Source organism: Artibeus jamaicensis, unplaced genomic scaffold, assembly GCF_021234435.1.
Source record: "Artibeus jamaicensis isolate MK-2021 breed Jamaican fruit bat unplaced genomic scaffold, CSHL_Jam_final scaffold_1019, whole genome shotgun sequence".
Taxonomy (NCBI): domain Eukaryota; kingdom Metazoa; phylum Chordata; class Mammalia; order Chiroptera; family Phyllostomidae; genus Artibeus; species Artibeus jamaicensis.
In genome coordinates this window covers 29692656-29836834 of record NW_026522025.1, presented here as the reverse complement: position 1 = coordinate 29836834, position 144179 = coordinate 29692656, and the positions used below count along the sequence as shown (strand labels likewise).

The 144179-nt window shown below is 37.6% G+C and overlaps 1 protein-coding gene across 3 annotated transcripts; it reads right to left on the bottom strand.

Annotated features, from left to right (window-relative positions):
• Positions 1–36209: 36209 nt before the first annotated feature.
• Positions 36210–143887, bottom strand: PRKACB (protein kinase cAMP-activated catalytic subunit beta). 3 transcript variants are annotated; one of them, XM_037163952.2, is made up of 10 exons: positions 143584–143887; positions 74021–74082; positions 71586–71714; positions 65388–65486; positions 64282–64364; positions 60775–60901; positions 59615–59710; positions 56897–57019; positions 44245–44409; positions 36210–38397 (listed from the first exon to the last, which is right to left on the bottom strand). In XM_037163952.2, the coding sequence occupies exons 1-10, from the start codon at positions 143627–143629 to the stop codon at positions 38272–38274; spliced, it is 1056 nt and encodes a 351-aa protein (XP_037019847.1). In that variant the 5' UTR covers positions 143630–143887; the 3' UTR covers positions 36210–38271. The 3 variants fall into 3 exon arrangements, with proteins under 3 accessions (XP_037019847.1, XP_037019845.1, XP_037019846.1); XM_037163950.2 differs by lacking the exon at positions 143584–143887 and adding an exon at positions 99750–100026; XM_037163951.2 differs by lacking the exons at positions 56897–57019; positions 143584–143887 and adding an exon at positions 99750–100026.
• Positions 143888–144179: the final 292 nt, after the last annotated feature.

Genomic DNA, 144179 nt, shown 5'->3' with positions numbered 1-144179 from the left:
TTGACTGAGATTTAAGCTTTCTTTTATTAATTTCTGGAAGTTGGTGTCATGTGAATCAGAAGAAATATACGTCTTTTTCTGTTGCCTCTAACGATGTACAAGGTCATGGCGCCTCCTTTACCATGAGCTCTTTGAACAAGGTAATAGAGTCTGTAAAGGCCACGCCCCTGGAGTCTATCCCGCCTCCGTTGGGGGGGCGGGGCAAGGGGGAAGTTGAGGTTCCACTTCTGGATTAGCCTTCTTCACTTGCTGCGGCTTTCTGATCTCTCTGAACTTCCTCTCCAAGGGCTCCCCTCCACCCTCTCCTTTAATGTCTGCCCTTTCGGTGACTGTTCCACAAGGTCTCTGCTGCGTCCATGTAATCGGAAGTGGTAATGTCGCAGGTTCTGAGTGCCTGCGAAGGCCCCCTCTGTGTTCTAGCCTGTGGCTTCCCAGTCTCCACCCCTCACCTCTGCAAAGACACCCCAAGTATGATTCTACTTCCCCTGTCCCCCACCTTCTTCACCCCCAAACTGTAAGACAAATAGCAATGATCACTTTTCAGCTCTTTTTGTATTTTAATCAACTGTTTAAGCTCTGAACATTTACTTCCCTATGATGCAAACTTATCTTAGGCTTAGTTTTGTGTAACTAAGTCTATTTCTCTCTATCTCAATCAACCTAGTGCTGATTGCCTTAACAACAGAACTATTTCCATTTTGTGCCTCTAACTCTGACAGGAAACTCAGAGAAATGGGACACATTCGGTGGCTTTCTTATCTTTCCTTTTTTACATTAAGTATTTTTATTATGAAAGCAATACAGGTTCATCATCAGAAAACAGTGCAGAACTGTACAAATTTCCCAATCTCATTTCCCACTAATAGGGTGGTAAATGTTCTTCCAGTGATCTCTGGTCATTTACCAAAAATAAAATAAAATAAAGTAAATAAGAATAAAGTAAAATCACATACACATAATGCACTTTATATACACAAATAGAATGCTACCAAAGATACTATTCTGCAATTTGATTTTTTATTTAATAATTACTGTGATTATTTTCTATGCCAGTGTATTTTTTTGTCTACCATTATTTGCAGTACTTACAGAATAGTGTTTATTACTAAGAACATACCAGTTTCAAGTTACAGAAATCCAATTCAAACCATCCCAGGTCCACAAAGAAAATGTACTGGTTTACAGGAGTGGGGGAAAGAAAGGCAGGGCCGGCCTCGGGAAGGAACACGTTCAGGGGCTCAGTGGCGTCCTCAGGATACCTCTTCCTTCCATTTCTCAGCACTGATGCTCTGTTTTGGCCTCATTCTCTTCCAGAGCAAAGCCAGCTTGTTTATTCTATTGCTCAGCCTCCCTAAACTGCAGCTCTGTCACGTGAGCAGATGTTCTCCAGCTCATACCCTTTCCAGAGGGCCTCAGGTGGGTAGGTGTGGGCTCCCTTGCAGTGGCACAAGTCTTAGGTGTGCTTAACAGACAGGCCAAGGCTCTCCCGAGTTTTACCCAAGTCAGGTGTTTTTACTCCTGAGAGAGGTCTAAAATGGGGTGTTCTTCCTATGCAGGTTTTGTTGGTCCTCCGACTTAGAGAGGCCCTCTTTAAGGAAAAGAAAATCAAAGCACAGATTCAAAATTAAGCAGAGAACCTTGGAAGGGGCCATGCAAGTGAAGGCTCTAAAGTTTAAATTTCATCCCCTTCATGGCAGAGCTGCCTCTGGACAGCTTTCCGGTCCTGGAGCAGATCGAAAGAGCTCTGTTGCTCAGGTTGTCTTCACCTTCCACATGTATCAGGTGAACTGAACTTGTGCACACGAAAGAGAAAAATCGTGAAAAGAAATGGTTTTGGCCTAGGGGAGCCTGAAGCTGAATTTTTAGCCATAACATGAAGACATAGACATTGTTTGTTGGTGAGTTTTCTTGTTATTCCTCATATTCCCTGAAATTGTGGGGAACAACACATTTCCCTTACAATCCACCTCCCGTTACTTTTCTAACTACGTCTCCTACTATCTTCCTCCTTGCTGCTCCTCTTCATTCTCACTGGTCTTCTCTGAGCCCACCTGGCATGCTCCCACCTCAGGGTCTCTGATTGGGGTTCCTTTTTCCTGAATGCTGTTTGTGTGTGTGTGTGTGTGTGTGTGTGTGTGTGTGTGTGTATTTGTGTTATAGAGAAAGTACTTTGGCCAAGTGATTTAAACTGAGGAAAACGTAATGTTTTTCCCTCGGTCTCTTTCTTGCCTCCTCTCTTTCTCCGATACCCCATCCAATCTGTCAGGCTTCATTTTTGAAGATGATTGGCTTCATCTTCAAAATATGTTCTGAGTTCAGTCAGCTCTTCCAGCTCCACCATTACCCTTGGGGGCTGGGGGGAGCTACCACCACCTTAGATTACCGCCATAGCCTCCCATCTGGTCTGCCTGCTTCTCCCCGAAGCCCACCATAGGCTGTGCCAACACAGCAACCAATGCAGTCCTTCAAAATAGAAGTCAGATCATGTCACTCCTCTGCTCAGAAACCTCTCCTGGCTCCCTCCTTGTCCAGGGTGAAGGGCAGTGTCTTCACAAAGGCCTATACAGCTCTACAGCTCTGCTGTCCAAGGAGGTAGCTGCTGGTTGCCGGGGGCGACAAAGCACTGAAGGGGTGGTCAGTCTAAACTGAGATGTAAAATACCCACTGAATTTTGAAGAATTAGTTTGGAAAAAAAGAATGTAAAGATGGTGGTTGCGAGAGGTGGGGGCTGGGCGGTGGAGGAAACGAGTGAAGGTGGCCAAAGGTACAAACATCTAATTATAAGATAAATAAGTTCTGGGCTGTAGTATACAGCAGGGCAACTATAGTTAACAATACTGTAGTGTGTATTTAAAAGTCGCTAAGAGAGTAGATCTTAAAACTTTTCATCACAAGAAAAAAATGTTCCTAAGTGAGGTGATGGATGTTAACTGAACTTACTGTGTTAATTATTTTGTACATATATCAAATCATTATGTGGTATATCTTAAATGAACACAATGCCGTTTGTCAATTTTATGTCAATAAAACAAAACATTCTTAACAATTTTTCTATTGGTTCTATATTGAAATTATAATGTTTTACCTATATCAGACAAATAAAATATTAAAAATTAATTTCATGAGTTTCTATGTCCTTTTAATATGGCTAATAGAAACACTGAAATTGTATATGTGCTCGTGTTTCTGCTGCCATTATATTTCCGTTCTACAGCATGGTCTGCAGTACCCAGTCCCTCCCTAAACCCTTTCCCGATCTTGTCTTCTGCTCACTTCTGTTCTTATTTACTCCAGTCCAGCCGCACTGGCTTTTCTCGCTGTATTTTTTAACATAGGAGTGTACCTGGCATCCCCCTGCCTCGGGACTTTTGCACTTGCTGTTTACACTCCTAGAAAACTTTCCCTCCAGTTACCTACATTATTTGTACTTTTTAAGAAAGATTTTATTTATTTATTTTTAGAGGGAGGAGAAGGGAAGGAGAATGCGAGGGAGAGAAACAATGTGTGGTCGCCCCTACTGGGGACCTGGCCTGCCACCCAGGCATGTGCCCCGACTGGGTATTGAATCGCGACCCTTTGGTTCTCAGGCCTGTGCTCAATCCGCTGAGGCACACCAGCCATGGCAGATTATTTGTTCTTTAATCTTCTCAGGACTTTATTCCAACTTCACCTTCTCCACAAAGCTTGTTCTGACAGCCCTCCTGAAATCTGAATTCTGCATCCACTTCCACTCCTGTTTCACTGAACCCTTTTTCTAATTCATTTTTCCCCATAATGTTTGTCACCATGAAACATAATCTATATATTTATTTTGTTTTGTTTGTTAGTTAACTTCCCCTCTAGAATGCAGGAGGGCAGGGAATTTTTGTTTAAAGCTGTGCTTCCAGCATCTGGAACTGTGTTTGGAACATAGAAAGTGCTCAAGAAATATTTATTGAATAATACTGAGTGAATTTTAATCGATGACTTAATTAACAGGTAAATCGAAGATAAGTGGCTTTTTCAGGGTCCTGCTGTGCAAGTAGTAGGTGAGTGGAATAAACCGTACAGGTAGACCCGTTAAGCATTTCTTCGGGGAGACTGCGCTCTGGTCTCAGGACAGCTCTCCTCCTTCTGCATTGGTTTAAACCCCAGCCTGAGTTGAAAAATGTTTTCTGGATGCCATCCCCATATTATCATCATACTTGTAGTTACCGTTTTTGGGGTGCTTGCTGTATACCACACTGTGCTCTGCACCTTGCATGCATTTATTTTATTTCCTCTTTGAGATATGTGATGTTGTTATTTCCTTTTTATAGATGAGGAAACCGAAGTAGGTAGCACTATTATTCCATTACACAGATGAGGAAATATACTGAGCTAGGGGCAGTCATGCTACCCAAGGGTATACAGCGAGCACACGGTGGGCACCAGTCTCAGATCCAGGTCTTTGGACAGCAGGCCCTGTGCTGTAATGGAAAAGCCACTTAGGCTGTGCTTTCTACAATCAGAGACACCTGCCAGCAGAGTTGGGGCGAGGTGGAGGAATGATTTGCAGCCTGGCTGATGTTGCAGATGGCAAACAAACAAAGCAGGGACGAGGTTGGGAAGCCACAGATGCAGTGGTGTGGAGAAAGAGTCAAAAGTCCTCTTTCTGTCAGACCCGTAGAGATTTCGGCATGTTGGCAATGTTTGCTAACTTCTTCCTGAGACTCCTTCAATTTTTTGCTATTTCTGAAGGGAAAAAAATGTGAGGAATTGCTTTCATTCATTTAAAAGAAAAAACCAATTGCTCATTTTCTTGTCACAGGAAAACATAGCGTCCTGGATCAGCCAGATGGCCTTTCAAGCTCCAGACTGATGCAGAGGGAGTTTTTCCACTGTGCAGTTTTCATTAGAAAGGAGAAAGGGAAGTGGGTGGATGAAAGATGTCACGCAGATCATGTCTTTTGCTTAAAGAGGGTTCCCATAATGGCAAATAAATTGGTCTGGAAATAGCAATCAGCCATTTCTTTATGTAAAACGCACTTCCTAAAAATGTTCCTCGGTTGAAGGTTACGCGGTGGAATGTAAGAGGAGGTTAGGGGACAGCGGATGTAACCGCGGTTTGTCGGTGGCGCCCGGGCTATTCCCTGCTCAAAGGGACCAAAGCTTTGCCACCCTGAAGCTGCCTTTTAGGATATTGACTTTAAGCTGTTTATTAAAAAACAAAAGACTCAGAAAGAACCTTTGAGGCTCCCCCCCCCTTTCCGCCCAAAAGGTTTTTTAAAAAACCAAGCCGTTTCAGGAAGGAAATCTTAGGATGTTCATTTTAGCCTCATTTGAATTGTATCCAGTCGGAGGGCTTCAGACAGGGACCTGGTAGCTAGACCCCTCGTGCCCATCGTTTCCGAGTCTCCTGGCAGGAGTTTGCCTGCACTTATGTGCCCCTCTTTCTTAACTATCTGTAAAGCGCCCATTCTCACTCCTGAAATCTAATAACCCATTTCCCTGCTTTTTTTGGTCCAAAACGTCATATGTACCTAATGCCATCTCACTGTCTTTGACATTTTCATGCTTATTTGAATTCCCTGTGCACATATATTAAAATTTTGATTTTCTTCTATTAATCTCTCTCTGTTAATTTCATTGTAAGTCCAGCTAGAAGAGCTAAGACAGTGGGAGAAAAGGTACTGTTTTTTTTACCTCCCACCTGTCCTAGAAAAGAGATCTCTAGACCTCAAGCCTCCTGCAATCAGAGTGTGAGAGCGCAGGTCTCCCTGACAGGTAAATGAAACTTCGCAGCTTCTCAGCAAAAGGCAGGCTAAAATACAGGCTTTCCCCTTGAAATGCCACACAGGCAACACAAGCAGAGCATAGCAGTTTATGATAGGTTGGTTGGCAACACTCCCATTTGACACTTTATGTGAGTTTCCAAGCAACAGAGATTATTGAAAGTAGGGAGGTAGGGAGGCGAGAGAGGAGTGCGGAGGGTTTGGCCATGCAGGTGTACCAGACATTTTGGGCATCGGAGGACTGCTTGTCCTGTCCCCCCGACCTGAACTCCTCCCCACTCCCCTGCCCCTCCACTGTGCTACCCCCAGAACCTGGTGAACACAGAGTGGCTGTCCAATCAGTACTCATCTCCTTGCCTTCGAGAACACACAAACATGTGTCATACCTTTGTATCTTGATCTATTTAGGAACCACCCAATGTAAGTAGCAAATCGGTTTCACCATTATTTTTTAGGTAAAATAAGCAGTGCAGTATGTGAGGGAGTCTTAGGTTTGGATTACATTATTGTTCAGTTTTTGGGGCATAACTATCCCTGTTGTGTATAACCCTTCGGCCTTAACAGGATTTCTGGTTCTGGTTTGGGGTTTCAGACATTAGCACTTAATTAAAATTAATTTAATTAAAACACATCCACTGAGTTTTCTTTCTCAACTAATTTTAAAGCAGAATTATGTTTACTTCTAACTTTCATTTTTTTCACTGAATGAAATGTAGATTTAATGAAAGAAAGAAAATTATGAAACGTCTGCAGTCTGGGTTAACAATTTGCACTTGGGTGCCTGTCAATATATTTGTTTGTACTAAAACATCAAATGGGCCAACTACACACAAATGGGCTAAGGAAAGCAAAAACGATGTAAAAACTGCCTAATGGGGAATGAATCCACATCCCGGGAGGCCCACGATAATTGTGAAGATTTATATGACATGTTAGCACAGTATTACCGCGTATTCTATTACTACCAAGTCAGCCACAGGAAATCAGTTCAGGGCCAGAAGTAAGTTAGTTTCTGTTGGTGAATCCAGCCTTTAGTTTGGAACTCTTTTGCCACAATCACAGAGACTTCTCAGGCTCTGGATGGTCAGCACCTACTGGACATTAGGATGCTAGAAACGTAGGCTAAGTAAGACCTCAGTCACAATTTTCTGTGTGCATGACTTGTCCACGTTTTCAGTAATTGTTTTTCTAATTCTAGTATTATAAACTTTGCCTGCTGAAAAAATCATTTTATGACATTACTGCAATAGGCATTGCTTGAGAAGTTTTCAGGGAAATAAAGTCCCATACATGTATTTCGGGGTGGAATCGGATGTGTTTGCGTTCTTCCCCCCTTTCAGGGGCCCGTCTGGCCCTCTCTGGGGAGAGGGACTATCACCGTCCCACGTGTGGCCGGAGGACTCAGGCTGCTGGGGTCCAAATGGAACCAGCCCAGTAGCCCCAGCACCTTGCTCTGACTGTAGTTCAACTCTTATCCTCTCCCTCCCATTTACCATCTTGTCAGTTCTCCCAGTCTAATACCTCTATTCCAACAGATAGGCTTCCTCCTTCTAGCTTTGTCAATATCCTCTGTCTGTTTTGCCTCCTATCCTTTGATCTGGTGCTTGTTGCAGACACCAGTCTTGGTCACTGACCTCTCCTGGTGATAGGGGACTCAAGAGTTGGAAAATTTCAGTAAATCGTTAATAAGCCTAGGAGGTAATGCATATATTAAAGCTATTGTTTCAGGAACTGCAGGAACGGCCCACCACTCCCAGGAGAGACAGCCGACCTCCTGGGACACAGCTGCAGATGTCCCAGCCACTGTGTTCCAGGGAGAGACAGACACCGCCTGTCCAAGACCTCTAACTGCCCAGAGCGAGAACGCTGCAGTTTGTAATCTAATTTTCCCTGAATTTCAAAACCCTTCACCGCACTTTGTTCTCTGTCATAAAAAGGCTGGCTTGGAAGGAAATGTAAGACAGTCCATTAGGGTCCAAACCCGCCGTCTTCTCAGATCACCAGCCATCTGAATAAAGTGCCCACAATGATTCAACCCCTGTCTCTGCTCATTGGGTCTGGTATGTATGTGACAAGCAGCAGGAACACGGCTTTTCCGGTTTTGCTGGGAGTACTGCTGCTGCAGGCTGCTGACTCGCCTCTCTGAAGACCAGCTCAGTGCATCATGGGGGAGACCTCAGCCAGCTCCTGGAGTGCTTTGTGGACTTTTTTTGGAGTAGGTTTAGGTTCACGGCAAATTTGAAAGGAAAGTGTAAAGATTTCCCATCTATCTCCTGCTCCAGTACATACATTTGCTCCTCCATTAGCATTCCCCACCAGAGTGGTACATTTGTTACAGTAGGTGAATCTACATTGATGCACCATAATCAAAGTTCATAGTTTACATTAGGGTTCATTCTTGATGTGCATTCTATGGGTTTGGACAAATGTATGACAGGTACCATACAGAGTATTTCCACTGCCCTAAAAATCCTCTGTGGTCCACCTATTTATAGTTGGAATCATACAGTATATAGCCTTTCCAGAAAGGATTCTTTCACTTAAGCTTCCTCTATATAATTTCAAGAATTGATAGCTCATTTCCCTTTAGTGATGAATGATATTTCATTGTCTGGATGTACCATAATTTATTTACCTATTTGCCAATAGAAGGACATATTGGTTGCTTCCAAGTTTTGACAGTTACGAGTAAAGCTGCCATAAACACTCCTGTGCAGGTTTATCTGTGTACATAACTTTTTACTTCCTTTGGGTAAATATTGAGGAGCACAATTACTGGATCATGTGATAAAAGTATGCATAGTTTTGTAAGAAACTGCCAAACTGCTTTCCAAACTGGATGTACATTTTGCATTCCTGTAACCGGACACAGGTCCAGCTGCCTGCCGCTTTGAAAGCCAATACTTGGGAGGCGGTGCTGATGTAAAGGAAAGTGGTTTTATTCAAGCACAGCCACCTGGAAGATGGGGACCTGCGTCTCAAAGCCCATCGTTCCATCTCAGTGCAGGCAGGGATTTTTATAGGGAGGGAGAGGCACAAGCAGAACAAAGAGACTGCGGGGAGGCTGTGCACATGCTGGCAGTGTCCTTGGTGGTCCTGATATGCATCTTTAATGTCAACATCCTGGAGCTGGTCGGTACCAGCCAAATTCCTGCAGTTGGGCGATCTGTGTCACCCGAAGTCAAGGCCATTTCTTCTTCAAGCAGGAACTGGAACTGCTGGAGCTCACAATGTGCTGATGAAGAAACTGTCAGTATGTTGGTCCTTTTTATCAGTTTATTAGTCTGTCTTACTCTAATTCCATTTTGTGGTAAGTCAGAGTAGTACAAGATTTTTATTCCCTTTTGCATTCCCATCAGCAATGAATGAGAGTTCCTGTTGCTCCACATCTTCGACTTTTGATGTTGTCAGGGTGCTGAATTTTAGCCATTCTAATTGCTATGTATTGGTATCTCATTTTAATTTACATTTCTCTGATGACATATGATGTGGAGCAACTTTCCATATGCCTTTTTCCCCTCAGTACAAGGCTCTTATTACATCTTTAAAATATCGCAGTTAGGTCAGAGGAATCATCCCCCCCTTAGGTCTAACAAATGACTACAGTCAGCCCCAGTTAGGTGTTTACCTTCCCCCAGGACAGGTGAACTCCGATATTACCTCCGCACAGTGTTCTGGATAACTAGTTTCCCCTGAAGGCAGGCTTTGTTAAGAACAGAGCATCTGACTCTGGTGTATTTCAACATGGTTCCCTTTTGCCTCTCCCTGCTGAAAACCGGAGGTAATATTTTTCAGATATTTACTGTGAAAACCTGGTGAAGTTCTTGGAGATAAAAATCACAAAAGTGTGCCAGCCACTCCCCCACCCCAAGACTGGTTCCCTTGGAGTATTTAATTCACAGGTTTACTCATATTGGACCTACCTTAATTCATTAACGACAGTTCTGGCACTGGAGCCCGTGGCAGCTCCCACTCCCCAGCCTCTGCTCTGTAAATCACGACTCCCTATGCTTGCCTGTCTGTCTCACCAATATTAGGGGCAGGAGTTTGCCCTGGGTCTTCCCCTTTCTTTTGAATCTAAGTAGATTGTTTCTATTTCAGTCTGTTCAGAGTTTTGTCTGTCATTAGGACAGAGTCGCAATCTTAAAGCTCCTTATAGGCAGAACTGGGAGGAGGACCAAAGTTTTGGCAGTCCTCATATGCTTTTGGGTATATCGATTTTAACCTTCTTATTAAGAAACAAAAGACTCAGGCTCTCTTACCAGCTTGAATCAATTCATATACAGACACCTACACAAAGGGAAGGAGCACCATTTTAGCATCATAATGTAGACTAAATATAGCAGACAAGGAGAAATCTACCAGAGCCTGTTTGAACTTCCCTCCGTCCCATTGTTTCCGATGGCCCAGCAAGAATTGATCACATTTGCTCTCTCCCCTCTGCCTGTATATTGCCTGCTTTCCCTTTGAAATCTCAGGCCCCTGCCTCCTTCTGTTTTGTCCAAAACGGCACTCTCAACTGTTCAAGGCATCTTCAGGTCCCAATATCTTATGGTACCCCCACATCTATTCATGATACATTTTGGACTTTTTCTTCTGTTAATCTGCATCATGTTAATTTGATTATTAGCCCAGCCAGAAGAACTTAGAAAGGTGGGAGGGAAGTTATTATTAGTATTTTTTTTGCACTTCCACCCCATCCCCCAACAACTGGGAACCATTCTCCTGGGTTTCTTGCTCTGGCTGGAGGAATTTGTGAATCTCCAGGCTACCTGGGTACAAGGTGAGAAATAGCGTGTGCTATGAGTGGTCTTTTATCTGACCAGCCAGACCCAGGACAAACACTCATATGAAGAAGAGTGTTTCCTGCTCAGAATATATGACAGAGCCCTGTCTAAGCTGAGACCTATGTGCCCCAGGGACATGCAGGTTCGGTGTGGTCCAGGCAATGAATGCTCACCTGGCCAGTCACCGGTCCGATGAGCCGTGGTAGAGACATTTACTTCCCATAAATAACACCCGGCCCTTTAGCTTTGTCTTTTGTATCCCCCTTTACTACATAAATCCCTTTAATCTTCCTGAGACTCCACTGCTTGGGGGCCTCTTGGCTGACACAGTAATCCACGGCTTGGATGTGAGCTCACAAGGCTCTTCTCAGAGACCTGCTCTCTTGCCATGAATGTGTGTCTGAGAATGTGGGTTCCTATGTCTGCATAGTGTCAGTCTATTTTTTCAAAGAAAAATGCATATCTGACTATTTATTTATTATTGTGGTAAAATATAGACTACATAAATTTACCTCTTTTTCCTTTCTTTCCTATAATAGCTGTCTTTATGGGTGTAAAGCAGTAACTCATTGTGGTTTTGATTGTCCTTTACCTAATGATTAGTGATGCGGTACACTTTTTCATGTGCTTATTGACCATTTGTACATGGCCTTTTTTTGAGAAATATCTGTTCATATCCTTTGCCCATTTTTTAAGTAAAATTATTTTTTTGAGTTAGGTCAGTAATCTGATTTGTTTAATGGTCTTCCCCAAATGGTAAATATTGGTTACTATGTACATGTTTTTCTTTAAGTCCATGAGCACAGTAACAAAGCTGTGGTGGTCAAGCCACGTCAGGTGAGTGGCTCTGGCCAAGCGCCGCCTCTGCCTTAGACGGGTACAGGTGGGAGGGACCAAGTGAAGAGCGGTCACAGTTTAACATACAGTGTCGCCATAGTTCCGTTTACTTCCCTTTTATTCCCAAAGCCAAAATCCATATGCCCTGCCTGTTCTCGCCCCAACAATGAATGCAAATGACATATTGACTTTATTTAAAGGAGGGCCTCACCTGGTGAGGAGTCAGAGAAAACTTCTTATTAACTGAACGTGAAGCACTGAAGACCTCTGTTCCACTGTACAATGTTTCACTGAAGAATATTCCCTTGTAAAACATGCATTCACTCATTCACTGTTTATAAGAGGAGAAAATAGCCCACTGATATGAAACTAGATAATTCAAGAAGACAGCAACCAACCTCCACGCTGACCTCTTCCGGTGCTGCTGGGAAAGGTGGGCCCAGTGAGACGCCCTGGACCGGAAGGTCCCAGGATTGATTTCTGCCCCTGCTACTGGTTTGCTGTGTGACCTTCCACTCTGAGCTCTGTTTTCTTCCCCTATAAGATGAGCTTAACAGCACCTCCATCCAGGAGGTTTTGGAAGGGCTAAAAGCTTTTTCTTTTTAAAATGGGAGTGTTTTATTTAAAATAATGTTCTGTGAAGTGCTTGCTTTTAAACTCATTTTTCCATGTCATCCTGGTTTGGGCACAAGCATGGGAGCAGTTGCCAGTGCAGTAGGGTCTGGGTGGGCCTCTGGGAGTGTTATAACTCACGCCAAGCCCCCTGGACCTTGCCCTTTGAAGGCCAATGAAGTTTTTTCAGCTGTAACCATTGTTGTCCTTAACATTTTCTGCTTGGCAGCTTGTGTGCCTCCTCCTGGCTTTCTTAAAAGCCACCGCCATCCCTCTGTGACACATCCCTGGCAGAGGCACCGCTGTGGTTAGCCAGGGTGGCCCCTGTCCTTTGTAACCCACACCACAACAAGCTCAGTACTTACTCCTGAAGCTGCTGTCCACACCCACTCAGGGCTGTGAAGTATCTCCCTGTTCTCCAGGCCAAAGTCTGAAATTCAAGCAAATCATAGGCCTTTTAAAGGAGGAAACAATTGCACAGGCCCTGATGATACATTTGAGGCTCTTTGGAAAGCTTTGGCCCCTAGTGTAGGAGCAGTGTTCCAGGACACCCAACAGCAGAGAACAGGAAGGCACGTGGCAGAGAAGGCCCAGGCCCCTATCCACCCACACGCTCTTCTTAGTTGTGTCACTTTGGGCAAGTTTATCAACATCTTGAGTTTCTATATCATCTTCTTTAAATTAGGAAAACAATACCCATCTTTCCAGTGTGATGAGAGGCTAAAAGAGGTATCAGACTTGAAGTGCCTGGTATTCAGGAGGAGCGTGACCAAAATTAGTTCTTCAACAGCTTAGAGGTGGAGAAAAGTACCAGGGACAGGGCTATGAAGCGTTTGCCAGGGGCCAGCCACAGGGGCAGCCTGCACTTTCTCCATCCCCCAGGGGCCAGGGGCTGGGTATCCCCTTGCCATCCAGGAAGTGACCTGTCTTAGTGGGTGGTATCCTGAGAGGTGGGAGGATTGTGTCACCTACAGTCGGTTGTCATACAGGCCCACTCTCCTTCTGCACCACTTCTCCCAAAAGGCTTAGAAGCCCCTGTACAAATACCACTCCTAGGGGTCTGCCTGATAGCTAATTGTCCCAGAATGGGTAGGAAGACTGGGTTCCTCACTGTGCTTTACACAAATGGACATAGCTGTGATTATTCAGGGCTGAGCCTGTGGAGAAAATTGTATAACTGTGCAAATTAGGGCCAGGACAAATTTATGGTTTACAAAATCAGTTAAACTTAATGATCCTTTTGTCATGGGTCAGCTCCTTTTCTTATTTTCCCCAGCTGTTCTCCCAAACCTTAACCCTTCTCCACTGTCCCATCCTTGCTGTCCATGCACTAGCCTCCACATTCGCCAGAAAGCCAGTCTGCCAGGTATTGACTTTGGCACCAGCCCTTCCCTCCTCTGTTCCAGTCTGAAGATAAGAGAGGCATTGTCTTCTGTTCATGGGCATTCTGTCTGTGGTGGACTCCCCAGCACCCCTTCTTCTTGCCCAGAAGCCAAAGTTACCTTTTTTGAACCATTCTCTTCTGTCGTTAGTGCATGTGGTGAGTTAACATTGATCCCACTCCAACTCCTGCTCTAGCAGTGGACATGTGACCAGTTTGGAGCCAATCAAAGCACATCATCTCCCTGGACACATAACTGAAACCTGCACCAATCAGAGTCAATCCAGAGAATCTTGACAAAGCCATTGATCAAGATACAGTCTATTTATTTTACTGAGACTGTGGGCCTTATGGACTATATAATTATGAAAATAGTGGCCACCATATTTGCTACCGCATGGAGAGAGAGAGAGAGAGAGAGAGAGAGAGAATATTCTGACATTCTGTTGAGTCTTTGGAGGCAGGCATGCCTGGATTTTTTTCATAAGTTACTCTTTTTCTCTTAAGCTGTTGAGTTTCTCTCACTTGCAACTAAAGTGACAGAAAACACACTCTCTTCTAGACTGCAAATATCACTAGGAAAGGACCATATCTATGTGTGTTGCTCACCCCAGAACATAGTAAGAGCTCAATAAATGTTTATTGACTAATCTACCTGTGGCTAGTGTTGATAATCCCATCTCTTTACCTCACCTCCATCTTTGTTCCTTTATCATTTTCTTTCCTTTGTTTTAAACTTCTGGCTTCCAAAGATAGTATACATGTTTAAGTCCACTTAATTCTAAAAATAGAACCAAGCACACAACAACAAGATTAAAAACTCTTCCTTCATTATAGCATTTCTTTCTAGCATCCTGACCTATTTTCCCATCTCAGCTGAGATTTTCAAAAGTATTTTCTTGACTCATTGCAACCTGGCTTCTGTCCCAACTATTTCAACATTGTCACAGTCACTCCTGACATCACTGAAATGAAAACACAGAGTCAGCACTCTCTGTCAGTCACTCGTTACTGTTCCCACAGTTGATTGATCTTCCTTTTTCCTAGGAGGCAAGATGTCGCTCAAAACCTCCCAGATTCCGCCCTCTGGATCTCAGCTCATGGCCTCTCCTTCTGTCTGAATGTTCTCCTTGAATCCTAGCCTTCCATTAAACACAGCACAATTGGAATTGGTTTTCTTTTTCTTTTTTTTTGCATTGGAACTGCAGCAGCACAACACTGTCTCTCCCTGGCCTTGGCAACTTGTCCCAGGTGGTGAAGTAGATCTGGTCTCTGTCACACTGTCATCTAATATGTCCAGGGCCCACGTGGATATCATGTTTTGAACTTCAGAGTTACACCAAGTGGAGGAAGGCCATTGTGGCTGGCTGAAGGGTGACCAAGGCTGGCACTCGTAGCTGGGTAATTTTCAGAGGCCAGTCTTCTAGGTCAGCCCTTTTGGTATGTAAGTGGGGGTATTCTCTGCAACCTCCCGGACCAGGTTAGGGGTAGGTTTCATTTTTTCTAAGGTTTCACCGTATCTAGGCTAGTGCCTTGTCACACTGACCTGCAAGCCCCCTGGGCATTAATCCTGGCTGCTTCTGATGACCCGACAAGTAGTGGAAGATTCCAGGCATCCAAGTAGAAAATTACAACTTCACCCACATAAAGGTGAATGCACATAAATAACTCGAATTATTTAATTTATAGAGGCTTAAGAGATAAATGATCTCTGTCCATCCTGCTAGCTTTGGAAAACAACAGAGTCCTTTAGTGGCTACTTTCATTTCATTTATCCATTCAGCAAATATTTGGCAAGCACCTATTACCTCCTTCCTGCAAGGGGTTTATTATGCACATAGGGATGGAAATCATGCAGATAAATGGCTTTAGTAAAATGTGCCATTAAATTTCAAATGGATTTTCTTCTGTTGAAAGGCTGCAAGGAGTCTTAGAAGTAAGAGTTAAGTAAACAAGTGAAAGTACTTATTTAATCTAGTAAAACATCAAGCCATCACATTAAGAGATAGATAAACTTGTCTGTGTAACCCAGCCTATAACAGTAGCCCGGGGTGGACCCTGGGAACTGGGATTTCTCACCACGTCCCATAGTAATTCTGACTTCCCCCAGATAAATTTCATCCTTTGCCTTCAGAACTGGATTTCCCATCTCAGTGCATTTGATAGTGTCCCCTTCTTGAAAATGGTCGTCTCCTGATTATCTAACTGCCCTCTGCCTGGTTCTCTCCTATCGCTGTGGTTTTCCACAGTCTCTTTCCCTGCCTACTCCTTATCTACCAGCCAAGTATGAGTTTTTATGGCTGTCATAACCTTCAAAGTTAGTGGCTTGAAATAACACAAAATTATTCTTGTACAGCTCTTTAGGTTGGTAGTCTCGCTGGGCTAAAATTGAGGTGTCAGCAGGGCACTGGGGAGAATCTGTTTTCTTGCCTTTTCCAGTTTCTAGAGGCTCATGGCCTCGTCCATGTTCAAAGCCAGTAATGGCTGATCGAGTCTTTCTCATATTGCATTACTCTGACCAACCTTGAACAGTCACTTCTGTTTCTCAGACTCTACTTCCTCTCTCTCCCATTTGTAAGGACTCTTCCATCCCCCTATTTGCAAAGTCAGCAACATGGGGCTGAGTCGTCACACTGCCTGAGCTCTTCTGTCTCCTTCATCCACTATTAAAGACTTTGGTGATTATGTTGGGCCCGTTTGGGCAATCCACCATACCCTCCCTATTTTAAGGTCAGCCGATGGACAACCTTAATTGCATCTGCAACCCTAACTTCCCTTTGCCACTATTCTGCTGTTGCAGGCCCCTTCATTGTGGCAGTTCTCTAGCCCTCTGTGAACTCTGGACTTCAGGGGCAAAATGGGTGGTGTGAGTGAAAATGGACAGAGACGAAGAGATGAGCTGAGTGCACCTTTTAAAGGGGGAGCAGTTGATCAGACCTGGTCAGTTGTTACTATAAGAACATGGGCTTGGCGTTGCCAGATATTCTGACTTTTGTTTTCAGAAAACTTTGGATTTTCTTTCTTTGTTATATATCCCAACCTTTAAATGTTGGCAGTGCATTGAAATATTTAACAGCATTATGCAAGCCAAACCAAGCACATCCGCTACTATATTTATGGCCTTGAGGTGACCATAAATATAGTATGTGTCCATTTGTGACCTCTGCTCTGTATGTTCCCACTAAGGATTCAACTACCACCTGCACTACACATGACAGCTCCCAAATCTGCATGTCCATCCAGACCTCGCTGATGAGGTGAGAACATCAACCACATTCTCAATAGCCACATTGACTCATTATATGCCCACAAAGATCTGCTTCTCAAGCCTGAAACTTGGGAGTTCTTTACTTCTAATCCAATGGTCTGTTCCCTTTGACTGGAACACCCTTCCCCATTGATGTACCTAGGGACCAACTCATCCTTAAACCACAGCTCAGAGCCTACACTGGGAAATGTTCTCTGACAGCCTTTCTGCAGCTCTACATCTCAGCTAGCACTGTGCTTTGCTTATGCATTTTTTTGCACCTGTCTCACATGGCTTTAATTACTTGCTCACTATATGCCCCCATCTTTGTGTCTTATCATCTTTGTATCCTGCGTACTGAACAGAGAGCCCTCACAACTGACACGCCTAATAATATTTCTGAATGAGCAAATGAATGAATGAAGAAGCCATGCTAGACAGATGGCATCCGTCCTATTTATAATCAAAATTACCCCAAGGAGTTGTAATTCTTTGATGAGTTTCTCGTTCTTCTCTTCAAATAAGATTCTATCTTCCTCCAGCTGCAGAAGCTCGTTGACTAATTTAAAATGCAGAATTCAAAACTGACTGCCAAGAAATGCCACTTCATTTCCTTTCTAGAATAACGTGATTTTCCGCATGACCCAGACAAAAGAACAACCCTTGGCTAATGTTTCATAAAGGGGCTTTTTTCCCCCATGAGAAAAAGAGGTTAACTAGAATGGAGAGTGTCTTTGCTGCTTGCCGTGGTGTCCCCATGTGTTCCTGTCTAGGTGTGCAGGATCCTTCCTGTCGAGATGCACAGGGGAAGGCCACCTTAAGCCAGGTTTTTAACCCCCTGGTGGCGCCACCTCAGGAAGTGCCAGGACCCTGCAAACCTTGCAGGTTCCTGCAATATAGTCATAGACCTGGGCAAGGACCACAATTTACAAGGCATTTATCTCTCAGGCAGAGAGCAGATTAGTCATCTTTCTAAAAATGGAAAGAACAGGCACAAAGGGGCACTTGTCTTCACAAGGAGTCCAGCCAGCCAGGCCCACAGCTGGACTGGAGAGTTAGCCCAAAAGACTGGCCTCAAGGGCAAGCCCATGGTCATTCATAATCTGCCCAACTGTAGCAGGACAAACGCCAATGGCAGGGGGTTGGGGGGTGCAGCTCCTGCGACCACAGACAGCACTCTTTGATGTCCCAGGTTTTCTCTTTTCTTGTGTCCCTGGATATATAACCTCCCTTTGCTCCTTGAGGGAAAGGAACAAGGAAGAAATAATTAACATCCACTGTATACCTATCTGAACCAGGAAGTGTATTAGATGCTTCAGATGCTTTGCTTTTAAAACTTGTTTTAATTTTATTTGCATTCTTGAATCTTTATTTCACAAATGAAAAGACTGAGGATCAGTGAGGCTAAGTAACTTCCTCAGTTCTACCCAACCTGTAAACAATAGGACCAAGGCATTATTTCAGGTTGATGTTATTTTAAAGCCCTTACTTGGTCCACTCGTGATGCTGCTGATGGAGGAAAATGGCTGTAAGATCTAATTTTTGTGCTTGTGTCCCAGAATCAACAGTTTACGTGAGTCCATTTAATTTATGATTTTATTGGGCTAATGTGTTCAGCGTCTTTTCAGGCCAGTATTTGGGCAATCAATCAACACATGTTATGTCATAAGGCTGCCAGGTTGATTCCAAGGGGCATACAACCTAGTCCCTGCCTGCCAGGAATTACAGGCTGTCTGGTGAGATGAAAAAAGTGAGGAGAAATACTAGAGCCCTGTGATAGGCCAGGAGCTGCTACACGTAAGTGTGTCAGCAACTTGTGACATCTCCACCAAGACATCTACAATGGTGATAATCTCATGGGTGACCCCCCCCCAGGTGTTCGTGGGGCCATGGCTGTCCCTTCTCCTCTTTTTCCCATCCCAGAATGTGTATTACACCTTAAGTAGCTGAAAGAATATGAGTAAGAGGATTGCTTTAATGCAAGAGAATCTTTGGTATTTCAATTATTAATAACAAAGTACCGGTTGCAATCTCATAACAGATGATAATACATCACATGTTTATACGTATTGTTCCTGAGAATCATTGCAGAAGTCAGCCAAATGTCTAATATGGACAAAATATGCTGTGAGCTGAGGGGGGGGGGAACTCAACAAGGCTGGAGCAGACCGGGGGTTCTGATGTGAGAGAGCAGATGATGTAGACTCAATGCCAGCATCGTGCCTGGCATGTGGAGGAAAAATGGCCAGGAGGGGCAGTTGCCGTGCAGTCACACCCAAGGTCCAGCACAAGGGGCAAGAGCCCCTTTCCCTAGTGCAGTGGGCACACACCACACAGGTAAACTATCTCCCTGTCTCCCCACAGATACATTACCTGAGGTGGGGAAATCAGGTGGAGGTGAGCACTCGCAGAGACTGACTGTTTTCTAAACTCACTGCTAGGGGTGTTCAACCGTTTGGTGTCTCTGGGCCATACTAGAAGAAGTTGTCTTGGGCCATACATTAAACACACAAACACTAATGAAAGCTGGTGAGCCAAAAAAGGGTTTTAAGTAAATTTACAATTTGGTGTTGGGGCGCATCATAGCCATCTTGGGTCTCATGCAGCCCACAAGCTGTGGTTAGATACCCTTGTAAGGAACAGCTTGATTTATTAGTATGGATTATACATTAAATTCAAGAGCATAAAAATGATTTCCTTAGCCAGAGGATGGACATTGCAAATCGGGGGAACTAGACTGATAAGGGATCAAGTAAAGGGGCCACCTATTCTCTATCCCAAGTAGAATACGAATTCAAGTTCGTGACTCTATTATATTCATATTGCAATTGAGGCTTTTTTGATTTTAGATACTATTTTATAATCTCCATGTTATAAAATACTTTCTCCCTTTTCATAATAATTTTTGATATTTAATAACACTGTTTTCAGTTCTCCTATTGGTGTCTGTGTAACTTCAAATTTTACACATAGATCTGTCTTCCTTGTTCAATCAACTTTCAGTGATGTCTCAGAGTTCCCATTCTGTAAGAGAAAGACACTCTTCCATCCACTACTCCTTCCACCTTCTAGTTTCTGTCATTTGAATAATTAATATTTACCTTCTGTAAGCAGATTAGTCTTATTTTACATTATATGTGGATTGATTCTAACAGGTTGAGAATCAAGAATCAATTTATACTACTCTGTGGAATACTTTTCTCTGCAGAATCAGCTGTCAATGTCACGACTCTGCACTTTGTAGAATGCATCCGTTACAGCTGCTGCTGTAACTAATAATCACTATAAATTTAGTGCTATACTAAAAACAATGTGATTGCTTTGTGGTTTCCTCAAACAGCACAAATTTGTTGTTTTGGGAGTCAGAAGTCTTCCGTGGGTCTCCCTGAGCTAAAAACCAAGGTGACAGTAGGGCTGGTTCCTGCTGAAGGCCCCAGAGGAGAATTTATTTTCTTGCCTTTTCCAACTACTAAAGGTCAAGTGCATTTTTTGGCTCATGGTCCCTTGCTCCATTTTCCAAGCCAAAAACATTGCATTTCTTTGATCCTTCTTTCAGCTTCACATTTCTCTCTGACAACAGCCTGAAAAGGTTCTCTGTAAAGGACTCCTGTGATTAGATTGGGTTTACCTGGATAATCCAGGATAATCTCCCTGCCTCAAGTTCATAATCTCAATCACATCTGCAAAGTCCCTTTTGCCAGCCCTGTACGGTAAAGTATACAGTGGGTCTGAGGATTAGGGCATGGGCATCTTTGAGAAGTCATTCTTTTGCCTACCACAGAAAATAAAATGTCCCTTCTGTTGTGCAAAAAACGGATTGTACCTGTTGCACTCCATCAGTTGCTCAGCTTGCACACCTCATTCTAACGTACTTCATTCTGGTCTGCAATTTTTTTATTTAAGATTTTTGTTGTTTTTAGTGAAGTCTTTATTTTTCTATCTTTTTTTATTAGAAAAAGTAAATTTTCTTTTTGCTAAATCCTTAATATCTTCATGCTTTTCACCTGTACTCTATGTATAATTGAGATCCGTTTTACCCTTTCCTATAAAAGACAATTTTGGGAAAGGTCTCTGAATTCATGTTCTAGTTTGGACTAATTGTTTCCTAGGCCTGCTACTGTTTCACCTCAGATGTTTTGTCCTTTAACTTGTGGTTGAATCTCACCATTTCTTATATCCCACATCTTCACCTTTGTTGTTTTTCATGCCAAACCCCAAGCAACTTCCCATGAAGTTTTGTGAGTTCCTCTTATAGAGGAAAGATGACCTCTCTCAATCTTTTACATGGCTTTGCCATCTTGTATTCCTCTGAAATATAATATATAACTGGGCTTTCTTAAAAAATTGCCATTTATACTTTTTCTATAAACTATTCATATTTTTTCTAACTTTTAGTTGGGATGTCTTTTGTTAGAGCTATTTTTATGTGTAGTAGAGATTAATTTTTTGTGATGCATATTGCAATTTTTTTCAGAATATTATTTATTTTAAAATCTTATCGGGAGCTTTTCCTTCATATATTTCAACTTCATGGTTTAAATTTGTAGTATTTAGTCTTTTATTGCTTCTGAGTTTGGGGGTTTTGCTTACAAAAACATATTCTAAATTATACAGGTGTTATTCTGACTTTTTAGTAAATGTGTAGTTTTATTGCTTATATTTATTTTTATTCTACCTGAAATTTGTTTCTATGCTTGCTATAATGTGTTAAAATTTTCAAATGGATAATCAGCTTTTTCAATATCATTTACATATTAGTTTCTTCCCCCCATTGCTTTGAAATGCAATCTGCATCAGGTTATGAACTCCTGTAGATTCTTGGGACATTTCTGAACTCTTACTTTCTATTGATCTATTTTCCCCCTCATCAGTACCATATTGTTCTAATTGTCATAGCTTTACAGGGTTTTAAGAACATACAGGACAGCATACCTTTTTTGTTATTTTACAAAATCATTTTGTAAAATTTTACCTTTGCACTCTTTCATGAAATTTTGAGAATAAGTTTAATAAACTCCATATAAATTTTCTAGGATTTTGATGGGAAATTATTAAATTTTAGAGATGAATTTGAAGAGTCTTCTTACAATATCAGCTCTTGTTAAAGAAAAAAAATTCTGATGCTTGTTAAACTTGTAAGAAAGACCTTCTTCAGGATTATTGTATTGCAATCTATCTCAAGACTATCATAGTAGGGAAGAAAGATTAGTCTCAACACTTAATATGACAAAGGCCAGTGGAATTCATAGCTGAGAAGCAGAGTGAGGGGGGTTGGTGGATAAAAAATTACTATGAGGAGACATCAAGGATAAGGGGATTCTTGATAAACTGACTTAAGATTTTTGCTGAAGAAAGGCCATGATAATCAGATATTCAGGGTGGGGGAATTTTTCTAAACTGACTTAGGATTCTTTTAAAACTGAACTTGCCTGGTTGAAGACAGGGCCCAAGGATGAGGCCTAGTAGAAAAGAGGGCTCAGAGGAGCTTGTCTAAAATTTAGTCAAAGAGATAGTCTTTGTCACTCTTTCTGTTTAGGGACATAATGGTTCTCTACATTATTGAAGTTATAGTCTATGTTCTCCTATAAAGATTTACAGTTTTCTTCAATCAGTTCTTACTTCATTTATGTTACGTTTATTATTATTTGGTATTAATTTCAGGTGTATAGCATAGTGGTTAGACAACTCATATACTTTACAAAGTATTCCCCCTAATATTTTCACTACCCACCTGGAACCATACATAGTTATTACAATAGTATTGACTGTATCCTCTATGCTGTACTTTACATCCCTGAGACTATTTTGTAATTAACAGTTTGTACTTCTTAATCTCTTCACCTCTTTTACCCAGTCTCCCAACTCCCCTCCCTTCTGGAAATCATCCATCTATTCTCCATGTTATTTTTTTTATTTTTATTTAGTTATTTTTCAAGTACAGTTTTGTTTATTTCTCCCATTCCAGCCCAACCCTTCCCCATGCACCCCACCTCCCTCCCATTTCCACCCCCCTTAGTTATTGTCCCTGTGTCCTTTATACTTGTTCCTCTAAATCCCTCCCCCTTTTTCCCCTTAAATTCCCTTCCCTCTCCCCTCTGGTCACTGTCCCCCTGTTCTCTATTTCAGTGTATTTGTTTTTATTTTGCTTGCTTGTTTCTTTTGTTGTTTAGCTTCCTGTTAAAGGTGAGATAATATGGTATTTGTCTTTCAACCCCTGGCTTATTTCACTCAGCATAATGCTTTCCAGTTCTACCCTTTGTTGTTGCAAAGGGTAGTAGTTCCTTCTTTCTCTCTGCTGCATAGAATTCCATTGTATTCTCCATGTTATGAATCTGTTTCAATGTTATTCATTTTATTCTTTATGTTCCACATATATGTGAAATCATACCATGTTTGTCTTTCTCTTACTTATTTCACTTACCATAATGCTCTCTTGATCCATCCACACTGTGTCTCAAATGATACAGGTTTATTATTTTTTATGGCCAAGTAATATTCCATTGTGCATATGTATCCACTTGTCTATCCATGGGCATTTGGGTTGCTTCCATGTCTTGGCTATTGTAAGTAATGCTACAGTGAACATAAGGGTGCATATATTTTCTGTAATTAGTGTTTTGGGTTTCTTTGGATATATACCTAGAAGTGGAATCACTGGGTCATAAGGCAGTTCCACTTTTAATTCTCTGAGGATCTTCCATTCTGTTTTCCTTAGTGGTTGCACCAGTCTGAATTCCCACCAAAGAATGCATGAGGGTTACATTTTCTCTACATCTTCACTAGCATGTTTTGTTACAATTATTCTTTCATATGATAAAGTTTTTGTTGATATTATGAGTGGAATTTAAAAATTACATTTCCAATTACAATAGTTTATTTGAGTCATACAAGAAAAATATTGATTTTGGTAGGTTGATTCTGTGTTTAGATATCTTACTCTACTCTCTTATTAAGTCCAGTCATTTTCTAATTTATTGTCTTAGATTTTCAATGCAGCCATGTTTTGCCCATTTAGTGCCAATAAACTTCTGTTTATTTTAAACCTCCGTTTATTTTTCTGATGTTATTGCATTGGTTAAGGTCTTGAAAAAAAGGTTAAATAATAATGGTGTCTTGTTCTCCACTTAAATACAAATGCTTCTGATATTTACTATAAAGTAAATGTTTGTGACTGGGTTCTTGAGGATAACCACTATCACATTACTATAGCTTTCTTCTATTTATAATTGACTTATTTTTTTAATTTTAAAATTAGGAATGGATGCTAATGTAGTGAATTATAATAAGAGAATAGTTGATTAATGAATGTTGAACCACCTTTGAATTATTGGAGAAAAACCCATTCCAGTGTTTTTCAAAGTGTAGTGAGAAATGGTTGTGGCCAGACTTCCACCAAGATGGAGGCGTAAGTGGAAGAACTGCACCATCTCGCACAACCAAGTTTAAAAACAACACAACCAAGTTTAAAAACAATAAAGTTTTAGCAACAAAAAAGCAGCTAAACCACAGAAAATTGAACTACACGGAAGTCTGACAACAACAAACCCTTCAGCCAAACCAATAAACTGGTGAAGGAGCGAGCAGTGAGATGGATCGTGCAGGCCCCAGTGGCAGGAAGCAGCAGAGGGAACCGCCATTCTCCCTCTCTGACCCCGCCCCCACATACAACATCACAAACCAGCGACCTGGGTGGCCCCGCCCTGGTGAACAACTAAGGCTCTGTTCCTCATACCTAACAGGCACCAACAGATGAAAACATGGCTCAAGAACAACTCAGAGCCCCAGAGCTGATAAATCTAAGCAATGAAGAAATAGCCAAACTTTCAGATGCACAGTTCAAAACACTGGTGATCAAGATACTCACAGAACCGGTTGATTTTAGTCACAAATTAGAGGAACATATGAAGGCTAAACTAATTGAAATGAATGGAAATGCACAGGAAACCAATAGTAATGGAAAGGAAACTGGGACTCAAATCAAAGGAGTGGACCAGAAGGAGGAAAAAAAAATGACCAAATAGAAAAGGATAAAGAAACAAGAATTCAAAAAAATGAGGAGAGGCTTAGGAACCTTCAGGACATCTTTAAACATTCCACCATCCAAATTATAGGGGTACCAGAAGGGGAAGAGGAACAGCCACCAAGGAAAACTTTTTTGAACAAATAATAAAGGAGAACTTCCCCAATCTGGCAAAGGCAATAGACTTCCATGAAATCCAGGAAGCTCAGAGAGTCCCAAAGAAGTTGGACCCAAGAAGGAACACACCAAGGCACATCATCATTATATTAGCCAAGATTAAAATGAAGGATAGAATCCTAGAAGCAGCAAGAGATAAGGGGACAGTCACCTACAAAGGACTTCCCATCAGACTGTCAGCTGATTTCTCAAAAGAGACCTTACAGGCAACAAGGGGCTGGAAAGAAATATTCCAAGTCATGAAATTCAAAGACCTACATCCAAGACTGATCTATCCAGTAAAGCTGTCATTTAGAATGGAAGGACAGATAAAGTGCTTCTCAGATAAGATCAAATTCAAGAAGTTCATCATCACCAAGCCCTTATTATATGAAATGCTAAAGGGACTTACCTAAGAAAAAGAAGATAAAAAAGATGAACTGTGAAAGGACAGCAAACTCAACAGTTATTAAGAACCACACCTAAAACAAAAGCAAACTAAGAGGACAGCTAAATCAGGAGCAGAGCCATAGAAATGGAGATCACATGGAGGGTTAGCAACAGGGGAGTGGGAGAAGGAGAAGGGGGGAAAAGGTACAGAAAATAAGTAGCATAGATTGTAAGTAGAAAATAAGGGGAGGGCAAGAATAGTATGGGAAATATAGAATCTAAAGAACTTGAGACACATGGTCATAAACTAAAGGGGGAGAATGGTGGGGGAAGGGGTGCGCAGGGTGGAGGAGAATGAAGGGGGGGTTAGAACAACTATAATGGCATAATTAATAAAATATATTTTAAAAATTAAAAAATAAAAAATAAAATAAAAAGAAATGGTTGTGGCTTCAAAGATACGTGAAACGATCTTATTCATAATCATTTCATAATTTTTTTAAAGATTTTATTTATTTATCTTTAGAGGGGAAGGGAAGGGGAGAGGGAAAGAAATATCAATGTATGGTTGCCTCTTGTGAATCCCCTGCTGGAAACTGGCCTGCAACCCAGGCATGTGCCCTGACTGGGAATTGAACCATGAGCCTTTGGTTCACAGGCTCATGCTGAATCCACTGAGCTACACCAGACAGGGCCATCACTTCATAAAATTTTATTTTACTTATTTATGGTAAATGCTTACTAACATATTTTCTAATTCCTTTGGTTGTTATTGCCTCTTGTATTTTACTCTTGTGGCCTACTTTCTCACTTAAGTAAATTTAAAAAATATTTCTCTAAGTAAGGGGCTGACTTTGAAAACATCTTCTCTGCCTCCCTCACCCTTAAAAAAAAGCCTAACTTTAAATGGGATTGTAAGTTAACAGATATTTATTTCTTAGCTCTTGAAGTTATTATTCTGTGGCCTTTCAGCACCTATTTTTGCTGATAAAGAAAAGTCTATTTTATTGTCATCCTTTGTAGGTAACTTATTTTCTGGTTCCCCTGAAGATTTTCTCATGTTCTTTGATGATCTTCACTTTCTCTCTGCTGTATCTAGTATACATTTGCTTTTATCCACTTACTCATGGTCTTGATGTACTTTTCAATCTGAAACTCATGTTTCTTGAATTCTGGATAATTCTCAGTCACTGTTGCTCTGAAAAATGAATACCTACTGTTCTCTCATTGATATATTTTGGATCTTTTCCTTTTATCCTACACATTTTTCATCTCTCCATGCCACATTCTGAGTTCTCCTTTCCAATTTTTAACTTTTCTCTTTCCCTGCACACAGCTGCCTATGCAATGATGGTTGACCGTTTCCCCCTCAATGAGAATATATTTCATTTCTGTAATGTTTATTTGGTTCATATCCCAACCTTACCATATTCTTAGAGTTGAATTTTGAGGATGGATTACTTGTTTTCTGGTCCTTAGACTGCTAATTTTTCATTTTGTTGTACAAGTATTTGCCAACTCTTCCTCATGACAGTTGACTTCTTCATGTGATTTGTAATTTTCTAAACATCGCTTTTAGGTTTTCTTCATAAGGAGACTGTCGGGTTGTGAAGATGTCACCATTGCATGGTTTTGCATGTATATCTGACAAAGAAATTTAGTTTTAGAGAAGTTTCCTTGTTAATTCCTCTGCTTGAGTTTCCAAACTCGCACATTGTGACTTCACAGTTGTGTGAGTTTCAGACTTGGGGACATGATTTCTTAAGCTGTCTTTTCTTTTATTTTATATTTACCCTTCCTGCCTCCACCCCATGATAAGGCTCTTGCCTCTTGTTGGCCAACGATGTAGGTTGAAGTTTTTCTAGTACTCTTTTCATTGATAGTCAGTCTTAAGACTTTAGGCTTAGTGCAGAAGTATCAGCTGTTCTTTTTGTATGTGCCTAAGGCCACATCTCTCTCCCAACATTAGTGGGCAACAAAATGTTCAATGTCTAGTGCTTAGGGTCTCTAGCCCGTCTACAATTCCCAAGAAACACCTGAGGATTTCCTTTATTTTCTACTGAAATCCTCTGAGATTTTGTACTATGGTTGTTCAGTTCTATTCAACATTTCTATTGTTTATTGACTAGAAGAGGCATTTCCACATTGGCTTAGTCCAGAAGTGTCATTTCAAAGAGTCAATATATATATTTAGTGAAGGTTTTTCCCAGCAAATCTTCATGAGTCTTTGTTCTTTTCAATAATTATGGAATATTTAAGATATACAAAAATGTGTAAAATATAATGAACACTCATGCGTGTGCCATACCGGTTAAGAAGGGAAACACAACAGAGGCCCCGTGGGTCCCCTGCCTGGGTTCCATCTCCATCCTCTGTTCCTTCCCTGTCCCAGAAGTAATCATTATCCTGAATGTGGTATCATCATTTTCATGAACTCTTTTAAGTTTATAAATAATATAAGGCAAATGAGCACTTACAATGTTCTAGGCACTCCTATAAGAGCACTAAAAGTGCTAAAATTTTCATAAAATCTTCTATAATATAGATAATATTTTAATTACTATTTTCCCCATTTTACAAATAAGAAAAATGAACCCCATAGGGGGTAGGTGACTGGGGGTAGTTACACCCAGAGGGTGTAATTTGGACCCAGTTAGTCTGGCTCATAATCTTTGCTATGAACCACTATGCTGGGATGAACTATATCATACTCACAGATTTTTCTTGCAGTTGCTGTTCCCTCCCTTTGTTTTATGTTCCTGAGTGTTACCCATGCTGATGTTTGCAGCTTGGATTCATTTTCTGTCCTACATAGAATTCACTCATGTAAATTTACCTGTTTATTTATTCATTCTCAATTTGCTGGATACTTAGATTGCTTTAAATTATTTTAGTCAACATGAGCTGTTTTTCCTTTCTGACCAGCACATCTTTCTTTGGAAAGCTACTCCTTTTGGGGATCAATAAAATGCACAAAAGACCTCTTTCTCCTTCATCTGGGACCATAAGCTCTTTTGCAGGCATAGACCTGGAGTTGGGGGCGATTTTCATTTCTGCCCCATGAGGAGAGCCTGTGGAAGATGCAGTCAATTTTGAGGAAACAGGGCAAAGAATTGGAGAGGGAGAGGCAAAGTTCAGATGATAGAGTTTGATCTTTTAGATCTTATTGGGACAGAAGTTCACACTTGGATTTCCCAGTTTGTCAGTTTACTGCTTCCATTTTTTGTTGAAGCCACTTTGTCTTGTGCAGTCGGTCTATCACTTGCTAATCAGAGTCTTGACTACTATCAATTTCAAAAGTACAAACACAAAATTCTGTCTTCCTCCTTGTATCAATGAATGGTACCGGTCACACCATATTAAGAAGTGTGCAAAACCAGCCCCACACAAAAGACAAGTATATGTGGAGGAAAAGCAAAATGAGCAATACAATTTGGTGGATACGACCTAGAACAAATGCAGGTAGGCCTGCTGATGAGTAGTCTTACGTTGGTTTTTAGTGTTGAATATACGTGAAGGAGAAGTGCTCAGCAAGTTTTTATTTTTCATCACATGGAAGTAACCTTTTGTTTGGTTAGTGATTGTTTTCTGAGTCATGATATAGACAAGAATGAGTTATCCACAGGCGAATCAGCAACAAAGAAGGACATTGCTACTTCAGTGAAAGTCTTTTTGGGGATGCCAGTAACCACGTGATTTATTCGCAGAGAACAGTCCACACTAGTTCAGCTTTGTGCTTCCTGACTTGGACTTACTATTACAGAAAGTAGTGAGAAATTTAGTAAGTTGGTTGTGATCACTGAGTAGGAGTTTCACTGAGTAAGTTGGTTGTGATCACACAGTGTGATACTGTGTGAAGAAATGAAATGGGTGGCAAAGATAAGCCAGACCAATGTCATACTTTTCCCACAGGACATTGGTCTGGCTATTAAAGGAAGACTGCTCATGAACTTGGACATGAGAATGAGATGAAAGCATTTTTTAAGTAACAGTGGTAATGCTAGTGAGGCCAGTTAAGTGGTATCTGGTGGCTTGTGCAAAAGCATCATCAGTGAAATAGTATCTCATTTTTAATCTTGAAAGGAAGGGATCAGGATTTCTTAAAAGACTTAACTGGTGAAAATGCCTTAATTGCTAAGACTTAATCACATGATATTTGATGATTTTTTTACATAGATAAAAATATCAATGCTCTGTTTAGGGGCAAATTTGTTTGATTTGGGCAATCTGACAAAATACAGAGGAGAAATGGTAAAATAACCCATACCATCAGGAACATTCTTCCAGGCTTCTCCCTTTGCATATATAGAAACAGAAGGGGTGTGTGTGTGTGTGTGTGTGTGTGTGTGTGTGTGAGAGAGAGAGAGAGAGAGACAACTACATAGCACTAATTTTCTAAACATGGTATCATACTTTTTAGTAGAAAGTCTTCCATTTAATTTACATTATTATAAAGTCTAATTTACCAAAAGAAACTGAAATAAAAATAAATGTAATCAAATTTAACATAAGAGAAAGAAATGGAAGTTGCTGATAAATGTTCCTTCCCCACAAAAGAATTGCAGATTTATTTAAACAGTCGTTTAGAAGTGAGAATCATTATTTAAGTATATGTACTAACTTCAGGTTCTACATTAGTTGATTCCCTGTCATAAAAGTCTCACTTTCCATTCTCTCCTCTCAATTTTGTTAGTTATTCCAATTTTCCAAGGTGTAAAACATTTACACTTGGTTCTAGAATTCTAAATACCATAGTTGCTTATCATTTAGGATGACATTTGGGCAGATTCGATGTTCACCATGGGATTTTTATCACTGCTTCTCTATTACAAAGCTTTTTAAAATTTTGATTCATATATCAGTTGGATGTGAAGGGTTCCAAGATTTTCTATTTTTTTCTTTTGGTTGTTCAAAGGTACCAGTCTTAGGACTTTAAATTAAATGCAGCTTGGCTGGGTATAATACTCTTGGCTCATACTTTCTTCCTGTAAAACTTTACAGCCAGTGCTTAATTATCTTTTGGCACTGAGTAGTATTGCGAAGATACTTGAGGCTAGCCTGATTCTGTCTCCACTTTGGAATGACTTGACTTTTACACTTAAAATTTTAGTCTTGAAGTTCAAAACCATCACTGGGATATGGCTTGGTGTTAAAAACTCTGTGTCATATTTTCCCAAAAAACAGTATATTCTTTCAATATATAAATTCAGGGTTTTTTTTTATTTTAGCAAAATTTCTGTATGATATATTTGAATACTTTTTCTATTTCATTTATTAGATTCTTAATTCACAGATGACAATAGAGGATCATCTTTGTTCTCAGTGTCCATTACCATCTCTGAATTTTTTTAATCTATCTTTTTCTTCTGCAAGCACTGTAATTATCTCACTGTAGCAAAAAAAAAAAAAAGCAACCCTTTTTTTCTGCGTTAGTAAGTCTGTGGCTTCAACCCCCCACTTAGCACTGTGCACTTCTGTGTGTTTGGGAAGGAGGATGGGAAAAAGGGGAGGGTTTATGTGTCCTTAAAGTTGCAGACTGATTAGAATTTTCTTCTAATTTTTAAAGCTCTTCTGGGTCTCTCATTTCTTATTCATAATGATATTTATTTTAGAGACTTTTCTCTTTTCTTTCCTTTAGGCTTCAAGAAGCTATTTCTTCTTTCTGGGACCATCTTCCTTCTCCTTAAAATACATTTTCAGAAGTTCCTTTTTGAGTATCAGATGATAGAAAATGTTCACAACTTATTTGGAATGGGCTTTATTTTAGCATTGTTGTTTCTTCTCTCACAGTGATGACAAAGATCACTTTTGTTCTTCTTCTCCCTCTCTCTCTCTCTTTTTTTTTTTTTACAATGGTATGCAGGCCTTTACTGATTGCAACAGGAAGTGGAAAAGGAGGGGCTATGACAGCTCCCACTTCTGGGGGCTTTCACAGACTGCGACCGCCCTCTGAAAGCCGTTCTCTTATTCTGTGATGGCTGGGATCCTTTGGTAGAACGAAGAATAGGAATGGTGATAATGGGAACATCAATCAGGGTCCAGTTGGGAGAATAAAAACCATTCTAGATATTTCAACAGAAAAGATTCAATAGAAGAAATTGGTCACCCAGGTGATGGAAGAATAGTTGAGCAGCTGTACTTCATTTAACAAAAATAAGTACCAGTCATGATACTACTAAAAATTTTATAAAACCAGCCCAGTGGAGAGATAAGTATTAGAATGATGGAGAATAGGGAGCTCTTTTCAGCCCTGGGACTAGGAAAAAAAAGCGAGCTGGCGTTCAGAGCTGAGGAAATAGGGATGGCTGGGGGAACAGGGTACCAGGGTAGTGACCAGAAATTGGGACAGTGGAGAACTTGGGAGATGGTACAGATCAGTCAGGGAGGGAAACACTCTAATTATACCTTTTGGGTTCCTTTCAGTCTTTTACCATCAATTCTCATTGTCCAAGACGATCTAATGCCCGAGGGTTTGATGCCTGGGTCCCAGAGTCCCTCCTTTACAATGAAACCCTAGTTTGCCTACATATAAAAGTGTAAGTAAAGCAATCATTCAGAACTTTTAAGATATTACCATTTTGGGGGGGTCTCTTTCTTTCAGAATTTTTAGACAATTATCATGTCTCCTGAAGCTAAAGTCCTATTTTTTATTGTTGATATTTTTTTAATCTTTTAAATATCAATTCAGAGATTTCCTAGATCATATCTTTGAGATTACTACTACAGTTATACCTATTCTGAAATTTATTTTTTCATAATTGCTTATTTTGTAAAAAATCATGTTTACTAAGGTGTAATGTACTCATTTTAAGCATACAGTTCAGGAGTTTTGGAAAATGTATACAACCAAAATGCTTTTCAGGTGAACTCATGTTGCAGCTTGTAGTTGTATCTTGTTCCTTTTTACTAGTGAGTCATATTCCATTCTATGGATATACCACCATTTGTTGATTCATTCACCTGTTACTGGACATTTGGGTTGTTTTCAGTTTTCAGACTATAATAAAGATGCTGTGAACACTCATGCCTTTGTGTGGACAAATGTTTTCATTATCGTGCGTAAATACCTAGAAGCAGAATGGCTAGTCATAAAAGTGAATGATAAACTTCATAACAAACTACCTAAATGTTTTTCGAAGTGGTTATACCATTTTTTATTCCCACTAGCAATGCACATTCCAGTTGCTCTAAGATCCTCACGAAGACTTGGCATTATCTGTTTTTAATTTTAGTCATTCTATTGGTATGTAGTGTTATCTAATTAGTTTTCATTCGAAATTTGCTGATATATAGTGATGATGAGTATCTTTCAAGCTACATAGAACTGATATTGCTACTGAATTAAATTCTGTGACAATGTACTTGACTACTCATTGCAAGCTAAGCACTATGCTACTGGAAAATCTCAGTTCAAGCCTTGGTTCTCTTTGAATTGTGAGAACTATCTTGACTCCCATTTTTCAGATAGCCCCACCAAAAATAACATTACGTGTGGTAGTCAATATAACTCCTCCCTGCAAGATGTCCATGCCTGAGTCCCCAGAATGTGTAGGTTATACAGCAAATGAGGAATTGAGGTCGCTCATTGGCTAATTTTAACATGGGGAGAGTATCTTGGATTACCCAGGTGGGCTCAATTTTTACAAGGATCTTTAAAAGTGGGAGAGGGGACACGGGAGGAAGTCAGAGGGATGCAACACGAGAAGGGCTCAGCCCAACGTTGCTCGCTTTACAGGTGGAGGAACAGGGTTGTGGGCCAAGGAAAGTGAGCAGGCTCTAGAAGCTAGAAAACATGGGGAAGCAGAGTCTCCCCCAGAGGCTCTAGAAAGGAAATGCGGCCCAGACCACACCTTGATGTTAACCCAGTGAGACTCATTTCAGTTGCCAAAATTTCAGAGCTGTAAGATAATTAATTTGTGTTGTTTTCAGCTCCTAGGTTTATGGCAATTTGTTATAATAACAGTAAAAAATTAACACATTAGGGGCATTATTTGCTGTAAGCATGACTGCCCACCGAACAATCATATGACAAACCACCTAAGGCTTTGTCCCAACCCTTTATACCTGTTCCCACATTGCTTTGGCCACTTCATTAACTCCACCGTTAAGATATGGGCCAAGACTCTAAACTCAGGGAGTCTGGTGTGTTGAATTTCTTGTTGTACCAGCACTGCTCCAGGAGGATGGCTTGATGCCCAGGCTAAGATTGCCCAGCATCAGCAGTAGTTTCAGTTACTCAGGCTTCCCCCAGCTTTCGGTAGTGAGTTTCCTGTTCCCTGCTTGCATTCCAGGAAAGAACAGAAACAAGATAGCAGGTGCACTGAGGTTTATGACCACACACTACTGACAGCCAAGTTTTTAAAACAAATTTTGCTTATAGTAAATTAGTTCAGTTTTGACTGAGAATAAAGCATTTGGAGGAAGATTCATGCAAGTCTTTCACCATGGGGATACAGTGCACACCATGGGAGTATACTCAGTTGTGGGCCAGTTTGTTAGGACTGCCATAGCAAAGTACCACTGGGTGGCTTAAACAATAGCAAGCTATTTTCTCACAGTTCTGGAGGTAAAGTCCATGATCAAGGTGTATTGGCTTCCTTTGAGGCCCCTCTCTTTGGCTTGTAAATGGTCATCTTGCTCTTATGTCTTCACAGGGCCTTCCCTTGGTCTATGTGTTCCCTATGCCCTGATCTCCTTATAAGGACACCAATCACACTGGCTGAGAGCCCATCCATATGACCTCATTTTACCTTATCTTTTTTAAAAATATTTTTTAAAATTTATTGATCTTTAGAGGGGAAGAGAAGGAGAGAGGGAGAGAAATATCAATGTATGGTTGCCTCTTGTGTGTCCCCTGCTGGGAACCAGCCTGCAACCCAGGCACGTGCCCTGACTGGGAATCAAACTGCGATTCTTCGGTTCGCAGGCCCGTGCTCAATCCACTGAGCTATACCAGCCAGGGCTTACCTTAATTATCTTATCTTTTTAAATGCACTATCTTCAAATACAGTCATAACCTTAAGCACTAGGGTTTAGAATTTCAACATATGAATTTTGGTGGCACAATTTCATCCTTATCAGAGAACATAAAACACTATTAAATAAGACTGTAGAAAATGTTTAGGAAAGTGAAAATGGAAGTATTTAACTCCAGATTCAATATTTGTGCATAAGAAAAAATTAAGTGGAGTTCAAATAATGATAGTTCTGCAGTGAAGATCTATCTGTTCAGATTTTTATAATTAGTTATATAAGGAAATAAGCAAACTGGAATTTACATTAAGCTCTAACAATTATAAAATGAAGTAAGCACTGGTATAAAAATAGTAAGCACCATGCTTTAAAATGCATCAATATTTATAAATGTTTGCAGTAACAATCATAGTAACATAAATGGTAAAGTATTAAAATAATTACCTAGAAATTATTTCTTGAGGTCAAGGACAATTATAAAAAGACACACTAATCAACCCAGCAAAAACTGGAAGAAGTAATGCAAAGCTCAAAACCACCTCTGGAGAGAAATGTGGAAATTCATGGTTCGCTGTAATGATAAAAGGATGAGAAATCTTGTAGTGACAATCCTTTAAAGATGAATATTTTCATAATTAGACTAGGAGCAATTTGACCTAATAGCATGAGGAAGAAGTAGTAACACTTTTTTAAAACTATGGAATATATAGTTTCTTAGTAAACCCCAGTTGGAGTTGACTGATGGACATTCCCCCCACCCTGTTGCTCTGTTCCCACCAGCAAAAGACCAACCCAAACATAAAAATTAGGAATCTCCAAGCATCTATAGTATTCACAGAAAACAAATCAGGAGAGAAGGGCAAGAGACACAATTCAATACCCAATAAATTGTTTCATCCCTTGAAGATACTTTAATTTTACAGTTACTGATTAATTAAAAAACACAGTTGTTTTCAGCATTTCCTAGCTACAGTGGTGCATAGGAAATTCCATTCTAAACAAAGAAGTAATTAGTGAAATAACAATACACCTTAACATTTTACATTGATAGGTTACAGGTTACAAGGTGCTTTCACATACATTATTTCATTTGAATCTTATAACAAGCAGAAAACACAATCAGTGGGAAAGAAAAATGATTCTTTTTCAAGCTTACAATGAGTATTTTCAGGCCAATGGGCAGTCAGTACAAGAACATATCAAAAACATGAGAGCAACACCCACAAGCCACAATATCTTTTTTTTGGTAGGTTGACAGTTTGATATTAACTGGATATTGAGCATCTGTGAAAGAGGAGGGAATCTGAACAGACATGAGCTTTTTTTCATGATATTCAACGAATTTTATGAACACTGGAAGAAAGAAGAGAGATGCTCTAAAAGATCATCTTGACAAAATTTACTTCAACCATGTTACCCCTTCAGAATCTTATAAAAAAGAATCTCATCACAACACGTGCAAGTTAGAAGGGGCCTTAGAAACTGCCCAACGGAACTCTTCCATTTTACAGCTAAGAGACCTGCAGCCGAGGTCACGCAGGTGGTGACGGGCCAGGCCTGAAACTACCTGCCTGTCCTGTCCTTGACTTTCAGTCTAGGGCTCCTTCCTCTACACTGCCATCTTCGTATTTACCAAATAAAAACACAATTTCTTCTGTTTCAAATAACGTAATTGGAGGTTAAATACTGATTCATGCCACTTATTTCTTATTTAAGTTTTTACATTGTTCTTGGCTAAATTGTGGCAGAAACTGAGAACTTTGTACAATTTTAAGATATTCTAATTCAGTGTACGTGATTGGCTGGAAATAGACTCCCTCGATATATTTAAAAGCTTGCTCATGTCCTTTAAATAGAGAGTAAAATGCAATGGCTAAATAGCCCTCAAAACCAATGTATTGCGTACGCGTCATCTACCCAGATAGATTCTACAGCAAGTCGTGCTGCACAGTAGCAATTTCATTAAAAAAAATATTTTTAGAATTCATAGAAATCTTTTTAATTACCAAAAACTAAAATGTAATAATCAAATTGTCATCCCCATGATTTATTAAAATAATTTTACAGTAATATACAACAAAGCTCCCATAGAATTTGTAGCATACATATAGAATACAATGATCAGCGTGTTCTTGGGTCTAAATGAAATACAAAAAAAACCTAATTAAAATATTTTATACAAACGATATAAGTTTATGAACATGATGATATATTTTTGTTACATCAAAACTTGCTACAGCAAAGTAGTTCATTTTTTTTTGCACATTTTAAATATAGGTGGACCAAAAGCTGAAATCAGTACCAGCTTATAAATGACATAACCATGCAGAAACACTTGACAACCAAAAGATGTACCAATCGATCCAGAGAACATCTCAGACAGGCTTTTTCAGTGTCTCCAAAGGATTTACAAGGGTGTGGTGGAGATGAAAGGAAGTAGGGTCGGTGCTCTGCCCGCACCGGTAATGAAGCAGATGAAATGCTTGCATACATTAAGATCAGTGTGATTAAAAACTACACCTCATATGCATGTAAATGGATCATAAAAAATGAGCCAGTTTATTTTCAACTATTTTGGTGGGTTCTTTTAAGATAGGTCACTGACTCACAGAGAAAAAACCAGATGGGAAGATTTAAAAGCAAAGATAAAAATATTTTAAAAAACTGAGTTAAGCTATGGATTCTCAACAAACACTAAACTAAGTGTGCAAAAGTGCCTGAAATTTCTACGTGACCGTAATGTTATTAAGTCAGTTGGCAAAAGAATACATAAAAAAACTAAGCTCCAATGATCACACATTCTGCACATTCTGTTTACTGAGAGAAAAGAGGCTGGAAATTGTTATGTATCTGAAAATACCACACCTCAAATGAAAACGCAATTGTGGCAGTTGTATCAAGTTTGTCCCTTTCCTCACCGTGCGGCACAGGATAACAGCTGGAGTCTCACCGGAGCCCCACCGGAGCCCCCACCTCAGCCAGACACACAGTGTAGTGCACTGGAATGATAACCTGGCCAGGACTTCCTTTGCTCTGAACTCTGACAAAACATAACAGAGCAAAAACAAACGAACACCCTCATTTAAATAAGGGCCTGTCTGAACTGTTCACAAGCATTAAGCCATTTGTTTGATTTAACAAAGTATTTGTCCACATTAATGTTCTTTTTTAGTTTCTTTCCCTTTAAAAAGTTTACAATGAGGACTTATTTGGGAAACTTAAAATTTTGTCACTTCATTAGTCATGTTTTATTAAAATACTGGCTAAAACCCTTATGGAAGAGTCAAGATTTAGAAATCTGAGAACTCTTCGCTAATACCTACAGAAATGCGGACACCAGGGGACAGTCTAGGTGATCACAACCCACACCATTGGTTTTTCCTGTGAATGAGACACGCTTGTCACAATGTACAGGCGGGTCACTTAATTACTTGAGGGGAGGAGGATATAAAAAGAAGTGAGGGAAATAGAACTTTTGATCTATAGGAATCTACGTTGTTGTGTCTAGCTACTTCATATTAGTCCATCCACATTTAATGCCAGAACAGTGAATTTTGAGAGTTATTTTTTAATTTGTATACATTTCCATGACAATAAAACATTCTATCTTCAAAAACTGTCAAGAGTTCTGGCAAAACTGAGTCTGAACTACTCAAAGTAAAAACTACGATCAGAAAGTATATCTTTGAGCCATGGACCAACACAAATATTGGCAAGAACTACTAGAAGGAACACTATCCTTCCCTTCAAATATCACGCAGCCACAACACTGCCCTTTTCAAACACCAACAAAATAAAATGAAGCACTGTTTGGAGAGAGACTAATGAATGAAAAAGGAAGAAAAAGGATGCAGGTGCGGAGGAGAAAGGCGAACCAAAGAGAAGCAGGAGAGTGCCTAGTTCTGTGTGATGGCACAGACGATGGCCGCTTAGCGGTGCCTTGTGACACAGGAGGACGCAGAGTGCACACAGAGGATGGCAGTCAAGGCCTCACTCAGTCGCTGTGATGAAGGAACTAGGTAACTGCTTCAACAAGGACTGTCTCAGCTCCACCCTCTCTCTCAACAGAGTGCAAAGACTGAGAGTGAGTTCTGATGTCATCTTGTTGCTCATATTTAAAACTCGCAAAATTCTTTTGCACATTTTTCTGTTATAGAGACACGGATATCTTCTTCTTCATAGTCATCAAAGTTGCTGGTATCTCCAGAACCTCTGAACTTTGGTATGAATGGAGCTTCAACCTGTAATTGAGACAGAAAAATAAGTGAGATTGTGATTTCTAATAAGAAATGTAATTGGTCTTCATCCTGGTTTTGTAGCACAGAGTTCCTAAAACCCTTGGAATTTCCTAAATACAGAGAGTGGTGAAGATGCCTTTTGTTGTGCTAATGAGGCAACTTTCGGAAAAGCCCTGGGCAACCTAAGGGTGGGGGCTGGTTGCCAGGGAAACCAGTCACGTGATTAGAGGACTGGAACCTTCAGACCCCCTGGGAAGGAGAGAGGCTGAAGATTGAGTTCAGTGACCCAAGCCAATGATTTAATCACTCACGCTTATGGAATGAAGCCTGCCTAAACCCCCCAAAGGATGGGGTTGGAGAGCTTCTGGGTTGTTGAGCAGGTGGGGATTTGGGAAGAGTGCCATGCTCTGGGAGAGCGGGAAGCTCTGAACCCTTCCCCCATTTTTTGCCTTATGTACCTTTTCCACCTGGCTGTTTCTACTTATATCCTTTTACCATAAACTAGTAATGCAGTAAGGAAAATTTCTCAGTTCTGTGACCGGCTCTAGCAAATTAATCCAACCCCAAGAGGGGTTTGTGAGAACCCGCAATCTACAAGTAGTTAGTCGGAAGCAATGGTGCAGAAATGGACTTGAGACTGGTGTCTGGAGTGACTGGGGAGCAGGGAGCCTTGCAGTGCTGAGCTCTCACCTGCGGGATCTGATGCTACCTCCAGGCTGACTAAGAATCGAGTTAAATGCTTGGTGGTATAGAAAAAACCCATACACATTAGAATAAGAGGAGAGACAAATGTCTGAGAGTTTTTAAACACTAAGGAAAATAAGTTCCCATTTGATACACAATGGTGTCTTTAAATGTCTGTAAGTCCCTAAGTGGGAATAACAGCATTAGAAAAAGCAGCAAAAAGTAGTTCTGCTCTTAATCTCACCATTTTCATTCAATGAATAGTACAGGCCAACAGAATATTTTTAGAGATTTGTAAGATCATTAACTGTTGGCATCAATGCTCACACCGAATGTTACAGAGCTCCAGTCTTTTATCAGTTCCTTATTTCTAAAGCCCTTGCTTTCCCATCCTCTTTTCCTTAATTTCTTTCTCCTGTGGTTACAGTTTAACTCTTAGATTTACTTTTAATCTCCCTCCTTTTTAATTTTCCAAGTTAATTTTTTTTTAAAACATCTGGCTATCAAACCTTTCTGAAAGTTGAAAAAACCCAAATTTCTGTTAAACTTACAGAATTGTTAAATTCTGATCATTTCTCTTCTTGGATCCTAAAACTAAGATCTTTCTATTATTTAAAATATGGTCTTTATAAAATTTATGTGGTGTATTGAATATGTTTGAGGAAAAGATTTTAAATGTTGAACATATACTACAACTTACACAGCATTTATAGTGTTTACATACATATGGCTATTTCGTACCTATGAAGAATCATACATATGGCTATTTCTTCTCCTCCTCAATACAGCACTGTGAGAGAGGCAGGGCAGGTGTCTTAATGCCACTCTACAGATTACCAAACAGAAAGCTGACTAAACTAACATGACTGACAAATGGCTAAAGTAGGTCTCCCATTCATGATTCTCTACTAGTGGCCCAGAGTCCTTTCTAATAATATCTATACACATGGTCTCCAAAGTATTTTGATTTATATAATTTTTAATAAAACAGAGTATATGCCACCAATATATGTATAGTATTTATTTATAAGTCATTTATATGCATGACTATAATATTATAAGGCAGACATAAAACAAGATATTTAAAAAGAAGAAGGTAAAAAACAAGGACTGCAGAGCCTCTTGTTTGTCAGCTGCTGACTTGCACGTGCTGCTGTGGGGAATGGACCGCTGTCTGCACCACGCATAAGAATGAGCTAAGGAGACAGTCGCCTCACATCTAGTCATGAGGCAATTTAGCACTGAGCCTACTGGTACAATCAATTGTAGAAAATGACTGCACGGTTTGAATTTTAGGCCACTTTCTTGTTTCCTGTCTTTCTGCATAGTTACAGTTGAGGCTATGTTAGAGTACTGAAAAACAAGTGGCTATGTTACAGTACTGAATCATTTCTATTTTTAAATTATCCTGGGATCCCCAAGTCCATTTCTACTGATAATCAAGATCTGCTGTCGATCAATTTGCCCAGTACTATAACCTGTTTGCTACTTTTTGGCAGATAAGCCCTTTACTAACCCGGGACAAAGTTGAGTCCTTTGAAAAACATATGAACTCTAAATGAATGGTTCTGTATCATTTTAAGAATTGTTAAAAAGACAATAATGATGGGCATTGATTAGTAAATTTTTTGCCAAGTAACAGCGGAAATTTTTACATCTAAATATAAATATGAATAGATTCAAAACATGCCATAAATCTTTAAAATAATAATAAAATGGACAAACCTTAAGCAAACCTATTAAGTACCTCTATAGGTAGTGTTAACAATAAATATAATAATAAAAATAATGTAAACAATGATAATTACAAAGGGATATAATTAATTTTATAGAAAAATATACATTTCTAAAATGGACTCAAGAAGAGGCAGAAACTCAAGGAGACCAATATCCAAAGAATTAGTAAAAACTTCTGAGGAATAAATAAAGATGATCTCTATGTTCCTTAAATTTCCTAAAGAATAAAAAAACATGCAAAATTCCCAAACTCATTTTATGAATCCACATAATCTCAACTCCAGAAAAATAAAATTTACAGATCAATAAAACTGATGATTGTGGAAGTAAAAATCCTAATTTAAATGTTAGTAAATTGATTATGGGCAGACTTTAAAATACCCCATCATTAAATGGTGTTCACTGCAGGAATGTAAAACTGTCTCACCCATAGTAATATGTCAAAGATATAATACAGTATACTGGGTAGCAATCAAGGGTATTTCTCAACCAGGAATACTTATACAGGACAAAGAGCTAACTTCATATTTGAGGGTAAGACAGGAAAAGGATTCACATTGCAAAGAAGAGTAAGACAAGAAGCTCAACAGCGCTACTGTTTTTAAAATGTTACTCTATACATCCTAGCACGTATGGTAAAACAAAATGGAAATACAGATATAAATATTGAAAAAGAAAAGGCAAATGATACCTCCACCCCCTGTGATTATCTGTCAATAATGTTTAAGGGAATCACGAAAAAGCTATGGAAATCAGTAACAGAGATTAGTAAGGGGGAGGTAATAATGAAACATGGAAATGTTTTTACCTCCTGTGTTCTGTCATAATGAGAAAGAGACCATTCAGGACGGCAGCCAATACAAAAATAACTTTAAGAAAGAAACTGGACTTGAATTGGGGAGGGGTCTCTAAAACTTTACTGAATGGGAGAAAATATTTGGATAAAGGCAGAAACATAACATGTTCAGTATAAAGAACTCTCAAGATTTTGGTTCTCTTCTAATTAATGTCCCGTGATCCCAATTAAGAGTCCCAAATACCATATACATGTTTGAAGAGACCAACGAAACAGAGGAGCTCGTGTTTCATGGGGACAGTTTCAGTTTCACGGGACGAAGGGCTCTGGAGACGTGGTGACGGCTGCACAAGGACAGGACTGTGCTTAGTGGCACCGACCTGCACACTCGCAAATGGTTAAGACCGTCAATTTTATGTTGTGTGCACTGTGCTATAATGAAAGGGCTGGAAAATATGGAATTATGGATTCTTTTCCATGGCCCACAGGCTGGGGACCCCTGGTGTATGGCACAAGAATAGACAAAAAGAAAGTTCTGAAACAGACTGAAGTATGTAATAATTTTCTATTAGTAAACATGGAAGTTCAAATATGGGGTCAAATAAGGATTATTCAACAAATGCTGAGAGGGTAACTGGCAAGTTATTAAAGAATGACAAAAAAAGATAGATCAAAAGCACTAAAGAAAAATGTAGATTAAATAAGTCACCCAGATAGCACTGTGCTATTAACAATCCGAAGTTGAGGGCAAGAGCGGGGCTGAGGAAGGGGATCCTCGGTGGTTACTGACGTCATGTAGTGACTCAGAGCACAGCGGTGCTGTCTGGATCGAGGGATTATGAGTTTCAAATTCATTTTCTTAACAAATTATTTGTTTACAACTATATGAAACATACCTTACCCAGAAAGAAAAATAGAGTCTGGACTTATCCATCCGGTCTTTCTCCCAAGACTACTCTTCCTTTTGCATTCTCTACCTCAATCCAAATTTTCAGGATGAGAGAATGGATGCTTTCAAGAGCATAAACATTTGCTCAAGACCCAACGCTAACGGCCGGTTGACTCAAGGTTCGGACCAATGTCTACCTAACTGCAGAGTTCACGGTTTTTCTTTTGCTGCCTTTGAGGCAGTCTTCCTACTCCCAATACGACGAAGGCATAGAAGTTAAGCAGATGATATGTAAAATCTATTAAAAAAATCTTCTAAAGAAGTGTATTGTTCAGTGGTTTGGGCCTTCATGTTAACAGCCGTATGATCCTGGGATCCTGAGAATCGTATTTGATGCTGAAGAACCTGGGGCCGAATACAGGGGATGTTGGCAACTATCCCATTAAGTTTAAAGTAGTTAATTTTTCTGGGCTAATTTTTTTTAATTAGTAAAATGGTGGAAATGGTAGCACCTATTCCACAGGATTACTTCAAAGATTAAGATGAGAACTTACAGAGTTGCTTTTAATAAATTATAAAGTACTTCACTGGTTCTAGGAAATAAACTAATATAATATTTTATGCCATCCACACTTTGGAGTAATAAATAAATAAATAGAATAGGTGAATCTGAAGTGTCTGTTTATAAGACCTAAAAATCTACTTTAAATTGCCGAGAACCTTGCTCTTAGAGACATAACACATCCAGCTGAGGCAGGATGCTAACAGCTGTCCCGTGACTTTCGCGGCTGTTCTCAGCCTCCTTAGGAGATACAGATGCGGTTCCACACTCTCACTGTTCTGGTTTTGCTATAGTTTTTATTTCCTGCACTTCAGAATTCTTGTACTGCTTTGATTTAGTAATCTTTTATAAAAGATACAAATAAGCCCTGGCTGGTGTAGCTCAGTGGATCGAGTGTGGGCCTGAGAAACAAAGGATCGTGGTTCGATTCCCAGTCAGGGCACATGCCTGGCTTGCAGGCCAGTTCCCAGCAGGGGACGCATGAGAGGCAACCACACATTGATGTTTCTCTCCCACTTTTTCTCCTTCCCTTTCCCACTCTCTAAAAAATAAATAAATAAAATATTTTTAAAAAAAGATACAGATAAGAAGAACTGTGCTGTTAATACTTAATTAGAGCACTTACATTTTTCCTAAGGAGATTCACTCATGTGACTGCACAGCATTATTAAATGTGGCAAGTCTAAAGCATTAGAAATTTTGGTTTTATGAAAAAAATTAAATATGTTGAAGATAAAAACACTTTATTCATACAAATTATCTTTGAGTCAGGAACAAAAGGAGAGATAAAGTTAATTCAGCAAAGCAAAACCTTTTATTAAATGTCTCAATGTATTACAAAGGTACTGATAAAAACTGAATAATAACTGATGAATCTAGCAATTAAATGTTATTAAATTTGGCTATGTGCCAATGCAGGGTTACAGACTATATTTGTTTACATATGGTCTTTCTAGGGTGGCTTCACATCAGTTTGGAAATGCAAACCCGTAGGATATTGTCTAATACAAGGAGAAAACTCATTGTTAAGTTGTGGGATATAAAGGTCCTTTAAGACTTGAATAGGATTCATGAAAAAGGTCAAAAAAATTAAACTCACTATTAAGTTGAAAATACTTCTACTTACATAATTTAAATGCCAACTTTAAAAAAGCTTTTAAAGTAAAGAAAGGAAAGGCTCACCTTCCTCTGGTAAATGGCAATCCAATCAGTCGTGGCAAACCACTTGTGAGTTTTTATATCACTCACACCATTCTTTAGATTTCCAAACCGCTTCGTCAGGTCCACCTGCAGAAGGTTCCTGAGAAGGTCCTTGAGATCTGAGCTGAAGTGCGATGGGAATCGGACCTGTGCAAACACACCATGTGATAAGCCACACATTCCAAGACTCGTGACATTTCTCTTTTGGTTTCAGAAAGTTTTTTCTCTCTAAAGATGATAAGTCATTATATAAACAAAAATATGCAGTGATAACCTTCAAATACTTTTAACTACACATGCCAGTCCCCACAGCAGGCTTAGAGAAGAGAATTTGGGTGAATGAGACTATTCTCTTAGGGTCTTGTTTTGGTCAGGAGCCCTCTTTAAGAACAGAGGCCCCTCTCCAGAAAAAGGGGTGTAACATACAAAACTTTTCCAGCAACATCAGAAGGTTCATCCATCTTTAAGAGAGACCCCTTAGGTCCCACATTACAAATTATCTCTTAGAAATATACAAATTTAAACTTGTTATCTAAATAGAAAACACAGAATGTAAAGATATCAGTAAGCACATTTTGAGAAGGGAAGTCTAAAAATGATTATAAAATCCCACACTGCTTTTCACAGCATAGGAAACCATTTTTTCATGTATTTGTTGGTGACTTTAAAGCATAATTTTGCTATTATGCGAAAGTATAAAAATGATTTAGGTTGGTTTAAAAGCATTTTACACTTCCTAAATTATGAAGACTTTACAATTAATTGACTGGCCTTGAGCCTTAAAACCAAAAAAACAAAACTCAAAATAACTAAAGATGTTATTATGTATTAAGCAATCAATAAAATAAAGTATTAGGCACAGGAGACCTAAGTCTATTTTTTGTTTTGTTTTAACATATTCTTCTCCTCTAACTCTCTACTCCAACATAATTCCCAGTTCTCACCTTTTTGCTAATATGGGTACTGAAGAGTTCAAATGGGTACTACCACCATTCCACTATCCTTTCTAACTCGTTGCCCTCTTCCCCATCACACATGAAGGTATGTACGTACACATATCTTTGTATGTACATGTGTGCTCACGTGCACCTTTATTCTAATCCCCTTTTCCTATTACGTACACCTTGGACCCATTTCATATTTCCACCCTCACTAAACACAAACACTATTCTCTGGATTATTATAGCATTGTCTTCAAACTGACCACAGGCCTCTGTAGAAAATGCTTTAAAGGGTTAACAGATTCATTCCTGAACTTCTCCCACTTTTACTTTGATTCTGTACAAGTACCACCATCATCTTGTAACTTGCAAAGTGACGCACTACGTTACCTCGGCTGATTTCCACAATGCATTCGTTCACTTGAATGTGCTGTGATGTTTGTGCATGTCTGTCTTCCCTAGACTACGAGATTCTGGGGGGGAAGAAACTGTGCCATTTTTGTGTTTTTGTTCCCAAAATTCATTAGATCATTTCAAATAATGTAGTTCATTGATTCTACAGTCACTTATTTAGTATCTACTATGTACCAGGCACTGTTCTAGCTGCCGGATAGACAACAGTGAGCAAAAACAGAGCCTCTGACTTTACAGAGGTTATGTCCTAGGTAGATATGACATAGTCAGTGGATTTGGTATTCACTCTAAAGATGGAGAAACTAAGATTCAGACATTATAAAACTTACCAAATCATTACACTATAAAGTGGCAGAGCTGGGATTAGATAGCAAGTCTTATGATTCCTCGCCTCAAAAATTTTGCTCTTTATTATACTGTCTTCAAACATATAGAACTCTGATTTTCAAAAATACCAGCATACTTGTATATTCTCATGTTTTCAAGGTAGAAGTCATGAGCTTGTAAAGGTAGATTCTATGACAATGCTAGATTCATAACCACAGTCCTCTGACTGCCAATCTCATGCTACTGTGCAGATAAATGTTTCTCAAAGTGTGGTCCTAGGACCCACTTCCATTAAAAGCAACTGGGAGGCTTGGCTGGTGTAGCTCAGTGGATTGAGCCTAGGGTTAGAACCAAAGGGTCGCCAGTTTGACTCCCAGTTAGGACACACATCTGGGCTGTGGGCCAGGTTCCCACTGCGGGCATGTGCGAGGCAAACACACACTGATGTTTCTCTCCCTCTCTTTCTCCCTCCCTTCCCTTTCTCTAAAAATAAATAAATAAAATCTTTTAAAAATAAATAAAAAATAAAATCAACTGGGAGAGTAGAGGATAAAAATGCAGATTCCTGGAACTTAGTTTAGATTATGGGGCTCTGGGCCCAAACATCGGAGTTTCTATCTCCAAGTGACTCACATGAAAGCTTGAAGAGCACTGTTTGCAACTCTATTTACTTCTTTAGGAAGAAAATTTGTTTTTCTGCTAGTGATGGATAAAAAATGTAATGCAAATAATAAACTAAAATGATCACCAGAGGGAAACTAAAAAGTGTTTGTGGCAAGTCACCAAAGACTATTTGAAGGTTAAATAACTAGTATATGACCAGGATTTGGGTGTCAACTCATATAAATTAGCACCAAAAGCTTCATTTTTGAAAAGCCTGTATTATCACAGACTATAAGAGGTTTTTGTTTCCAAAGGACACAATGTCTTATTAGAAGTTAGGCACTGTGTTGAACAGTTTATATTCACTGGCTCATAACATCAAAAACATAACACTGAGGTAAGTACTATTATTACTCCCATTTTAAAGGTGATTACAAGTAATCTGCCCAATACTACAGAGCTAACCATTGGTAAACCTGTAATTTCATACCAGGTACTTTGAGTCCAGCATGTACACTTTTAATTAGTTTATACTACTTCCATGTTTTAATAACCTGATGATGACTATTGTCAGGTACTTCATAAGAAGCTGAAATTTTCATCTTAAAAATATTTGCTATACATTTCTTCATTCATCCTAGTTGGAATAAAAACTAGAGCATATGGGGTGTTCACTGTCTACTTGAAAAGTAACACCATTTATCTATAGATAGTGGTTATATTCTTTAAGTTCCAAAGAAATAACTTATTTGAAGTAGACCTCTTTTGGTTTAGAATAGTTCTCACGAACTGCTCAATGCAATGTGTTATTCTCTCCTTCGTGGTGTTTGGAATGATGGACAGACACAAACTACATATAAACTATCTTCTGAATATCTTCTGAATACAGGTCATGTGCACTGCAATGCATGAAGAATATACACACCGAAATGAAGTTGTTCTTTTGGAATGCAGATAAAGTGATGGGGGTGAATTAGTTAACGTGTGTGTATCTGTCTAATCTTCAGAACAATGACTCTCAGATGGGGCGTGGTCGTGGGGGGAGGTGATGGTAGACAGCAGACTCGTTTAGGGACCTTTTCAAATTGTAGACACAACCTCCTCACCGCCACATCACACCCTCTCCTTCCCCAGTGACTCAGACAGGGGCCCACTCTCACAGTAACCCATGTTAAGGAGGGTGATCTGTCGTGGGGTTAAAGGAGACTGAGGGAGAAATAATGCGAACCATTGTGAAAGACCTTTTCCCATGATTGTTCTGAAATGTAATCAGAAACTCAGTTTCTCTGTTGACCGAACTTTCTGCAGAACCGTGCTGATTCGTCAAATTGAAATTAGGAAGAAAAAAACCCCAAAACAAAAAGCAAAACAGAAAATAGCTTACAATTATGTTTTAATTGCAAGACCTTTATTTTTAGAGTAGGGTGGGACAAAAGTAGGTTTACAGTTTGTATGGAAAATATAATAATAAATAATACTACAAGGATAAACTGGTTTCTGTACTCGCAACTGTAAACCTACCTTGGCCACACCCTGTATATTAATCTGGGAACACCAAAGATTTTTTATAAGGAAAAGAATGACTGACTTTTCCCTCAAAACTGTATCAAAGATGGTATTATTTCTATCACCAGTTATCAATTATAACTTCTGCAGAAAGTGATATCAGAATCTTAGAATATTGAAGCTAGAGGGAGGTTAGTTTAATTTAGTCTAAACCTTCATTTTAAAGATAAGGAACCTGAAATCCAGTGAAACTACTAACTCAGTCAGTTTCACTGTTGGGAAAACAACTTAAATCTGATGCTTTTATTTTTCTGCCCATTCATGCTAGGACAAATAATATGGAGGCAGCTGTAAAAGAGCCAGATACAGAGAAGAGACTGTCTAGACCCATTTGACCACCAAATCTAAGAGATAAGACTATTGGAAACTGGAATTATTTAACATGAAAGAGGTGCTTGTGCAATACACACTTTCTAGAGTGTTTATTTGATCCTTTTTCCTTAATATTTCTTATTTTCGGTTCCCCCCCCCCCGCCAGCCTTTAGTTACCAAGTTACTTCTGAGTCTCCTCGTGGTATATTCTTTAGAATAAATCTATTTCTCCAGTGAGATATAGATAAGCAAAACACATGGTGTGTACCAAAATTATCTGTGATCATTTAGAAAAATACAGATGTCTGTAATACACACAAGACCAAACGAATCATTATCCCTGACTGTGGGCATCGTTCGTTATGAAAGCTTCTTGAAGCAGACAGACCACACTGATTTGCTGTATTTAGCATGGGCACGGCATATTTTGTGAGCTCAAGGAACACTTAATGAATGCAGATATTCAAATCTGACAAATCCTGAATGAGCATCTTCAGTGTGCCAGGCACTGATGTGCTTTGTATATAGTGGTACACAAAATAAGACAAAGATTCCTGTCTTCACAGGGTGTATGTTCTAGTGAGGATGACAGATGATAACTTAGTGATGAGAGCGATGCTGTAACAATTGTCCTGCTTGCACTCCTCAGAAAACCTTGCATTGTAAGGTCATTGTTTTATACTCTGAAGAGAATGGAGAACCACTTCAAGGTACTCAAGGAGTAGCAGGATCTGATTTATCATTTTAAAGACCTACTCTAGTGATTCAGGAGACAGCAGTACCAGGGGAGGGGGTAAGAAGTGGCTGAATTCTGCGTATCTTCTCAAGACAGAGCCCAAGTGGTTTCCTGTGTACCAGTAAGGACTCCAGGGTGCTTGGCCTGAGTAACTGAAGCGATGGGGTTGTCATCAGCTAAAATGGGAAGAAAGCTGGTGGGAGGAGTGCCTTTGCTAGGGAAAACAAAAATCTGCCAGTCTTAGGTCGGATGTGAGATATTTATTAGGCATCAAAGTGGAAAGCTTAGGTAAGAAGCGGAATGCCGGAGTCTGTACCTCATGAGTCAGGTATGAGCTGAGTAAATGAATTTAGAAATTGTCAGCCGGCATTAAAAGTCATGAAACTTGATGAGACCACCAGAAAAGAAGTGCAGAGAAAGAAGAGAAGAGGGCCAAGCCAAGGGGATTGAAGAAGTATGATCAGTAATGCAAGAATAAAACTACGTTTGTGAAGAACCAAGTGAAGGAATAACAAGTGAACTGCTATGCTTGATGCTATTTCTTGCTTTGCAACAAAGTTCCTTTAGTCTTTGGGTAATTTTGAGTGTTGATTGACCTACATATAGGATGCGTGAGTTAAGGAAATAAAACTGAACACTTTTGTCATCTTGAAAATTCTACCAAGCTATTTCTTTAAGTTTGTGTAGAAAGAAGACCTGGCCTCCAATCACAGCTCCAGCTACACACGTGCTCTGTGCTTTAGAGAAAAAAGCCTTTGCCCTCTGAGTCTCAGTGAATGCATCTATGAGATGAAACATACCTGCCATGTTTCATCTGGCAGGTGTGAAAAGAAACTAGACAACTTTCATGAAACCTCTTTGCATCATGCCTAATATCTTGCAGGCACCAATTCAATACACTTTTCATTTTTTTCAGCCTTTCCATCAGAGCAACACGTAATGATCGGAAGCTGAATTTTTCAATCAGAGGGAATGTGGAAGACGGCAATATCTACCACTGTGTTTCCCCAGCCCAAGGGCGGTTTGTGCTGGAAGAGGCAGCTGGAGAGGGCTGGAAGATTCTCCTTCCTTCTCGTCTCACGCTTCACCTGGCACTACTGTAGAGAAAAGCACTTTCTTCTCTGTGTGTGTTCTTAAAGTTTGATTCAGTGAGGGAGAAAATGGATACTATGACCCTGCTTTGTAAGGGCGACATGGTAAATATGACTGATGGCTTAAATAGCCGTCAAATTACATTATATAACATGTTAAACCAACTACAAAACTCTGAATCGAGCCAACTTAACAAAATATTTGTTCTGTTTTCAGCACGTGTTTTAAAGTCTTGTACATTTTGGCCTTAGTAATGACTACTATTTCCTAAAAATTTAAGAGGAAGTTATCTCCAAAGGCCAATCAGTTCATGTTGTTTATTGTATCTACACTGAGTAATTTAAATTCACTAACCAGTAGTCTGAATTTATTTTTTTCTTTTAGATATAAGACCAAAGTCAAATTTTGCCTTTATTTTTTTATGCTAAAAGGATAACATTTTATTTGATTCTTCTAGAATAAAATAAGACCAAAATCAAATTTGTCTATATGCAGCTTAATTACAGAAATTACACAGCTGACCTCTGACTGAAGAAGGGAAAGTTTTTACTGCTGCTCTTCAGCAGTTGGTGGGGTGTGGTGGGGGGGGAGACTGTTTAGCTGGTACACTATCTCATGCATCAGGATAAACTTGACTGGGCAACATAACTCCAAAGAGTTTGCATACAGCTGACAAACAATCTGTTAATGTCTGTCCACAAGTATGTTGGAATAAAATTAAATAATCTCTCATAAATTTAAGTATAGTTCTTAGAAATCTATAACCCCAGTAAAAAATTTATCTAGCACATACAATAGTTATTTTTTCAAAAGACATAACAACTCTTCATACACTAGGCTTTCTATAAATACGGTGCCAAGCTCCACACTGCTTCGTAGGACCTGGGGAAATTTAGTCAACCTGGATCCTATCTACGAACAAAGATCTAGGACAATTAAAAAATACTCGTCAATACTGGTACCACAACCGTGGACTCTCCGAGGTGTTTTCTTACCTGTGCGGACAGCGTGGTAGATGTGGCAAAGCTGGATGGTTGCGGAGGGCTACTACCCACCCCACCCAAACAAGCTGCAAGCATTTGCCCAAAGGACCAGTGGAATAAAGCGCTATCTCGAAGCAGGTATTAAGAAGAATTTTAGATGATCACAGAAAGGCGTTAAAAATAATGGCCCTGGGTTTTATGCAAGTAGAACAAAGGGCTTTTACATTTTATGAAAATGACTCGTGAGTAGTCTGAGTCTGTTTAACTATAGCCATACTCAAATAGAAAATGGCATTTTAATTTCCCCAAAAGCATTAACAATGGCATCATAGAAAAAGTTCAGTGGTATATCCACATACACATATGTTGTTTAGGAAACAGAACTTGTGCAAGCCTGCGAGTGCTATGAAAGGTCTGCTTGCAAGTTTTGCCCTTGGCAGGTACCTGGGAATTGGAATGGTAACAGTTCTCACACTGATACAAAACTTTAAGTGATATGAGTGCCCCACTGTCCCTAGGCTGTTTGTACACATGGTTCACCCTGGACATCTGCTTTTGTCTGAGGGTCTGCCTTTTTGGTGTGTGCTAGCAGAGGGTGCACGTGTTATTCCAACAAAACCTTGGGCACCGCGTCTCTAGTGAGCGTCCGTGGTCGACAACACTTCACCAGTGTTGTCACAGTCTGTTCCTGGGGACATTAAACGTATCCCTCGTGACTCCGCTGGAAGAGAACTCATTTCTCTTTTTACTTCAGAGTTTTTTTTAAATAATTTTTTAATTTTCAATTATAGGTCATGTACAATATATTAGTTTCAGATGTTCAAGCTGATTAGACGTTTACAGGACTTACAAAGCCATCACCTCGAGAAACCTAGTACCCGTCTGATACCACACACAAGTTATGACAATGTTACTGACTGCCTTCCCTATGCTGTACTTTACATCCCCATGACCATTCTGTCACAACCACTGTGTATTTTTTAAAAAAGATTTTCCTTATTTTTAGAGAGAGAGGAAGGGAGAAAAAAAGAGAGGAAGAGAAACATCAGCCGGTTGCCTCCCACAAGCCCCAACGGGAGACCTGACCCTTCGGTTCACAGACCGGGACTCCACCCACGGAGCCACACCAGCCAGGGCCCAACTTCCAAGTCTTCACCCCTTTGCCATTTCACCCACTGCCCAACCCCTCTCCCTTCTGGCAACCTTCAAAATGTTCTTTGTATCTATGAGTCTGTTTCTGTTCTGCTTATTCATTTATCTTCTTTTTTAGATCCCACATGCATGTGAAATCATGTGGCATATGTCTTTCTCTGTCTGACTTATTTTATTCAGCACAATACCCTCTGGGTCCATTCATGTTGTCGCAGATGGCCAGATTTCATTCTTTTTAATGCTGAGTCATATTCCCCTGTATATACGCCCCATTTCTTTGTCCACTCATCTACTGATGGTCACTTAGGGAGCTTCCACATCTCAGCTATTGTAAATAATGTGCAATGCACCTATATTAATAGATGTATAAGCCTTTTTTGGTTTGGTGTTTTGGGTTTCTTTGGATAAATACCCAGAAGTGGATTTGCTGGGTATTTTGTCTCTTGTTATAGCCTTTGTTTTAAAGTCTATTTTGTATGAGTATTGCTGCCCCAGCTTTTTGTTAGTTTGTTCATTTCAGTTTTCATAAAATGTCTTTTTCCATCTCTTTATTTTTCAGTTGGCATGTGTCCTTCCATCTGAAGGGAATCTCTTGCTGACAGCATATCTAAGGGTCTTGTTTTGTTATCCGTTAAGCCTCTATGTGCCTTTTGATTGGAGCTGTTAATCTATTTGCATTTAAGGTAATTACTGACAGATATGTATATATATTGCCATTTTATTATTCATGTTATTCATCATTTTTTTCTTCTTCTTAAAGAAGACCTTTAACATTGGGAGAGGACTCTTGAAAGCCTGTGCCAGGTTTCATGTGAACTCAGCCCCCTGTGCCTTTTCCCTTTGCTGACTTTGCTTGGTACCTTTCCTTGTAAGGAACCTTACAATACAGGCTTATTACAATGTATTGAACAGGCTTACATTGTTCATTACAATGTAAGCTATCCATTCCTTGGTTATCACTGTATGTTGAATTCCCCCAGTGCACTTAGTGTATCTCCTGGCCTGGGAGTGGTGTCAGAGACCCTGTGCGCCCAAGGAATAGCCACGTGGCTGCTAATCAGTTACCTTCCATGTGAATGTGAATTTCCTTTCAAGAAAAAATTAACCAAAACTTTTTGATCATCCTGTATACTCATATGTTTAAAACTTTGTATTTTGTGTACTGTTTCCTTGTATATTTCTGATGCTCATTAAAAGTGGAGTAATATTTACTTTATATACAAGGAAGCTAACAATTTTTATAAATTACATAAGTCAAGGGCTCTAAAGTTGTGACTTCCACAACAGCTGTTACTTGACTGCCTTATTCGTAAGTATCATTTTTGAGCACAATATCGACTTTCATATTTCCAAGAGCAATTCAGCCAGATAGAATTGCTGTGGAAAGCAAACTGATTCTTGTCACAAAGCACATGGCACTGAGGCATGAAATTTAAAGACTGCAGAAACTCAGCACAGTCATTGTCAAGATGAGGCATGGTTAATTTGGGAATTATAAAACTTTTCTATTAACTGCATTTTTAAACCTGAACCTTAATATTGCATGAATAATTTGACATTTAAATACCTCCTCCTTTGTTTTTTAAAGGCAAAATATGTGGAGGAGAGAATCTAACAAGCTGATTGATCATTTTTCTGTGTATTTAAAAATACCATTTTGAGCTATAATATTGTAATAGAGAAAGTAATTAACAATCTAATGTTCAAATATATGTATTTTAGTGAATTAATCACTTCATTAAATACATTTTATTTGAACTTGGATAAGTCACTGATACCTATAATCTTTAACAACATGGTTTCAGAATAGAAGATATAATCAACATAAAATGTTGCTGCATAAAATATATATGCTTTAAAAATTAGAAAATATTCTAAATGAAAAGAATATTTTACATGATATATTACATCACTAAGATCATTTAAAAATTTAAATGCAAATAGGATTCATAAATAAAAAGCCATAATGGAATTTTTAATAACTCAATTTAAAAATATTAAAAAGTAGTTAGTCTCCAATTTGGATTTTAGCTACTAAGCAGAGGGAAAACATTTTTGTAATGTGGAGAGAGAGATGTTCAAGTATGGATTTGAGTGCTGAAACAATTGGTTTTATTGGGAAATGGTGAATATGATTTTACATTTATATAATATAGAACCTAGAGCTCATGTAATGGCGATATTCTGACTTCATGAGTTCTACTTTAACTGAGGAAAGGAACAAGGAATGTACGCACTTCTACAGATATAACTGTATACGTAATATGAGGAAAGGCATCTGGCACCTTTAATTAAAAGCAAAACACCCTATAATATTTCAAAATAAATTAAAAAATAAAATACTGTGATGATATATTGCTACTCTTATAAGGTGACCAATTTTAACCTGTTAAGATTTTAGAATATATGCTGATTTAAATTTTAAGATAATATAGGATCTTAAATGTTAACGTCTGATATGAAATTAAAACATATTCATGAACAGCTGAAAAATTTTATGCAATAAAGAATGATTGGCAAACTGAGGCCAATCCATAGATGAATATATATTCATTTTCACTAAAGTAATTTTTCAAAGTAATGAAATTTATTTGTGACATCATCCTTGTCAGATAATTTGATTCCTTTTATGAATTTAAGCATAAATAAAATAAAAATTCAGAAACTTTGTAACTACCAAGATTAAATTATTTAAAATTATTACTATTCCTGCATTCTTAGTCTTTGTATTGGTAAAATATACTTCTTCCAATCAGTGATTTTAAGTATATTTTAGTTCTCTCATTATTCTCTCTTGAGAATTTACAGTCACTTCTCAAATTCTTAAAAAATAAATCACTTCCTTGTCTAATATTTTTTGGTGTTTTCTTTTGTTCCTCTCAAAGGTTCTTTTACTGTTACTTCAATATTCTGCTTAGTGAAAATAATTTCAAACATAAGAAACCTGAGGCCTAGAGGGCTACAAAAGTAACAAGGATAGCGCTGATACTTTAAAGTACGTCATTCTGCCTTTCTGTAAATTTTTCAATGGCTAGCTTTAGTTTACTAATCTGTAATAGGTTTATTTTTTATAAAACTTTTCTCATAAAATACACTGAAAGGTAATGGGAACCCTCTGACCCCAGCAGACTGTGCGTGCTCTGTGAGTCACAGGGCCTGCAGCGTGAAGACCTGGGGTCTGCGGACAGACTCATTGCAGTCTTATTCTTACAGCCAAGCTATGCAGTATCAACGATTTAAATTTGGGTTCTGGTAAAAAAGATAAACTACTAGATTATTGGCTTTTAGGTTATCTTCTTAACGTTGTAACTGTAAATTTTAAGTTCATTGGTCCTGATGATCTGCTTTCATGCTAAACATAGTGTGTAAACCTGGCTGCGATACCAAGAAATAGAGACTTTTTCCATCTCCTCCAAGTTCTTTATGTTTATTAGGCTAATTTCTGCCTTCCAAGGTCACAAAATGCAAAAAAGTCAAATTCATAACATCTCAAGGTAATGCCATGTCAAAATTATCGCTCTGTTTCCTCATCATATTCTAAATGGGGCTATATAATGTAAACAAAGCCGAACAAAACAAAACAAAACAAAAGAGAAACCCGCAAAGAAACAGAATATACTGCATGTAAGAACAGCAAAAAGGGAAACAAAAAGAAAACTTTTCCATAAACTTTACCTTAAATATAGAAGGCACCCTCCTGGGATTTCTACAAAGCCTCCTCTTCCCTTGCCATGTGGCAGGAAGAAACAGTCCATCTCTATTAAAAGTGACTGTGGTGTTTTTTTAAAAGACCTGAGGTCTGAGCCAAGGCGAAGAGCGAATGATTAACTCTAAACAAATACTTTTGGAAACAAAACTAGGGATTATAAATGTAAAAGAAAGAAGGTTTATGGAGTAATTACAAAATGTACAATACTGTGGCACAGTATTTACTTGACACATGGTCAAGAAAAACTAATGTTATTTCCCTATTTGCTAAAGGTCAATGGCAATTATTACAATAAACAGGAATAATTATTTACATAATTTCTATGAATTTCTGTCTTAAAAATATTTTATATTTACTTTCAACTTTGTGGTGTCTGGCATATTTCAAACAGTAAGTCTCTCCTGAAAAAAGCAAGAGCACATTAAAAAAAAAAGCCCCTAAAACATCTCTCCAATGAGACATCTACATGAAATGACTAACAATTTTTATTTATTTGAAGCAATACTATGGGTTATAATGCTGTCTTTTACAAGTAATAAAAATACTAAAAATGGAAAATGTTTTATTTTATTATTTTGCTAATTTGTTTATAAAACTTTTTTTTCTAAAGAAACTTTGATAATTTAACATTTATGCTGTTCTCTTTAGTGATTGTCAGTTACAAGGGCAGCAACTCTGGATATTTCCATATGTTTCCGAATTTAGGATAATATAATATCAAATGGCTTCAATACACAAAGCTTAAAATTCCTTTATAGAAATAATGAATAATAGAGGAATAATAAAACGTATTACTTACCTTTCCTGAAACAATCTTTTCATAAATCTGAATTGGCTGGTCTGCAAAGAATGGGGGGTAGCCAGCTGCCATTTCATAGATTAACACTCCCAACGCCCACCAATCCACTGCCTTATTGTAGCCCTACGAGAAACCACACCCAACATCAATTAGTAATTCCCTCAGCAGAGAGTGAAGTCACGAATGACTTCAAAAGGACCTTCAAGCCTAGGGATTTTTTTAAATTTTATTTTTAAATGCTTCTTTATTAAAAAATATTTTATTTATTCATTTTTAGAGAGAAGAGAAGGAAGGGAGAAAGAGGTGGTGAGAAACACTGATGTGAAAGAGAAATATTGATCATCTCTTGCATGCGCTCTGACTAGGGATCAAACCCACAATCCAGGCATGTGCCCTGACTGGGAATTGAACTAGTGATGTTTTGCTTTAAGGACTACAGCCGACCAATCGAACCATACCAGTTAGGGCAAGCATAGCAATCTTTTTAAAAAGCAGTTAGAGCCATTCAGGACAGAATGAAACAATGACCTGATACGAAATGTACCGGGTTAGGTTTAAATTAAATAAGGGGAGACTTTCCCAATATTGAAATTGAATATTAGAAAATATTATTAAATCTCCTTCAGAAAGTCATTAAGAATATTATGAACAATAAAATATTCCTTATTTATTTTATTTACTTTATTTTTGTTGTTCATTTATAGTTGTCCTTATCCCCCTCATTACTATCCCCTGCTCTATCCATCCCCCACAATCCACATTCAATCTCCCTCCACCCCTATTGTCTTTGTCCATGGGTCCTTTATACATGTTCTTTGACTTGACCCTTAAATTGGGATAATTTAGTTGTTGCTCAACAATAGTGGGATGGACCAAATTACCTCTTAAAGCCAGCCCATCTTAGGTTTATGTTGTTATGAACCAGGTTTTCTGGAGAATGCTTAGGAATGTCAAAACTTTTAAAATAAAATAGTAGACACTGAACTTCACAATAAATAGTGCAGCTGACTTCAAAATATGCCTTACTGTTGGATTATACTATGATGAATACACTAAAGATAATCCCGTGTACTTCACAGGATCTTATGAAAGCTAAATGCTTAATTTGGAACTTTAAAAATGTAAATATTTAAGTGTATTCTACTGTAGCTATCTACTGCTCTGCTTCTCATTTCTAGAAGGTATACAGAAAAGATAATTCACGGGGTTTGGGGAGGGCGGAATCACATGAAAGGAAGTGCCGTGTGTGGAAAGTGAGTAAGAGAGCTCGCCGGAGCAGCACACTCACTAAAAGGGCCTGGGACCCAGAAGGATGATCTAAGGTTCTTTCTAATTGGGTAGTTTATTCAAATTCAGATGTAGAAAAATATTAATATGTTTACATGAAGTTTGTTATCAACTATGATCAGTGTCATTTGGCACAAGTGATTATTAAAAAACAATAAAAAATAACTCCATCACGGAGAGGAATGAGCTGAGTTCCTGCCAGATCTTTGGTCAAAGGTGTCCTACCTTTGCCACTCCCCACATTTCAATCTTTTCTTAAAGTTTTAGCTTTACAAATTATTTCGCTTTTAAATTATTAGCTAAAATATGACACTACAATATAGAGATTTTCTTTTCCTTTTTGTCCTGCTCCTGCATTTTTTTAAAGGGAAAGGCTAGTATAATAGCAATAGCACTTTGTTTTGCTAATGGAAATGGGCATCGATTTTGCTCAGCTCTTTTAATTTAACTCACTAATGCTGTCATTCATTATACAACATTTTTATTATAATGAAAGCATGTAATGTTGAACCAGATCCTTTTACTCAACTTTGGTTTCTATGTTTTAGATTGTATGCTAATGTTCACAACAAGTGTGCCAGATTCTTTTGATACACTAAGTATACAGAATGAAAACAAATCAATAAGAAAACCTAACTTACAATAAATAAATGGGTAAAGGACATGACATAACAATTCATACACATACAAAGAAATACTACATGGCTATAAATATTTAAAAAATCTAATGAAGGTATTAGACATAATATCATTTATTGCCTATTAAATTTGTAATGATTTAAAAAACAAGAATACCCAGTGCTGGAGAGAGTAGGGTAGAATAGGCACTCTTGTGTATTGCTGGTAGGAGTACAAAATGTTACTGTCTTTTTGGAAAGCACTTTGGCAACATATATGGAAACCCTTAAGAATGTCCATATTCTTTGAATAATTTCACTTCTAAGAATTTGTCCTAAAAAAAGAAAACTTGAAATGAAGAAAAAGCTTATGCACAAAGATGCATAAGCTATTTATCACAGCTATTTATAAGAGAAAAAAGTCAAAAAAGGAAACAACTAGAATATTCAACAATAGAAGAATGGTGAATAGTTATATTTGCGAATAAGCTGTTAAATGATGTTTGCATGCTTCATATCATTTCAATGAAAAAAGTGGAATAAAAAATTGTACATTCACTATATCTCAACTATGATAACATACATATAAAAGATATTAGTGTTTTTTTAAAAAGACTGTGAGATTATAGGGTTTTCATTGTTTCCTTATATTTCATGTATTTTCCAAATTCTGTGCAGTGAACATCTATTACTTTTACAAAATATATACATTTCGTAAGTCTTGGCATTTATTCTGTCACCATGTAACGTGTTGAGTCCACACTGACACATGCCTTATATTTCTACTTCTTACATAACGACAGCGTGAACATACCTTGCTGAGGATTATTTCCGGAGCCAAATATTCTGGAGTACCGCATAATGTCCAAGTCCTGCCTTTAACTCTTTTGGCAAACCCAAAGTCTGTGACCTATAAAGAAAAATTGGGAATGTTATTATTTCACAAGAAAAGCATTTACTGTATTGAAGTTGAACATTTAAAATCAAGGGTAAAATGAAAACTAGGAAGAAACAAATTAATTCAAATGGAATTGAGGCTAATCCCTGAGGGTGACTGTTGAGTGAATGTAGCTGAAACAACCCATGCTAAATAGCCTTTCCCTGACTCACACAAAGAAGCAAATGAACCACAGAAGTGGTCTTCATAAAAATGAAGCAGCACTAGAAGTATCCCTTAAATCCAATATGTGCTCTGCCATTAATTATATTATCAGAAGGGCAAAAGCACCGTTGGGAAGTCTGGTAACTGTCCAAAGGGACCCTCCACTCTATTAACAGCAGAAGTGGGACGAAAACCCTGCCTCCAACCCACTATTGGTAGGCGGGGGCCCTTTGGCAGCTGTGTTGTAATGTTAAAAAGCTTGGACTCCAGAGACAGATTGTCTGGGTTCAATTCTTTTTTCCCTTTTATTTATTTTTCTTGTTGTTCAATTACAGTTGTCCCAATTTTCCCCCGTTGCTCTCCCTTGCCCCACCCACCCCCTGCTCCCACAGTCAATCCCCACCCTGTTGTCCGTGGCCATGGGTCCTTTATACATGTTCCTTAACTATGACCTGACTCTGCCTGTGTGACCCTGCTGTGCCTTAGTTTCATCTGCCTTCAAAAGAGAATAGCAACAGTATTTACCCTTCATGACATTATCAGGATTAAAAAAGGTGATACATATAGAAGCACCTGGAATTCGTGTGGCACTAAATGAGCACTCGCAAACTCAGCTATTATAAATTCTTTATGCAAGAGCCTGTGGTCAATTCACAAGTACAGATTACAGGACACACAAACAATGTCTATCCTACATGGGATTGCTTGTTCTTTGCAATAGCAGTGGACCTGTAAGCTCTGTTTAAGCTATTAGAGATAAGTAATTTTCTCCTCCAAGAAGAAAAATTCTAATATTGTTAGCTGTCAAATACATGTGACTTTTTACCTAGTACTTTCTCAAATACATTCCATACAGTATGTTCAGTGCATACCTGGATATAACCTTGGTGGTCAATTAGGAGATTCTCGGGTTTCAGATCTCTGTAGATGAGGTCTAGTGAATGGAGGTACTCGAACGTTAGCACTATCTGAGCTGCATAGAACCGTGCGTGGGGTTCGCTACAAAGAGACAAAACATTGGATTTCAGTAAAATGGGTTAACACATAGTAATCAGTAGGTTATACAAAAAAGTTAGTATGGGGTTGAAGTATTTTGGGAGTAAAAAACATTTTCTCTTTTAAACATTATGTGACAGATCTTGCTAGTTGCCTAACATTTTAAATCTCTAAATTATCTTCAGATAATGCTTTGATAGACTCAGTGCCAGCATACATTGGAGAAAAATATAACTGTCAAAATGTCATCATATTTTAAATTATTATTGGCCATAGTGGAAGGTACTGATGTCTTTATAACTGTCTGACCTTGAGGATGACTGAAAAGCAAATGTGCAGATTAGGCCATTGCTACTGTTGATAGACTCCATTTACATTTGTCATAAATTTCAAGTGCTTAAAGAATTTTACTACATAGAAAAGATCTTTAACTGCAATAGTTAAAAAGATCTTTAACTTTAATCTGTGGATTAATGCCATTTACCTAGGCTGTTCCTATTACAAAAATGATATATGCTCATTATAGAAAAAAATTCATAAAATAGTAATGAAGAATAAGACATTCTTAATCCCATCCAGAAGCCATAGATGCAATCCCAGTGTCTGAATTCCCAAACATTCTACTGTGCATGTTTACAGACATACAAGCACAGGAATAAACTGTATTTGTATAAATGTGCAGTTCTTACAAGTACAGATTAGGTCAGTGTGACCATGATGCCACACTCTGAGAATTATTTCAAGGATGTACTGACACGTTAGTTTTGAGTTTATATTTCATCTTCCAGGGCACACACTGAATTCTGCTAATCTGCCTGACAAACTGCAATGACTTTCAGATTTGCGTCATCAATAAATAACCTTAACTATGAATAGGATTTCCCTCAAGATGGCGGGCATGAACTTGATCTAATGGGACCAGAAACAGAGATTCCAAAACAAGATTATCTATGCTGCTCCTTTCTCTTGCCACTGTATTTCCTAGGCCCTAGACTGATACACATCAGGTGCTCAGTAAATATTTGTTGAATAAATAAATGTGAAAAAGAAAAATACACTTGGGAGCAGTATTTTTTAATACCCTTCCATTTCAGCTCCGCCCCAACACTGTAACAACCTGCAGCCCATATCCGATGACAAGGCGGGAGGACACTGTGAAGGGGCCTGGAAGAATCGCCTCAGCCAGTCACTCCAAAATTTGAAATGTTTTGTCTGCAAATGTCTCTACTATTTTCTCTGTTAAGTATAAGATGTACTTACATCTTATAAGTGAATATATATTTATCATAAAAATGTAAGATATATTCAGCATTTTATATTTATTTCCACACTGGTGTTCAACTGGGGAAACACAGTCCATAGATCTATAATCAAACTGTTGAAAGGTGAAAAAATATTCTATAGGAAAACCTAATGTATAGTAGCTTGAAGTCTAGACAGATGCTGTGTCACGGAGAATCATAACAACTCCTCGGATTCTGATTAGAGCTCTATTCAACATAACTCGGCAGTCTGGTTGCCTCAGAATTTCTAAGATGGGAGTTAGCAACCTTTCAAGTGTATACAGGACTGGGCAAAAGCAGGTTTACAGTTGTTCACAAGGAAAGTAATACAAGAATTAGTAAATAGTAACAAGAATAAACTCCATGTTTTGCATGTTCACAACTGTAACCTACTTTTGCCCAACCCCATGTGTAGTGTGTGTGCAAGGTTAGAATAGTAGTGCCTCAGCATGAAGTGTGTCAATCAGTATGCTTTCCTCCTAGTACCAAGTCAACTATTACAGAAATAAAAGAGTGGGAGTTGCAAATAACTTAGTAATTATAGAAAATGGACAAAAAATATTTTTAAATCTTTTTTTATTGTTGTTCTATTACAGTGGTCCCAATTTTCCCCCATTGGTCTCTCCTGTCCTGCCTCCCCCCTCCACAGTCGATTCCCACCATGTCGTCCATGGCACATTTGTACTTGTTCTTTAACTAGGCTCTTCCCCTTCCCTCTCCCTCCCCCACCCCTCTGGTCTCTGTCATTCAGTTCCTTGTTTCCATGCCTCTGGTTCTGTTTTGCTCATTTATTTGTTTTGTTCATTAGGTTTCTGTCATAGGTGAGATCATATGGTATTTGTCTGGCTTATTTCACTTAGCATAATGCTCTCTTTTTTGAAGACAGACGTAGGTGTGGTTCTTTGGTGTAAAACTTTGAATTATTATAGGGCGATATGAGGATTCTGGGTCTGCTTGGACCAGGGATGGTAGGATAAAAGGACAACATGAAAGGAAAAAAACTCATTAAAGATAAACAGAAGTTACTTCCCCCTAACACAGTGCCTGAGACATAGTAGGTGCCTTGCATATATTATGTCAATAAACAAATATTGGCTTAGGCCTCAGGAAATTAAAACAGCTCTAATGCTGGCCACTACTGAAGAAAATGTCACGATAATCCAAGTCTATTATATTTTGTAAATCTACCATCATGAGTCCTGTTTGAACTCATACTTATGTGCTAATTATGCCAATATATAATGTGCTGAATGAAGTCATACCTGATCTTGGTTTCAGTTTCATTCTATTAGTATTAATGAACAATGGTAGCTTTCAAACTACCACGTGGGTAAAGATAACAATCTGTAATCTATTTTAATAACTATGTGACTTTATTAGTAAAAAATATAATGAGGTACAAACTGTTTTAAAATTACATATGTATTTTAACCTCAACATAGTAAAAACATTACAGAGAATTATATATGTGCAAAACTAACTTTCATAACCTCATCACTACAATACTATTATCACCTTTTCTCTAGATTGCTTTTTTATCTTTACCCTTACACAAACCTCTTCCTTAGAGTTGTGCAATTAATATTTGCTTAATAAATACAGTTATATTTACATTCAATTATTATTATTTTAATTTTTAAAGATTTTAAAATTTATTTATTCTTAGAGGGGAAGGGAAGGAGAGAGGAAGAGAAACATCATTGTATGGTTGCCTCTCGTGCGTCCCCTGCTGGGAACTGGCCTGCAACCCAGGCATGTGCCCTGACTGGGAATTGAACTGCGGTTGTTTGGTTCGTAGGCCTGCACTCAATTCACTGAGCTACACCAGCCAGGGCTACATTCAATTATTTTTTGCATTTCTGGAAATTCTTCAGATCATGAATTTCAAACAATACTAATGGCAGAATATTTACACTGTTATCATAGTGCTTTTATTTGATTTTTAAAACTCAGTATGTAGCCTCTTATTAATGTTTCTACATAATTCTTCATATACTAAAATATTACTAAATAAAATAATTTTTTGCATTAATAATAACTTAAAAATTTGGTTTAAAACAAACACACAGCAAGATTTTAGGAGAGTAAAGTATTAGTTACCTGAACCTTCCAATTCTTCTTAGATGTGAAAACATTTCACCCCCAGGGACATATTCCATAACCATATATAAGTTAGAATTATCCTAGAGACAAATATAAAGGATAAATACAACAAAATTATGAAACTAATTGTTTCTCAAAAATATTTTAAGATAATACCATGTTTGATTAGAAAAAGACAAATTAAAAAACCCACCTGATAGACTACTAACATTGGGCAACAGAGAATAAATAGAAAATGCTCTCACTTTTTCTTCTGGGGCTCTCATTCCCTCCTCAACCCTCTCCCCCACCCTCCATATTCTTGCTACAATTTACTCTGGAATATTTGTCATTCTTGCTCTTGCAGGGAACGTTTAACTCTTAAACAAACAGTGTGGCAATAACTTAATGTTATAGTATATGCAAAGGAATAACTAGGTTAAAGAACAATTTGAAAAAAGTTATTAAAATATTTATATTTATGTACATTAGCTCAGAGAAATTAATGATTGTTAACACTATCAGGCATTCACACGTCTTTATTTGATTTAAAGAATAAAGGAGAAAAAAGCAAAAAAAGACTAAAATGTTTCCTATGAATGAATATTGCAGAGAAATGCCAACTATAAGTCAAGGAACTAAAAAGCTGCCAACTTACAGAATAGATCTTTTGCAAGTTTAGGAGACACTTGAGGAGAGGGTCAAAGTCTGTTCTAACTCATATAAATGAAAAGACTAGAGTACAAACTACTAGGAGAAAAAAGATAGTGAGATTTTGGCAGAAAAGATTCAGGAGAAAAAGAAGGTATATAGGTGTACTTGTTTGTAGGAATGTAAGAACTGCTTTAATTAAAATATCACTATGGATTTTGATACACTGAAATATCTGATTTCATAATACCATCTCATAAATAATTATACATTGCCTTTCACCAGTTCCCCAGGGAGAACTAAAACCTTTTCTAAATTTGTACATACAATAGGATTTAATTACATAAAAATCTATATTTACTTGTCTTTTAACATTCTCCAGGTTTACATCTGGTTTAGAATCCTATTACAGCTTTATATTTTGAAAAACTGTGAGGGTGACAATATTTTATTTGAATATGAGTAAAATTTACCTTAAAAGAATACTCCAGTCGAACAAGAAAAGGAAAATTCACGGCCTGTAATATTCTTTTCTCATTCAAAGTATGCTCTATTTGCTTCAGTTTAACAACCTGTAATTGAGAGGTAAATATATTAAATTAATTTAAATAAAATTTAAAAGCTATTATAATTTTATAAGAAGAAAATTACATAAATGTTTTCCATATAATAATGAACTTAGATCAAACAAGATTCCTAGAGTCACACAAGGATGACAGTAATAACTACCAATGAGGCTTATCAGATTCAACTGAAAAAACCTTACAGAGAATTTAAAACTTGGTCTTAAGAAATTAAAGCATAATTTTCAGTAAGTAAGCAAGAGCTAAGAATTAGACTCATGATAAATTACTTAAAAATTAGTATGTTAAAATATTTAGCTCCTAATGACTTATGGCCCACTAAAGGAGCTGGCACAAATCACTGCAATAAGTAGATATTGATTTAAATCCTCAGATCAGCAAGGAAAGTAAGAACTGAGGAAAAGCCAACAACTTAAAAACAGTGGGTAAAAATGAACAATCTGTTCATTTCATAATACCTGAATAAACACAAGGACAAGTCCTAAAAATTCAATTTGTACAGTCACAAAAGAGGACACACCAAATATTGGTAAAAAATGACTATGTTTTTATAACAAATAGATCATTTAGGATCAATCAAGCTTCTACTGGATTGTCTACTCAATTACATACATAGCTGGAGAAGCAGCTTATCCTGATGTCATAAAGAACATGATTCTACCCCAAATGTGATTCTATTTCCTAATTTAAGGAAAGGTGATCTTAGGGAGATATATAAATCATTAGAAGCTGGCACTCTTTCTTGATAGAGGCTTATTGTCAATGTGGGGTAAAGACAGAATTCAAGAAACTGAACATGGGTAAGAGAGGCAATTAAAGATATCATCCGGTAATTAGTACATAAATTACAGTATAAAAATAATTGACTAAGAGTAAAAAGATTTGTGTTCTAATGGAGGTCTTCTATTCAAACAGTTTTCTGACTTTGGAAATGCAATTTCAGCTCTTAGGCTATCAGGATCAGGGTTTACTTTTTTGTATTTGTTTGTTTTATTTTATATGTAACATGAAGTGGTTAGATCAGCACGGTATGTACTCTAACTAGTTATAGAACAAATTAGTCTATACATATCACAATAAATTATATAACTTTACCCAGAGTATTAGTATTGCTTTGTGTTTACTATTTTTTAATAGACTATATATTTTTAGCAGTTTCAGGTTCACGGTAGAACTGAATGGAAGGTACAGAGATTTTCTATAAACCTCCTTCCCCCAGACATGCATAGCCTCCCCCACCACCAACATTCCCCACCAGAGTGCTACATCAGTTATAGCTAATCAACCTAGACCGACGCATCATGATCACCAGGAGTCCACAGTGGATGTTAGGGTTCACTCTCGGTATTCTACATTCTGTGGATTTGGACATATGTATAATGACATGTATTATCATTATAATATCATGCAGGGTAGGTTCACTGCCCTAAAATACCCTCCGTTCTCCACCTATTTATCCTTCCCTCCCATTACCTCCTTGCAAACATGGATCTTTTTATTGTCTCCATAGTTTTTCCTTTTCTAGAATGTCATATAGTTGGAATCATACAGTAGGTGGCATTTTCAGAGCAGCTTCTTTCACTGAGTAATATGCACTCAAGTCTCCTTCATGTCTTTTCATGGTTTGATAGTTCATTTGTTTTTAGCTCTGAATAATATTCCACTGTCTGAATGTACCACATGCATATGTGGGGCATAACAATTAAAATAGGAATGATTCCAAGATATATATGTGAACCCCCAAAGCAAATATGCATAATTTTTAAATTAACTTAATTAAAAATCTAACTAATAAAAATCTAATTTAATTTTAAATGTCTGTATCTACTACATATAAGACATAAGTGCAACAGAGATAAAGCCAAGAGAGTGTCTGCCCTCATGCTGCATAAAATCTATTTGGACATATGCTGCATGAATATGGGAAGAGCAGTACAAGACGACTGCCGTATAAGAGTTGGGTCATAAGTGTTCAGAGGGGAAAATACACAAAGGTGAGTCGGAGTGCTAGTTCCATTGGCTAGAGCTTAGGACAGTGCTGCTCATGTTTTGGTAATGAAGTATCCCTAAATGACAGAGGAAAATTAACAAGCACCCCTGGGGTTTTTTTGTCCACATTTTATTTCAAAATTTATTTAACATTTATATTCACTTGTCAATATTTCTGTTGGTTTAAATACATTTAAAAGCATTTATAAATGATTACTTATCAGCAGACTTATTTTTTCAGCCAAGCACTTGAGGAGTTATTAATAAGGAAGGCAGGTCATATATCATCACGTACTCTCCTACCTGACCCAGCATATACTTCTATGGGTCATTTCAGGCAAAGGAGTAGAGTACGGAGGACATGGAGGGGAATAGTGTGAGATAAGACTAGAGTTTGGAAGAAAACTGTGAAAGCTTTGAAAGCAGGCTGCAGAGTTCTGACTTCATTGAATAAACACCAGGAAGCTTTCTGAGTAAGTGAGATGATATGTTACAGTAAGAAGAATTTGTTAATGAAGAAGGTGAATCAGTAGAAGGTAAAAATTGATATTGTGGAAATTAATTAAGATGTTACTGTGAAAGCCCAGTTAATATTAATGATGGACAAAACAGGTAGTGGCAGAAAAGATTTAGGAATAACAAAAACATTTGGAAGGAAAAATTAATAAGGAGTATAGGAATAGAAATGAGACAAATCTAGGTCAAATTCTTGGTTCTTCTTGCTACATGTTTGGCTTTGAAAAAATAAATACAGAGGTTCTTGGTTTAAATGGGAGGTTAACATCACAAAGTTAGTGTGAAGATTCACTGATACAATAAAGTGCTTTGCAATGCTTGACACACAGTATGGAATACAAAATGGGATTTCCTTAATTTTTGTACTGATTTTCTTCTCCTAACCCCATATACCCTAAGATAGGAGAAGCCAAAAAAGAGTTCATTAAAAAGAGCTGTAACTTTATTAACAGGAAAGAAGATTATGGAGTATTATTTCATTACTTTGTTTTAGCAAATTAAAGTAAATAAACTTGGAAAATTCAGAATATAGTCTTTGTCTTAATTCTAAATAGACCTACAACATTGCTATAGAGCAGCAATTTTCAATGTTTTTCATCTCATGGTATACATAAACTAATTGCTAAAATTCTGCAGTACACCGAAGTAATATTGTTTGTTGATCTGACAAAAAATAAGCATAATTTTATTCATTTATACTGGATGGCCATTGTTGTGTTGACTGTTGTCATTTTTTCATTTGACAATCTAAGGGAAAAGAGGTCAGTGGCCCTGACTGAGTGGTCAGATATTGCACGCTTCAAACATCCTTGCGGCAGGCATACCAGTTGAAAATCGTTGCCATAGAGAAATGACTTCAAATGGCAGCTGTTCTTCTGGGAAGTACTCTTTCATCATGATTTATTCCAAAGGCAGCCTTCTCAGTAACTTACTTATTAACAAGCCACTATCTTACCAAAAAAGAATTTTAAAAGTCTCCCTTATATATTTTCAAGTATAAAAGTACTTTTTGTAAATATTTTAATATTTTATGACTACAACACTGTTAATTCCTTAAAAAAGATAACAAAATATTTTAGGCTATACAGATAATACATTTTAAAGACAGTTTTAATCAAAAGTATAAATTTGAAGCATTTTGTTGTTGTTGTACTGCCACCATAAATATACAAACCACTTATCCTCTCTGAGACTCAATTGCCTCTAAAAAGTTAGGGCAAGAACTAGTTGCTCTCTAAAAGCTCTGAGCCCAGCCCGTACAAATTAGAGTGCAGAGCTCCAGGGAGAGTTGAAGCTTGGGTCAGAGTACACAGGGAGACTGTACAGAACACAAAAATGAGAAGGAATAAGCCAGATATTGGGATTAGCAACCTTTAACGAGTAGACAGAAGGGAAAACATAAAAGTAAACAGAAAAAGGCACATAAAAAAGGAGAGTCCGAGCAGGCAGGAGTGTAATTAGAAGAGCACAGGGACCCAGAAGTCCAAGCATGAGACAGTTTCACGGGAAAGGTCACCACCGTCATAAACTCTAGAAAAGTCCCACAAGACTAGCAAAAAGAGTCCACTGGACTTGGTGATTGAGCCACTGGATTGATGACCTTTGGCAGACACATTTTAGTGGAGTAGCAAGATGTTGAAGATAAAAAAGGAGGCACTAAATTATTGTGCATTAAATAATTAATGTGAGTTAGTGTATAGAGTGACTAAACTATTTTTTCAAGAAGCATGGTTAGAAAAGTTACTATGTGAAAGAGGGCAGTGGAGAAATTAAATAGGGTGTATTTAATTTTAGAGACCTAAAAAGCCATTACTCCTTTCATGTTAGAGGTTAGTTTTGATTTTTGTTTTAAAGCAGAGATTGGGCCCTGGATGGTGTGGCTCAGTGGACTGAGCACTGGTCTGGGAACCAAAGGATCGCTGGTTTAATTCCCAGTCAGGGCACATGCCTGGGTTGCAGGCCAGGTCCCTGGTGGGTGGCACGTGAGAGGCAACCACACGGTGGTGTTTTTCTCTCTCTTTCTCTCTCCCTTCCCCTCTCTAAAAAAGAAAGAAAAAGAAAGAAAGAAAGAAAAGAAAGGAAGGAAGGAAGGAAGGAAGGAAGGAAGGAAGGAAGGAAGGAAGGAAGGAAGGAAGGAAGGAAGGAAAGAAGGAAGGAAGGAAGAAAGGAAGAAAGAGCAGAAAAAAATAAAGTAGAGATTGGATTAGAACTACAGACCAGTCTTAAAACTGTACTGTCCAAAATGGTAGCCACTAACCACGTATGGTTATCTAACACTGGAAATGTGGCTACCCAAATGCAGGTGTATTATAAGTATAAAATATAGATCAAGTTTTGAAGATTTGCTATGAAAAAAGAATTTAAAATATCTTAGTAATTTTATATTAATTATGTACTGCAATGATAATATTGTGGATACACTGAGATCTACAGTGTGGATACACTGTAGAATCTACTATTAACATTAATGTCAACTGTTTCTTTTTACTTTTAAAAAATTAGGCTACTAGAAAATTTTAAATTACATATGTGGCTCATATTATATTTATTAGATTGCATCAATAGTCTAGCCACTTTCTGTAACCCTCTCTCCTCTACATTTTCTCATCTCTATATCCTAGTAAGACAAGATATTATTCTTAGGAACATACTATCTGTAGAATAATATATCAAGATTTGTCATTTTTCTTTTACTTTCCCTTAATTATAAATGATTACTAAAAAACCAGAAGCTTAATATATAAAGCATGAATAACTCAGATACCCTGATTCTTTAGATATAACAATATATAAGCACTTAAAATTGTTTTTAAATTCTTATTGAGACATAATCAACATGTAACGTATTTTTTTCAAGTGTACAACACAATGATTTGATTTTTAATAGTATGTAGGTTTTCAAATTTTACCTGCCTTAGTTAACATTTTAATTAAGCAAGCATGTTAAACAGAAAGGCTTCTACTATCAATTAAAATAAGTTGTAAAATTGTCCTGGCTGGTGTGTGGTGTGGCTCAATGGACTGAGCGCTGGCCTGCAAACCGCAGGGTGGCTGGTTTGGTTGCCAGTCAGCATACCTGTGTGAGTTGCAGGCCAGGTCCCCAGTAGGGGGCACGCAAGAGGCAACCACACTTTGATGTTTCTCTCCCTCTCTTTCTCTTTCCCTTCCCTTTTCTCTAAAAATAAGTAAATAAAATCTTTAGAAAAATACTTGTGTGAGTATTAAAAATATAAATCATAAAATCACTGAATATCTGTTACCTCAACCTAATGATCAAGTAATTTATTCCTGCATTTTTCCACATGGCAGAATGTAGTAGAGAAGCCTGTTCCTTACATGTTAAATTCAATATTTTGCTAGTAAACATACGCATACCTGTAAGTATAAATACTGAAATAATGTACTCCTATATACTAAAACTATAGTTATGTATCATAGAGTCATAATAATAAGGATGGAAAAAAAGTGCAATGATAAAATTTGACTGTGTTAATGGTTAAGTCATTACATTGCATTTATTTAATAATCTAGCTGATAAAACTGAAGCTTACCCTTCAAGTAAATAACAACAAAACCACTAACCTTCTGCTTATCTAAGATCTTCATGGCATAATACTGTTCGGTGGCTTTATGTTTCACCAACATGACTCTTCCAAATGAACCTGTTCCGAGGGTTTTCTTCCTTTCAAAATCTTCCAGGCCAGCATTATTCTACATATACATAAAAAATAAAATAAACTTTAAAGTTAGAAATGTGCTGTTCTGGCTGGTGTGGCTCAGTGTATTGAGCATTGGCCTAGGGACCAAGAGGTCGCTGGTTCCATTTCTGGGCAGGGCACAGGCCTGATTGCAGGGCTGGTCCCCAGTTGGGGGCGTGCAAGGGGCAACTAGTCAATGTTTCTCTCACGCATAGATGTTTCTTTCCCCATTTTTCTTCCCCCCTCCCCTCTCTCTAAAAATAAATAAATCAAATCTTTAAAGTGAGAAATTCTCATAAGACTACGATAACAGTAATAGATTCAGTGATATCAGAATAGGTCATTTAATTTATAATCATCCATTTAAAAATAATATAAAAGACTACGGAGATTCCAAGTTACTGGTGCTATTTTTTCCTTTGAATAAGAAAGGATTTAATGTTTGAGAAGAGAATTATATTGCAAAACAAAACATAATAGTAGTTGAAGGAAATAAGAGCTTCAGCTGAAATATTAAAAGGTCATATTCCAATATATATTCCTAGTATTGGAATTCTAACAAATTAGTTTCATGTTTTAACAGTTACAAACTGATAAGGAGCATACTGACAAAGACAATTGTGAAAGCTTTACAGTCCTAGTGCACTTGCAAAAAGCTGGAACGAGTAGATGAGCTGAGGGATCAGAGTCCTTGCACTAGAGTTACCCTGGAAGAAAGGACATGTAACTTCGTTTCTAGCTTTCTAAGAGCTCACAGAACTAGAAAATAACAGCATGAGCGATTCTCATAGCTTTCTTTCTGATGTTATAATAACCCAGTATTACCTAAAACAGTAACAATAAGGAAAGAAGAGTTCCTCATTCCCACAAAGATAACTGAGTCAGAGTCCCAGAACAATAATCAGCCTCATCTTTCTCTTTGAATAGATGCTTTGTTATGAGCAAACATCTTTGTTTGCCTTTGACTGTAACACAGAAGCAAAGAACTGGAAGCATCAATCTATTGAATTTGTTGCTGCCACAACAAAATAAAAAAATACTAGAAACAAATTACATGCTAAATAGCAATAAGTAGTAATTGCTGACCCACTTGTTTAATGGGTTTTAATTACAAAGATCCCCATGAAAGTCTTAGAAAAATTATTTCCACTCAGAAAAATGTGGCAAAATATGACTCTTGCATAGGTGAGGAATCTGGACAGCTATTGTAAGTCCACTATAGTTGGACTTCATCTCTACTGAAAACCAAACTTTGTGTTTGGAGACAGCGTAGCTTCTTGGTGAATCACGGAGAGAGCAATCACCTCTTAAGTTTTTACTCACAAAACCTGTTTTCATCAGATTTTAATTTCATATTTCCAATAACTTTAAATTGCCATGAGATTCCATGTCAATGCAAAAGAAAATGTCCCTCTAATTATTATTAAATTATTTAGATTTATGAATTAATATTTAATCTCTGGTTTTATCAACACAGATGGATATGGTTAATACAGTTCCCAACTTGATAATGAAAACAGATTTCATTAGCAGACCACAGGCCAGCCCTTCTTGCTAGTCATTGCTTTTCAAACAAATATGCCATCTTCTTCACCTCCCTTAATGTTTCATGTTAGATAATGTCTATCACTTGAGTGATTATGTTTTAAATTACAGGTCATGCTATAAATCTTGATAATGAGGGAATCTTCATAAAGCATAAGATTTATTTAAATCAATATTTCTTGAGTGAAAAAATACTGAAGTCAAAAATTTCTGTGCTAAGGTTTTCAAAATTTAATTCACTATTAAATTTTGTTAATCATAACTTCAAAAAGAATTTTTACAAGCATAGATGACTTTTTATATAGTTTCTAGATCTTAGCTAAGATCTAAAGGACTTGATCTCATGAAAATGGTTTTGAAACAACCCCTGTGTTTGGTGTGCCATCAACAGCCAAGTGTTTGTGAGTGTGAATTTGAAACCGCACAACAGGATCAGTATTGTTGCAATTAATAAAAATACTAAATATGCTAGCATAGGCACAAATTGAAACTATCACAATTAGAAAATATCAAGGGTTTGTAGCAGCTTGGAATTAGTGTCAACATTTATAATCAGGTATTATACTGGAAATGAGTTCCTTCTCCAATTTATGTATACATAAAACTATTAATAGATTAAAAACAATGCTATGGGGAAAAAATCCCATGTTACCCCTATTTATTATTGCTACTTGAAAATTCAAGTTTCTGAAAGTAGTAAATTATTTAGGCAAGACTCTTGATTTTACTTAACACAGAATTTTTAAATCATAGAAAATTTTAAATATCCCTTACCTGAGCAGGATTTTCCCATTTTCTTAAGAAGTCTTCTTTGGCTTTGGCTAGAAACTCTTTCACTAAAAAAAAAATATTTAAAAAATTGTCTTGTAACAATATTCACATTACATATAAATACACATGCTTTAAAAAACACAGGCTCATGTCCACTACGGTTCCCATAAAACATGTGTGCTTACAACTGTGATGCACCAGATAACTATTCCGTTTCTCCAAACAGGATGCAAACATTTTCTCAAACTTCTAAAATTCCCTAATATCTTTCTATGTGGATCACCCTGATCATTTCAAATCTAATAATAAAAATACTGAAAACATACCCAAAAGTAACAAGAGGCTAGATCAATCCAGAACAAAATACTCACTGTGAATAAACCATTAGTGATAGTTTAAAGGCACAACACAGCCTTTAAACATAATAACTGAAAACGTTTGGAGAGTGTGAACTTATTGATTTGTGGAGTTTCAAGAATAATCGATTTTGACAAAGGGTTATTTTCAGGCATAAGAAAAAGAATTTATGTTATTAAATTTGTGTTTTCTCTACCATAAACTAACACATAAAGAATATACACGAAGACCTCAAAACAAAACAAAACAAAACTTCACAAACAAACAAACATACAAAAAACCCTCCAAAGAGCTTAAAAATCTCATTCTAAATGTGGAGCAAAAAAATGTCTTAATGACTAACTTTAAATGTACACTGAAGTAAAGCAAATCCAAACCAGATGTTTATATGGTGATTAGTAATAGCCACATTATTTTACAGAGCTGCAGTTGGAAATTTTAGATTTGTTACATGAGGAATCATTTTAAAGAGTCCTCCATTTCACTGGCTTTCCACAAAGTTATTAACAATGATCTGTTTACATACAACTTCAGGTGTTTAAAACACATAATAAATAGAAAAGAAATTCCAGAAAGATAAAATGACATAAACAATATGTACTCTTGTTCCCAGTTAGCTCTATGCAAGCAAAACCTGAATAGACAATAAATAATTAGTCTTTTGTTCAGAAAGTTACCAGTATTTCTCTGATATGTGAATCTGTACATGAAGAATAAAATAGCATAAAGTGGTATTTACATTATGGTCAAACAGTAAAAGGCATACAGAGGGGACCGAGAGCAGCGCCCGGCCTTTGTTTCAGATGTTCCAATAGTGACGACCATGACAGTGGTGGGTGACCATGACAGTGAAAAGACAGAAGGAAAATGGAAGTGAGGCGCTCACAAATTCTGCACCATGATCATCTAACAATGTAGTACCATTAAAGTGAGGCATTTGAAGACACACAAAATTATTCCCTTTTATCCTCAGTGTAGTACTTTCCCCCAAACACCACTCCTAGACAAAAAGGCTACTACTGGTATTCTAAATCTTTTGAGATTTCAAAATGGTGATGACAGGCACCAAGAGCAGACATTATTTAACTACTTTATATAAACTGTCATTTGTATTTTGCTGTTAAAATAGTCTCTGAATACCTACTTTAGAAGGTTTGAGAAAAATAATTTTTAGGAAGATTTTATTATCTTTAGAGGGGAAGAGAAGGAGAGAGAGAGAGAAATATCAATGTATGGTTGCCTCTTGTGCATCCCCTGCTGGGAACTGGCCTGCAACCCAGGCATGTGCCCTGACTGAGAATCAAACCGCAGTTGTTTGGTTTGCAGGCCTGCGCTCAATCCACTGAGCTACACCAGCCAGGGCGAGAAAAATAATTTTTTTAATTAGAATTTTTTTATTGTATGGGAATCTTATGTACCAAAACAATGAATCAAATAATTGTACCTAATTATGCAAAATGATCTAATTTCTCCTGGAGGTGGATCTGGAAGGTGGAAAATTCTTACATTTTCTTGAGTTCAGGATGATTTAAGTCATCCTACTTCTAAAAGTTAATACACTTGTTACGATTGGTTTTATAAGTAACATTTTATTTTTGGGGTCATAGAGCAGATACGTCTGTGTATGGCACTGATGTGGAAACAAAACCTATGACATAAACTAAAAACACAATTTATTGTTAAATGCAACTGTGACTTTTAAGAAACAACTTGTAATCCCCCAAATATAAATCTGATTTAAAATATTTTTAGTTATCTTCTATTTATAGAACTTGCAAATCAAGTTACAGAATAAACTCTCCAGATGCCTGTCTGAGCACAGATAATTTGAAGACAAGCTAAAAAATTGAAGCTAAAAAAAATTCCCTAATATCCTCTCCCAGCTTTTCCTGTGACTTCCTGATCAGTAGATCTGGAGTAAGAAAATGTGACTGGTCAAAGGAAGAATAGGCAATATTTGCCAATGATGGTATGTTGAAGGAAATTTTCTTTTCCCTACCTGGTGAATTAGCTAAAGAAAAAATTTCAGGTACTACTTAATTTTACTCACTAACAGGGTATTCAGGAAATCTGATAGTATTCTCTGTACGCATCAGTATTCCAAGTTTACTGGTAAGTAGTGCTGTAAAAAGTAAAGAATGGTTCTAACAGCAGTCTTGTATAAAGTTACCAGAAATGGATATAAATCAAAGATATTAAATTTTGTGAATTATTTCAATTATGAGATTTCTTTTTAAAGGATAAGCATTCATTATAATGTCATTAAAGAGTTCCATGAAGAAAACTCTGTTCCTGAAGCACGTTTTGTCACGTAAGTGTATATACAGACACATGAAATCTCGTTTATAGGTGCACCATTTACATGCAAAGATGAACAAAGTTAACTCTTTGTCAAAATATACATCTATAAATATAGATACCAAAAATAAAATATTTCACATTATGGATTGTAACTCCAAAACAACAGGCAGCCCAGAACCACATGTATTTGCTTTGAATTTTATTATTTTTAGACAGTAGTCAATAGAACTTTCTAAATGCTTTTCTCTGGTTGTGTTTTTTTTTTTTATTTAAAAAATTTTATTTATTTATCTTTTAGAGGGGAAGGGAAAGAGAAAGGGAGAGAAATATCAATGCATGGTTGCCTCTCATGCGTCCCCTGCTGGGAACTGGCCTGCAACCCAGGCATGTGCCCTGACTGGGAATCAAACCACGGTCCTCTGGTTTCTTTGGTTAGTTTTAATATTTATACCCACTGATACAAGGTGTTGGCAGCTAATTAGTAAAATAAGTGGTGGGAGAGGCAGCCAAATGCAAACACTACAGCATATTTAATCCAGAGTTCCTTATAAAGCGTATATTTAAAGTTCTCCTTTTCTTTTTGTTTCTTACTGTGTTTTAATATATAAGCTATATCTATACTTTACCATTGACACCAATGCAATCCCCTAAAAGAGCACAGGTCTTGGAGCTTGAGTTACAACTGAATTAGAATGTGACTCTAATACTTCTTAGCTACACAATCATGGGTATCTATCTACAAAGCAGGTAACAATGATTAGGAAAAAATACCTTACAAAAGGGTTTTTCTGCAAATATATTTTGTTTCGTGTTGATTAATAATGGAGCGAACTAGGTACTACAAAAATGAGGACATACCACACATCAACACGATTTCTTTTCAGAAGTGTAGATTCCAACTATCTTTATGTTCAAAATGAACTTACTTTCTCTTCATTTTGTGTTATTTAAAGAGTCTATCACACTGCGTTCTAGAGAAATCAGCCTACCAATGGAAACTCTAGGTTCACTCAGGCCTGGTTTGTACAAATGTTTACCCGCATTTGCAAGATGAATCAAGCAGAAACAAACTGCCAATTTTTATGCATTTTCACAAGTATGTTAAAACACTTAATTCTATCACTTTCAAAATATTTTTGAGTATGCTTATACATAGGACATAGTATAAGAATTAGATTACGAAGTTCATTTTAAACATTAGGAAATTTATTAAAAACTCAAGTATGGCACATTTTAATTTCACATTATTCATATCATTCTACAACAAATAAGAATGCTTTATTAATTATGTTTAGTAAATTTGTTTATTAAGTACTTTGGGTTCTGTGTTAAATAAACTACATTACTGCTCATTATAAAAAGGGCATGCTGTTAGTCATGGCATCCAGTTAAGCATCCAGTGCTTAAAAGAGGTTATCATTTGTATTTCATAAGAAAAGTTTTAAAAACATTGCTATACAGATTACAACTACTCCAGATGTTGAGTTCTCCCGTCTCCTTGTGACGAGATAAATGTCACCACCGCCTTTTACACCTCTTTATAATAAAAGTGTGACAATGAACTTTTCTAATGATGTCAGAAAAGCAGAAGAGACACGAACAGAAAAACAGAACGAAATAGAATATACACTTCCTTGCATAAATACCCAATTAAATACCAGCTGTTTTATTCAATGTTTATAGCGGTCTATTTTCTTTTGAAAGCCATTCGTTAGCCTGGGTTGCCGACTTTAAGTGCCTCACTGCACAACTCCCACTGCTGTGGCACTGTGCTCGCTGTTTCTAAAACATCACTCAAGAAACTGGAATGGAAATCACTTCTATAGCTAAAACTTAACATAAAACTAAAGAAACCATTTCCTTAATTAAAACGTTTTATTTACTCAATATACCTTATAAAGATATGACTTTTATGAGGAGCATAACAACTTATAAACAAACAAGTAAAAACCTTGGCATCATTTTTTTAAATTAAAAAGTAGTTAGTTGCCTACCAGATACTTCTGAAGAGGAGCAAGCTTGTATCCAAGAAAAAAAATAAACAGTGATTAAATGACACTTATAAAAACAACATAGTAGCATGAAATAACTTATACACATTTTCTCAGATAATTACACACAGAAGTAAAACAATAATGTGAAACTCAATTATTTGACTGAACATATTCAGATAGGACATTTAAAAATTAAATGGTAAAGAAATAAAATCAATACTTATGGTTTAGTGCCATATCGATACCATTTGAATTCTTCTTAAAACTGCTAACAAAACCTTTAACTTCTCATGGTAATAGTGCTAAAAATAGTAAGTAGCATATATTGCAATATACATCCTGTAACTATTGCAATACTATTTCTGGACTTTCGTTATTTATTGAAAATTCTACTGAGAAAAGAGACTGTGAATTGTAACATTTTAATACCCTTCAGGAAGACATTAGTGTCTTTCAGGCATTTTATTTTCTTGGTGCTGGTTTAACAGTCTTTTCAACAACATTTACTGAGTACTGTGTAGCAGTGCCAGAAACTGATGTAGGCTCTAAGAACACTGCAAAGAATAAACGCATCTCCACTATTTAAGGAGATGAGAATCTGACTGGGAGTTAGAACCATTACACTGGAATGTCACAAGGACAAGGACAAGAAAATGATAAGGTGCTACGCAAGCCTGAAAGGGGAAATTCTTGAGTGGTAAAGGTAAGGTGCCATAAAGCTCGAAGGATAGAGTTCCTCTGGTACATGACTTGACGAAGAAGACATTCCAGGCTGGGATAATCTTGTATAAAAGGCATAGAGGCAGAAGCATGGCTTATCCAGGAAGGGCACCTGGCCTGTAACAGCTGCGACACCGGGTACAGTGTTCAGCACAGTGGGAGGTGAGGTATAAAGGCAAGCAGGTGCCCTACCGTGAAGGTAACTGTTTGCCATGGTGATGCTTGTCAGTGTGTGGGAAGGAACAGGCGTAGACTGCGTGATCCATAACTGCCGGGCCCTGTTTCTTCTGGGAAACAGAAGGCAAGATTACTTGCTAAGGAACAGCGGAGCCAGCGTAAGGAGGAATAGCTGGGGGTTAGAGGCCAGAATATTTTAAACCTTCATGACCATGTAGTTAATAAAGGAAGGGGCTGTTCCTTTAAACGTTTCTGTTAGGAAAGAGCAGATGTGAGGTAATAAAGCAATTATGTTTCTTAATAATAACTTTCCTTGTGATCATAGTTTAAAGGGTTTTTTTACTGAACAGATTATAATTCATGGGCTCCCTAATCACTTTGTAATTAAATCATTTTCATCCTTTACCTTAATATAAGTATTATTTTATTTAAAAGTTATTTAGTGTATATCAGAAAGCAAAAAACGAGATGGAAGCTGAGATAAATTACATATGAAAATAATAAATTCTATCAATAAAGAACAGTAAAATCCCTTCCAAAACTTCTGCAGTGCAAATCTAGCAGAGTGTAAAATAGTTTGGTTTTTTTTTTTTGCCTCCCTTTCTTCAAACATCCACCTCTTTTGAGCTCTACATTTGTTACTAAGGATATCCCCCCAAACACATGCTCTACTACAAATATTTTCAGTAAACTAAATACAAAACATTCTAGTTGCCACAAAATTCCCTCATAAAAAAACCAACTTATAGCAATCAAAGTAACAGAATAATTTTGTAAAAGGTGGTGTCCTACCAGATGCTTCTGATGATTTGCATGCTTGAGCGAAAAGAATAAATTAAACAGATAAATAACACATATAGTAACAGGCCCAGAAGTTCTCCACCCATTCATGTTCATTAAAATATTTACATGCAGAAATAGAATAAAAAATACTTGAGCATACAAATTCACAAGTTTTTTATACAAGTATTACAACACACTCTTTGGACATCTATTTGTCTGTCTATCTGTCTATCACATTCCATCCCTTTAATTCAAAGAGCAATTGTGTTCACTTAGCTGAAGGGATACTTTGTTTGCTTCACCATATTTGAACAAGTTCGGTCATAGCCTTTAAAATGATAGTGGGTACAAAAAATCTTTAATTATTGTAAATGAATCTGTGCAGTTCAGTGGATGAAACCATAACTATTTTTGTTTTTTAAGATACTAGTCATGCATAAAATCACACGAGTTTGGAATTTATACAGGCAATAAAAGCTACATTTTCTATCGTAACATTTATGTCACTTTTCTTCCCTCTCCTTATTCTTTTTTCCTGTTAATTCTTTATCAAGTCTTAATTACAAGTGAACAATATAATTGACTTTCGCTAAACCGTAAAAAACTTTTGGTGAAACGTGTATTAAAATGACCACATCATAAAAAGAAACACATCGACTTGGCCAGTGTCTACATGGACAGATACACTATGAATCCACATGGTACTATTCACAACTAATTACACGTGCATGCTTTTTCTCCCAACTCGCTCTCTTGTAGAGATGTTGTGGATTTCCTAGGCCATCCAAGCCATGTTTGATTGGAGATGTTCCCTATAGGATTTGGTAATAAAACTTAAACTAAATTTCCAGTCATAAAACCAATGACCCAGGCAACCTTCAAATTTCTCTTCGAAATGCATTTTACTTCCTCAATTGTTCACTGAGGCTTTTTCTCAGAGGAACAGTACATCTACCACATCGTGTGCTAAAGATTTTCCATTTGGTTCTAAGTTCAAATATTCCGTCTTGTTGACAGGACAGAAACAGGAATGGATCCCACACGACAGGGTTTATACGTTTGCAACGTGACCAGACAGCAGTTAAGGAGGTCTCTATGTGGTCACGCCAGTTTGTATTGCCTCCACATCTTGATGCTCCGTGTCCTCACAGAATGTCAGACTTTCTAGTTTCTGCTAATCCGATGACTACTCAATCATATCTTCTTGTTAAAGATTAGGTAAATATCTTTTATAATTTTATTACTTTCCCTTACAGGTCTCATTTATTAGGTTTACACATAGGTTCTTAAGAGCTTGGTTGATTCTGCAAAAGGGGGATTTTCTAAAATTACTGTTTCCGTTTGTTGCTGATGCACAGCACACTGTTGATGTTTATATGTTGATCTCATATCTGGCAACCTTACCAGATTCTGTTATTAGTTCTAAAACAGAATTCATACATTCTCTTGAATTTTCTATATAGAAAATCACATATCACTTGTAAATAATGACAATTTTGTTCCTTCCCATCTTTTTCTTGTCTTAATGTGCAGGGTATGGCTATCACTACAGAACAGAAAATGAGCATTCTTTTCCTATTTTTAACTTGAGAGAAAATGTTTCTAATTTTCTTTTTTCAACACTTGTCTTGTAAAACTATACTAGACTCAAATAAATTTAAGAATATTGTCTTTTTTTTCAATTCTTTGGAAGATTTTGTATAATACTGCAATTTTTGTTATTTGAATATTTCCTAGAACTTGACTGTAAAATAGTCCTGTCCTAACTTTAGTAAGTTTTGAGTAAGGCTTTGAACTGATTAAATCTTAAATAGGGAGAGTACTAGTCAGTTATTTTGAGTGTTTTCCATGAACTGACCTTTGGCTATTATGTATCTTCTTTATTTCTTATTCCACTGATTTCTGTTCATGTCTTTATTAGGTATTCTTTTTCTTTTGACTAACCATGTTGTGCTTCTATAATTTGTTTACTTGAATACTTACATTATGAGTATCTTTCTCCTTTCTTAACATAAGCATTAAAAATCTTATCTCTAAATCCAATTGAGCTGCACCCCAAAAGTTCTGATGCATAGTTGAATTTAAATTTATATTAATTCTTGACCTGTGAGTTATTTGAACTTTTTAATTATTCACATATAACATTTGTTATAGATGAAGAAACTGGGGCTCATGGAAGGTTTAAGTGTTCCTCCCTAGTATGTTTATCTGTTTAATTAGTCTTTTGTTATTCATTAAACTTAACTGCTTTATGGTCAGACACCACAGCCCATATATCAATTCTTTAAAATATTTTGAATTTTTTTAATTTTAATTAATTTTATTTAGTTATTTTTCAAGTACAGTTTTTTTGTCTATTTCTCCCATCCCAGCCTCCCCCCCCCCTTGCTCCCCACCTCCCTCCCATTTCCACCCCCCTTAGTTCTCGTCCCTGTGTCCTTCCTATTTGTTCCTCCAAATCCCTCCCCCTTTTTCCCCTTAACTTCCCCTTCCTTCTCCCCTCTGGTCACTGTCCCCTTGTTCTCTATTTCAGTGTCTTTGTTTTTTTTTTTTTTCTTTTTCTGCTTGCTTGTTTGTTTTGTTGTTTAGCTTCCTGTTAAAGGTGAGATCATGCCCTGGCTGGTGTAGCTCAGTGGATTGAGCACGGGCCTGCGAACCAGACAATCGCGGTTCGATTCCCAGTCAGGGCACATTCCTGGGTTGCAGGCCAGTTCCCTGCAGGCCAATTCCCAGCAGGGGACGCCCGAAAAGCAACCATACATTGATGTTTCTCTCCCTCTCTCCTTCCCTTTCCCTCTAAAAGATAAATAAATTAAAAAAATTAAAAAAAAAAAAGGTGAGATCATATGGTATTTGTCTTTTAGCACCTGGCCTATTTCACTCTGAATTTTTAAATTGTATTATTGATTCTGTATTTTATGTATTTCTGTATATTCTCTAATTACTGGGTGGGACTTCTTTATATATATCTATAAATCTTATATATTTATAATTTTTCCTTCCAAATGGGTCAATTTTGTGTTATATATTTTGAGGCTCTGGAAATTATAAATTTATAATTTATATTTCTTTTTGATGTGACTGTCACTTTTAAGTGTAGCGTGTGTGACAAACCTACTCTCTGATATTCTTGGGAGGGTCTAATCCTGTCGTATCTGTCTAATATCATTTACAGATTTGTGCGTGTGTATGTGTGTTTGATTTTGGATTGTGAACTCAAAGTTCACAAAGATAGGCCCCAAAGTGGGGCCTTATCTAAGAAACCTGCAGGGCTTGACCAGAAGATGTTTTGTACTTTCCAGCCTGGCACCCTGTTACAACAGTGTATTTTATCTCAGCGGTTTTCAACCGGTGTGCCACAGAACACCAGTGTGCCACAAGAATCTTTAAACCATGCAGTAGCTGACTGTTTAGTCAGGGGCACTGACCTCTTTTCCCTTAGATCTTCAAATTTAAAAAGTGACAACAGCCAACACAACAATAGCTGTCCAGTGTGAATGAATCGAAATTTTACCTATTTTTTCTGTCAGATCAAAAAATAGAATATATTCTTTGGTGTGCTGCAGAATTTTAGTAATTAGTTTACATGTGCCATGAGATAAAAAAAGTTGAAAATCTCTGTTATATCTTATTGGCAATTCTAGACCACACAATTAATATAAATTAACACCTGAAATGTATGAGAGGAGAGGCAATTGATTACAAACTCTCAGGAGAGCACCCCACACCATGAATGCACACCCCTCCCCTGTCCCTAGCAGTTCGAGCCAGGAAATACAAGCTTCCTTATTTTCTCCCTGTGTCAGTGGAGAGGTTTTAATTTCTAATCTATTCTCTCACTGAGGATGTAATCCTTTGAGGATCCTGCCTCATATAGGGGTCTAAGAAATCCCGTGTTGCATGGATCAAAGAAATTGTATTCTGTCTCTGTGTGCCACTTAAAAACCAAAGTCATTTAGTTACCAAAGTATGAAAATCTCCTTGGAGTAGTCAAAGTATGGTCTCTCTTGCGGTTCTGGTTTTCACTTATCATTTCACCTTTTGCACACCGGGGGTTCATATTGTATTCTCGTAATTTCATTTAAAGGGATGCTTGCTATATTTTATTCTGCATTTCTAGGTGCTATTGAATCTTCATTCATTTTTGCTCAAAAGAATTTTCAAATTATCTAGTCTCCAATTTCTTTATTTCTTTTTCTTTATTTCCCCTCACTCAAGGATATGTTTATTGATTTTTTTTAAGAATGAGAGGAAGGGAGAAAGAGAAACACTGATCAGTTAGTTGCCTCTCACACATGCCCTCACCAGGGTTCACAACCACAACCCAGGTATGTGCCCTGACTAGAGACTGAACCTGCAATTTTTTTTTCTTGATGTACAGGACAATGCTCCAACCAACTGAGGCACTCAGCTAGGGCTGGATTTCTTTTTTCTTTATAAGGCAAGGTTTGCGTTAAGTGTAAGATGCAAAGATACCGGAATGTTTGTGAAATTTCCTTTATCCTTGAAGTTCAACACTTCCATCAGCATATTTAGCTGCTGGGTTTTTGTGCTAATCTTTGTCAAATACAATGAGCTCTTTCAATCTAATGATTCAAGTTTTTCTTCAACTAAGAAGTTTTCCTGAATCATACATATATTTTGTTGTTGCTTCTGTTCGATGAGTCATTTTCTGTCCTTTGGGAATGCTACTCACTCCATTTGTAGAGTCTCCTACTTTTATCTAACATGATTTTCACTCATGATTTCTATCCTGTCCATTTCCCCTCCATTTTTGTTTTTGTTAAGCTAGTTCTTCACATCATTAATTTCCTTTCCTGCAGTGATTACTTCAATGTTTACTGCCTCTAATAGTGCTTTATATTCTCCAGATGCCAGGTTCATTTTCTTATAATCTTACCTTATATCATTACTGCTTCTTTTCTATTTCTGCCTTTTAACCAGCTGCTCTCTCTTCATTCTAGGCACTTGTGTTATCTTATCTTTCATGTCTTATTTCATAAATGCCATGTTCACTTGAAATTTTTAAGAATTCAACAGAGATGCTATCTATAATTTCTTATTTTTTAAACACTCCCGCACAAATATTTTCTAAACATAACTTCCATTTCCCTGCAATGAAGGCTGTGATTTTATCCTTCAATGACACACTATCTCTTTCATGGGCTCCATGTTGTTGCTTTTCTTGTTTATTCATTCATAAACAATGAGAAGCCTTTCAAAACTTTACATCACATTGTGTCCTCTCCCAATAAAGTGGATCCTCTCATCTCCTATTAGGGTGTGTCAGAATCAACTTCTCAGATCTTTTAGTTGATACATATTTACATTATCAGTAAAATAATACAGTGACTTTCTGAAATGGGAAGGAAGCCATACCGTCCCTGACTAGTGGTGATACCCACCCACTTCAACGAAGGGCCCTCTCACATTAGAAGAAGAAAAGCCACTTCTTCCACTTGGAACAGCCTAGCAAATGTTTGGTTGTCCCATCCTAACTATTTTAAATGAAAGTCATCAGCACACTGGACCTGCCACTTCTCTTCCTAACAGTCTTTCTTAGAAGCCTCATCCCTCTAAGTTAGTGAGGGTGAAACTACTGTTTATTTCTTTTCCATGAAGCAAGCTTCTCAAAGTAAAACTGTGAGTTAAACTTCGGTGTCTAATTATCAGTCTGACATTGTACATTTCTGGGCAAGTATCCTTCTTTAATTTCAGAACTAATACACTGTTTTCCCATTTTTGTGTTTGCTCATATTCAGTCAAGACCTCGAAAGAGGAATTAATTAAGTGCTTGTGGTTAAGTCTGTAACCGATCTGTAATTTGCAAAGTTTAATGCCTTTTTTTGAGATTTGCCCTCAACTACAGGCAGACCAGTCCGAGTTCTCATCCGGAATGTTGTTATATGACACTTGTTACATCTCAGTAAGCATCATAAACCAAAAGGAAATAAAAAATTAAAGATAGCCAATATTTTTCATTGATAATATTAACAAGTGTTAAAATATGTAAAAATGAATAATATTTAGTTATTCATTTATACTACAAGAATTTGTGAGTTTACTGCTATTTTGGGGGGACTAGGGTGACTATTGTAAACCCACAGATGAGCATGGCACTCCTTGACTTAAGAAGTTCAAGGCTGGAGATTGGAAACTGACATGATGATATATAATTTCGGTATAATACAAACGACTGTTATAGTTTACAAGATCGCTCTGGGTTTCCAGAGTGACCGCCCCAACTCCATAAAGTCAATGAGAGAGACACTAGGCATAGGTGATTTTCAGAACTTTTATGATGTGATATAAATATAGAAAGGTAGCAAGGAATAATATATAGGATACTATAGCTACATCAGAATTTTATGAGAGACGCAAATAAAGCCAGAAAGGTTGGTTGCTGATCTTATATGCCCTACTAAGGGGTTGAACCTTTATCTGAGAGACAACAGGAGTAACTAAAGTTTCATGCTGGGTTAAGAAATGGGTATATCTACATTTTAAAGATGGTAGCATGGGAAATGGTCTAAAGGATATAAAGCTACAAGCCTAGAGTCAGTGAAGCAGTTACTGCAACAGGATTGAGAAGATATGCAATGCTGACCTAAAAGCATTCCCAGTGCCAGTGAGACTGGAGAAATTCTGAGACGTTCCTGACGTCCATGAAGCTCAACAGAAACTAATGAGCTAGAGTGTTTGGAGGTAAGATACAAGTTAAGAATGACCAGGAGGCTTATGTTTTCAGTTCCTGCAGGGGCAGTCAGTGGGATCATTAACAAAAATCAGAATCAATGAAAAAGGAGCAGACCTGGGATGAAAAGAGAGTATTCACTTTTGAACCAAATGTTCAGGAAACGAATGAAGATGTGAGCATGGGTGGAATCATTCAGAAGGAATATAGCATTAAAAGAGGGGCAAAGATAGATTCCTAAGAAAACTAATACTTACTAGTCAGGAAGGAGAAAAGGAATAGCTCTTTAAATAAAAGAGTATCACATGCACATAAATACTACATGTATAGCTATAGACTTAGCATCTACTTATGTTTATAAATAGAAGCAAACTTCATTTGTAATATTCCACATTTTGAAATGGCTAAATATTTAACCAATTATAACATGAGTAAAAATTGAACGATCCTGAAAAAGTCAGAATGTCTACTTGTGATTACTCTTCCTGTAGTGGAAAAGGCTATAAAGATATGCCAATATGATCAAGTATATCAAGTTCTATTTGACTAATCTACACTTTCTTGAAAGAAAATACAGCAATAAAGAAGCAGCAAAAATTTTCTTCAGCAAAAACCAACACTTCCAATTCTCAAACCTCTACAACACCTCTGGGGTTACTTAAAGACTGTGTTATATACTGAACTTTAGGAAGAGAAAATACATATTGGCTAGATTCAGAGAAATCTACTATTTTTACTGGGTATATGCAGTTTTGATATTCATAGAAATCTTAAGAAATGTTAACATATTGACTTTGTAACATTACCCCCAATTTAAAGCACTGGATCAGAAATATCAATCTACTAACAGGATAATGGCAATAACAATTCTTAATATCTTGCATGTAAAAATGTTCATTTAATATCATTCTCTGAACAAACATTTAACAGTGTGGATGAGGCTTATGTTTATACTGTAGCCAAATAAAAAGTGTTTATTGGCAATAATGAGATGATCTTCAGTTAGGAAAGAAAGGTTCCTTTATTTTGAATTCTATCTTTATACAGCAAAAATTCAACTCTGTCAGGTTCTGAATTCCAATTCCAAATCTTTTAAGTGTAAATTATAGACTGTCATAAGAAAAACCATATAACACTTCCTTTAAAAATCTGATTGAAAGGTTAACTTATCAATATTCTCTTTTCTAGTTAAGCACAAAGATACTAATGAGTTATGCTTTAAGCAAATATTTCTCACACTAACAACAGGATATCTATTTTTAGCTGCAGGTTTGGCTTAAAGTGAATAGCTTCCACCCTATGATAAACTGAAGCATATATGATAGTACATATTCTCAAAAACCATTTTTGGAATATTTTAAAAATGTAAGTCATGTTATAAAAGCAAAAATGAAACCAATTATCACAAGAGTACTTATTCTAATAAATTATTTTCCCCAAACTATTATTTCTAAACAATTTAACAAAGCCCCCCAAACCAAAATATACACATTTCATCATTAAATCTCTGTTTCTTAATGAACTGTATATAAAAGCAATGAATAAGTCAATAAAATTTTGGCAACATCTTATTCAAGATATTTTGGTATTTTATATAATCAAAAAGAAGCCACAGAAACTACTATTAGAATGACATAGCTAATAAAAAGAAAGTTTATCTTCAGGATCAGATACAAAAAAATTCCCCTTATCCTGGTGGGTCTTTCATTCACTAATCTATAATACAATAACAACAGCACCTAATAAGTATAACAAATCAAAACTAGAGAAATTAGGAGCTGATTATTAGCATTGACTATTAATAGTGTTAATTGTTCACCAGTACTTAACGGATTTTAAAAGCAAATTAGTATAATGCCTAAATGCAAAAGCATCAACAGAAAATGTAATTCACTGTAGCTCTGGCTTTACAACTGCTCCTCTGAAATATATTTTTCCTCCTATGGTTAAATATTTCTTAAAAATACACAGCCGCCCAGTCTCAGAGAGCATACTTACCACTCATGATGAAAACCAACCTTTCCAAAACATATTGCTCAAAACAACAATCCAGCAGCAAAGGGAGTTATGCTAATCTCTAGAGGTAGAAGCCTGTGGTGTAAACACACACACTGGAACATGCAGCACACAGCAAATGAAAAGAGCTTTCTTTTGTTTTAGAAAGCAAAGCCCCTAGAAGCAAAGCATAACTGCCCAGCATGAGATAGCACTAGTAAACATCCAATTAATGCCAATGATATGTATATATACAGCTAGATTTAATTTCCTTCAAGCTAGTTACCCTAGCCTCCTTCATATACCACTAGAACAACTCAAAATGGCAGAGAGAAAATATTCGAACCAGGATGTATAAGATGTTCTCAATTATATCAGCATGAGTTGTTACCACGGCAACATTAGACCAGAATTATCGGTTCACTTGTAACCATGGAGTAGCTTTCCTGAAGCTTTAATCAAACAAGACAAATAAAATGCCTTTTTATTTTAGAGCCACATGATTTTAAAATGACCACTTTTCTTACATTTAAGCACTTGTCTACCCCCCTTACATGTTTCAAAGATATAAAAAAAAAGGCCATTTTCTTCCAATACTCACACAATCCCATGTCGAACCTGGCAAGGAACAAACAGCCGAATGATTGCACCTAAACGTCTTTCAATTACACCAGCTCTTACTGCTAGCCGTGGACCTCGCTGATATTAAAATGCTGTGTGCTGTTGCTAGTGACTATTGGCGATGAATCTTATTGCCCAGATCGCTGATCGCTTTCATTTTTCATGAGCCAGAAAGCTATACTGCAGCACAAATGTTAACCATTTCAACATTCTGTATTATGGATGAGACAAAATATAATTCTTTATATTTTTATTTGTAGAGGGGATCTTAAAATAACTTATTTATAAACTTCCATAAAATCCGGCTTTATAAATAGTGTCAAATGCCACAGAGGTAGTTTTCAAAAGAGGGGGATACACAAAAAAGTTACTGGCAATCATTGTGGAAGTGTAAATTTCCTTACATCAAACAGGATTAAAACTGTGTAGCAAGGCAGATGGTATGGCAAGGTGGGCAGACTAGATAAAATGGTGAGCAGACTTCTCTGACTCCCAGAGTCCTAAAATTTGTACCAAAATGGTACAAATGATCCACAGAATGGTGCCGTGAGCGGAACTTCAGCAAGTGAGCTCACCATTGTAAAAGTTGCCAGGTGAGACAGGACTTTCACTGATGGGAGAGTAAGTACGTCAGCAAATCTTCTCCCCAAGAGGCAACTACAACATTGGACAAAATTTTCAAAAACAACTTCATAGCTCCGGAAATTCAGCAATCACAAACAACATATTGAGAGGCATTTATTATGAAAAACTGCTAGAGCCTGCATAAGAACGGTGGGGCCCTGTGGTGGTGGTCTTGCCTGGTGCAGCCCCTCTTCCCCCATAGCTCCCTCAGTACGCTGCTCCTTCCTATCAGGGTGGGGGAGGCCATGACCACCACGAGCTGTCTTGCTGCCATAGAGGGCTGACTTGATTTGGAGAGGAGGCCAAATCCCGCCCCCCGCAATAAGTGATATTGTCAATTTTTAAAAAGCAAATTGTAGGATAAGAACAGGGATCTGTCCAGCTTTGGCAGTCTGAAGTATGGTCTTGGTAGGGGTGAGCAGCAAACTGGTGGTCTAGCAAGAAATTAACAGAAAATGGAAATCAGAGAGGCAGAGAGGGCCCAGATAAACTCTCCGCATATCCTCAGATCCCTGAATGACAAGGAAGCTATCCCATAGGGGAGATCCAGGAGGGCCCAGCAGAAAGTTAAAGCTGGTACAAACTTTAAAACTGCCTGTAACCTGAATGTGTTTCCCCACGCACACTGTTCCATCAGCACAGACTGGCTCAAAGTATATGAGTACAACCCTTGGCCAATCACTGACTAACAACAAAACTATGCAGATGCAGGGTAGTCCCTAGCAGAGAATTCAGCAGCCAGACACCATGGGAAATGCAGTCCATAAATGAAAACAAAATAAAACAAAACACCCTTCTGGGAAGAAAAAAATCAGAAACCAGAGCTGCTAAAAATATTATTTTAAAATATCATTTATTTACACAAATATTATATAACCGATAAGTTGGAAAAAGGCAGTCAATAGAAAATGTCTTGGAATGGGCTCATATATAGAATTTAGCAATCAAAAGATTACAAAACAATTATTATAAATATATCAAAAAATAAAAGGAAATTGTGTTTAAGGAATTAAAGAAAAATATAGCAATGATATAACGAAGATTTAATATAGAAAAACTATTTAAAACAAAAATTATAGATGTGAGAAAAAGACAATCTTGAAAGATGCAAGAAAAAAAAAACGACTAATCATATAAAAAGTGCAATTAATCATGAATTTGACATAAATAAGATTGACCAGAGGTAGTAGAATGATATATTCAAAGTGCTTAAAGAAAATAGAGACAAACTAGTTTACAACAAATCTCCATCTGGAAATACTATCCTTCAAAAACTACGGTGAAATACAGAATTCCCAGATAAATAGCAGCTGCGGATATTTGTTGCAAGCAGAAATACTTAAGAAAGTCCTTCAGGCTAAAAGAAAATGACAGGATACCAGACAATATTCCAGTTGACAGGAATAAATGAAGAGGACTGGAATGGTGGTATATAGGGGAGTAAAAGATTATGTAAAGCCCTGGTTTAGGTGGCTCAGTTTGTTGGAGCGGCACCATGTACACTAAGAGGTTGCAAGCTTGATCCCCAGTCAGAGCCTGTACAGGAAGCAACAGATCCATGTTTCTCTCGCACACTGATGTTTCTCTCTCTCTCTTCCCTTTCTCCTCTTTCTAAAATCAATAAATACATCCTCGGGTAAAAAAATTTTTTAAAGATTATATAAATACATATTTTTATGTTTTCTTATCTTAATTTCTTAAATGACTTAACATTTTAAGATAAAGTAATTATAAAACAGCATTGCTAGATTTACAAAATATATGTAATACATAAAATAATAAGACAAAACTGCAGAAGAAACTGAACTATATTGAATCAAAGTATATTTTATTAGAATTAAGTGTAGTACTATTCTAAAGTAGATTGTGACAAGATAAAATACATATTATAACAACTAAATGAACTATTAAAAATATCTTTTAGCTATTTAGTTAAAAATTCAAAGAAGTATTAAAATGAAACCCTATAAATATTTGTTAAACAAACAAATGGAATAACAATAACAAAACCCATATGATACAGAGAAAACAAGCAGCACAATGGAAGATAACTGCATTACACGTGAGTGGAATAAATACACATTAAGAGGCAGAAATGATCAGACTGGATTAAAAATCTAAGGTTCAAGTATATGCTGTCTACAAGACTCACACTTAAGATTTAAAAATACAAGTAAGTTGGAAGTAAAACGAGATAAAAAGATATATCATGCAAACAGTAACCATAAGACAGCTGGAGCACTTATATGAGTATAAAACAGACTTTAAATACAAGAAATATTACTAGAAAAAGGACATTTCATAATGACAAAATGGCCAATACATATGGGAGCATCAACAATTAAAGAGAGACTGAATACAAGAGCCCCCAAAATACTGAAACAAAAATGACAATTAAAGAACCAGATAATTCAAAAACTGTAGTTGAAGATTTCAATATTCCTTTCTCAATAATTCATGAAAAAACTAGACAGAAAAATAAGCAAGGATAATACCATCAGAACTGGACATTTATAATACATAGCACCTTATCAACAGAATAGACATTCTTTTCAAGCACACATGGAAATTCTCCATATCAGCCATATGCTAAGCAATATAAGAAATCTCAATTAATTTGAAATGATTTTAAAAATCACTCAAAATATGTTCTCTGATCATAGCAGACATAAAATAGGAATCAACAACAGAGAGAAGTTTTGAAAATCCCCAAATATTTGGATTTAAAACACAAAGAAATCTCAAAGGGAATGAGAAAATATTTTGAACTAAATGGGAAAAAACCTACAAGGAATCATCATTTATGAGATATAGATAAAGCAGAGCTTAGAGGAAAATTCGTAGCTTTAAATACCTATATTAGAACAGGTCTCAAATCAATCATTTAAACTCCCACCATAAGAAACTCAAGAAAGAGAAGCAAATAAAACCAACGCCAAGAAGATCAGAGCAGAATTCAATAAAACAGAAAAACAACAGGAAAAAAATGAGTTCAAAAGTCTTACTGATAAACATTTAGCTAGACAGACCAAAAACTAAAACAAAACATGACAAAATACGATGGAACAGAGAAATAACTAATTACCAAGTTAGAAATGAAAAGACAACACCACCACCGACACTAAAGAATTAAAATAATAGAGGGAGAAGGGGGAGGGGTTTTCAGGAACACGTACGAAGGACACACGCACAAAACCAAAGGGGGTGTCAGGGTTGGGAAGTGGGATGTCTGGGGGGAAATGGAGACAACTGTACTTGAACAACAATACATTTTTTAAAGAATTAAAAGGATTATAAAGGGAGAACTTTATACCAATACAACAACTTTATGCCAATTAGATAACTTAGATAAAATGGAGATATTCATAGAAGGACACAAATTACCAAAAGAACCCAAGAAGAAACAGAAAGTCTGAAAAGGCCTATAAAAAATGAAAACACTGAATTAGTAATGAAATTTTGTCCCACAAAGCTTAGGTCCGTACAGCTTCCATGGGCAACTCTATAAATAGTCAGAGATATACCGTCAGTCCTACAAAAACTTCCAGGATCTAGGGGAGGATGGAATACTTCCCAGCTTATTCTATGAAGACTGATACCAAACTTGGACAAAGATCAAAAGAAAATTACATAAACTTGTGCAGCCACTATGGAAAATAATATAGAGGTTCCTCAAAAAATTAATAGAGTTACTATATGACCCAGTAACTTCTCTTCTGGGTATCTACCCCCAAAATCTGAAAACATTTACTTGTGAAGATGTATGTACCCCTATGTTCACTGCAGCATCACTCACAGTGGCCAAGAAATGGAAACCGCTGAAGCATCCTTTGATAAATGATGGAATAAAGACATGGTATTGCACATATATATGTAATGGAATATTACTCGGCAATAAGAAAAGACATTGCCTTTTGTAACAACACAGATGAATCTTGAAAATATCATGCTAAGTGAAATAAGTCAGATGGACAAAGTCAAGAGCCGTAAGGCTTCACTCATATGTGGGATATAAATCTGAAAGCAACAAACGAACAAAAAAGACAAGCAGACAAACCAAACTCTAACAGACACAGACAAGAGTACGTGGTTACCAGAGGGAAAGGAGCTGAGGGGAAGACAGCAAAGGGTAAAGGGGGTCAAAATATGGTGACAGACAGGGATTGCACTTTGGGTGGTAAACACTCAATGCAATATACAGATGATGTATTATAGAAGTGTATACTTGAAACCTATGTAATTTTATTAGCCAATGTCACCCCAATGAATTTAACTTAACAATAAGTAAATAAGAAAATTACAGACCAATACATCACAATGCAAAAATATTTATCAAACTATTAGCAAACTTAATACACCAGTATATAAAAAGGATTACACAACATGATCATGTAGGATTTATCCCAGGAAGGAAAAGTTGGTTCAACCCCGAAAATTAATTAATAGAATGTACCGTATTATGGAATAAAAAACAAAGCTACATGATCACCTCAATATATGCAGAAGCAGTATCCAGAAAACCCAATACCTGTGATAACACCTCTTAACAAATTAGGAGGAGAACAGAACTTCCTCCAGCAGATAAAGGCCATATGTGTTTGTGTGTGTGTGTGTGGGGGGGGGAATGGGTACAGCTTACATCATAAATACGTGTGGGCAAAAGCAGGTTTACAGTTGCCACACAAGTGAATAATACAGTAATTAATAGATATTAACACCAGAGTAAACCGTGTTTTGTGTACTCACAGCTGTCAACCTCCTTTGGCCTACCCCGTCTAATGGTGAGACAGGGATGCTTTCCCCAAAGACCGAGAGCGAGGCAGGATGTCTGCATTTACCACTTCAAAGCCACTTTGTACTGGAGCTTCTAACCAGTGCAGTGACTCAGAAAAAAACCATAGTAAAGGCATAAAGATTGATAAGAAAGAAATAAAACTGTATTTGTGGACAACATGAGTATATATGTAGAAAATGTTATGGCATCTACAAAGAATCTACTAGAACTAAAAAGTAAGTGTATCAACATCACAGGATATAAGATCTAATATACAAAAATCAATAACATTTTAACACACTAGGAACAAACAACCCAAAAATGAAACTAAGAAACAACTTCATTCACAACAGTATTAACAAAAATAAATTTCTTAGGAATCAATTTAACAAAACTTGTTCATTAAGGAAATACAAACTGAAAACCACAATGAAATACCAATTCACGCACACCGGAATAGCTATAGTCAAAAAGACTCCTGGTACCAAGTATTAACAAGGAAGTGAAGAAACTGTAACCCTGATAGCAGAAACGTAAAATGGTAAATACACTTAGGAAAAAAAAAGAAAACAAAACTGGAAGTTAAAAAGATAAACATAAACTTACCACATGACCCAGCAATTCTACTCCTAGATACGTACTCAAGAGAAATGAAAACGTAAGTCCATTTGGTCTTGTATATAAATGTTTATAGCAATGTTTTGCAGATAAGCTCAAACTAGAAACAACCCTTCAAGTTTATCGATTGCTGAGTTGATAAACAGAAAGTATTATATCCGAACAACATGGTGTAATTCAGCAATAACAAGGAACCAACTATGGAAACATTGTATAACACGGGTGAACATTGAAAGACAGTTCTAAGCGCAAGGAGCCAGAAACAACAGACTGCATACTACATAATTCCATGTACCCAAAATGTCCAGAAAAAAAAGTCTGTAGGGAGAGAAAACAGCTCAGAGTTTGTCTGGGGTTGAGGTAAAAGTGGGAATTGATTGCAAAAGGGTACAAAAGAAATTTTGAGGCAGTGGCAATATTCCAAAACTAAATTGCAGTGACAAGTGCACAATTCTATGCATTTACCATTAAACTTATTAGTAATTACACACTTATAATAAGTTTTATGATATGTAAATTATATTTCAATTTAAAAAAGTTGTCAAGTGCTTCTCTACCTAGTTAGACACAGTGGGCTTGACGCAGACCCTTCCTGTGGGAAGAATCACTGCCGTGGATAAGCTGATTTCGTAGATGTCAGGCTGGCGGGCACCCGTCTCCTTGGGGGATGCTCCGACAAAATCGGTCTTTTGAAGATGGGTCAAGGCTGTTCCCTCCCAGTACCCCATAGTATTGACATCAGATACTCAGACTACTTTTTTGGACAATATCTTATAAGAATCCTAAATTTTCATATTTTCACAAGTTTATGTATTCTTATAATAAAATAACCTTTTGCTCCTGAGTCTGAAAATGCAATTCATTCTTTAAGTTCTTGAAGGCCCCATCTTTTCAGTGTTAATTTCTCCCTACATTAAACTCCCATAGCAAACTATTTACACATTTTTAAGCAACCATTTCACTGTGCCTGGAATTGCTGTTTGTGTGTTTGCTCTCCCTACTCTCGTTTTTGAGGAAAAGAGCGACGTTTTATTTTTTCCCAGAGACTTGTTTACAGGATGATACAATGAATACTCAAAAAATTCACTGAATGAATAAAAATTTATTATTATTCTGAAGTTTAACGGAACAGCTGCAGGTGAAAAAGGTAGATAAAAAGGAACTGTGACAGGTCTTCTAGCTTAGAAGTTACAATGCTACAAATTCAGTGGACCAAAGGATAAGCATAGAAGCGAACTGTCTTAAAGACTATATGAGCTTTGAAGAGGAAAAACTGACTAAATAAAGTAGTCTGTTATAACCATTTTAGCTATGTGATTCTACCTGAGGTAATCCACACACAAAATTGCTCATTTTTCAATATAGTATTTAAATACGACATTCACTAGTATGGATTGGTATCTGCCAAAAAAATAGTCTGCCAATTCATGGAAAATGAAGAAAAAGGTTTTGATGCTATTCACCTAGTCAGTTCCTAAAAATCTTGTAATTAGACATTAAGGGTATAAAGTCCAAAATTTAAAATGTGCAAAACTCCATCAAATCCATTATTGTATAACTTAAACACACCATTTACAATCAAAGGAATTATTAAAAGTTCACTGCAGTAAGTCTGCTGGAAAGAGAACTCAATGACTACTCCCATGCATTTTGAATCAGAACAAAATGCAGAATTCCTCCATATTTTTCTTTTGAACTTTATGTACTTATATGTGCATGGAATCAGCTGTTGCATATTTATGTTATCAAATAGGAATTCCTGTTACTTAATTTAGTAAAAGATGAAACACAGCTAAGGCACCTGGAAACCACTGTGGCCTTCATTGTGCATTCTTTCTATGTTTAAGGTCACTGCAGAAGAAAGAAACTTGGATTAAAACTTGTTACATTCCAAACATGCCTAAATTGGTAATTAATCTTTACTCCATAGTTTATGAACTTAATTTTTTAGTTTCTATGATTAGTTTATTTCTTAGAATAGCACTTTTGAAACAATCATATGCAAGCTATTTATCAGAAGATATTACATTACTTTTTCTTGTCAAACAAGTCATGCAAGTAAGCTGCTTTGAGTAGCCTTGGAGAATGTAGTTTGTGTAAAATCATCATATAGTCAAAACTCCTTCCATAACTCCTTCTATAAATGAATAAAAATGTGTGCTTTTGCCACAAAAATAAACCTGGGAATTTTGCAATGACAGAATTCCTCTGTTTCTGTTGTAGCAGTGTTTTCCCCTCTACATCAACAGATTCCACAATCGGAAACAAGAGCTCCAAGCTCACTGTACTCATTACACATATAAAGTTACTGTACGTATTCAATATTTGGGGGATATGAAAGAGAGAAGAGAGCTAAACAATACTGGTTAATGAATACTCAGCTGCTATTTATTTCTTATATCATGCTATTAATAGCAAATTACAGGGTTCCTCTAATTTTACTTGTGTAGATGATCCAAATGATTATATTTGGTGACATCACAATTAAAAATGTTAACAGCATATTATCAGTTTGTTTTTTCCAAAAGATATCATGGCTCAAAATGTTATATTCCACTGTTAGATTTTAAGATGTGTTTCAGAAAACATCAGAGGTCCCATGCATTTTAAAAATGGTAAAAGTACTGTTCAAACATTACCTTTAATTATTAAAAGCCAATGATATCATTCAAGATACATTTATTAAATACCCACTATTTGGAGGAGCAGGTATTAGTGAACAGAAATTAGTTCAGCATTGTCTTCATTCCTCATTGAACTTTTAATTTAAAGTTTTTGAAAGGTATAAAAAAAGATTTCCAAAAGACCTTAAGAGATGGCAATTTAACAAAATAGAGCAAACATTGAATAAAAACTTTTGTTGCAAGGAAAATTTTAATAATGAACTATTATTTCAGTATTCATTAGTTCATTAACTTGAAGATATCTGAGATTCCTCACCTATTAACTTACTATATAGTAAGAATTAATTACAAATAATAAAAACCTCTAGAGTAAAAAAATATGATACAAATTCTTTACTTTTTCCCTAAAACAGCTTGAAGAGAAAACAAAATTCTGATGGAGTAAAACAAAATGATTCAATAAACTTCTATAGAACTGTGAAGGTACTATATAAACCGAGAAGTACATTTTGTAAACCAGTCTTGTTTTTTGTTAAAACTGAGCTTCCTTTCTCAACTGCTATGGAATACATTTTTAAAAAGAGGCAAAACCTATGGCTGTTTGATGATCAAACAAACAAAAAGAGTAATAGAGTGCTAAGGGCAATTCTACTGTTCCTTTAATCAGTGACAAACTACCTTAGGGAGGACCCAAAGTGTTATGTGGAATGGAAGCACTGGTATTGTTTATATGTGAAATATATCTTTTAAAGTACATGTCACCAAAAAAATTACATATCACCATTTTAGCAAAGCAATCATAAGTCCAAACATTTAACCATGACTGGAAAGAATGTGATACATGCATAAACAACTTTCTCCCCATTTAACCATAATTATAAGTAACATTAAATATAATTATGAATGTTTTTTTATTTTTAAAATGTTATAAAATTTCACATAGACTAATCATACTATGCTTTGCTATTAGAAATTCTGCTTGTAAAACTGAAGTAACTTTCACACATATATTTAAAAACAAAAGTTGGCCAACTAATCTAATTAAACATTTAAGAATCTTCTATTCTTTCAAACTTTAAGACTTATTTACATCCCAATTAAAAAAAAATAAACTGATCATTGTTTCTAAAATGTAGCCATTTCACTTTTATATATGAACAAAAAAATAAGAACAAAACCCCAGAAACATACAACAGGAATGATGTAAATACTCGGCAGACGTTTCCCACTGATATTCAACATAACTAGCTGTAGATAAAACAAAACAATGAACTGCATGGTTCGGCTCAACTTATAATCAAGTTTCTGTGGAACTTTTTCAACTTCATCTCGCAAAATGTCCTTGTGCAAATCATACAGACAAACAAAACATATTTCTTTCTACTCAATCCTAAAACTTCGATTAGCATTTTAGCTTCTAGTTATAATGCATTATTAAAAAAAAACTTACTTGATCTGTCCCATAAGGCAGTATATTCAGAGAAATGAAGGCTGTCATTGTCCAGAGCTGCTTTCTGATCATGTGCAGTGCCTTTACTGTGTCTATGAAAGAATCGGCTAGCAAAGCCTTCCAATTTCTGAAGAGCTGTTGTACCTGTGCACTGGTTACCAGAGAGTTCTCTGTAAGCTGCCATTCATGTGTATTTACGCTTTACTTAAAGTAACTAAAATTCTTTCCAGAAGGAGCTCAACAACTTCTTACACAGAAGCTAAGAGCTATGCATGTGTCAAACTTCCTGTTTGCAGGGTATTCAAACCACTACTGCTGTTCTGTTTCCTGTTAATATAAAACAGCACATTACCGAGCCTTTCTTAGCAAAACTCTTCATCTCAACTAGAGATGAGGATTTGAAAGACTTGAAATACTGACCTAAATGCTCTGTGTTCAAGAGTGTTCTACTATTAATATTCAAGTTAATCAGAGCATTAAATATAAAACTCCATATGTATGTTAATATATATACTTATATATATTTAAGTATAAGTATGTAAGTATAAATATATATACATTTACACATATATATTTATATGGCTATTTTTTAAAGCAAAACTAGCCAAATATGTATTACAACCTTATGCAAAAAACTAAAGGTCAAACCACCCTCCAAATAAAATATGTTAAAATTGTTTTTTTCTACAAAAGCAGCCAATGTACAGATTCTATGACTCCCTATAAGCAGTTAATTTTCATCAAAAACTGGTATGGAATAAATATTACAAAACTTGTCAAACAAACTTAAAATACACATACATATATGGTAACTAAGAAAAAATCTGAACTATCACTTAAAAAGAATTGAATGTTGCTAACTCATTTATTTAAGTCCAATACATACAGGAATGTCAAATACTAAGTATATCATTATTGCTTATCAAACTTATAATCTGCTTATAAATCCTATAAGTAGTATATTTTTAAATGTTTAAAAATTTTTTAAGAATAATAAGATTTAAAATTATATTAAATCAGCCATAGCAAGGAATTTTAATTGAGAGGAAAAAAATCCTTCTAGTTGACAGAAACATGTTAACTTTAAACTTAACATGAATAAACTATAGCTTATCTTGTCCCTGATTTAAGAGTCTCACTTAGAAATATCTCCTTCCATTAAAAGTAAATAAAATTCAGTACTGTCCATTTGTAGGGGAAAAAAGTAACCTGTGACATATGGCAATGATGTGGAGTACTTGCCTTTTTACACTAATTAAAAAATGAGAAGTTTGGCCCTGGCTGGTGTGGCTCAGTGGACTGACTCCGGCTTGTGAACTGAAGGGTTGCCAGTTCAATTCCTAGCCAGAGCACATGCCTGGGTTGCAGGCCAGGTCCCCTGTAGGGGATGCACAAGAGGCAACCACACATTGATGTTTCTTTCCCTCTCTTCCTCCCTTCCCCTTTCTCTAAAAATAAATATATAAAATCTTTTTTTAAAAAATGAGAAGTCTGCATGGTTTTCTCTTTAGAAGCTCTAAATAAGAGAAGGACGGAAGGTAGGAAAGAGGAAGGAATGAAGGAGAAAGGCAGGGGAGAGAAAGAATGGGGGAGAAAGAAGGAAGGAAGAGATGGAGGAAGGGAGGATTAAAGAACCTTTAAAAAATGTATCTAAAAAATACCTTAGTCCAAGCTTCCTGCCAGCTACTTGACAAATAGAATAAATTGGAATAATGACAAATAGAATACGTCAAGACAAGAATGTAACCAAACAATGCAGCACACAACACATGAAACATTGTGAAATGAATTTTGCCAATTAACAGCTCATTTATGTATACTTTGTTTTATGTAATAAAACTAGTATCAATCTAAACAAATAACAGTATCTCTCAAAGACTAAACTTAAATTTGTAGCTTTCTTTATAAACATGTATATTACAACAGATCATTTGTTTTAACATCTGACAGTGCTTTAACATGAAACAGACACCCAACAAGTGCCTACAGTCTTTAAACAGCTACAGAGCATGCACTGACTCTGTATGGGCAGAAACAGATAAAATTCCTGAGTTATCTGACCTGCCCTCTCTTGAGAGAAATTCTATTCACCCTCAAGGCTCACCACAAATGTCACCTCCTCACGGAAGTTTCCCACATACTTACTAGAAAAATAAACTGCTCTCTCTGGTTTCCACTGATCTTGTAATTTCATGTTAAAATTTGCTGTTTTAAGTGTGTATCTCAAATAGTGAATTACTTGAATTCATAAGTGCAATTACATGTATTACATACGCAATAAATATGTTGAAGTATCCATTCATTTTTAATTAAAGGTCTAAGTTAAACCATAAAACATTTGAAAATATTTTAATTTTATTTGACAGGATCATAATTGTAAATTATCCAATAAGCACCAAGTTGTTCATGTATATAAACAACAGTAAAAAAAAGTACTGTCATTTAACTCCTTTTTCCCTATATTGTTACTAAATTGTATTCATTCCTTGAGTTTCACTTTTATTAGTACAAATGTGAATTTCTAAAACAACTTGTCTTCTCTGCTTCTTGTCATTCCTTTCAATCACGCATCTCTGATATATTAACTTCCCCAAAATATTATACTCACCATATTCTCTTGACAAATGCAAAAACTAATCCTAACATTTCAGCCTCACCATATTCGTTTTTAACACAACATGTCTAGCCAGACTTATATTCAATGTTGCTTGAGTTTAGTACAGATATCTCAGATTCCTAATTAGAACACTAAGATTAATGAATTTTTAAACACATAAACCATACGACAAAATTACTATGGAAACAAAAAAGGAAGTAAGCCTCACTGGATGGGTATCTAGCAAACACTACATTTGAAGTCTGTACTTAAAAAAAAGTTTCCATTTGTTATAAAGTGCTTACAGAAAGAATCTTCGGTTCTCAGAGCAATGTCTCTATATATGGTTATGTGACCAGGAAGCTGCTGCTATGGAAGTACTTGGGCATTTGATTTTTATTAAAAAAGAACTCTACTGGCATCTGCTGCTAGAAAGAAACAACTACAGCTTTCACTAAAACAGTTCCTTCATAATTCAAATTAATCTTAAAAAGTATTTTACTTGTTATTCTTCCTGATGGTTTTTTCATAACTTTAATTTGTACTAAGATGTATAATCATGTACCCCAAATCTGCTGTAATTGATCTTATACTTTATTAATAGTTTCATTAAACATGTATGATAAACTAGAGAGTATTCAACTTTAGGCTATAATATCCTTATTATTCATTCTGCATTAATTTCGGAAATTATAAGAATATTCAGAGTGAACCTCTTATGCTTGCCATAAGATACCAAAAAATACTGGTTTCTTATACTCAGTAAAATAACTCTTCAGACTGCCTTCACATCCCTTTGGTATCTAGAATTGTTTGTGTGTGGGAATGTGTGTTTGAGCACCTAACTTTCCAGCACAGTAAAATCCCCTGCGCTCATTCTCTGTCCTTCCTGCTTCAGTCCTAGAGTCAGTCAAAGAACCCTCATTCTGTTTATTGGAGAAGAGTATTAGAAACCAGGACCTGGGAAGTACATGTGCTTAGTGGGATGTTGTTGCATCTAGGCACTTTCAGCTGACAAAGAAACATGAAGTCCGTCTGGAAAAAGTCTAGCCATTGTTAATATAATGAGAACGGTTTGAGTGACATCAGTGTAACCTGGTGGCCAAAGAGAGTGGACAGGAATGCACATATAAACAATGATGACTTCACAGTACTAGTCAGTGGGGGCAGAAGACACCATTGAATGAGCATGTGTACTGTGTGGCCATCACATTCAAAATGACTGAGCAAGAAGAGCAATGAATCTGCATCAAATTTTGCTTTACGCTTGAACATTTCGAATATTCCTCCACAAAAACTATTAGGATGATGCAGAAGGTCACAGCTATGGGCAACTGGTGATTGGCAGCTTCATCACGACAATGTGCCTACTCATGCATCATGTCTTGTTCAGAGTTTTTTGGGAAACATCTAATCACCCAGGTGACTCAGTCCCCCTTCAGCCCAGATTTGGTGTCCTGTGACCTCTGACTTTTCCAAAAACTAAAATCACCTTTGAAAAGGAAGAGACTTCAGACTGTCAATGAGATACAGGAAAAGACAACAGGGCAGCTGATGGTGATGGGAAGAACTGTGTTAGGTCCCAAGATGCCTACTCTGAAGGGGACTGAGGCATCACTGTCCTATGTACATTGTTTCTTGTATCTCCTTCAATAAACGTGTCTATCTTTCATATTACATGGTTGGATACTTTCTGAACAGGCCTCACGTATCTGTATATACCCATATTTATAAGTATTTCTGTATGTAACCATCTTTGTCTATAATAAGGTTAATATTCAGTTCTTCCTGGTGTCTCCAACTTCATTCATTACTGCGTGATTCACCTTAGTTTTGTCCTCCTGTTTATCTGAAAACTCCCATTCCAGACAGTGAGTGATCTGGCTTCCACCATATATTTACTTACTTGTTCAACTTCAGTGAATACATGTGGCAATAGCAGAACTGTTAACCTGGTCCAGTTTAACATGTTTATCGCCTTGGGGAACACCTTTGTCAACCAGAAAACACTACTATGAACAGTTTCTTTGGCCTCTAGTCTTACAAACTTCCACTCATTTCCAAATTTACTTAGGTCAACACTTTTTGCCTCATTTCCTGTGTCAGTTTCATATATTTGTAATACAGTTAGATTGTTCTGTCACATTCTGCATTTCATTCTGGGGTCCTCAACATTCTAAATAATTTTTTGAAGTTTTGATACATTAAGATTTACTCTGTATAACGCAAATGTTGAGTGTTTGGGAAATGCTTGATGTCGTGTGTCCACAAGTACATATCATACAAAATAGTTTACCACCTTAGCAATCTGTGCTTCCCTGATCTTTGGCACCTCCCAATATTTTCCAACATTTTTACCATTGCTAGAGTCCTGCCCTTTCCAATAACTGAAATACATTATGCAGACTTTTCAGGCTCTTCCCTCACTTAGCAACATGCATTTCAAATTGTTGCATGCCTTTTTGTGGCTTTATTGCTCATTTATTTTTACCACTGAATAATATTGCATTGCATGGGATACAACAGTCTGTCCTTCATTTACTGAAGAACGTCTTGAGTGCTTCCAGTTTGGGGCAATTATGAACAAAGCTGCTGTAAATGTCACATGCAAGTGTTTGTGGGCACAGCTTTTAAATCAGTGGAGTAAATTCCTAGGAGTGTGGCTGCTGGACTTCATGCTGAGACTGTGTTTAGCTTTCCAAGAAATTGCTGAAGTGTCTTTCAAAGTGGCTGTTTTCCTCCCCCCAGGCAGTGACGAGTTCCTGTTGCTCTGCATCCTTGTCATCAATGGGCAGTCAGTTGTGAGTCTTAAACTTAACCATTCTAAAGGATACATTGTTTTTCCACTGTTGCTTAATTTACAATTGCTTACTAACAAATATTGAGCATATTTTCATATGCTTGTCAACAGTATCTCTCTCTGGTGAGAAGTCTGTTCAGATCTTTTGCCCACTTTTTAATGGGATTGTTTGTTATCTTACAATTTTTTGTTTGGTAAAATTCATCAGTGAACCCACATGCTCCTGATGCTGTGGGGTTTTTTTGAAAATTGGTTAATTATAATTTTAAAATTTATTCATTAATAGATACAGACTTATTCATATTATTTGCTTCTATTTGTGTGAGTTTTGATAATTTATGCCTTTCAAGAAATTGGCACATTTCATGTAACTTATCAAACATGTGGGCAGTGTTTCATACTATTCCTCTATTACTTACTTTTTAACCCGTAAGGGCCATAGTGGTAATACAGCTTTCACTTCTGATAGTGGTAATACACATCCTCTCTTTTTCCCCCTTGATTAGACTAGCTAAATAGTTAGCAATTTTATTTATCTTATTATAGAATAAAATATTGTATTAGACTTTGTTATTCATTTTCAGCTTTGTTGATTTTTGTCTGCAATTTGCAGTTTTTTTTCTTTCATTTGAATTGGGCTTAAATTGCTCCTTTCTCTAGTTTCCTAAGGTGAAAACTTACATTACTGATTCTAGGTATTTCTTTTCTTTTTTATGGGGGGAGGGAGATTTTATTTTTTTAATTATATTTTATTGATTATGCTATTACAGTTGTGCCAATTTTTTCCCTCTTTGCCCCCTTAACACACAGTACCCCTCAGGCAATTCCCACACCATTGTTCATGTCCATGGGTCATATGTGTAAGTTCTTCCGCTACTGCATTTCCTATACTTTACTTTATATCCCCATGGCTACTCCATAACTACCTATTTGTACTTTTTAATCCCCTCACCTCTTCACCCATTCCCTCACACTCCCCTCCCACCTGGCAACCATTAAAGCACCCTCCATATCCATGAATCTGACTCTGTTCTTTGTGTTTGCTTACTTTGTTTTTTAGATTCAATTGCTGATAGATATGTATTTATTGCCAGTTTATTGTTCATAATTTTGATCTCTTTTCTTTCTTGAATAAGTCCCTTTAACACTTCATATAATAATGGTTTGGGGATGATAAACTCCTTTAATTTCTTGTCTGGGAAGCACTTATATGCCCTTCCATTCTAACTGATAGCTTAGCTGGGTAGAGCAATCTTGGCTATAGGTCCTTGCTTTTCATGACTGAATATTTCTTGCCAATCCTTCTAGCCTGTGAAGTTTCTTTTGAGAAATCAACTGATAGTCTTATGAGAACTCCTCTATAGCTAACTACCTATAGGGAACTGGTCTGCATGGTAATGGCGAATGTAGCTCAGCCCTGGTTTGGAACACCAACAGGTGAGAGACAGCACACAGGAACCAAGCCCACAGATCAGCTTTCCCATGGGAAAAGCAGGCCTGCATCATATCTATGCTTTGAGGCTTGCTTTTGCTAAAACTTCCTCATCCTGAATTAAGGCAGAATGTTTAATGCATATCTCTGAAATAACGTCCTAAAGTCTGTGCTAAACCTCCCAAGGATGGAGTGTAACCAGTTCAATCACCTTTTCCCCTGTATTTGCAACATCCTTTTCTTTGTTAGCTGTAAAAAGTAATCACCTGAAGCAAATCTGTGCCTAATGAATGAGGACCTTTTTTGAGGTAATGCTCCCAGAAAAGCAATAAAAGCCTGTCCAGGCAAAGGTCGGGGCCCTCTCTCACTCAGAGCAGCCATGCTGTCCCTTCTCGCCACAGGACTTCTGCAGTTTGTGTGAATTTGTTTGTTGCATCCACAACACTATGGACACTGCTGGTCACAGTCGGCATCAACTAACTGCCTTTCTCTTGCTTCTTTTAAGAGTATGTCATTACCTTTAACCTTTGGCATTTTAATTATGATGTGTCTTGGACGGCATCTTTGCAGGCATCTTGTTTGGGACTCCCTGTGCTTCTTGGACTTGCATGTGTATTTCCTTCACCAAATTAGGGACGTTTTCTTTCATTATTTTTTTCAAATAGATTTCCAATTTCTTGCTCTTTCTCTTTTCCTTCTGGCACCCCTATGATGTAAATATTAGAATGCCTGAAGTTGTCCCAAGGGTGCTGACATAATCCTCATTTTTTGGATTCTTTTTTCTTCTTGTTGTGATTTTTTTTAAATTTTTTGCTTCCTTGTGTTCCAAATCATTGATTTGATTCTTGGCTTCATCCTCTACTGTTTTTTGTTTTTGTTTTTTAAACACAAAGTGATTCCCACACAGTTCTATGGTTTTGAAGCCTGACATAGGCCTCCCTGAAATAAAATGTTGACAGAGCTGCATTCCACTATGAAGGCTCTAGAATAGAATTTGTTTCCTTGCCTCCTCCAGCTTCTTGGGATTGCTAACACGCCTTAGTGGTAGCCCCTTTCTCCATCATCAAAGCCAGAAACATCACAGCTCTCTGACCTTTATTCATTCACCACATCTCTCTCTGATTGAAGCTTCTCCACTTTTAAGGATTCATGATTAGATTGGGTTCACTGGATAACCCAGGATAATCTCATCTCAAAATCAACCTTAAGTAAATTCTTCATTTCGATTACTGTATCCTGTTTTTGACTGGATCTTTTTGATATCATTCAGATCTTCACTAAGTTCCCTGAATATCCTAATGACCAGTGCTTTGAATTCTGTGCTTGATAGATTGCTTATCTCCATGTTGTCTAGTTCCTTTTCTGGAGTTTTGATCTATCTTTTCAAATGGGCCATATTTCTTTGTCTCCTCATTTTAGCAGCCTGTTTGTTTTTATGTGTTACATAGAGCTGCTATGACTCCTTGTCTTGGTAGTGTGGCCTAACGTAGAGGTGTCCTTTAGGGTCCAGTGGCACAGCTTCCCCTATCACCCTACTTGTGTACTCGAGGTGCACCCTTTGTGTGGGCTGAATACACACACCCTCCGCTTGTAATCAAGCCTTATTGCTGTTGGCAGGCCAATAGGAGGGATTTACCCAGGTCAGTAAGCTGCAAGGACTGGCTGTGACCACTGACCACCAAACTCTGACTTCCGTGCAGAATCAGCTGTGCAGGGGCAGGGTGGTAGTGCTCTGACATGGTTTGTAGTTGTCCACTGCTTGCACAGGCCCTAGGGCTTCCCAGGTGATGCAGGCCAAGGTCAGTTGCCACCTGTGTTCTACCCAGGGACATCCTGCCTGAGCTTTAAAGCAATCTGGGGTGGCTGCTATTTGTGCTGAGCTTGGAGTTTCCCAGGCTTTGAATCTAGGCTAGCTGCTGCTAGTGCCAGGCCTGGGGCCACTTAGCAAGAGGTTGCAAGGCTGGGGGACCACTGAGGCTGGCCAGCGCTTGTTTGATAGGCTTTAGGAAGTTGTGAAGCATGAGCCAAGACCAGCAATTCATATGGAAAAGTCAGAGTTAACAGCTTGGGTGGGCCCATAAGTTGGGTGGGATGGAGTTACAGGGAATCTCCAGGATGGGGCCAACCCAAGGTTGGCTGGTTCAACCTTGAGCAGGTTCAGAAAAGGGACAATGGCCTCTGCCCACTTTTCTGTCTGAGAGAAAGTTGTCCCCCAGGACCCACCTTGATGCCAGACACTTCAGTTCCTCCCTATATGCCACCGGTGCCTTTCAAACTGCTCTCCTGGTGTCAGACTTCAGAGGGAGTGAGTGGATTAAGTCCATGTGTGAATTCTTTAAGTGGAACTGCTTGGGACTCCTGAAGTTTCTTCCACCAACCCAATCCCCTCTGGTTTTTGCAGCCAGAATTTATGAGGGCTTATTTTCCTGGCACTGGAACCCTGGGCTGGGGGGCTTGTTGTGGGATTGTAGCTCAGGAGCAGCTCCTTGCTCCTGAGATATCCCTCCCAAATTTTTATCACCATTCATAAATGTGGGACTAGCCCATTCTGTGTGTCTGCTGCTCTTACCAGTCTGAATGGATGTGGTTTCTTAAATTCCGTAGTTGTCAGACTTGCATTCAACTCGGTATCTGTTTTGAGTGGGTTGTTCTATATTATAGTTGTAGTTTTAATGTGGTTTTGTGAGTAGGTAAGCAGGTTTAACTGTGCCACCATCTTGACTGGAAGTCAAAGAAAGATTTTGTTGAACATGTTTATTAGGCATTAAATTGGATATTTCAAAAAGAAAGTTGGATATGAGTCTGGAACACATCACTGCAAGCTAAATTTTATTTTAGTCATATGCATATCTGTTATTAACTCTTTTATATTTCTGATTGCCCTGGAGAAGAAAGAATGCCTTAAATTTACTTTAAATATTAAATAACCCCCCCTCTCAATGCTGACTGAGAGTCTGATATGAATACCAAAAGTCAGTTTGTCTGCATTTCCTTTTCTCTCCAAATTCCAAATGTATCAGTTCCCACTCATCATATTTGTCACCTTATTAAAACACAATCATATTTCCAAAACAATCTTCTGTCATTCCAAAGAAAAACCAACTCCAGTGCCTTCCCATTGCCTATGAAGTCCAAACCCTTAGCACAGTAATCAAGGACCTTTGCCAACCTTAAACAGGACTCCATTTAGCTCCATTTCACCAATTTATATCACAAACAATAATACAAACTTAACTTTCATTTTTTTATTACACCATGCCCTTTCTTAACTCTATGTCTTTGCACATACAATCTCCAGCTTTGGTTCAAAACCATATTTGAAAATTAAACAAGGAACTTGTGGTAGGCGGAATGCCCTCTCCTCTGCCCTCGTTTGTTCCATCTCTTACCTGAAATCTGTAAACACATTATAATAGATGGCTACATGGACTTGGCAGATGTAATGAGGTTACTAATTAATGACCTTAAAATAGGTTCTAGTGGATTATCTAGGGGCACCCAATCTAATCACACTAACTTTTAGAAGTAGAGAATTTTTTTAGCCTGAATTAGAAGTGAGCCAGGATAGGAAACTGTCAGATTCCAGGCACGAAAAAGATTCAGCACCTCCTGCTGGCTCTGAGATTCTAGAGTCCGGGGGCGAGGACCAGGGAAAGGCCTCTAGGAGCCTAGGGCAGCCCCCAGGTAACTGCTAGCAAGGACACACAGACCTCAGTTCTATAACCACAAGGAACTAGATTCTGCCAAAAATATGAATGAAGGTTGAAGTAGATTCTTCCCCAGAAATTACAGGTAAGAATCTCCCAGAATTCTGACCTACAGAATTGTGAGATGATAAAGGGACATTGTTTCAAACCACCAAATTTATGGTTGCTTTTCATGGCAGTGATAGAAAACTAATAGAAGATTCAAAGTAATAAATAAGGTGACAGGGGTAATAAAAGTGGGATTCTATTTTCAGAGTGTTAAAATATATGAAATATGAAAATATGGAGCTTTTAATCACAATTGAGGCAGACACTGTCCCCCATAGACCTTACAGCCCTTTACGTGGATGGGACCTTCCTAATGAATCACTACTGACTCATTAGCCAATGTTAGGGCCAGGCAGGATATCCAAATCTCCATGGAGGTTCATTTTCTAAACCCCTGATACAGAAGTGAAGAAGATGAAACATATTCCTTCAACTTTTGTTACCACAACACAAATAGAGTCACTCCTTGCATTCACACAAGAGTCCTCATCAGTATAGACAAGGGCGAGCTCCAGGCGTCAGGTATCTGACCACGGAGTGGTAGGTGTGGCTCCACAGAACAGGGAGGTGAACTCAGGGGCCTGTAGGCTCAGATGGCAGCAGTGCAAATGCCCACCAAGAAAAATTCAGTTTACCTTTGTGAAGAATTACCATGAAGGAAGCCGGGACTTCCTCACTAGGACACCGATGCTTGAAAACCTCATTCTTCGGGTGATGGGTGACAAAGCATTCTGGACATGAAAGGCAGTGCAGCAGTAGCAATATGAAAAGTGAGAATGTGCAGATAAACCAGTAGCTAAAAGTCAACCACCAAAGTCTGATTCATGTGTGAAAACTAATATAAACGGAGTCAGCACTGCCACCCCAGATGTGCCATACGGGTCTTACTCCTCACACCTTTGGAATGTCTGAACTGGGCAAGACAACCACTGGGCCGGGCCCGAGCAACACTGCAGTTCAAACAGCTGTTTGCAAAGCGGACAAGAAAGCACTTTGACTTTCAAACCAAAAAAGACATTCTTTAGAATTAGCATCACCATGTATAGCTACAGAAGTTTCTTCCTTAACTTATTGACCCTAATAGAAATTCCTTCCTTCTTCTATTCATATAATTTATTTCCATTCCCTTTCTTACATACTCTCCTTGCTTTCACTTCTTCAGTAGAACAACACTACCTGGGTTTCTGCCTGAATTACTGCTTCCTGAATAGCTATTCTCTGGATCTCAAATACCTTCTGCCTCTCTCTCTGGCCTTTTACGTACGGACACACACACACATTTATAATATGTACATACATATTTATACACATACACATGTGTATACACATATACAGATGTATTTATACATATATGTATATGTCTTTATACATGCATATATATTTACATATATACATACATATATATAAGATGATTTTCTATTGATGAATTCCTACTTGTTACTCAAAGTCTAGTTCAATGTTACTTCCTGTTTTGGGTCCTAAAATATATTAACTGCCACATTATTGCACTGACCACACTGCATCATAATTACATATTTATACTTCTAACTCTTATTGTGTACTTCTCCCACAATTGTCTTCCTCTAGAATCCCACACAATGGTGATCACATAGTGAGCATTCGATATATGTTTTTGAATTGATTAAATGTTTAAGAGAAACCATAGCTCTTTCATGAGACAATTTTAGGTTTCTCAAGTGAACAATGAGTCCCAGACACAGACAGAGGGCCTTTGTCAGGCCCCAGTGTATCATACACGGTTCTGCTTTAGAAGGCTATGCATTTCCACCATCTTTAATTTCTTTATTTTAATTTAATATTGGATATAAAAGTGTAAAAAATATAAAACATTGTCCAGGGTATCTTGGAATATATTTACTTATATATATCTAATAAATTCTAAATGTTGTAAGATTGATGATAACACTAATTTATTACACATCAAGCATTATTCTAAGCATCTGACAGGAAGTAAATAACATATTTATTTCTCACAACAATCTACCTTTAAGATGAGTATTACTGTCTCATTTTCCAGAGACACAGAGATGTAAATTGTGTTGAAAGGGTCACAAAAGTGCAATATTATATATCTAATTTAATTCTTTCTCCCTATCTCCTCCCAAAAAGTATATCATAGTTATTTTAAACAAATTAACTTTCCAAGTTCAAGCCTTTACCAAAATCTTTTTTGAATAAAAACACACTGAAAATACACTGAAGAGTCACAAAACTAAGGCCATGCAGTACTAAGATTTCACTAACATGCATATGGTTTCTCCTTTAGAGTTCTAAGTGATTGTTGGATACATTAATTTCTTTATAAGAACTTAGCAGTGATTCAATAACTTTCATGTCTATATCACTCTCCAAATATTTTTATTATTGTGACTGTGATAGATAATAAACTTGATACAGTTTAATGTCACAGAATATCTGAAGAAACTCTAATATTGTGGAAAAGCCAAAAGTAGCTATAACTATATACACTTATGTAGTTACAACCCCACACATCATGTGGTACCCGATTCTCTAAACTGTGACACATTTTAAAACTAAAAAGCAAGTATGTGCAAAAGTCATTAGACCTATGTTACAGCTTAAACTCACCCCACCTGAAATCTCCAGGCCCCACAATACCATCTGGTGCCAACCATGGCAGAACAGTTTAGGTGACAGTCAGTTCACAGCAATGTAAGATACAAAGTCAGCCAGAAGGTGGCAGAATGGGGCCATTTAGGCTTCACATATAAACTTTTACATTTTATACAAGTACTTTTGGCTTTTCCACAGTACTAGAGTTTCTTCAGATACTTGATATTAAAACTGTATCAAGTGTTTTAGCTATGACAGTTACAGTAACACAGTTATTTGGAGGATGATACAGAAATGAAAGGCGTGACAGTGGTGGCCAAGCCAACTGTATAATTTGGCACTAGGGCAGCAGATAATTGCTGTGATATTACGGCTACACTGAGATGAGTATTGTCCAGAGGGGACTGGTGGATTTGGAGGTAGGAGCTGAACGTCTTCTTTCAGATGAAGGATAGCAGCATTAAATTAGATGTAGCATTTTGTGATTGCCGTTGTCTGGCAATGTCAGTAAAAGGGTACATACAGGTGAACAGCCGAGGAGTGGACCGTGTTGAGTGCTGCAGATTGGCTCACTTTGGCATCCTTTCTATGCTGTAATAGTAGGAGGGGCTGGATAGCATAAAATACATTTCCTGAACTCTGCAAGTTTGGGATGCAACTGAAATTCTTCCCATTAGATACACTTCTGCAATATTTAGAAGACAGAGGGTCCTTTTCTGGATATTTTTTATAGCATGCATTGTCATGGAAGTAAGGTTTCCCAGAAGCAGTATTTCAGTGACTTCCAGTTCTATCGTCGGACCATAAAAGAAATCATATCAATAACACAGGACAGAAAAAGAAACACGCAGAAGACAGAGACAGAAAAATCCAAGTACTCAGGGCCTAAAGCCAGTTTCATCACTCGAACTTCCAAGTTACTTTAGAAAATTCTGTGTTTCAGTCAGGTTGAACTGGGTTTCTGCCTCTTGCAACCCAAACGAACTCATTTAATACTTATACCAAAACAATTATAATTGTTTGGATTATCCAAAGTTTTACAAAAGGAAACTGTTTTCTGTATGTAAACTCGTTTTAAGAGCTAAGTAATGAGAAAAGTGAATCCTCCATTCCTCAAATGAAGAAGTGAATAGTATAGTTTGAAAGACATGGTCAAATTTTATAAGCAAGGTTATTGTTGAATGAGAAGTAGAAGAGGATGGCATGTATGCCTCATGTTCAAAGTATTATCGTCTGGAAAATTCGCTTTTAACGTTATGGCTCCTGCCAATAAAATTCATGATCCCTAAAGACTGTTCTGGTTGCAGGCAGAACCCTACATTTCCTGGCTGTAGCCACGGATGCTCTTTTCCAGATACAGTGACCTTGATGGTCAGCTGCTGTTCTGCTCCTGCTCTGTCCTTAGGTGTGCTGTAGCTCACACGGTGATCACTGCCATTTTGGGGGCTTTTTATTTTCAATTTTTACATTTTTTTATAGCTCTATACCAGGTAACCAAAAAGAAGGATGGCTCTTCTATGTTTCTTTCTTAGATTTTGGGTTTTCTCATCTTTATTTCTACCACACAAAATACCAATATTGTTATTTTTAAATATTTGCTTCAAGTTCATTTTTCCGCTTATACTTTAAGTTACATGGTTTTGAATGTAGACTCTATTTAGAAATTAAAACATTACATACAATACCACAGGCCCCCCTGATTTCTGCCCTCATCCTGATGGCTCTGCTCCGCTCCCTGGAAACAAGCACTACTCTAAATTTGCTTGTGGCCTTCAAATCTCTTTTTTACCTAATTCTACAGAAAAAAATATCTAGTACTTTTAAAAAATATAGCTGAGTGGTATCATGCTCTATATATCCTTTTGCAAGTTACTTTTCACAAATACACCATATTTTACTTAGCTGGTTCTCTATTGATAGACCTTTATATTGTTTTTTTCTTAAGAGCAAAATATTTATTATTTACTTTTAAGTATATTTTGTTGATTATGCTATTATACTTGTCCCATTTTTTTCTCCCCTTTATCTGCCTCCTCCCTCCAACCACCCTCCCACAAGCATCCCCCCCCCCCAACCGGTTCATGTCCATGAGTCGTACATACAGGTTCTCTGGCTTCTCCATTTTCTGTGCTACTCATAACTTCCCTTATTTTGTACCTGCCAATTCTGCTTCTTATTCCCTGTACTTTTTCTCCCATTCTCTCCCCCCTGTCCCCCCAGTGGTAACTCTCCTTTTGATCTCCATTTCTGTGGCTGTTCCTGTTCTAGTTGTTTGCTTAGTTTGTTTTTGCTTTTTAGGTTCAGCTGTTGACAGTCATGAGTTTGTGGTCATTTTACTGTTCATAGTTTTGATCTTCTTTTTCTTAGGTAAGTCCCTTTAACATTTCATAGAAGGACTTGGTGATGCTGAACTCCTTTAACTTGACCTTGCCTGAGAAGCACTTTATCTACCCTTTTATTCTAAATGATAGCTTTGTTGGATAACCTAGGTTGTCCAAAGGTTGGATAACCTTTGTTGGACAACCTAGAGTAATCTAGGTTGTGGGTCCTTACTTTTCATGACTTGGAACACTTCTTTTCAGCCCCTTCTTGCCTGTAAGGTTTCTTTTGAGAAATCAGCTGACAGCCTGATGGGGACTCCTTTGTAAGTAACTCTTTTCTCTTGCTGCTTTTAAGTTTCTCTACTTATCTTTAATCTTAGGTAATTTAATTATGATGTGTCTTGGTGTGTTTCTTCTTGGACCCAATTTCTCTGAGCATCCTGGACTTGCATATCTAGTTCCTTGGCCATATTAAAGAAGTTTTCCCTCATTATTTGTTCAAATAAGTTTTCAATTTTTTTGTTACTTCCTCTTCTCCTTCTGGCACCCCTACAATTCAGATGTTGGGACATACAAAATTGTCCCAGAAGTTTCTAAGTCTCTCTTCATTTATTTGAATTCTTATTTCTTCATTTTGTTCCTGTTGAGTTTTTATTTCTCTTTCTGTTCCAAATCCATTTGAGTCCCGGTTTCCTTCCCTTCACCATTGGTTCCCTATATATTTTTCTTTATTCCACTTTGTATAGCCTTCAATTCTTCCTCTACTTTGCATCCATACTCAATCATTCCTTTGAGCATCCTGATTACTGGTGATTTGCATTACCGGTAATGCAAGCTAATTACATTCGTTGCTACACCAGTATGAATGAATGCTACACCAGTTCTCAATTCCTCAAAACAATCTCCATTTCACTGTCTTTGAACCAAGTTCACCAAACTCCCTTGTAATATTAATTTCTTATTAACACATTGCTCCTAACAAATAAACCCTGGCCTGAAGTTGAAGTACATAGCTGTAATTATCTCCAGGGGAATAATTAATATTCTCTACTACCAAAGCAGAAGTATTTTAATGACGATCTTCCCAATCTTGCATTAGAAATAAATAAAAAATGTAAGTACCAGTTGGTATATCATTTCATAGGTTGAGTAGAGATGTTTTACAGTAACATTTAGATATGTCTTGTTACGTCTATATTTTTAAAAAGTATTTCTCTGAAAAATATTTCAGATTATCTTCCTTTGCCTATCAAGAAACTCTTTACTTACTGAGGTGCCCACTATGTGCCAAGCACAGTACTATGTGCTACATTCCATGAAGAGAAAACATGGACATAACAGTTCAGTGAGAAAGAATGTACTATGAAAAGAGTGGCATGATCCTATGAAAACATGTAAGAAAGGACCTTTACCTCGTGTGGGAAGATCAGAGAGCACCTTTCTGAAAACAGAATGATTGGAATGAAATGCAAAGGATGTGACGAAGGATTAATTACACAAAGAGAGGCGATAAAGCGACTTCCAGACAGAAAACAAGATGGGTAAAGGCCTTATGAAAGAAAAGAACGGGGGTGCATTTCAAAAATTAGAGCTTAAAAAGAAGCATACATACCAAGTAAAATAAAATAAAGAAATTGGTAATTATGCATGGATACTGTTTATATCCTTGGTTAATTCCTGTGAGATTTTCTATAATGTCAAATAATAGAAGAACAGATCAGGCACAGTAAATCTTCAATAATCCATACTAGCGGAAGGTATTAATATGGATAACACCAAGTAGGAAACCAGAGAAAAAATAATTTTTAGTTTTAAATTAACCCCATATACTTTTCCAATAGTGAATTGATTTGTTTTGCTTAAACTAATAAAAATTGACCTGTAATACCTTAATAAACATTCGCTAGTAGTAGAGAAAGAATAATTTTGTGTTTGGGCACACTTCTGAACACATCTTTCAGTGTTAAAGTCAGCAACAATGCCAGTGAAATCATAGTAACAACGATGTTTTATTGTGCTTTTGTATGTGCATGGGCCTGATTTTATTTATTTATTTTGGGGGGGGGGGAGAAGGGAGAAAGAGAGGGACAGGAACACTGGTTACCTCTCACACGGGTCTTGACCAGGGACTGAATCCTTAACCCAGGCGTATGCCCTGATCAGGAATGAACCAGCAACCTTTTGCTTTGCAAGATAACACCCAACCAAGTCACGTCTGTCAGGACAGAATAGTTTTAATATTTTTTCTTCATTTTTTAACATTTTATTCTATTAACAGTTGTCCCCACGTCTCCCCCCTTTTTTTACCTGCACCCTAGCCCCCCATTCCCCACCTCCCTCAAGCCATCACCACACTGCTGTTCATGTTCATGGGTATATATTCTTTGGCTAATCCCTTCACCTTCTTTCTTCCAGTCCCCCCCCCCCCAACAGCTGTCAGGCTGTTCCATGTATCTACACCTCAGTTTCTATTTTGTTCATCGGAGTCCACATATATATGAGAGCACGTGGTATCGTGCCTTAAAAAGCACTGTAAGAGGAGAGAATAAGAAGGAAATCAAACAAGAGAAAGAGGCCAAGTCGTGACAGGCTGAGAATAATCCTATTCTATATGCACTACAGTCAACCCTATGCTATATGGGGCCCAGTGAAAAGATAAAGGTAAGCAGGGAGTACCCATATCAGATTAGGAAGATGGCGAAGATAACTGAAGGTGGACAGTATGATTAAGCAACTATTTTAGATATCCTGGAAAGAGATGACAAATATCTTAATGAAGCTAGAAAAAGTATAATTGAAAATTATGGGATAAATCAGTAATAACAGCCAATCACCTATGAGAAGTAGGGATAAGGAAAATGAAAAAGTCTAAGAATGACTCCCAGATTTCTGATTTATACGACAGGGAATTTCCCCATTTGTACCAAAATAGGGGTTATAGATTTAGGGAAGGGATGTTTTCCGCACAAAAAACACTCCCAGTAAAAATCAAATATGCCTGGAGAACAGACGCGAGACATGAACTGGTCACCAGGTTGAGAATGCAGCAACAGGATATAGGGATAGGTGAAGTACTTGTGTGGATGACTCATTTGGGGAAACAAAACAGAGTAAGGAAACTCACGGAGTTGCTGCTGCTGCTGCTGCCACCGTTGTGCCAGCTCCTCAGGTCTCAGTGAGGCTGGGTGATGCTCCAGAATGGGAGGCAGGCCAACTTGGGAGCAGAATGAGTCCAGCTTCATTCAGTATTACTATCAGTTATCTGACAATGACAGAATCCAGCTAGGCACAATTTACATGGACACGTCATGTCTTATGTGGGAAGGACACCCGTTCCAGGAGAAAGCTGCCATTGTGGAGAAGTTGTCTAGCCTTCTCTTCCAGAGAGTTCATCACAGCATTGAGGCACAGGACCAAAAGCCCACTCCAGATAGCTCCACCATCAGCATGGCTGGGGGCCAGGTTAAGGCCGATGAAGACCCCATCATGGAGTGCCACCAGATGTTCTTGTTGCAGACATCAGCAATGTCTGGGTTTGCACCAATGTTCAGGCTTGCCCTGCAAAACTCCGGGTGGCCTCCTCCCAGCCAGGCATTCAGGCTGTTCCCTGCTCCCTCCTTTTCCCAATACTATTCACACTCCTCCAGATGCTCCAAATATCGGATGTTCCTCATAAACGAGCAGGGCTGCAGTGGGAGTGGGTACAGTGCGCTGCTGCTTCCTGAGTATCGTGCATGTCTGGATGCTACACTAGTTACATCCGACAGGAGAAGTTTGTACTGTACCAGCACAAAGTTCTCTCTTGCTCTCTCTCTTTCTTTCTCTCTTTAATCTACTGACAAGTTGCTCTAGTACCCCAAAGGAGTGAAGGACAAAGCAGCTGCCTCACCGCCCAGATAATGATTTGTTCAGATGTTTCAATGCCCCATGACACAATAAAACCACAAAAATTTTCTTAACAACAACAAAAAAAACTATTATAGAGTGAAGGAAAAATCCTTGCAAACAGAAACAACTCTAGCATTACTGATGCTGCTTGTCAGAGCAAGTAGGAATAAAAACCAAACTAAGGATTTGAAGTTTAAAAAAAAAAAGTAAGAAAGTGGAAGCTATGAAGTTAGCTTTTTTTAATATTTTATTGACTATGCCATTACAGTTGTCCCATTCCCCTCCTTTCATTCCCCTCCACCCTGCACACCCCCTCTCACCCACATTCCCCCCCTTTAATTCATGTCCATGTGTCACAAGTTCTTGAGCTTCTACATTTCTCACACTACTCTTACCCTTCCCCAGTCCATTTTCTCCCCACTGTCTATGATACTTATTCTCTGTACATTCTTGCCCTCTCTCCTCCTCCCACTCCCCTGTTGCTAACCCTCCATGTGATCTCCACTTCTATGGCTCCACTCCTAGTCTAGCTGTCTGCTTAGTTTGCTTTTAAGTGTGGTTGTTAATAATTGAGTTTGCTGTCCTTTCACTGTTCATATTTTTTCTTCTTTTTCTTAGATAAGTCCCCTAAACATTTCATATAATAAGGGCTTGGTGATGATGAACTTCTTTAACTTGACCTTATCTGAAAAGCACTTTATCTGCCCTTCCATTCTAAATAAAAGCTTTGCTGGATAGAGCAATCTTGGTTGTAGGTCTTTGGATTTCATGACTTGGAATACTTCTTTTCAACCCCTTCTTGCATGTAAGGTCTCTTTTGAGAAATCAGCTGACAGTCTGATGGGAACTCCTTTGTAGGTGACTGTCCCCTTATCTTTTGCTGCTTCTAGAATGCTCTCCTTCATTTTTATCTTGGGTAATGTAATTATGATGTGCCTTGGTATGTTCCTTTTTGGGTCCACCTTCTTTGGGACTCTGAGCTTTCTGGACTTCCTGGAAGTCTATTTCCTTTGCTAGATTGGGAAAGTTCTCCTTTATTATTTGTTCAAATAAGTTTTCCACTTGTTGCTCTTCTTCTTCCCCTTCTGGTACCCCTATAATTCAGATGTTGGAACGTTTAAAGATGTCCTGGAGGTTCCTAAGCCTCTCCTCATTTTTTTTGAATTCTTGTTTCTTCATTCTTTTCTGTTTGGTTGTTTCTTTCTTCCTTCTGGTCTACTCCATTGATTTGAGTCCCAGTTTTCTTCACATCACTATTGGTTCCCTGTGCATTTTCCTTCATTTCACTTAGTGTAGCCTTCATTTTTTCATCTGATTTGTGACCAGAATCAACCAGTTCTGTGAGTATCCTGATTACCAGTGTTTTGAACTGTGCATCTAATAGGTTGGCTATCTCTTGGTCACTTAAAAGTACTAGCTCTGGGTCTTTGATTTGTCCTTCTGTTTGAGCCATAAATTTTTGGTCAGGTCACATCTGTTACACAGTGAGGGGTGGGGCCTTAGGTGTTCACCAGGGTGGGGCAACCCAGTTGCTGGGTTGTGACGCTGTATGTGGGGGCTGGGTCAGAGAGGGAACAATGGTGCTTGCTCTGCTCTTAGATTTCAGTCCCCTCTGCCACTTCCCACAAGCAAATTGGGCCCTTCTGGTGCTGGCTTCCAGGTGGGTGGGCTTGTGTACGTTCTAGGACCCTGTGGTTCTCTGCAAGGAATTCTCCTGTGAGGCCAGGAGTCTCTCCCAGCACCTTTTCAATTGGTGCTTTTAGGCTTTATTTTCCAGCTGCTGGGCCCCAGGGTTGTGTGGTTTGTCTCGCTCCCCATTTTCACCTGGTTTATCTGTGTGCAAATGTGTGACCATGGTCAGCCAACTGCCATGTGCGCCTCACTGGATCGCCTCGTTTCTTCCCCCTGCCCAGGGTTTGCTAGCCCTGCACCACCTGCGCGCCCCGGTCTGCTAGCCACCGCTTTTTCCTACTGTGACCCCCCTCTGCAAGCCTCCGACTCCCCCCATCTTACTGGTCTGGATGAATGATTGTCAGATTTTCATACAGTTCAATTTTCTGTCTGTTCTGGTTGTGTTTTTGTTTCTAAATCTTTGTTGTCCTTAATTTTGGTTGTGCAAGGAGGCACAGTGTTTCCACCTATGCCTCCATCTTGGCTAAAAGTGAAGTTAGTTTATTAATTAAGAAGTTTGTTTTGAAGGGAATTTGAGAAAAAGAAAATAATATAGCACAGAGGGAGTAACTTTACATTTCCATATTTTTCAAACGGAAATTAAATATACATCTAACTTGCATATGTGCACACAAACATACAACACAAATGGGAAGAAGAGAGCAGAATGCAAGAGTTGAATATATGAATGGGCCTTTTAAAGCAGGATATCAATGACAAAAAGTGTAAGATATAAACTTGCTTATATAAAAACTTAACTTTTTATAATATTTAAAGGTAAATAGGAAGTTTCTAACATATATAGCCAGAAAAAAGTTTATAGTGGCAACAAATAGACATCCACAACCATTTCAATAGAAATACAGGCACAGGATGAGAACAGGTTATTTATTAAAAATATAAAATTACCAACAAATATAATCTTGAACGTTTGCTGGAAATAAAATTAATTTAAATTTAAAATATAAGATATCTTATTTCGCTTTCTTTGACTGGCTTATTTCACCTAGCATAATGTTCTCCAAGTCCATCCATACTGTCACAAAGGGTAAAATGTTCTTTTTTTCATGACCTAGTAGTATTCCAATATGTAACCGTCTGAGTTGTTTTATCCACTCATCTACTAATGAACACATGGGCTGCTTTGAAATCTGGGCAATGGTATGATTTCACTCATATGTGGAATCTAAGGAACAAACTGAAGTAATAGGGAAAATGGGGACAGACTCATAGATGGAGAGCAGGATGACAGGTTGCAGGAGGTTAGGTGTTGAAGGCATTGAGAAAAAAAGGAAAAGGGACTCACAGACATGAACAACAGTGTGGTGAATGCTAGGAGGAGGGGGGCATAAGGGGACTCAATGGTAACGGGAAAGAATACATCAAAGATTAAATTAAAAAATAAAGTATGAGATACCACCTTTTACCATGTAACTGAAGTTGTAAAAGTTATAACAACTCATTCTTATGTCAGTGAAACAAACTCTCATATTATTTGTATAATTATGTGCATTAGAAATATGTATCAGGCCCTGGCTGGGGTAGCTCAGTGGATTGAGCATAGGCCTGTGAACCAGAGGATTGCAGTTCGATTCCCAGTCAGGGCACATGCCTGGGTTGCAAACCAGTTCCCTGCAGGCCAGTTCCCAGTAGGGGACGCACGAAAGGCAACCATACATCGATGTTTCTCTCCCTCTCTCCTTCCCTTCCCCTCTAAAAATAAATAAGTAAATAAAATTTTTTAAAAAGAAATATGTACTAGAAATTAAAAAAATAAATCTACAAGAATATTAACCTCATATTTACATATTTTTTAAAAATGGAAATAAATGTCCAGCAATAAGAGCTGCTTTTTTAAAAAGACAGTACATCTCTATACAATGGAATACCATGTATCATAAAAATTTTATTGTAACACCTATCACAATAAGTAAAGCAAATAAGAAAGAAAAGAACTGAAAGTTGGTAAAAATGTACAACAACGAAACTCTCATACAATGCTGGTAAGTAATGCAAAATGGTATAACCACATTAGAAAACTATTTTATTAAAGCTTAATGTCCACAACCATATTCAACAGAACTGCATATGTATATTGATCAAAATACATGTACCAGAATGTTTATAGCAGCATCATTTATATTAACTCCAAAATGGACACTTATCACACCCACAACAGTTTTGATAAATTGTGATATACTCAAACAATAGAATACCACACAGCAAAGAGAATGGACAATTTCCAACTATATTCAATAACAGGGATGAATTCTATAAACTGTTAGAAGCCAGTCATGAAAGAGTACATACTATATGATTAAATTCATAAAACAAGCAAAACTGATGGACCAGTGCTATTGGAAGTAGAGAGGATGGTTAGTATTGAAGTAGATTTTTTAAATTAGTTCTATACATGTTATTATTTTTTTTAATTTCATATAATGAATGTGAAAAATTTCCTACAGAATATCTGACTACATAGAAAAATTCATAATATAAAAATAAAAAGAAAATAAAACCAAAGTATAAGTCACTGTATTTAATATGGATGGCAGGTTAGGTTAATGGTTAGAAGTACAGGCTCTAAATTCAAGACTTCTTGCATTTGAATCCCAGTTACATGAGCTTGGGTAAATTACTTAACTGTTTCACTTTCTTCACCTGCAAAAGAGGTTAATAAAAATATATACCTCACTGGATTATGAGGTAGATATATGAAATAAACCTGATTAAAGCATTTATAATGGTGCCCGACACATAATGAGCACATACTATTATCATAATCCCATTTTTGTTAAAACTCGCCCAGGTATTTTTGAAAAGGATACATAGTAGTTCCCCCTTACACATGAGTGATAAATTCTAAGAATTCCAGTGGATGTCTGAAACCAAGGATAGCACGAAACTCTTTACAGACTGACTTTTTTCCTACTCACACGTACCTTTTCACTTAAAGGAAGCAGTTTATGGTGTCTCTTTGGCATATCCAATTCACCAGTATCACCACCTCTGTGCTTGGGGACATCATTAAGTAAAATAAGGGTGACCTGAACAGAAGCCCTGCAGTCCTGCAACAGTCTACCTGATAACTGAGACGGCTGCTCAGTGACTCACTGGCAGGAGCACACACAGCACGGACACCCTGGACAGAGAAACCATTCATGACCCAGGAAGGACATGAGATTTCATCATGCACTCAGAATGGTGCAAGAATTAAAACTTACGAAGTGTTTATTTCTGGAACTTCCCATTTAACGTTTTTGGAATGTGGTTGACTGTGGGTAACTGAAACTATGGAGAGTGTAACAGCCGATAAAGGGGGACTACTATACTGAAGAAAAATGCTAACAGTGGTTATCTGTGAATGGTGGGATTCTGGTTGAGATTTTTATTCTCTTTTTCTAATACATAAATAATGATAAGTGGAAATTTCCACTTTCATAATAGTGACTCTGAAAGTTCCTTTGAGAAAAAAAGTTTAATATACTCACTCTAGGTTTAAAAAGAAGTATCAGTACCTTGATGTCAGATTGATTTTCCTGTGAGAGGAGTCTCTCTGCATATTAAGAAGGTGGGAAGGAACTGGATGTTCCAGAAGAAAATATCCAGAAGGGAGAAGTGACCGGGGTGGATTCCTGTTCTAGCAATGGTCAAGAAGAAGACCTCTAATCAATAGTTCAATTAGAAGGACATTTGAGAAAATGTTTAATGTTTCATGAGTACTAACTTGTTTACTTTCTTATATATTATATAAATTATTCTCAACTTCCTGTGAGAATTTTTAAGTTAGATGCTAACTACAAGCTTTTGTGCGAGGAATCTGTTTTTCAAAGAGCTCAGAGTAGAAGGTACCACTATTTTTATTTTATCTATTTAAAAATTTTTATTTATTTTTAGAGGGAAAGGGAGGGAGAAAGAGAGAGAGGGAAACACCAATGTATGGTTGCCTCTCGAGCACCCCTACCTGGGACCTGGCCTGCAACTCAGGCATGTGCCCTGACGGAATCGAACTCGTGACCCTTTGGTTCACAGGCCGGCACTCAATCCACTGAGCCACACCACCCATAGCTATTTTTAAAAACAGTGCTATTTTGTAAAAAATAGTACCCAGCTATATGTCAAGCTATATTATCACTCTGTAGTTATGTCAAGGAGTTATGCTACCTACATCTGTCCAAGTATCAAATGTAAGGTGCTAGAGAATAAACTTCCATCACATGGAAAAGCTGTAGGTACAGACAGGTTTGCTAATGACGGAAAGAGGTTCCAGAGGGTCCTCTGGAAAGAACAGGGACATAGGCAGCTAAAAATGCAATTGACAATAGTTCCTGCTGTCTCTGAGCAGGTGATGGAATTTTTCTGTATTTCAGTTTCTTCATTTGTGTTTCAGTTATCCATTGCTATGGAACAAATACAAAAATTTGCTATTAACACAATAACTATATTTTGCTCACAATGCTGTGGCTCAAGAATGGACAAGATGCAGTAGGAACTGCTCATGTCTCCCTGGGGTCTGGGGTCCACACTGGGTGGCTCAAACAACCAGTATATAGCTGGAACAGCCCAACTGAGGTCATATCTCACATCTTGATTCTCACTGCTGGCTGAGCCACTCACTCATCTGGCTGCAGTTGAAGGCTGGCCTCACTGAATGGTCTAAGAAAGCTTCGCTCACTTGTCTAGTGCCAGGTGCTATTATGTGGCCAATCTCAATCTCTCTCAATCCGCCCCCACCCCCCATGCACATTCTCCTCTCTTTCTCTCCAAGTGGCAGTTGGGCTTCTAACAAAAGGCTGGTGTCAGAATAGTCAAACTTCTCACATAGTAGGTAGCTTCTGTGAAAGCAGAGGCCGTCAGTTCTCTCAAAGGGACAAGCCTAGAACTGATTCAGGGTCACATCCACTATATTTTCTTGGATACGCAATCATGGACCAAACCCAGATTCAATGGGGTGAAGAAATCAACTATGCCTCTGATTGAAAAGGGTGGTTAAAACTTTGCAGCCTTCTCTACTCTATCACAATAACCCTCTGGCCACATATTATTTACACTCTTCCATTTTCAAAATATATTCAACCCCCCAGCCCCCAAAAGTCTCATCCCATTACAACACTGGCTCAAAGTCCAGGGTCTAATCTAAATCAGGTGCAGGTAGATGAGGCCCCTCAGATCCAGATTCTTAGATGCAGCTCCTCAGGACTGATTCTTCTAATCTGAAGACCTGTGAACTAAAGATTCAAGTTATCTTCCCAACACAGATACAATGGTGAGACAAGAATAGAAAACACAATGGGAAATTCAAAAAGGGAGAAACAAGAGGTATATAATAGTCATTGGTCAACGGCAATTCTAAGATCCAGTGGGACACATGTCACCAGTTCCTTGATTAGCCCCAGGGGTGGCTCTCTGTCTCTTAATTCTACTTTGTGGCTTCTAGACTGCATCCTCTGAGTCATTTTTCATTTTCCATAAGAAACGGTCTATATTTAGAACTGACAAGCTTCTCAGCCTCTCTGCTGTCCACAGGAGGCTAAAGTCCCTGAGACTTTTTTCTCCATTATGAGCTCCCTGCCTCTTTCAATCTGAGTGATAAAATTCCTTTAAAAACTCTGTAGGTTCCTTATGACCAAATTACATCAACTCCAATAGACAAAAGCCACATTTACATTTTTTCTGAGAAGATCTCTGCACTGAGCCTCAGGTAAGGCTACTGCTACGGGACAATGTTCTTATTTCTAGAAACCCCAACTGTCTAATGCAGAGGGTCTGTGTGGCACTTAAACTAGCCTTTTAGTCTAGTTGAAGGTTTATGATACATCACTTTGCATCACTTTAAATGTATGTCTTAGTAAAGAGTTGTATAGCATTTAAAATTTTATTTATCAAAAGGATAAATGTAAAGATATAAATAAATACTTTATATATATATATCATCATCAGGCAACTCTCTCTGAAACCCTCCTTGCACCTAAAAATCTAGAGAGAGAATTCTGTATTTTATTAAACACTAATTATCTCATCAATTATGTGGGCCAATGGTCCTTGCATTTAATAAGTTAAATTCCTGTAAAAATTCCATGCTAACTTTCTGTTAGAATGTCAGTGAATTTAGAAAGAGATTTCACTGTCAAACTCCTTTACTAAGGCAGCACAAGGCCTTGAGACAGGGAACAGAAAATACTTGGTGGCCAGGAAGCCAAGTTAAGACCAGGTGGTCAGAATAAACTGACTGTAAAAATGTCACCACCCCTCCACTCTCTACTCAAAAACTCTCTGAGGTAGCTGGTTTTGTCTCACTTCTAACTGCCTGCTTAAACTGCTAGGCCCACATGCAAAGCTGAGCAAGGTTTTAGTGCTACACACACTTTCCAGGTTGGCGGTAATGAGCAGTCGCCCATCTTGCCATAGTTACCGTGCAGCACAGCTAGTAAAGGACATGACCAACCCTGAAACGGAAAATTCCAGAAGCCTGCCCTTTTCTAAAAGCCTTCCCTTTCATCCGAGCCCTCTTCATCCCCATCTTATAAAAACAAGCCAAGCAGAGCTAGCCGGCAAGTCAGTTCGGAGGGCCTTTCCTTCCTCTGTGCTGACTCACTTGTACTGAAGAATAAACTTAATAAAATCTGCCCAGAAATTTCTCTAGATTTCCTCTCAATTTCTAGCTTCTTGGGAGAAATCCATGAACGCCAAAACCAGTTACATTGCCATGGAAAAAGTAATCAACTTCGTGTTCAAACACAGTAGCTTCAGCATAGATTTCCTGGTTCGGTAATTTCTGTACCTTTTATTTTGAGGCTTGTGTTTTTGTTTTTTAAGGTAATGTGGTTTATGTACATTGTGGGGTGAGGATGGAGTTGAGGAGGTGGCAGGAGTGACCAAGAAATAAATGAAAGTTGAAAAGAAAATAAAAGATTCCATTTCTAGCTTGGGAAAATAAATCCCACCTCCCCGCTCCTCCCTATACACACTCTGGAGTTAAAACAAACAAACAAAAAGATGTCTGTGATAATCTGTTTTATTTATTGATTTGTTTTGAGATGACCAGCTTTAAAAAGCAGAAGATTTTTACCATCTGAAGAGAAACCGGAGTAGATATCAGATGATCTGTTTTCGTCGTCAGCTTGGCTACGGTACAGTCTCCAGTTATTCAATCAAACACAAACCTAGGTTTGCGCGGACGGCATTTTGTAGATGTGATTAAAGTTCATAATCAGTTTACTTTAAGTACAGATTATCCAAGATAATCTCAGTGGGCCTGATTCAGTTCTGCTTAAAACTGAAGGTTCCCTAAAGAAATTCAGCTGTGGACTGTAGCTTCAGCCTGTGCCCAGAGTTCCAGCTTGTCCTTGCTAACAGCATGTCCTGTGAATTTTGGACTTGCCTAGCCAGATCCCATGATCGATAACTCATGGGGTCTGGCTACTCATGGGGTCTTTGCAATATGTCTGCTAATATACATCCATTTGACATTGTTTCTCTAGTGTAACCCCGACTGATACACTGCCTTATAGAGTGATGAATTTACCATCACTGGAAAGATTACTATGAAAGAGATAAGTAAATGAAATTAAAAATGTACAAGTTTTTAAAGAGTAGCCCACATGGCACGTGGTTAAGAACAAAGACTTTAGAGTCACACTGCTTAGGTTCAAATCCCTGCTTTACTGCTTACTAACCAGGTAGCTTTGGACAAGCTACTTAAGTTCTATGGGCCTGCATTTTCTCTTGTATAAAATAAAACCAGGCCCTGGCCAGATAGCTCAGTTGGTTAGAACATTGTCCAAAAACACCAAGGTTTCGGGATTGATCCCCATCAGGGCACAAACAAAAATCAACCAATGAGTATGTAAAGAGGGACAACAAATGTTCCCCTCTCTCAAATCAATCAATAAAAAATAAATTAAAAAAATAACCAATCATAGTTTGTACCTCAACGGATTATGAAGTTAAATCAGGAGGTATCATGCAGCACTGAGAAGACTGCCTGGCACACAGGGAAAGCTGAGTACTAATATTCCGACAGGCGACAGGCAGACACAAGGATTCTAGAGGGACCCTTGTAGGGCCCTCTAAGGGCCCTAAAGGCCCTTTGGATTCTAGAACAATTTCAAATGCATAATTTTTAAAAGAAAATGATCACCATCATGTCAGGGGAACAGTGTAACGCTGATTATGAGTAGAGGTCCCAGAATCAGATCAACTCGGGTGCATTACATAAAGCTCCGCCCTGTAACTAGCTGTGTAACCTTGTTTAACTTTTCTAAGTCTTAGATTTCTTACCAGAAAAAAATGATGCTGGTGATAATAGTGTCTATTACATAAGGTTATTGTGAGAAATAAGCTATTTTATGTAATTTTTAAAGTTTTACTGGATAACTAAAATTTCTCCCTGAATTTTCATATCTTTTTATTCTAGGTGATTGTGAGATTATGAGTATAAATTATTTCCTTATAATGTGTAATTGCTTCAGTAGATTTATTTACTATTTCTAGTTGTCCACTGACTGGCAATTCAGACTTGCTAAAAAAATGTGCTCCCTCTATATAAACAGTGGTTAAGGATTTCCCTTGAAACATGATATTTACTATTTTTTAATCCTCACTCGAGGATATATTTATTGATGTTAGAGAAACAGGAAGGGAGAGAAACATCAATGTAAGAGGAAAAACACTGATTGGCTGCCTCCTGTATGCGCCCCAACCAGGGATCAAACCTGCAACCTAGGCATGTGCCCTGACCGGAGCTCAAACCCACAGCCTTTTGGTGTACGGGACAATGCACCAACCAACTGAGCGACTCAGCCAGGGCTATATTTACTACTTATTATCACCTATATTCTAGGTGCCAACAGAAACATGTCATATACCTGAATCTCACGACTCAGTACTATCTCCATTCTGCAGGTTAGGAAAGATTTTAAAAGTAACAGTGAGCTTATATAAATACATTGTAACACCTATTATTGCCTCTGTTAGAACACTTTTATTATTTTCTGTATCTCAGTGTGATCCAGATACTAGAATAACAATATTAAGTACCTGGGCCAGTAACTTCTGATCACCTACCTACATACCCAGGTTCTAAACTCTCAAAAGACAGTCAGTTAATTTATTTTTTAAAAAGAGGGGGAATAGAATAGTTTGATTTTTTTCTCAGATAAATTAATATTTGCTGTTAATGAAAGCCACATTTCCACAGAGAGTAAGAACACATTCTCACTTAAATATGCAATTATGTATATTTTTTAATTCAAAAAAAGAGAGGTATTTAAACTCAATCATATGTCAATCTGCAAAAGACTGGTGAACGGCAGCAACAGGATGGGAACATGGTGGTGGTGGTGGTGCAGCTGAATGGCCGCAGCTCATCTGTTCAGGCTGTTGTAACAAAATACCACAGACTGGGTGGCTTATAAACAACAGGAATTTATTTTGAACAGTTCTGAAGAGGTTGAAGTTCAAGGTCATGGGGCTGGCACATATGGTGTCTGGTGAATGCCCACTTCCTCACTGACAGTCTTCTCAGTGTAACCTCATGTGGCAGGAGGGGCAAGAGAACCCTCTCGGGCCTCTCTCACAAGGACACAAATTCCACCCATGACAGCAGAGCCCTCGTGACTTAATCACCTCTCAAAGGTCCCACTTTCTGATACCATCACCTTGAAGGTTAGGATTTCAACCAATGAATTTTCAGGAGACACAAACATTCAGGCCACAGCAGGCCTCAAGTGAGCAGGAATTTTCCAAGTGGTTAGGAACATAATGCTTTTCCCTAATCCAATGTCTTCCTCTCTGAAGCATGAGACCACTCTCCCTACCAATTAAGAGTGATATAATTTTGACATATAAAAGTTGTTAAATAAACTTTGTGCTAAGAAGAGAGGGAAAGAGGTATCCTCTTATCAAATAAATTGACTACTACATCCAAATAATCAATCTACTCAATATTACCGAGAAAGTACCTGCCAACTGAGGGGGTAGGGACTAAATACTTCTAAAATAGGCTTGAATTTTTTTATTCACTTAACTATACATGATTTTAGCATTCACTATGAGCTAGGAATTGTGCCAAATTCTAGGGATCAAAACATTAAACAATGTATATATTGCCTCTCCCCTTACAGATCACAATGTGTAGTGGGAGGAACGGCTGAGCAATCAATGTTGGTATAAGTGCTACAATTACAGATGTAAACATCTCCAAAATGGACTCAAAGCCAGTTTCTATTTCAGTCAATTACAGCCTACTTCCCACCATGATCTCGGAAATTCTATACTTATTCTTATATAAACTGTTGTTTTATTTTCACCCATGTATCAATCTCAAGTGCCTGTGTATCATTGTGAACTTTATCATAAATATCTGTATGCATCCATCCTACATGTTAAGAAACCAAGTCTTACTTTCATTCGCATGTTTGCATTTCCAGATGAGCACAGCACCTGGTGCAAAGTAGGCACTCAGTAAGTACTGGCTGAGAAGGATGAGACGATTGAATGACTAACAAACAAAAGACTTTTATGTCTCCGTGTCATTCTATCTGTCAAATTATGGTTTATTTCGTTAACTTCAAGACTACAGCCCAAACAAAAATTAATATTCTTCCACAGTTTAACTTTTCATGGCTTTTACTCATCTACAGAGTTGAGCTAGAATTAACTTGAAGGAGCTACATTATCAGTAGAACTGGCTCCTACAAAAGCGGCTAAGTAATATCTGCATAAACATGTTCTCTTAAGTTTGTGGCTCACATAGCACCATAGTCTGCTGATGCTACCTAGTTAAATACTTAAAAATAATATGGTATAGAAACTGAACACTCCTTTTGTCAAGGCCCTAAAATAATGAACTCTCAAGATAGTATCTTTAGTTTTTTTGAAGATAAAGTCCAGATGGGAATATAGATTTGCCAAAGACTTCGAGGTTTAGATTCAACAGTTGCCTTACAGGAAAAGAGAAGTTTCAGGAGTCATTGAAAAGTTGACATCATATAAATAGTAGGTAACAAAGAATACAACCTTAAACCATGACCATAAAGCTTGGAACTTAACACCTGGTTACAGCAAGTCAGACAAAGATCTGACATCTATGTTGGATTTCCTAAGGCAGCCCTATTGTCAGATATGCTAGTGAGTCATTCATTCATTCACCACTGTGAATTATCAACTAAAGAATATTTCTTTTTATGAGTCCCACATATGATTCAGAAAACCATCTGCACTGATACAGAGCATTTCTGAAGCCAACTTACATTACAACCAAAACATGAACAACCAAATTATTACTACAGGAAACATACTATACTTCCTAAAAATTCTCATTTACTTACCTATATCTTCCAATTGTCTATGAACTACATAAAGACAACTATTTAGCTCCCATCATCTAAAATTTTTTAAAATAATTAAATGAATATATTGTAACATATTAAAATATAAAAATTTATGCTATACCTCCACATCAGGGAAACAATTTATTATTTACATTATAATAATAAGCCTCAATACTAGAAAAAGGTGAAGATCTATTTTTTAATAGTTATAACTCTCTCAGTAGTTGTAAAAGCTTAAGGGATAACAAAACCACTAAAAAGAGAAAAAAACAATAAATTTTCTTAGCAATTGCTAGAAATACTAACAAAATTTATAAGCACAAATGTTTTACCTATCACATAAATGATTGCAACTCAGTTAAATATATTTATTCTCTAAGCTTAGTTTATCGATGTTTTACTGTACTTCCTTTTATTTGCTCCACAACCAACTTTTATAAATTTTTGGGGACTAGCTCATGAGATACAGTGTTTCAAATTTAGGTGAACAAGCCAAGATTTTTCTGTCTATACTACTTGATTTATACACTTCGACAATGTAGCCCTAATCTTTCTAGATTGAAGCTTTCTGTTTTGTTTTGTTTTTTTAGTTTATCCTCATACAACAGACCCTCCTTTCTCTTAACTCCTATCAGCTGCCCCGATCTTAACTTTCTGGATATGTTATACACAAAACATCATACTACGTATTGTACCATAAGGGTTTATATTAAGGTCAAATTCAAGAAGTTCATCATCACCAAGCCCTTATTATATAAAATGTTAAAGGGACTTATCTAAGAAAAAGAAGATAAAAAAGATGAACAGTGAAAGGACAGCAAACTCACAGTTATTAAGAACCACACCTAAAACAGAAGCAAACTAAGAGGACAGCTAGATCAGGAGCAGAACCATAGAAATGAAGATCATATGGAGGGTTAGCAACAGGGGAGTGGGAGAAGGAGAAGGGGGGAGAAGGTACAGAAAATAAATAGCATAGATGGTGGGTAGAAAATAGATAGGGGGGAGGGCAAGAATAGTATGGGAAATATAGAATCTAAAGAACTTGTGACACACGGACATAAACTAAAGGGGGGGAAGGGTGGGGGAGGGGTGTGTAGGGTGGAGGAGAATGAAGGGGGGGAATGGGACAACTGTAATAGCATAATCAATAAAATATATTAAAAAGAAAAAAACAGTAGAATGTTCTATATTTTATTTCCAGTATACTCTCCTAATGACCAAAAATTATATAGTTCCTTTATCTGTAGAACATTCAAGTAGCTTCAAAGATCAATACAGTGATTCAGAAATTTCTTAAGTCAAAATTTAGAGACAATCATTCTTTAAGTACATCAAAAAATTTCCCTAAATAATTACCTTATATTTGCTCACACTGAGACCATTTACCACTTCTCTACCTGCACTATTTTATGAGAGCCTTCAATAATTTATTCCTAAGATTTGCTCCTTTTAAAATGAACATTTTTTCTTTTAATAAATACACTGGAATCATTGGATTATAAAGAAGACATCACAGCCTCTATCAAACCCATCTTTCTTAATTTTATAGCATAGCCTGGAGACATTGAAATGTTTGTCCCAAGTGAAGTAACAGAATGTATTAGGAAACAGAATTTAGATTTTCTTAGTCTAAGTTCATGTTCTTACTTAAATTACACCTTAACTTTTTAATATGCATTTTAAAAGACTCTAGAGGAAGAAAACTGATTATTTACTTAATACATGTTTGTACTGTATTTTACACGTTCTTTCCATTATTCCATATGACTCTACAAAGCTCAGTATTTTACAGGATGCACATTTTAATTATGAAAGTAACATTTCATCTTACTTTAATTTGTGTCTTTAAAAGTTACACTGTTCTCATCCATGCTTTAGCTTTTACTCTTTCAAAACAAAAAAGTTAAACCTTTAGTAGCTATAGTTCTTAACTAATAGAACGTATATCAGATATTATAGTTTTATAGTTTCTAAATAGGGGGACTTAAAAGGGGGAGCAAAATGAGGATGAAATGTAGAAAAGATCCCTTGACCATCCAAAGTCATACCCCCTCCACTATGGTTGAGCAATTAAAAGAACATCCACATATGAAACAACCAATCAGCTCTGGCCGGTGTGGCTCAGTGAACTGAGTGTCGGCCTGTGAACAAAATAGTCACTGGTTCAATTCCCAGTCAGGGCACATGCCTGGGTTGTGGGCCAGGTCCCTGGAAGGAGTGCACGAGGCAAGCACACATTGATGTCTCTCCGTCTCTTTCTCCCTCCCTTCACCACCAAAACCAAAATAAATTAAATTTTAAAAAAATTAAAAATAAACAGTAAAATATAATTTGTCAAAAATGCCATTCGCACCCTGAGTTCAATATGCATCCCCAAATCTGCTCTTCCCCATATATACATTTTTGACTCTGCTACTGGAATCACAATCCACCCACCAAGATACAGAAGCTAAAAACTTGGGAGTTATTTCTAATTCCTTCTTTTCCTAACTCCCCACATGCTACCAGTTAAATACCGTCTGCTCACTTTACTTTTCCAAATTCCCCACATTTTAGATCCTTACCTCTAGCACCTTGATTCAGTCCCTAAAAGCCCCTTGTGATCTTCCTGCCTCCACCGACCTTGTTCCATGGTGACTCATCTTCACATCGCCACCAAAGCAATCCCTCTAAAGCCAAATTTTTTATGTCTCTCCCTTATTTCAAAGACTCTAATAGCTCCCTCATGTCTATGGCAGGGGTATCAAACTCATTTGCATCGCGGGCCACATCAGCCTCATAGTTGCCTTCAAAGGGCTGAATGTAATTTTAGGACTGCATAAATGTAACTGTTCCTTAACCAGGGACAAGGAGCTTGGCGCTGCCGCCAGGTAGAAACAAGGTGCCGGGCAGGATAAAACAGGGGAGGGGGGCAGATTCAGCCCTGGGGCCTTGTGTTTGCCACCTGTGGTCTATGAGATAAACTCCACTGTATAGCCTCTGTCCATATCTTCAGTCTCGCCTTTTATCATACAGTCTCCCTCTTCCCCACCACCAACCCCATCCTCTACCTTTTACTCCTAATGGACAGCTCACTTCCTTTTCCTGAAGATGCCATGTTGTTTCACTCCTCTGCATCTTTGCTAACTCTGAACTCCCTCTACTCAGAACACGTTTCCCACCATCAGTCCTGCTACTGAACACTTACCACTTTCAGTGCTCTTACTCAGGGCTCACCTCCTCTGGGAAGTCATTTTGAACCCTCCCCACCCCAGTATCAATGACCATACTTCCAATAGGTTCCCCCACTGAACTTCTATGAAAGCATTGTGACAGCTGTTATATTAGAAGCTCAACTTCTAATATAACTTTTATATTTGTGTGGAATAAATGAATAAATAGATGGACAAAGAGAACCATACAGGATACTCTTTAAGGAATTACTTTTAAAATTAAGACAAAATACTCAAAATTACATATTGACTTGTGTATATTTACCTCCCATAGATCCACACTTTTCTATTTAACACAAACTTTTTTCATTAAAAACAAGATTTATTCCCCCCCATGGAAATCTGATCTCGTATGTGTCCTAACATTTATTATCACCTAGATACATAATTTTGTAAGTTACACCAATTGTTTTATTTTATTAATTCAGTGGGATATCAGAATGGTTCATGACTGTCTGACAGAATCTGAATAGCTACGCTGGCTCACCTAGGATCTTTTCATGTGCGGCTTTGGCCACTCAGCCAGCGCTAGCTCCCTCCCTAAACTGGCTTTCCTGCCTCCAATCACACTGCTGCTGGTGATGGAAAGCTGCAATCTTTTACAGCTCAGTGGAGGTCACTGACCAGGAGAACAAGAAAAATGGCTCCTGAACAGAAAACAATCTTATAAAGTAGATAATACGCACAAAATGAGTCACAAACTGGATAGTATGTATTTATTATTGAAATAGTACTGCTGTTTGTTTTGACTTTTTTATTCTTTTTCTTATTTTTTAACACAAGGAAGACTATTCCTAAATACTTCTGTTAATCGGTGAATTAGAACAAATACCTGCTACTCATTTTCGTTTTTAAAAAAGTCTGTAATTGGAAGGTTTAAAGATATGAGTAAGCTATGAGATCCCTTTGTTCCTAATCAACATTTAAATCTATAAAAATTTTCAATGAAAATATATTCACTGAAATTCAGTATTAAAAGCTACAAAATTTTAATTCTAGTAGAGCCCAATAAGAAAGGTAACTCTGTAATAACTTTACAAATTACTAAGCTGTAATATTCTGTTCACGAAGCTTATAAATGCTTACTCAGAGAAAATGCTGAAGAAATAAGTTAATTCCTAGTACAAGAAAAGACAAATCCAGATTTTCGTTGATCTACACACACTTGTGAGGACCCACAAGTCCCCCAAAATGATGGAATGAAGAACTCACATTTTTATTTTATGTAAAGACATCTCTGTTCTACATCTGTTCTGTCCAACATACCAAATACTAATAACCACCTGTAAGTTAACACTTCAGTCCCTCAGTTGCCCTGGTCCTGTTTCAAGTGCTCCATAGGTACAAGCTGCTAGTGTCTGCCTCACTGCACAACACAGACAGGAACCCGTTCATCATAGCAGAAAGTACTATAGTGCTATTCTCAACTAGGGCAAAAAGCAAGTTTCTAAACACCTAAAAAATAACAACACAAGTTCAAATACTAATTTTTTGATTGGTTATACTAATTTTTTAACAGGAGGGAAAGGCATACATTTACAAAAACTAATGAAACACAAATAGTAATAAATATTTTCAGTATATAAAATTAATTTTATCTGGCTTAATTTGAAATTATAGCATAATGAATCTGAAAAGACTTTCAAGGTAATTTGATCCTTTGTCCTCTGTACAGATGAAAAAAGTGAATCTAGAGAATGCTACGAGGAAAAAACAACTCTCATTTAATATTTCCAAAAAAAGGCACCACTGAAACAACCAAAATTTCTGTCATTGATGATGAACTGAAACAACTTCAAGACTAAGCTATGTGTCTCGGAGCCAACTTCTCCACCGGGTACCCAGCTGTCTGGCACAGTAGCTAGGATTTCAGGGTCTGGGGCTCAGCTACCGAGGTTCAAATGCGGCTCCTTGACTCACCAGACCTGCAACTTTAAGCACACCATTTGGCTCTCTTGCCCCCCATTTCTTCAACTATAAAATAAAAAAGTAAACAAACTACTTCATAGGATTAAAAAGATTAACTGAAATTATTCATGCAAAGCCCTTAGAGAACCTGGCACAGAGTAAGCCTTCAAAAATTGTACAGCCGTCCCTCGCTGTATCGCGGGTTGTACACTTCATAGGTTTAAGAGTGTAGAAAGTGTCTAAGAGCACATGAAGTGTTTATAAGAGTGTGCGAAAGGTTAATAAGAGAGTGGGAAAGGTTTATAGGAGTGTGGGAAGAGTTAATAAAGCCTTAAAATATAAATAATAAAATAAATATAATGCTGCTACTTCGTGGATTTTCACCTATTGCAGGGGTCTCTGGAAGGTAACTCCCGCAATAGGTGAGAGACCACCGTAGTTGTTATATTATACCCTGGCTGGTGTGGCTCAGTCGGCTGGGAGTTGTCCTGCAAACTGAAAGGTTGCTTCCCAGTCAGGGAACATGCTGGGATTGTGGCTTTGGTCCCCAGTTGGAGAGCATGACGGAGGTGACCAATCAATGTTTCTTTCCCTCTTTCTCACTTCCTTCCCCTCCCTCTAGAATTAATTAAAAATGTAGTTGTTATGAAACTTTCATTTTGTTTGAAACTAGTCTACTGGTGACGCGAATTAATTTCTATTCATTTTATGTTCTTAAGACCGAGAGATACTCTGAAAAACATTCCAAGATCATTATGTACACACCAGGTTATACAGTGTGGCTCTACCACTTGTAGCCATGGGAGGATTTACATCCAAATCTCTACCAACACTTCACCCAGAGGACTTAACACCTTTGCCTTGAGAGTGTAATATAAAGTCACAGAGGCAGACTGTGGGGTATAATTTTTTAATGAAATAAACTAACAAAAACACAAACAGGTTAAAATAAGTGGCATGTCTTTTTTATGTTGGTGACTGTAGCTAAATGAAAAAGTGAGAGACTGGATAATTAAAACAATTTTGAATAACAAGAGCTTAAAACTTCTCAGAAAGCTATATACTCACTTATACCTTTTTAAAATTTTTTATTGCTGTTCAGTTACAGTTGTCCCCATTTTTCCCCCACTACTCTCCCCTGCCCTGCCCACCCCCACCTCCCACATTCAATCCCCCCCAAACCCTTGTCATTGTCCATTGGGTCCTTTATACAAGTTCCTTGACTTGACCCTTTCCTTTGTAACATTAATGTTTTTGCATGTTAGATGAAGCTTAAACAACTACATTTAAATTTTGAAATGCATGTATTTGTTTCCAAGAGTAATTTTAAAAAATATACAGGATTAAGCCCTGGCTGGTGTAGCTCAGTGGATTGAGCGCGGGCCTGTGAACCAGATAATCGCTGTTCGATTCCCAGTCAGGGCACGTGCCAGGGTTGCAGGCCAGTTCCCTGCAGGCCAATTCCCAGCAGGGGATGCATGAAAGGCAACCATACATTGATGTTTCTCTCTCTCTCTCCTTCCCTTCCCCTCTAAAGATAAATAAATAAAATTAAAAAAATAAAATAAAATAAAATAAAAGCATTCAATAGTGGTTATATTAAAAAAAATATACAGGATTAGCATGTACTGAGAGTTATTCTTTCATTAAGTTTCAAGACATATTAATACAAATTAATGTCTTATTAATTATTAATTACTAATACAAATTTTTAAAAATACACAAGATGAGCAATAACTGAGGGTTATTCTTTAAGTTTTAAGACATATGAATACGAATTCCTAGTTCACTACAGTATAACAGGTGCCTAACTTCCTGTCATCTCCTGAAACTGGAGAGATGAGAATGGGATCTCTCCAGCTTTTAAGTCTTACTCCAGAAAATGTTTAATTTTAATAGCAGAGGAATAAGTTTCAATAGAATACGATATAAGCACCAGGTTGTCGAGATAACCAAGGCTGTTCTCAAATGTCTTTTTGCCCAATTTCGGTCTTCTAGAATACTTTCAAAATTAAGCTCCAGGGTCACCTATATGAAACATAGTCCAAATCAAACCTCAAATCTCAATCAACCTAATATTTTAAAATCAAACATTTTCCTATCAGTAGTTTTCAGAGGTCTAACTTTACTCTCTACGAGGTTAGCACCTATCACATACTGCTTTTCAGTTAATTTTTATATGTTCATTTTCTGTCTTAACACTAGATAGAGAATTTCTAGAGCTTTTACCCACAGGATGCCCAAATGAAACTAATGTGCTTGGTAGACACTTTGAAAACATATGTATGAGGTCTGTCTGGAAAAAGTCCAGCCATTGTTAATATAAAGAAAACAGTTTGTGCGACATCGATGTAATCTGGCAGCCAAGGAGAATGGAATGGAATGTGCGTATGTGAACAATGATGACTTCACTGTACCAGTCAGTGGGGTGGGTAGGAGATGCTGTTGAGTGAGCACGTGTACTGTGTGGCCATCACATTCTAAATAACTGAGCAAGTAAAGCAATTAATCTACATCAAATTTTGTGTTAGGTTTGAACATTCTTCCAAGATGATTCACAAGGCCATAGCTATGGGCAACTGGTGATTGGCAGCTTCATCATGACAATGTGCCCACCTACGCATCACATGTCATGCAGGGTCTTTTGGCAAAATATCCAATCACCCACGTGATTCAGCACCCTACAGCCCAGATTTGGCACCCTGTGACTCTGACTTTTCCCAAAACTAAAATCACCTTTGAAAAAGAAGAGATTTCAGACTGTCAGTGAGATTCAGGAAAATAACACGGGGCAGCTCAGGGCAACCAAGGGAACTGTGTGAGGTCCCAAGGTACCTACTTTGAAGGTGACTAAGGAGTATTGTCCTATGTACAATGTTTCTTGTATATTGTCCCATAAACATCTCTAGTTTTCATATTACATGGCTGGATACCTTCTGGACAGACCTTGTATTAATTGATTATTTAGTGATGCCAAATGGAGTTACAGCACCAGACTGTTCCTCACTCTGATATCACTAATAGTATGTTCTCAACTCCGGCCTCTTTAGAGGTGAGGCTCTTCGGCTTTGAAATGGAGTGATTATACAGGCTGACCTCCGAGATCACTTACATTCCTCAAACTTTATGCTTTTATGTTTCCACTTAAGTTTAAACAACTATATCCAAACTTTGAAAGGTATATATATTTAAGAGTAATTAAAAAACAAACAGATATAACTGGTAAAGTTCTTTCACTAAATTTTAAGATATGTCAATAACATGTCTTTGTTCATTACAGTAGAACAGCAGCACCATGCACTCGATAACACTGCTCCAAATAAAAATGACAGATCAACCTGTTGTGTTTCAAATAACTGTCCCTATGAGACATCATTTAGTATTTTCTATTATCACTTCACAGGATTTATTCAAAGTACCAAAATGACATTTGGTTTCCATTGGAAAACTTACATAAAAAGCGGGCAAACTTAAGTACTGAGATATCACTAATAGTTAAAGCTTAAGAAATCAGTTATTCACTACAACAATTTAAAAATATTTAGGTAAACATTTAAAGTTTCCCTTCTGTTTTCTGTAAATATCCAAGATTATCCCATAGCTATGAGCTTCAGATTATTACCATCTAAGGGATAATTGATTTAGTCACTTAATAACAGGAAAACAGTGGTTTCCCCATCCATGGGGTGTACATCCTCAAGGCCTCCAGTGGGTGACTGAACCTGTGGGTAGCACTGAACCCTATATATACTATTTTTTTCTTATACATACATACCCATGATAAAGTTTAATTGATAAAGCAGACATAATGATCAACAATAATAATGAAATAAAAAATAATAACAATATACTGTAATAAAAGTTTGCTGAATATGGTCTCTCAAAATACCTTATTACACTACATGCACCCGTCTTGTGATAATGTGAGATGGTACAATGACTGTGTGATGCAATGAAGTGAGGGGAATGACCTAAGTATTGTGACACAGCTTTAGGTTGCTATCCAAGTTACTCAAAGACAAGCACTGTGGCATCATGACCGTCAACCTGATAACCAAGATGGCTACTCCCAGTGAGTGCGCTGAACAAGAGGAATGGTTTGTGTTCTGCGCAGGATGGAGTGGGATGGTGCAAAATTCCACCATACTACTCAGAATAGCACAAATTTAACACTTATCAACTTTTTTTTTTCTGAATTTTTCCATTTAATATTTTTGGGATGCAACTGACCATGTGTAAGTGACAAAAAACAACAGTCGATAAGGTGAGGCTACTGTATACAGGTCACAGAAGGGTCTGCTATCAATATGAACACTGTACAGGCCAGCACTTGCTAATAAAAATCACTGATATGACTCAATTACCAATCACACTTTTTGTAATCAATTAGCACATGATTTAGCTTAAATTTATTACAGCTTTAAAAAGGAAAATGACAACTCATCAGGCACAACTGACTCTTAACACTTTCTGCATTCTTTATATTTTATAATATAGTACAGTTACTACATTTGTGCAATTGAAAAACAGATAATGAAAGTTCTACCTCTGTGACAGCTTTTTAAAATCTCTATATCACATACTAAAGTGTGTTCACTGATAATTCGTATGATTGTACATCCAACTTCTCTGGAGCTCCTGAAAATTAACACCAACCCCTTATTAGTGAAACATACACCATAGAATCTGATCTTATTATTTAAACAAAATGAATGACTAAAGCTTCCCAAATCAATTTTGCTTTATCGATACCAAAAAAAAAGGAAAAAAACTACTTCTTTCATGCTAAATTACAAAGTTAGCATTAAACATGTTACAAACAGAAACATTAAAAGACACTGTTTACACAAACTGGAATAAATTATCAGGCATTCCCTCAAGTGCTAAGATGTAATTTACTCCTCATGATATAACAAATATGATTTGTTATTTGGTCATTCTAGTTTTAAAATCTGAGCTGAACCTGACAAAGTCAAGTAAATTTATTTACACAAGAATTCTGATATTCTATATATTGAGGGGGACCAAAGTTTTGCCACTCCAAAATGTGCCTTTTGGGACATAGATTTTTAAGCTGGTTATAAAGAAAAAAAGACTCAGAGAGAAACTTTGACCCTCCTACTTTACCTGACTGAAGGAATTCAGATAGAAAAACTTGCTTACTGGAAAAGAGCATCAACTTAGCATCCTAATATAAACGAAAAGTGTCAGACAGGGAGAAATGCAGCAAAGCCTGTTAGACTTCCCTCTATGTCCCACTGTTCCTGGGTGGCCCAGAAAGAAATTGTTTACTACATGTCTGCTCTTCCCATCTACCTGTAAACTGCCTACTTTCCCTTTGAAATCCCAGACCTCTGCCCACTTCTCCTTTGTCTAAAATGGCATATAAACCTCAACTGCCCAATGTGTCTTCAGGTTTCATATCTTATGGTACCGGCGAATCTACGTCAGTATGAAGCTTGTAGATTTTCTCCTGTTGATCTGCCTCATGTTAATCTATTAGCCCAGTTAGAAGAACTTAGAAGGTGGAAGGAAAATTACTTTTTTTTGCCCCCACTGTATATCTATATAGCCGTACAAAAATTCAGTTTTCATGGGTTCTTGTTTTTTGCTGTTTGATATAAAGTGTGGCCTTCCTGCACTTTCAGATCGCAGAAGAAATCCACCCTATTCTGGAAGCTCTTCAACTCCCAGTGACCTTTAAGTTGGTTGTAGCAGATTCTTGAATGTCCTAAGAAAAGACAAGCCTGCACTGCTTTTTTTTTCCCTCTAGTTGACAAAGTTGCCTGTTTAGTTTTATCATACTCCCCCCATTCCTATTCTGAAGAGGGAGGATCTCTAAAACATAGTTTCACATTCAGGATTAACGTTACCTGCGAGAGCCAGGTGATAAGGTTGGGTTGCAACGGTGATGGAGGGAAAAGAGCCAATTCTGCCCAAAGCACTACCTGTGGCTCCCAAAAAGGGGTGGGGGCGGGGAAAGCGAGGGCTAGAATGGGACAAAGTACTTCTTTATTCGAACTACATCTGGGGAAGTCTTTCTGAATGAGTGAGTCCCCCTTCGCTCTACAGAGAAGAGGAATCGCGGGGACCGCTTCGCCCCCTCCTCTTTACATGTGGCCCTTCGTGGCCAGACCTCACGCCTGGAGGGAGGAAGGTGGACGAGGAAGGCAGCTGGTCGCCAGAGCCCCCTCAAGCAGCTCCCGATCCTGGCTGCGAGGCCTGGACCACGCCGCGGCCTCGAGGCACCAACCCAGAGGGGCGCTCGGCGCCCCGCGCCGGCCCGTCCGGAGGGTCCCCAGTCCCGGCCCTTGACTTACCGCTCTCCACCTCGCTGCCTTTCTTGGCGGTAGCCGCGTTCCCCATGGCTGGGGCGGTAGAAAGAGGGGGTCGGGGAGGGGAATGGGGGCTGGGGCTGCTCCCGCCGCTCCACACGCGGCGGCAACTCCCGTTCCAGCACAGGTCAGGGCGGTGAGTCCCCGGGAGCGGATGCCCCGAGTACCGGCGGGAACGCTGGGCTGGTTCTGACCGCCGATCTTCGGTGAACTCCCCTGCCCCGGCGGCGGCACGGCGAGCGGCGGCCGCAGCCCGGGGACCGACCGGCGGCCGCGAGCAGACACTCCCCCTTCCCCCGCCCCGCCCTCCGGCGCGCCCCGGAGCACGGCGCGCGCGGCCGGGCCGGTCCGCTCCCCGGCGGGCACGTGTGCCGGAAGTGACGTACTGGCCCGGGACGCGGGCGGCCGTCGGGGTGGGGTCGACCTGGGGGACCAGGGTGGCCGGGGTGGGTGGTCGGGTGTCGCCGAGCCGGATGTTGTCGTCCGAGCCGGTGTCCCGCGCGCGACCTGGGGAACCCGGAGTCTCCGTTGCCCTGAAGCGGCGCCAGAGGAACCCGTGCAGGGACTTAGGGTGCTTCGTG

Bases quoted from the DNA above. Each gene is read 5' to 3' on its own strand.
- PRKACB (XM_037163950.2), bottom strand. From the start codon at position 99,933: ATGGCAGCTTACAGAGAACTCTCTGGTAACCAGTGCACAGGTACAACA. The intron at 71,715-74,020 runs GTAAGGGATATT...ATGTATATGTAG, and splicing joins AATGGGAAAATCCTGCTCAG to AATAATGCTGGCCTGGAAGA. The intron at 44,410-56,896 runs GTAAGTAATACG...GTGTTTGCACAG, and splicing joins AAAAGATTGTTTCAGGAAAG to GTCCGATTCCCATCGCACTT.